The sequence below is a fragment of the Myotis daubentonii genome, chromosome 7, assembly GCF_963259705.1.
Source record: "Myotis daubentonii chromosome 7, mMyoDau2.1, whole genome shotgun sequence".
Classification (NCBI taxonomy): domain Eukaryota; kingdom Metazoa; phylum Chordata; class Mammalia; order Chiroptera; family Vespertilionidae; genus Myotis; species Myotis daubentonii.
The window spans coordinates 39,281,030-39,425,208 of record NC_081846.1 but is presented as its reverse complement, the minus strand read 5'-3'; the positions used below and the strand labels follow the sequence as shown (position 1 = coordinate 39,425,208).

The 144,179-nt window shown below is 39.4% G+C and overlaps 1 protein-coding gene across 2 annotated transcripts; it reads left to right on the top strand.

The window, feature by feature from the left end:
• The first annotated feature begins 57,012 nt into the window (after window positions 1-57,012).
• UBE2E3 (ubiquitin conjugating enzyme E2 E3) lies at window positions 57,013-139,367 on the top strand. 2 transcript variants are annotated; one of them, XM_059703934.1, is made up of 6 exons: window positions 57,013-57,381; window positions 58,456-58,674; window positions 60,473-60,523; window positions 132,304-132,436; window positions 136,796-136,943; window positions 138,729-139,367. In XM_059703934.1, the coding sequence occupies exons 2-6, from the start codon at window positions 58,481-58,483 to the stop codon at window positions 138,824-138,826; spliced, it is 624 nt and encodes a 207-aa protein (XP_059559917.1). In that variant the 5' UTR covers window positions 57,013-57,381; window positions 58,456-58,480; the 3' UTR covers window positions 138,827-139,367. The 2 variants fall into 2 exon arrangements, with proteins under 2 accessions (XP_059559917.1, XP_059559918.1); XM_059703935.1 differs by lacking the exon at window positions 57,013-57,381 and adding an exon at window positions 57,535-57,996.
• The last annotated feature ends 4,812 nt before the right edge of the window (window positions 139,368-144,179 follow it).

Below are 144,179 nucleotides of genomic sequence, written 5' to 3'. Positions count from 1 at the left end.
CACGCCCCTCCTACATTGAAAGCCAAGGATAGTGGTTTCACATATTGTCATTTCAGCCTTGACTCTCTCCAAAGGCTCATGGGATCCTACTTCCTGACTGACATAACCTGTGTTTTCAGAAACAGGTGTCTGTAAGTCTATATCAGATGATAAGTATTAAAGACAGAGGATGAGAATTCTGGAGCAGCCTACGTAATTCATTCTCACTTGTCATTGCCACTATTCGCTACACTATTGTAGATGGAGCTCCACACACTAAGAAGTCCCCTCTTGTCTTGAAATTTTAAATTGTATTTCTCTCTGTATTTTTAAATATCAATAAAATTTTAGAAATCATGATTAATCCCTCATTTTAAGTTAAGAAAACTAAGAAGTATAAAGTTGAAAGCACTTGCCTAGATTCAGGTAATGAATTTTCTGTAAATTTGTAAAAAAAATACAGTGTCTCTTGGCTCTTGATACAACTTTTTTTCACCACATTATTCTAAGAAACTTTGGAAGTATTTTTAAAACAATATTGCATTATGGTTAAAGAATACAAGTTCTGAAGTTAGGGAGACCAAGGTAACAAAAGGAATATTTAACTCCTCTGAGCTTAGTTTATTCATTAGTGAAAGTATTATTACTCTTTATGACAGTATTGTTGAAAGCTTTAAATGACATAGAACATGGTTAAGTACCAAAAACTATTCATTATAATTACTATTACATATGTAAGTAACATTTGTTCACTATATATTACCATAGTCTCCAAAAGCTGCACATAGATTTTTATCAAGTTTAGAGACTAGTCTCATTGAAATTGTAAGTCAGGTGTCATATTCAAATTCATGCTGACTTCCGATTCTGGGGAAATGCGTGAGGAGTAGTATCGCATCCTCCCTATTCTGCCTACTAGAATCCTGGATGTAATATATAAAATAAACAGAAGGAGATGTTGAAAGGTGGAAAAAAAAAGTCAGGCAAGCCAGGGAACTCAGAACCCAAGCAACTACAAGGTAGTGAATGTCTTGCATTTTCTTCTTGCCTCATACAGTCCAGAATGGGTACTGAAGAAGCCAGCAACCCGAAAACACTAATGACACAGACCAACAAAAACCCCAAGAGAAATCTACTCTCTCTTGACAATGGGCCAGGAAAGGGGCAGCTCAACAAGACAGAACACATTTAGACAATAACCACAGAAAATCTTGCAGTCCCATCGGTACAAACAAGGGCCCAGGGGAGAGTTTAGACTCGATCCTTGCCAGGTGGGAAGGAGGTGCCACAACCTCCTCCCCCACCTCCCGGGTGGTATCGAAGAGGGCCTGTGGGAAGCCAGGACTTTCATCTCTACCTGTTGGTAAAGAGGACCTCCTCTGTAGTATCATGAGAGAAAATGGGGGAGTGAGGGAAGACTCGGATTTCTATCCCACACAACTCCCTGCAACCTAAACCTCAAACCTTTTACAAACATTAACTCAAAATAAATCATAGACTTAAATATACAATGTAAACCTGTAAGACTTCTAAAAAATAACATGAGATAATTTTCCAGCCCTAGGGCTCGATGAAGAGTTCTTAGACATGACACCAAAACCATAATCCATAAAAGTGAAATACCAATAAATTGGACCTCACCAAAATTAAAAACTTTTGCTCTGTGAAAGATCTCGTTAAGAGGTTGAAAAGACAAGCTACAAAGTAGGAAAAATTGTTTGCAAACATTTGACAAAGTACTTATCTAGAACTTTTTAAAAAACTGAACAGTAAAAACAAATAATCTAATTAGAACATGGGCAAAAGACATGAAGAGACATTTTTACCAAAGATGGCAAGTAAACATGTGGGAAAAAATGTTCAGCATCACTAGCTGTTAGGGAAATGCAAATTCAAGCCATGATGAGATATCACTATATACCTCTCAGCATGATGAAATAAAACTATTTTATATCTAATTTTATATCTTGCTAGCAAGTGCTAGCAAGAATACAGAGACACGATCTGTTATACATTGCTGGTAGGAATATAAAATGGTGCAGCCACTCTGGAAAACAGGTTGGCAATTTCTTAAAACAATTAAACATACACTTACCATACAACCCAGCAACTGTACTCCTAGGCATTTATCTCAGAGAAATGAAACAGCTTCTGTAGCAGCTTTATTGTAATAGCTCAAAACTGGAAACAACCAAGATATAATACTTCTCAGCAACAGAAAGAAAGGAACTATTGATACACACAACTTGGATGGATCTCAAGGACACTGGGCTACATGAAAAAAAATTGTTCAAAAGGCTACAAAGGCTGTGAGTCTATTTATATTAACATTCTTGAGAAATGATAAAATTGTAGAAAAGGGAACCAGATTAAAGGTTTGCCAGGTGTGGGGGAGAGAGTTGGCCTTGGCTATAACAGGTAGCACTTAATGTAACATCAGTTTAGTGTCTGAAATCGGAGGGAGGTCTTTGTGGTGGTGAAATAGTTCTCTTTCTTGATTGCACTGATGGTTGTAGGAGCCTACACATGAGATACAATAACAGAATCATACACTTAAATCAAGTCAGTGTCAGATTCCTGTCTTTGATCTTGTATTATAATTATACTATATAATAAATCCTATATAATAAAAGGCTAATATGCAAATTGGCTGAACAGTGGAACGACTGGTCGCTATGATGCGCACTTACCACCAGGGGCAGACACTCAATGCAGGAGCTACCCCCTGGTGGTCAGTGCGCTCCCACAGGGGGAGCACCACTCAGCCAGAAGCCAGGCTGATGGCTGGCAAGTGCAGCAGCAGTGGCGGGAGCGTCTCCCACCTCCGCGGCAGTGCTAAGGATGTCTGATGAAAGCCATCAGTCCGATATCCCCTGGGGGCTCCTGGACTGTGAGAGGGCACAGGAGGCCGGGCTGAGGGACCCCCCTCTCTGAGTGCACGAATTTCATGCACCAGGCCTCTAGTGTTAGATAAACTCATTAAAGGAAACTGACTGAAGGGTACATGGGTCTTCTGTGTACTATCTTTGCAAGTTTCTGTGAATCTTTGTTTCAAAATAAAAAGTTTGTTTTGGGAGAATTCTGAGAAGCAACAGAGGCTTACTGGTATATGACTTCTGGTCAGAAGAACCACATTCTGCTAAGAGCATTTGAAAGCAAAGTGTGATACAAAGGAAAGTTGGCTCCCAATTAGGGAAAAATGCCATATGCAGAGCTTTATGTGGCTGAGAAAACCATCATTCCTTTCCATTATGAGTCCCAAGTAGATCTGATGTGTTGTTGTTTTGTTGTTGTTGTTGTTGTTAATCCTCATCTGAGGACATTTTTCCTTTGACTTTTAGAGAGAGTGGAAGGAAGAGAGAAAGACAGAGAGAAACTTTGATGTGAGAGAGACACATTGATTGGTTGCCTCCTGCACCAATCACCTCAACCAGGATCCAGCCTGCAACCAAGGTAGGTATCTTTGACCAGAATTGAACTTGGGATCCTTCAGTGCATGGGCCAAAGCTCCATCCACTTAGCTAACCGGCCAGGGCAGGATTTGATGGCTTTTAAGCCCGACTGCAGATTAGAATGAAGTGGGAGCTTTAAGAATGTTCTGTGACCAGCGATTCTGACTCCTTTGGGTTAGGGTGATCATAATTATCTAGAGTGCAATCTAGACTGACAATCACCAACCATAGTACACTGAGGAATGTAGCATCAGTCCAGGGTCTGAAATCAGACACTATTTCGAGCCCTGTAAGGGAAAAGTAAACCTAAAGTTTTATTTTATTCTAATATTGAAGTTATGTTAAGCCCAGTTACTGAACCCTCTTAACTTTCTAAATTTTAATTAATGGAGTAATATCCAGAACCCAGGGGGTTAAAAAATAACACAGGTGATTATTTACATGCTATGTTTGAAAAAGAAATCAATATTTTACTCTTTGGGTATCACTGATTCTCTTAAATAATCCTTTTACTTCCTCACCGCTATTAATAAGATGCAAGAAAAAAGGTGCTCTAAATTGCGGGCATTCTCTGTGATGAACCACTTCTGGAAGGGGCAGTTCTAGATGGTGTAAGCCAAGCTGAATGGAAGCAGGGGTCCTTTCCCATCGCCCAGCAGAGCAGGATGACAAAAATGCTCTATAAAAAGGAATCAATAAAGATTTAAACATTAAAAATTAGGAAGCTTTATAGTAATTGCTACAATGATGAAAGGTTACCCACATTCCACATTAATATATACAGTTTCCTATTAGACTTTACAGTTAATGATGCTCTGAGCAGTGCTGGTTATCGCAGTTAATACACAGCTGAGGTACAAGCAGAACCCGGGAACCGGTGTGGGCGCTGAGGCCGAGGGCTCTGTCCCTGTCCCTGCCATTTGACCCTGGAGGAGTTCTTTATCAGACTCCTCCTGTGTAAATTTTAAACAACAATATTTTGAGGAATGAAAGAAATAATATAAAAAAGCATTTTAAACTGCAACGTGTTGAACATCTTGTCATTGTCACAATTGTTAGCGTTTTAAAAATGCAACTCTTAATTGGCAGCTGCCTACTTATTAGTCTATGAAACTATATTTTTTAGATGTTACAGTTTATATAAATAGAGCAAGTTTTTCATGATCAAAACTACTATATGCTGAAACAATTGTTAATTGAAGGGTGGTGGTTTTCAAATTACAAATTACAGTCATTATTTGTTGACATTGATGAATCCTATGAACTAACTATAACTCATGGAAGTGACCAGCTCCCTTAGCATATTGAGTGTGTGGCATGCAAATTTTACTAGTATATGCCATTTAAGCTTTCCTTTTAGAAATCTAACATATATTTTATTTCTCTATCTAGTTTTTCCATTAAAGGACACTTTAGCTGTGGTGTCACTACATTTTAAGCTTTCAATTTGGGAGCAGAAAATTTCTCATAGTGTCCATCTAGCTATTAGTATTCCATGCCCTGAACAGTGCAGAGAGCCACAAGGGTATCAGGAAGAATCAGCTGTCTGTAGCATTCAATACTAATTGGAAAGTATAAACATGATATTGAATAGTATAAGAATGAATGACTCATGTTGATACTTTTTTACACTTCACAAATATAAAATTATACAACAGTCCTAAGTAATAAATTATTTAAATAACCTGAGATGAATAAGCAATAAGAACAATTGAATAATAATTTTAAAAGTAGATATGACTTAATGAAAGTCACAAATCATTTTTGGGGACAATTTTACCCATAAGTTATAATATCCATGTAATGTTACCTATAAATTTTAACTTTGTAATTAACAAAAATATTTTAATATAAAAGTATGGGGGCTTTCCTTCTTTTAAATGTTTATATATGTAACTAATTTCCTATTTCTATTTTAAACATACTAATTCTACATCTTTAAGAAAATTACTGTTAAACTTGATATTTAAAGTAATATAAACTTGGTGAATCCTCAATATTTATCATTTTCTATACTGCAGGGGTTCTTTTCTCAAAAATGGTTTTAAATATGTTTAAATATATTTAATATAAATTGAGAAATCTATTTCAAAGTATACCTGTGGGTTGTCCTTATTTATACAAGTAAAAGGCAATGTGATTTTATTAGCTTATTTGTATACCCCTCTTTATCTCAAACAGGATTACAGTGTCCTATTATAAATAGCTACACCATCACATAAAAATATTAGACAAAATGAGATAAGTATTAAAGTGAGTAAAGAAAAAATAAGTTGAAGCTCAAAGTAAGGTTAGAATGCATATGGCTTGGTGTATTTGCCAGAGAAAGGCTACAAATTTAGCTCTAAAGAGAAAAATCTGACTGACCAATGACACAAAGTGTCCAATGTTCAGAGGATGTGGTCAATTCTGGTGCTGAAAGAGATAAAGTCCCAAATAAAATGGAAAAGGCACACATTTCTTTTAACTGGACATTCAAGACAAAAAGCCAAATGATCTAAAAAGCAGAAATGGATATCCATAAGAAATACTAAGATATCTATACCTAGACCACCTTAACGATAAACATCACACTTGCTCCCTTGTCTTGGTCTAGTTCTGTTTTCAGAACCTTGAGAGCAGATTGGGTAGTGGAGGGAAGAAAACCTTACGTCAGTTGACATAATCTTCTTGTCCAGCGGTTCTCAACCTGTGGGTCGCGACCCCTTTGGTGGTCGAACGACCCTTTCACAGGGGTCGCCTAAGACCATCCTGCATATCAGATATTTACATTATGATTCATAACAGTAGCAACATTATAGTTATGAAGTAGCAACGAAAATAATTTTATGGTTGGGTCACAACATGAGGAACTGTATTTAAAGGGCCAGAAGGTTGAGAACCACTGTATCTTGTCTAATATTGTGAACAGACTCCAGGAGGCCTTGATGTACTGCACTGGTAACTAGGTATTTCCTTACAGAAACTTACTGCCAAGAAAATCAAGATTTGAGCTCTAGCCAAACAAACTTACAAAGGAGGCCACAGGTAAATCCCAAGATTAATTAATGTCAAAATAATTAAATCAGATGCCCATAGTATCCAAGAAAAATCACTGGATTTGACTCAAATGTACGAAGTGGATGTAGAAAAATTCTCCTTGCTCTTGGCTGAGAAAGGAAGTTTAAGGTTGAGAAAAAATGAGGCCAAGAGGAGTAAGGGTAGTGGGACCGAGTGGAGGAGAAAGATGGCTTCGTACCAGCTTTCCATGCACAGGCCAGCTCCCAGTTAGCCTTTACCTTGTGTAGGTATCTGTAAGCCTCAACCAGCCACTGTGCCCAGCCTTTGCAGCGCAAGATGGGAAAGAAAGGCACATTTGCTGACTTAGAGAAGGAATTAGCAAACTACACAAAGAGAATATTTTCAGTATCATTTAGGAATAGAGACAAAAATACACCTTAAGATGTAAAAACACGTAGTTTCCAAATTTAAAAATTCCTGAAATAATGACTAAAAACACTATAGAGGGTGTTCCCTAATAGGAAGAGGAACTCAGAGACCACAGAGAGAAAAGAACTCAAGAAAGAGAAAATGAAAATGAGGTGGAAAAGGCTGCGGGGTAGGAAGGAGCCAAGGACCAGAAAGAGGAAACCGGCCAAGAACTTACCTCACTGCAGTTTGGCACTGTGGGGCCTAACCTAACAGGCTATTTGAGATACCGAGTCTCTGGCAAGGTCCCCCTCTTTGACAGCCTTTACCTGAGCAGAAACAGGGTAGAACTCCACATGGAAAATTTAATACAGTGGGGGTGAGACAAGCGGCTTCTATAGTCTTGCTATAATAGTATTTTTCAAAATCCTCACCCAAGGATATGTTTTGATTTGAGAGAGAGAGAGAGAGAGAGAGAGAGAGAGAGAGAGAGAGAGAGAGAGAGAGACATTGATCAGTTGCCTGCTATATGCTTCCCGACCTGGAATCAAACCCAGGACCTAGGTATGTGCCCTAACCAGGAATCAAACCCAAAACTTTTCAGGGCATGGGAAGACACACCAACCAACTAAGCCACCCGGCCAGGGCAACTATTGATTTTAGTTATTATAGGGAGGACTCATCTTGGACCCTTCTCTGGAACATTTACTTAATGAGATACAGAAAAACCTTCTCTGTAGCATTCTCATTTATAAGGCAATCTCATGAATGGGTCCTGAAGATATTATCGTAATTAAGTTCTAGGGTTTATAGGAATGCAAAATCCTGGTAAACTGGACTCTTCTCATAGGAGAAGCATGTTTGTAGATAAACTCCAAAATCACTGAATGCTTTCTGTATATGGGAATATGCAAGGATGGGGAGCTACTAAGAAGGATTTGTCTTTTCTTTAGAGATCATAAAACTTGATTGAAATGACAACTAGAGAAAACCACACATAACAGGTACAATATGATGAGATGCTAGGAATGAAAAATGGAAAAAGGTAAGTAATGGCTTACAACTGCTTCTGTTTAAAGACTGGAAATATATTCAAGAAATAGACTAATACGGTAAGGGTGAGGTGAATCATTGGCTAGCATTAAATTTGAACTGGGTCTTGAACTGTTGGTCTGTTGGAAAAGTGATGACAGGCAATTAGAGAGGAGCTCAATGAGCAAAGGTTCAAAGTGAAGAATATAAAAGAAGATATAAGGGACAAGAATCAAGAGGTAATAGAAAAGATGCCAGGAGGAATAAAAAGACGACCTTGGACAGCAATGAAATAAACAGTTGAAGGAAAGAGCTTTAAAAATCATCTTCTAGGCCCGGCCAGCGTGGCTCAGTGGTTGAGCGTTGACCTAGGAACCAGGAGGTCATGGTTCGATTCCCGGTCAGGGCACATGCTCAGGTTGCTGGCTTGATCCCCCATGTGGGGCATGCAGGAGGCAACTGATAGATGATTCTCTCTTATCATTGATGTTTCTCTCTCTCTCTCTCCCCCACCCCTTCCTCTCTGACATCAATAAAAATATATATTTTTTAAAAAAACAACTTCCAGGAGCAAAGGAAGTGCTATGATGAAAGCAGTATTTAATTTTTTTTATTTTTTTACTTTTGGCAGGTGAAACAACAGGATTATTAGAGACAGGTGGTTGCTAACTAACGGAGAGGCACCATTTAGGAGATGTTTGGCGACTCCTAAACTGCAGACCTCATGCTATGGAACAGCAGCTGCCAAAACAGGTATCTGAAATGTGTGCATGTATGTGTGCTGTTGTTTTTGTTGTCCTCGTGGTTGTCATTTGGAGGAAATGTTTTACGCTGATTAAGTTACCTCTGGAAAAATAAATCACCTCTTCTGTCATAGGAGATGTGGAATGGAATCTGTTTTCTCATGGCTTTTTATTGAGACTTTTATTTCATATGTATTAAGACAGAATTTTGAGACAAGGGATGTTATTAAAATACTAAGAGGCCCAGTGCACAGATTCATGCACCGTGGGGTCCCTAGACCTGGCCTGTACCCTCTCGCAATCCAGGACCCCTCGGGGGATGTTGGAGAGCCGGTTTCGGCCGATCCCCACAGGCCAGATACAAGTCCATGCACTGGGCCTCAAGTATGCATATAAGATCTATGGTTAATCTCTTCCCACTCTCTCCCCTCCCCGCTTCCCTCTGATATTCATCAGTCTTCCATGTTTCCATGCCAGTGGTTTCTGCTCCTTCATTGAGCATCTGCCCCCCTGATGATCAGTGCGTGTCACAGCTACCAGCCGGTCAGCTGGTCGCTTAGGCTTTTATATATATGGATTGTTTTAGATGACTGGAGGAACACTCTAGAGCAGCGGTTCTCAACCTGTGGGTCACGAACCCTTTGGCGGTGGAACGACCCTTTCACAGGGGTCGCCTAAGACCATCCTGCATATCAGGTATTTACATTACAATTCATAACAGTAGCAACATTACAGTTATGAAGTAGCAACGAAAATAATTTTATGGTTGGGTCACAACATGAGGAACTGTATTTAAAGGGCCAGAAGGTTGAGAACCTCTACTCTAGAGCTATTGTGATAACTCCAACTGCTGATTGGTTTTATTTAATCATATTTCTAAGATCTAAAATCTGGAAAGAATTTGTCAAGATAATTTACCTTGAAGTTGGATCAGAGAAAGATACTATTGTCCTTAAATTAAATTACAGAAATCTTATAAAAGAATGAGCTTAACACTCCATTCAACATTTTTTTTTACTGTCATGCTATCAAAGTAATAATAATTGCATGTTTAGCATTCACAGTGTGAAAGGTGCTGAATAACATTCTTTACAAAATAGCAAATGATAGTGTCCTCAGATGCAGAAGTCTGTGGAAATGCTATGTAAATATTTGAGGTAAGAATTTGGTTTGAAGTGTTTAGAAAAAGGAATGAGATATTTAAATGAGACAAATGGCTTAGAGGCTTAATGGAAACAGATGGGTAGCAATTAGAGGGAAAGCGAAGCCGGGAGGGAGCACCAAGCAAAGAGTTCCCGGCTGGAGAAAAGCAGATGCTCCGAGCCCGGGAATGGGAGGACTGAGAAAGCACGAGTAGAAATTGCTTACTCCAGCCCTTGTTTAATCTTTACTTATAAGTAAAAAATAAAATAAAATAGAAATTTAAGATAGGAAAATAGCTGAAGCAATGCTACCAGATGAAAGTCATCTGTAAGCCATAGCAGCTGTATCATTTTTTCTCTCTCTTGCTTCCCACTTTCCTCCCCTACTTTTTAGTCACTTCCCACCAAAAGTCAGGATTTGTTTTATAGCTTTGTCCTTTTCTTCATTTTGTCAGAAAGGACCACAGACTTCCACACAACTCCAATCTTGAGTTCATAGAGTAAAGGAGAGAGGAAAAATAAAAATAAATAAAAATACCTATTCTTTTTTTTAAAATATATTTTATTGATTTTTTACAGAGAGGAAGGGAGAGAGATAGAGAGTTAGAAACATCGATGAGCGAGAAACATCGATCAGCTGCCTCCTGCACATCTCCCACTGGGGATGTGCCCGCAACCCAGGTACATGCCCTTGACCGGAATCGAACCTGGGACCTCTCAGTCCGCAGGTCGACACTCTATCCACTGAGCCAAACCGGTTTTGGCAAAAAATACTTATTCTTAAAAGAATGGGGCAGAAGGGTTTTGGCTACTATTTTTTTTTTCCATGTTCAGGAAGCCTAGAAAACCTGAATGAAACAGGAAGGAGGAGAGACTAATATAACTTACAGATTTCCCAGGTACACTTGTAAGAGCAACTGGTTGTATTCCCAGTTTGAGAGGATTCATTTTTAACTAGGATAAGGGGGCAAGTGGAGAAAGGTGTGGAACTGTGTCATTATTATATTCTTGGTTTATTCTGATTATATTTAATAATTCCACAGTATATTTAAAATATACCATGCTTAAAATTTTTATTGATGTTTCCTTTTTAAAAACATGTTTTTTATCGATTTGAGAGACAGAGGGAGAGGGAGAGAGAGATTGAAACATCAATGATGAGAGAGAATCATTGATTGGGGGCCTCCTGCACACACACACACACACACACACACACACACACACCCCACACTGGGGATCAAGCCCTAAACCTGGGCCTGTGCCCTGACCAGAAATCAAACAGGCGACCTCCTGGTGTCTGGGAGGATGCTCAACCAACTGATGTTTCCTTTTTTGAGGCTATCATCCAAATATCCTGAGGCATTAGTATTTTGACAGGAAGTGCTGGGCATACTTGTAACTACTAACCTTTAAAATCTTCAAACATGTATTTTGACCACTAAAACCCTAATTGAAATCATGTTATGTCAAAGAAGATGGATAGTACAAGAAACAGTATACAAGGAGAATGAAAATATTTGGGAGGAAAATAAATCTTTATAATTACTGGCTGGTGTTTGGGGAAAAGCAGATGCTTGCTCTTAAGGAGAGCAACTCACTTTAATTATGGAGATTCCTTGCTTTTATTGGTAATGGAAAGACACTGAAGTTTGCAAATCAAGTTATAATAAATATGTATGTCTACTGAAGTGGAATAAGAAGTAAATCTTAACTATAATTCATAACAGAAAAATTAATATTAGAAATTACCTAAACTTGGTAATTAGCACCAAGTATCTTCACAGAAAATTTAGCCACTTTTAAATTTATATCAGAGAGAGTGAGAAGTATTCAAAGAAATACCCATGTCTGGCCGCTGTGGCTCAGTGGATGAATGTTGAACTATGAAGCAGGAGGTCATGGTTCAATTCCCTGTCACGGCACATGCCCGGGTTGCAGGCTCGATTTCTAGTGGGGGGGGGGGCGGCGGCATATAGGAGGCAGCCAATCAATGATTCTCTCATCATTGGTGTTTCTATCTCTCTCTCTCCCTCTCCATTCCTCTCTGAAATTAATAAAAAATATATTTCTAAAAAAGAAATAGAACAAAATAAGTGACCAAAATTTTTGGAAGAAGCTTGAATTCTCCATTTCAAAAAGCTTGGGTTAACGTACTATGTAGGAGCCATTATATGTCAGAAAAAAAAAAAATCTAGCTGACAGAGAGCCAAACTAAATATTATCTCTGCCCTCGGGGAAATTTCAATCTAGCTGAGGACATTAAACAAATAATAACCCAAAGTGTGGTACTAACTGAACTTAATCCAAATTATGTAGGGTTGTACAGTGTATACTACAAAGTTTAGCATAAACTTCACATTCATTTAAATATATGAATATAAAGATGCTCTGGCTTCAACAGTCCAGACCCCGTTAATCACCTGTATTGTTTCAGGTGATTTGGCTGACTTGGGGAGCAGACTTGTTTCCCCTCTCATCTCAGCCCAGCACAGAGTGCCTGTTGTTAAATGTCCTAACTGCTCTCTCCTCTGAACAGTGATGATCAATATTATTATGTATATTTTACAAATGAAGAAATTAGGACTCAGAGAAGTTAAGTTCTTTTTTAAAAATATGTATTTATTGATTTCAGAGAAGAAGGGAATGGGAAGAGGGATAGAGAGATGAAACATCAATGATGAGAGAGAATCATTGATCAGCTGCCTCCTGTACACCCTATACTGGGGATTGAGCCTGCAATCCAGGCATGTGCCCTGACCAGGAATCGAACCGTGACCTCCTGGTTCATAGGTTGATGCTCAACCACTGAACCACACCAGCCAGACAAAGTTCAGTTTTTACCCAAATGCCACAGAGAGGACTCCTTTTGAGTCTAAGTTCTAATCTTTTCAATAAAACATAGTCATCTTCACATGGTATCCCTAATGTTAGAATCGTTGGTCTTTTTTTGTTGTTGTTAATCCTCAACCAAGGATATTTTTCCATTGACTTTTAGAGAGAGTGGAAAAAGGGGGGAAAGACAGAGAGAGAGAAACATCAATATGAGAGAGACATATTGATTGATTGCCTCCTGCACATGCCCTGCCGGGGACGAGGGTTTGAGTCTGCAACTGAAGGTACATGCACTTGACTAGAATCAAACCCAGGACCTTTCAATCCTCAGGCCAAAGCTCTATCCACTGAGCCAAACCAGCGAGGGTAAATCATTGGTCTTTTAGTAAATCCTCCAGCCAGCCTCCCAGATCCATAATAGGAACAGTAGAAACTGATCTGTGCCAAATTTATGGAGACTATTGCCTTTTCTACATTCATAATTAAGGTATTTCTAGACAAAATGATAATTGATATCAACTAATAGTCACTGTCTATAGTATAGTGTGAAGGATTCTGAACACTTGCTTTTGATCAATAGAAAAAGGGCCATGATTAGTCGTTGATGTACCATGAGCATAGAAAGGGGAAGTAGTTGCATACAGCTCATGGGGTTTTTTTTATGCCTACCTGCTATAGCGTAGCACAGTTTATACATTTTATCTACAATATAATTTTGCTGATTTATTGTTACTTTATTTTTCTCTACAATCCATGCTATAATCTACCATGACTCTCTGTTTTGCCCTCCCTTATCACACAACACACTAATTTTCTATTCTTGCTTCTAACTATCTACTTCAAACAGTTCTTTTTATAATCACCAGGGGAAAGACCCTTAACCTGTTTATTATCTTTATGTAGAGACTATAGTTTGTCACTTTGAATAGGTAGGTATAATATGGACATAAAGAATCAAAGTTAACATGTAAGTATAAAAAGTAAATTATAGTCACAAAGAATCGAATTACGGTTACCATAGTAACCTTAACTATGAATGTTAAGGCTTTCTAAGGTAGAAAACTTAACTATAATAATGCAGAAACAGGGATTTTTTATGCTTAATAAGCCAGAGATATTATATATCATGATTGCGTGCAATAAATTACTTCTGCAGAGTAAAGAAACTTCTAAGATGGTAAATCAGCAGTTTTTAAGGGTTGACTAGCTTCTTTAAAATGCTCTATGGGCAGAAAATAATATACCATCTACTGCAAAGTGTCTATTGAAATATGTGTAATAAGAGAAGTAAAGATAAACATTTGGACATATAATAGTCTTGACAATAAAGACAAATTTCAAATAAAATCATAGAATGCGAGAATTGGTAAAGACCTTAGAGATCAGCCCAAAGCATAAATGTATTGTATAGATTCCCTAATAGATTGCAGTAGCCTTGGCTTAAACCTCCAATAGAGATTGTATTTTCTCACCAAGAGGAAAAAAAATCTGTTGCTGTACAGATTGAGGTGTTATTATAAAGCTGTTTCTGTGAGCCAACAATCTGCCATCATTTTGCTTTCACCCACAGATTCCTGCTCTGCTCTCTAGAATGACACAGTGAAAATAATCCTTATAACAACACCTGACAGACCTTTAGATACTGGAAGACAGCTATTAAGGTTTTTCACTAGTCTGCTTCCTAAGGTTAACCTGTTTCACTCAGTTCTTTCAACTCTTCCTGTAGATCATAATTTCCTGACATTTCCAGTATCTACTGGTCACATTACAGACTGTAGATGTCTTTCTTGACTTAAGGGGGCATGGGTGCTGAATTGAGCAAAATAACGTTTTCATGTATCAGTTACATTCCAGGCATTGGATTGATGTGGTCTGACTGTCTCACTCTGAAGAGATCTACACCTGTCATACTATCCTTAGTAACCATGTGGTCAACTAAGCACTGTAGATTGTTTCCCATGAGCTGCTGCCCAATTGTTTTTTTCCTACTGTTTTGTACTTAGGTATTTGCATTTCCAAGTCTAGGTAGCAGCCCATTATTCCTGCTAAATTTCATCTGGCTGTTTTGGTCTGATTTTTTGCCTGGAAATGTACTTTGAGCAGGATTGGGAAACAAAGCTTTGGGTGTCAAAGCTGTTGTTGCCAAGCTTTTTAAATCTAATAATTAGGCCTCCTAGTTCCATTGATGAAAGTGCTGATCAGGATAGAGTCAGGAAAGGGTCCCTCTGGTCTTCCATAGTTGCCCTTATTCCAGATTGAAACAGAGATACTGGTACCTTCTACGTCTAGGGACACTTTGTAAAGCCTTTTAAAACTATGATCCTTTTTAAACCTAACAGCCACCCATAGATTGACTTACAGCAGTTATATCTTTGTTTTACAGATAAGGGTATTTGCAAGGCCACACAGCTTCCAAATGGTACAGTTAGGAATAGAAACAATCTAATTCTTTCCCTTCAGTACTACTATTGTAGCTTCCAATGGGATCCATGCTTACCATGAGGAAAATGGGCTCTGTCAATACCCACACAGCTGTCACTGAGACCCAGACAGCCTCAGGAAGACAGGCAGATCCTCAATATCTCTTAACCCAACATGTACTTGATCCATGGTAAATACAGCTAACCAATACTTAAAAGTAATATAGCATCACTGTTTAGTTATGCTTGTTAAATGAACTGTGAATACACCTGGACTATCTTATTCCCTATGTTACCAGCTTATCTATTAGGAGATTAGAGGTAGTTCTTTCTTCTAAAATCATTATATGCCAGTCTTAACATTTTGTACCTACCATTCTAGTATTTAATTCTGTAAAAATATGATCAGATATTTAGAAATATTTTATCCTAAAAAAGCCATAGAAAATCTTATATTTTTTCTAAATATTAATAACTTATAGGATCATTGTTCTAACAGTAGATAGGTTTTTATTTTTATGAAATGGGGATATTATCTTTCAAGTTCCAAGAACCTTGGCAGGACTTGATTTTGGGGGAACATTGCTAGTAGGAGATCTTAGATAACTGATGTAAGTTTCTGTCATCCTGAAATGACACTTCATCTGCTTCTGGAGGCTCAAAACTCAGTTGTAGTTATCAGAAATTTCATTTTACCTCCTTACATATCTTGGTCTATGATCGATTCTATAATGTATTCAGTTGCCACTTTTATTCGGAAACCTTACCATTTTGCAGCAAATATGGAAGCAAACAGGTTTTTGCATGTTGTCTGTGATATCTAGAAGCCTGAAATCATTTGCCCTCATTCTAATAATGTATTCAACCCTTTCTTCTTATTATTCTTTCTGCTCTAAACACAACTTAAAAGTCATATCTGCTAATTTTTTTAAGTGTTCAGTTTATTCTGGCTTTTAATCTTTCTGATGTTATTTCTAGATGTTTGTGCTACTCTTTAATGAATCCTATTTTGGAGTCTCCCCAATTTTTACACATCTCTTTAAACAAAAGATGTTTGTTAGAAACCTCTGCAGATGACACGATACTGTATATAGAAAACCCTAAAGATTCCACCAAAAATAAATGAATCAGTATGATTGTATAAGGAGCTAAGTGAATTCAATATAGTATCAGGATAAAAAATAAATACCCAGAAATCAATTGCATTTTTATACACCAATAATGAACTCTCAGAAAGGAAAACTAAGGAAACAACCAATTTATAATTGCATCAAAAATAAAATACCTAGCAATAAATTTAGTTAAGGATGTAAAAGACCTGTACTTGAAAAATTATAAGATATTGAAGAAAAAAATGAAGAATATACAAATAAGTGAAAGCATATACCATGTTCGTGGACAGAAAGAATTAACATAATAAAAATGTGCATACTACCCAAAGCAAACTGTAGATTCAATGCAATTCCTATCAAAATACCAATGGCATATTTCACAGAATTAAAACAAATATTCCAAAAATGTATATGGAACCACAAAAGATCCCAATAGCCGCAGCAATCTTGAGAATGAAAGAACAAAGTTAGAAGAATCAAGCTACCTCATATCAAACTACACTATAAGGCTATAGTAATAAAAGCAGCATAGTACTGGCATAAGTATAAGCATGTAGATCAATGGAACAGAATTGAGAGCTCAGAAATAAACCCACCCCTTTATGGTCAATTAATATTGGGTGGGGGGGAAGGCAAGAACATACAATGGGGTAAAGATAGTCTATCAATCAATGATGTTGGGAAAATTGGACTGATACACGCAAAAAAATGAAACTAGACCATCTTCTTATGCCATACACAGGAAGAAACTCATAATGGAATAAAGACTTAAATGTAAGTCGTGAAACAATAAAAATCCTTGAAGATAACATAGGCAATAAAATAAAAACATTTCTCTTAGCAATATTTTTTCTGATCTATTGCCTTGGGCAATGTAAATAAGAAAAAAATAAACAAATGGGACTACATCGAACTGAAAAGTTTTTACCCAGAAAAGGAAACCATCAACTAAATAAAAAGACAGGAGAATATATTCACTAATAATACATCTGATGAGTTTTATAAGTTCTTATAAAAGCCCTTAACATCAACAACCCCGACTTATAAAGAACTTATAAAACTCAACACCAAAAAACAAAAACAAAAAACAATGCAATTAGAAAATGGGCGAAGGACCTGAATAGATATTTCTTCAAAGAGGACATACAGATGGCCAATAGACATATGGAAAAATGCTCAACATCACTAATCATTAGAGAAATGCAAATTAAAACCACAATGAGATATTACCTCACACCTGTCAGAATGGTTACCAAACCAACAAACAAGTGTTGGTGAGGCTGTGGAGAAAAGGGAGTGCTTGTGCACTGCTGGTGGGAATGCAGATTGGTGCAGCCACTGTGCAGAACAGTATGGAGTTTCCTCAAAAAAAATTGAAAATGTAACAGCCTCATGACCCAGCAATTCCACTTCTGGGTATATATCTGAAGAAACCCAAAACACTAATTCAAAAGAATATGTGCACCCCTTACCTTTTGAGACAGCCTTGATGGACCTGAAGAGTATTATGCTCAGTGAAATAAGTCTGTTAGAAAGATAAGTACCATCTGATTTCACTTATATGTGGAATCTAGTGAACAAAATAAATTAAACAAAATAGAAACAGACTCATAGATACAAAGAACAGACTGACAACTGTTAGAGGGAAGGGGTTTTGGGGCCTGGTTGAAAATGATAAAGGATTAAGAAAAAAACACACACACACAAACCTGATAGACACAAACAGTATGATGATTACCAGAGGGAAAGGGGGTGAGTGGTACAAGAGGGTAAAAGGAGGATAAATAATGATGGAAGGAGACTTGACTTGGGGTGGTGAACACACAATACAATAAACAGAAGATATATTATAGAATTGTATACCTGAAACCTATATAATTTTATTAACCAATGTCACCCCAATAAATTAAATAAAAATTTTTTTAAAGAAATCTCCTTATGCAATCATACTGATTTTTTAACCAATATCTCCTTTTCTTTTTCTTTGAGGTATTTCATTTTCAATGCCATTTACAAATCTCCAACCCTCAAAACATATTTTTTTGAAAAAGAAAGAAATCTCTTACATACTACATGCTATATATTATTGTAAAGTCCTTATGTAAGAAGTGTACCTGTCCTTTCACTGAAATTTTGAAATCTGTTTTCCTGCTTTATTACTTTTATGGTCTTTGAGATACTGACAAGAACAAATTAGCCAGGTCTATTGCCAGGGAAGCCTTCATACTACAGACAAATTCAGATAAATGAATGTTTTCCTCTTTGGTTGAAGCAGACACAAATATGGGGAAATACTCTTCCCCATCCACACTGATTTCCTATGGATAAAGCTTTGGCGGCACCAAACAAGAAGGGAAAGGTCTTTGTAAAAAGAAAACAGTCCATCACTAAAGTTTGATTACTACTTTTTCTGGCACGCCAGTACCTTAGAATTGTCATTCCATGTGGTAGAAAATTTAAGATGTATATGAAAATTATTCAATTACCAAAACTTGCAGATTTGATATCGTCAGGAACTGGTATTTTATATTTATTAAGGCCTAGCAGATTTGCTTTATCAAAAACCCCAGCCTGCAGAAATAAGCCCTATCCTTGTGGATTAGCTACCTTGGAAGCTGATCACTTACAAGAATGCTAACCGGAGACTGGGCTGCTAACATAAAGGGCTGCTTTCACCAAAGTTGCTTGGGAACCTTGACAGTTGGAAGACAAAAAGAAACCGCAACCCTGACAAGCAAAAAAATTCATGTTGTTATAGTCACATCTTTTGTGGTCACAGTATAGTGATGCCAGACCTGTAGGTTAGAATATTTTCTTTCCATTTATTTCATCATGCAGGCTCTTTCTAAAATAAGGTGTTTTAAAAATATGGAGAAAAAACACCTAGAAAATGTGAAGAGAAGCAACACATTAGTGTCTCATAAAATATCTTTGTTGTTTCCCTCATTCCAGAATTAATAACATGTCAGAATTACATATTCCTAACTCACTGGAGTGAGAGCAACAACTATCACATTAACCAAGACTTTTCCTCCAATGGAGCTCATGAAGAACCTTTGCATCTGCTCTCTGATTGCTCCTTACAACAGCCCTTGCACTGTACAAGGTAGGTGTGACTATTCCAATTGTACAGATAAGACAATGGAGGTTCTTATAATGTCAATTACTTGCCTAGGGAAAAAGCTGCATAGTGACAGTACCAGATTATCACAAATCTTCTCCATTTCAAATAGAGTATTCTTTTCACTATAACTGTGAGGAAATCTATAGGTTCTTTAAAAATTCTGCAGAAGGCAGCCCATCAACAATGATTCTCTCTCATCATTGATGTCTCTCTCTCTCTCTCTCTCTCCCTCCCTCCTTCCCTCCCTCCCTCTCTGAAATCAATAAAAATATTTTTTAAGTGTCTCTTTTAAAAAAATCTTTTAGAAGATTTCAAAAAAGAGCTAGAGGCACAGGTTACTTGCACTGTATGTCTGCAATAGTGATGCTAGATGAGGGCAGAGCTAAATAGCAAGACCTCAATTGGAAAGGAAATTTAGAAAATGTTTGTATGCAGGATTAGATGATAACGATCTAATGATAAGAACGTCGGTGGCCCTGGTTGAATGTGGAAGCTTGCTGCCTGTGATCCAGGCCTGTCACTGTCAGTGCCAGGTGAGTCTGAACCTGAATCAAGATTGGCCTAAAGGAAGTCAAGCCTGCCCAGAGGCAGCTATTAGTCTTATTCAGAAATATGTTAGCAAGTATGTGCCCTGATAGAGGAAAGTCTATTTATAGAGGAAAAAAACTTAACTAATGAGGATATTAAATGAGACTTGAAGAAAATTGACTTACTGATTGAGGCAATTATTACAAACTAATTGACTAGTGTGTACTAATATAGCAATTTTACTAATATAAAATGAGGCCGAGTTTCCCTAACCTCCCCATAAATTACTATTATTCTCTTGTAAACCATTAGCAGTTTTTGTTTTTTATTTTGTATTTATTGGTTTCAGATTTATATGTTTAAATAAAAATTGATAAATGCCTAATGCATAAAAAGCTATAAGAACCTATGAAGAAATTAAAATTTTACCTTATGTCTTATTCCACTACCAGAAATTTAAAAACAATTTGTGGTTTGGTATGTAATCTTCCAGGGTTTTAAAATTTTCTATTTGAATATACATCTACTTATGTATAATGTTTAAAATAAACCATACCAACTTTTCACTAACTTACCTTTCTTAAATATAATGTATATTAGACCCTCTTCCATATTAGTACAATAAAGATGCCTCATTATTTTTAATAGCTGTATACATAGTATTCCACTCTACAGATATACTTTAACTGATTCCTCTAATAAATGTTAGATTGTTTCTAATTGTTTTATTATTTTAAATGTTACTCAAAAAGCAAAGAAAGAGCAGTGCTCCACACAGCTAATGCGCAGATGTATGTCTCTGAATACCATTCTCCACTAAATGGAGCCAGGGCTCCTTGGGAAAATGGCTCATTCCAGGCCTAGGCCAATGACAGTGAGCCTCAACCGTCTTGTACCAGAAAGTAGGAAAGTGTTCTAAAATGATTGGGATATGTGAAAAGGACACAAAAGTGCTTGAAGTGATCCCATTTGCCAAATCTGGTCCAATTTGAGCACCAAAATAATAAAAGTTATATTCTAATAATTAAGATAATTTAATATTATTTTAATAAATGTTAATAAAATTATTTTATTGACTAAAATTATAATCCATTAGTCCACACCAATATTTAAAAAACAACAACAATGCATAGAGAAAAAGAGATAGATCTTCCTTACAGTAGAAAGTAAACAATATAAAAGAAATTATGGAATTAGGAAATCACCATTTGGTAAGTATGGTAGTAATAATTGATTCAAGTATGAATCAATGTTGGATACTAAGATTAGTGGGTGGAAGTTTGAAGAGTAACTGAATATTTCTTTAATCTCAAAGTAAATACGCACAGATCCTATTAATTACAAAGAGATATATGGTATCTTTACACTAGAAAAACCTGGCAAACACCTGAAGCAAGTGATCAAAGTTAACTCCACCAGTGAGAAGACAAAATTGCAGCATGTGCCTCCTGGTAATGATGTGCTAAGGAAAACACATCACTTCTATGGTATTCCTGCGGAAAGTACATGACATGAACCTAGTCATGAGGAAGCAGACTAACTCAAGGTGAGAAAAATTCTACAAACTACCTGGCCTGTACTCTTTCAAAAGTGTCCAAAGGTGTCACTGTTATGACATACAAAGAAAGACACAGAGCCTGCTCCAGATGAAACTAAACTAAAGTGACAAAACAACAAATACAGCCCATGGATTTTCTTGCTTAAAGACCATTCCTGGGGCATTGGAAGAAATCTGAATAAGTTCTCTAGGTAAGAAAATAGTATTATATCATATTAATATCTTAACTTTGATACATGTACTGATAGTATATAAAAATGTCATGGACTTTTAGGAAATATACAATGAAGTATTTAGGGGTTAAGGAGTACTTTGTGCCAAAACCGGTTTGGCTCAGTGGATGGAGCGTCGGTCTGCGGACTGGGGGGTCCCGGGTTCGATTCCGGTCAAGGGCATGTGCCTTGGTTGCGGGCATATCCCCATGGGAGATGTGCAGGAGGCAGCTGATCGATGTTTCTCTCTCATCGATGTTTCTAACTCTCTGTCTCTCTCCCTTCCTCTCTGTAAAAAATCAATAAAATATATTTAAAAAAAAAAAAAGGAGTACTTTGTAACTTACTCTCAGTGCAGAAAAATGTGTGTGTGTGTGTGTGTGTGTGTGTGTTAACATTTGGGAATTCTGAGTAAAAGTTATATTCTTTTATTATTCTCACAATTTTTTATATGTTAAGAATAGTAACCAATGAAATATTAATAGTGAATGTTGACTCCACTAGTTTGTCTTCAACTTTTTAATAGTTTCATAATTTTATATAGTCAAATCAATCTTTTCCATAAGGATTCAGAATTTCATATCATGTTTGTAAAATCTTATAAAATGTTTTTATATTTTTTTCTGGAACCTTTATTGTTTTATTATTTAACATTTTAATCCCTCCAAGTCATTTTTCTTTCTAGATAATTATTAAAATCCACTTTGGTGGATGATAATCTGAGTCCATATGAAACATTTTTTAGTTTTTTATTGATCGAAGGGAAATTAATAATAATCTGTAAGCCAAGTACTCCACTTGCTTTTTGTTTAAAACAATTGTGTCACAGAATAGTCCAACTCCCCTCGCTTGCTAAAGATTCATGACTGCTTTGGAGTCCCCAGACAGATCTGGTAGATTCTTCCCCCCGTTCGTGTCCTACTCCAACACGTGACAAAATGTGAAGGAAAAATGCTGTCATCCCTCCCAAACATGCTATCTTGCCCCAGAAATGCTATCTTAGAGTAAACATCCGCCTGAAGAGAACTTTGTTGTTTTCTGCTTAGATGGGGCTGGCAGGCAGTGTCAGTCCCTTTGATCCCTTGGAAGAACATGGGCCTGTGGGCTGCCATCCTCTTGAAGGATCCCGTCTCTGCCTGTCAATCCATATTAGACAAGGATGGTGTTTTGTAACAATTCATCTCTTTCAAGGTGATTTAGTTATTTTCTGCCGAGATTATGCTAGAGGATGTCATTACTTTTGTCCTGTCTGTCTCATTATTTTTATTGCCAGAGAATGTTGTCGTTTACTTTCCCTGATAATCCATCTCTCTGGGAAAAGATTCTATTAATACTTTTATGCTGGGTAATAGCTTCATTTTTACACCGAAGAACATAGAAATAAGATTGCTGTCCCTATTCTTTGAAGATGCTGTCAGAAATAAACAATAAATAACCCTAAGAAAAAAATGGCTTTAAAAGTAGCAAAATGTTATGAGTAGAATATTTTAAAAGGAAAATAGCAGCTATATAAGCATTCAATTACACGCAAATTGACATCTTTGACTCATAACATGTTGGTGGAGAGAAAAGCTTTGGACTTAGCCATTGCTAGCTAAATAAAACTGAATGTAGCTCACTTGCTGTATCTGCAAAATAGAAATAATAACAGTACTGTGCCCTAGTATTGTTGTGAAGATTTATCGAGATAAATCCCTGGGAAATATTTTAATGCTACTTGGTACATACTAGGAACTCAAGGAGCATTAGCTATCTTATCATCATCATCATTATAAACAATCCTTGTATATTGCAGTAATAACTTTCTAAAATGATTAGGTTTTAACTTAACATTTAATCCTTAATAGTATTATCTATAATGCACAAATGCCCTTGGACTAGATATTGACAGATATTGATGGAATCAAAAAGCTTCTCATTAACTCATGAACTCTAGCAGTAACAGAGCGGAATAATTTTAATATCTATAGTTGAGTAAGACCTCCACAAAAATATTTTTAACTTTTAGATAGCAATATTTTGCCATAATTGCCTCTGTGTCTGAAAAGGTTTCTAATGCATGCTGCATTTAAATGAAGGTTTCTTCCCATTCTTTCTGCCATTTTTTGGACCATTCTGAAAAATGTGGCCACATGACATCTCTTTGGTTCAGACCTCGGACAGCTCCAACCACAACTAAATTTCTCATCCAATCACTCCCTAACTCCTTTCAGATTCTCTCTCGCTCAACGTCCTGCTTCAATACTCCCCACCCCAGCACCCCTCCCAACCATTCAATTTAGAAGGATTTTATGTTTATCCTATCCTGTTAGTCTTCTTTTTTTAAATAGTGTACATTTTGGAACAAAATCCAAGTTGTCAGGAAATAGATGCTATATGATTTATTAAAGGAGTTAAATACTATAGTAAGTTAAGTAGAACACAAGATATTGAGAAACAAGAGAAAACAAGTATAAAAATGAACACTTAATGAATTATGAAACTTAACATTGACTTTTGTGTCTAACCTCATCAATAGAATTATTGGGCCTATGAATATATCAAAGAGTGTTACAAACATAGCATAGCTTTATTTAACACGAAACTCTGATATCCTTGGAAACAATGGGCAAACTTTGCCTGCATAAAGATTCAGGTAGATTGATTCATTGGCAATTGAATCGCACTACCCAATGTGTGCTAATTCATGGATTGACAAAAGGAGGCACTAATGGAGAGCAGCAATTAAAATGTTATATGCTATTGTAAAATTATTGATATATGATTAAGATGTCAGGAATGCACAGGTTTTAAGGGTACCTTTCCATCTTAACAAATGCAGGCACCAGTGTAACCCACACCCATCTCAGTATATACGACATTTCTCTCATCAGGAAGTTCTCTGTCCCTTTTCCTGGTTTGTCCCTTCCACCTAGAAAGCAGCACTGTTCTGATTTCTATCACAAAAGGTTAACTTTGTCTGGTCTGGAACTTCATATAGGTGCATGCAATATGCATTTCTTGGATGCTGGCTTGTTTCAAATAGCATAATAGTTTCTGAGATGCAGAGTGCACCACTAATTTAATCCTTTTTTGCTCAATAGTGTTCTGTTGTATGAATATACTAGTTTGTTTGCCCGTTCTCCTACTGATGAACACACATCTGAGCAGTTTCCAGCTTTTACTATTATGAACAGAATTGCTTTAAGCATTCTTCTACTAGGCTTTCTGTTGCTGCATACCTTCATTTCTCTTAGATAAACATCAGGAAATACAATGATGTGTAAATGCATAAGTTTATAAGAAACTGACACCCTATTTCCCAAAGCAGCTTTCCATTTTTATTCCTACTAGCATTATGAGAATATTCTGAAAGTTCTGTATCCTTGACAGCATTTGGTGTTGCAAATTTTTTTAACCCTACTAAGAGGGGGTATCTCATTGTGATTTCAATGTGCTTCCCTGTGCTGGATGATGCTGAGCTATGAGTCCTTTGTCAGATACATATAATGAAAGTATTTTCTCCCAGTCTGTGATTTGACTGTTCTTTTTCTCTTGTATGATTAGTGCTTTCTGTGTCATTTCTAAGAAATTTTCATTTTACCAATGGTTGCAAAGCTATATTATTATGAATTTTTCTAGAAGCTTTATAAATTTAGCCTTTATTTTTAAGTCTATGAGTCCTCTTGAATTAATTTTGGTATATAATATGGAGTAGGTGTGTTCCTTTCCCCCCCATATGGATATCCAAATGTTCCTACACCATTGGTCGGCAAAAAACTTTCTTTTGCCATAGAACTATACAGTACTGTACCTTGATACTTTTGATACTTTTGTATCAAATATGCTGGCTATATTTGTATATGTCTATTGGAGACTCAATATTCTGTGCCATTGATCTATTTTTACCACTGTGTTGTATGAAGTCTTGAAATTAAGTAATATTAGTAAGCTCCAACTTTTTAGAAATAATTTTTAAATTTTTTCAGTTATAGTTGGTATACAATATTATATTAGTTTCAGGTGCATAACCCAGTGATTAGACATTTATGTAACTTAAGAAGTGATCACCCCAATAAATCTAATACTTATCTGACACCATACATTGTTATTACAACATTATTAACGATATTCCCTCTGCTGTACTTTACATTCCCATGATATACTGTAACTACCAATTTGTACTTCTTAATCCCTTCATCTTTTTCATCCAGCCCCCCAACCTTCAGCCCATCTGGCAACTGTCAAAATGAGTCTGTTTATGTTCTGCTTGGCTTATTTTGTTGGTTTATTTTGTTTTGTGGGTTCCACATATAAGTGAGATGATATGGCATTTCTCTTTCTCCACATGACTTATTTCACTCGACACAATACCCTCTAGGACCATCATGTTGTTGCAGATTATGCCCCCCAACTTTTAAGATTATTTTGACAATTCTAGGTTATTTAAATTTTACATATAAGTTTTAGAATCAGCTTGTCAATTTCTCAAAAAGTCTTGCAGTTATCTTTATTAAAATTTCATTGACTATACAGATCAAATTAGGAAGAATTTATATCTTTCAAATATTGTCTTCCTATCCAAGAGCATAGAAATCTTTTTATTTATGTAAGTCTGCATTAGTTGCTCTCAGCAGCATTTTGCAGTTTTCAATCTAGAGATTCTACACATTTTTTGTTATACTTCTAAGTATTTTCTGTTTTTAGATGTTACTGCAAATGTGAATTTTTTAAAAAAACGCTTCAATTATAGAGAGAAATAATTGTTCTGTATACTGTATACTTATTTTGGATTCTCAACATGTTAAATATACCTATGTTTAATAAGTATTTAGAGACTTTTAAGGATTTCCTGTACACAATCATATTATCTGAAGAAAGTTTTATGTTTCCTCCATATCTTAAGCCTTTTTTTCCCCTCAATCCATTGCCTAAAGTGTCTACCTAGTTATATGTTGAACAGTAGTGGGGGTAAGTTTTAATGTTTCAACACTGAACAGTAGGCTTTTCATAAGTGCATTCTGCCAGATGGGTGAAGTTTCCATCTATCTCTAGTTTGTGAATTTTGTGAATCTTTATTATGAATAAGTGCTAAATTTTGCCAAATACTGCGTTTCTTGCCATGATTGTGGGATTTTTTTCCCCTACTTTAAACTATTACAATGTAAACTGAATGATGGTCATTTTTAACATTAAAAAAATCTTACCTTTATGTCTCAACCCTACATGGTCATGATGTATTAGAGTTTTAATATATATTAGTTAATTTTATGTGCTAACATTTTGTTAATGGTTCCTGCATCTGTGATTATGAAAAATATTAGTCCATATTTTTTTGTAATATTTTTATCTGATTTTAGTAAATAGCATGCTGTCCTTATAAAATGAACTGAGAATTGTCTTCTAGTCTATTTTTTGAAAGAGTTTGTGTACATTTAATATTGTTCAAACTCTAACAGTATAGAGTCTATTGGCTTTTTATTTCTATGTAACAAATTGTCCCTAACACTTGTCAGCTTAAAAGATCTGTCTACATAGGACATCCAAATCTGTAAAGAATGTTTATAAGATTTTATATGAGCCAAACTGATGACAATGCCTGGGGGGAATATCTCAAATGCTCCAGAGAATGCAGTTTTGCAGTTTCTTTTAAACCTTTGGAATTAAGGAGGTAACATAAGGAAGATTACATGAAAGTGGGAGAAAGCGAGGTGGGGATTGGATTACAAGGTAGTTAATAAGATTGTGTTCTCTTTATGGTGGTTTCTATTCTGAAGGGTCTAAAAAGAAGCATTTCAAAGGCATGTTAACCTAGATCCACAAAAACAATGGACAAAGCTAACCTTTTGTTAGGGAGGTTACAGGCCTGAGGTCAGACTACCTACATGCATGACCTGCAAAGGTAGGAATTTCAACCAGATCACCCTGTAATGTCACCTTTGATTGGGTTTACTACAGCGCCCCTTTCTTGTCCATAGAACAAACATTTATTATCTCACAGTCCCTGTGGGTTGGGAATCAGGGAACAGCTTATACTCCTTCTATCTCAGGCTCTCCATCGAGATATCAGTGAAGCTGTCAGCCTAAGCTGATTATCCCAAGACTCAGCTGGAGCCCAGCCGGTGTGTCTTAGTGATTTGGCATTGACCTATGAACCAGGAGGTCATGGTTTGATTCCTAGTCAGGGCACAGGCCCTGGTTATGGGCTCAATCCCTAGTAGGGGGTGTTCAGAAGGCAGCCAATCAATGATTCTCTGTCATCATTGATGTTTCTATCTCTCTCGCTCTTCCTCTCTCTGAAATCAATTAAAAAACATATATATCTATATATATATTGAACTTACCCATTGCTTTTTATCTCCACCATGTTTTTCTTTAGCCACCAACCCCATCTTCCCTACACTACATAATAGCCTCCACTTGGTCTCCCAATTTTAACGCTTACCACCAGATGATCCAGTATCCACACATCAGCTAGAGTGACCTTTTTAGACCTGAAATCAAGTGATATCACCTTTCTAATTAAAACTCTTTAATGGTTTCCCATCACTTAAATAAAATCCAGACTCCTTACTATGGTCCACAGAGCATTTTTGGTTTGGGTTCTTGTATCTCTTCTACCTCCCATTATATAAATCTCTGCCTCAGTCCTTATTCTCTAACCAAACATGTCTCCATTTTGTCCCTCAGACAAGTCAAGCCCTTTCCCATAACTGGCCTTTGCAGTTATTGTTCTTTTGTCTGTAATGCCACCTTGCCAAGAATGTTTTTCTGACTATACTATTGAAAACTACATTCTCCATTTACTTGTTAACTCACCACCCTAATTTTCCTTCACAGAACTTACAATTATTATTCTTATATTTTCATGTATTCTATATCATTATATAATATAGTATGTCCTATATATTTTTTATTATTGTAAATTTTATTATTTTTTTACCCCCATGAGAATAGAGACTTTGCCTATAACATTTATGCTGGTTTGTACAGCATGGCACATAGTAAAGGTTTAGTAAATATTTGTCAAATCCTATATAATAAAAGCCTAATATGCAAATACACCAAATGTTGGATTGACCGGTAGAACAACCTGTCGCTATGATGCGCACTGACCATCATGGGGTAGACGCTCAACGCAGGAGCTGCCCCCAGCCTGCAGGCCCCAGGCCAGACCAGGCGGGTGCCAGTGGGGGCCCCCTGATCATCCCACCAGTCGCCCTGCAGAGGGAGGTGACCAGTGGAGGCGGGGGACGGGGCTGGCCGGCAAGTGGGCCGGCGCTCCCGCCCCTCCCCCCCAATTGCCCCGCCGGTCCCCTCCCACAGAGGGAGGCCACAAGTGTTGGTGGGGGGGGGGGCAGGGCAGGGGAGTAGGCGGCTGCAGGCCCCACTGGTCACCCCACAGATCGGTCCTAATCGCTGGCCAGGCCTAGGGACCCTATCCATGCCTGAATTTCATGCACCAGGCCTCTAGTAAATGAATATCTAAGTCACTGGGAACAGGGTGGAGTGGAGTCAATGGGAGAAAAAAGGGCCAACTATAATACTTTCAACAATAAGATAAATTTAAAAAAATTAAAAACATTAAGTCTCTAAATATCTACATTTTAAAAATGGCTGTGTAAGAAATGAGGGAAATTTATTTTAGACAAATGAAAATAGAAAGAAGGGGGGAACTATGACCATTGTCTTCAAATAGGTTAAGGACCCACATATAGAATAACAAACACAGAAAGAACAATTTTGAATTAAGTGGTATATGTTATAGGGAGGCATATTTGCTTCAATATAAGCAATATAGTGTTTTAACAACGTGAGCTGTCTAAAGGCAAAATGGGATACCTTGTAACATTACAAACCCCTTGTAACGGAAGCATCCAAGCAGAGACTAGATGACAATCGTCAGAGCACAGGGACCCACTCCTCCTTGGAAAGAAGGGCAGTACCAAATGACAACTATGCAGTTAACCCGAGTAGGTAACTAACTTGGAAACTCTGGACTTTTAGTTCATCTTTTTATTTCCTAATATGAAAAATTAGTCCTTGCACAGCACACTTTTACCATAATTTAAAAAATGTCTAAAAAGGGATATTTGGAGAAAGTTCTACTTACAATTTTCTAGTAGCAAAATAATTAGGTTCTGATATTTTTGTGACTCAGAAAAATCAGTAGTCAGTGCATCAAATACAAAGCTACCAGTACCCACAGTACCCTGTTGAAAAAATAGAACTATTCTAAATTGAACAGAAGAGAAATTTTCCTTAGATAAAATTTAAAACATTACCTACCAAGGAAAGAAAAACATTATCTTTTTACCAGCATAGAACTCCAGAGTGATTTTTATGAAAACGTGACCATGACAAAGTGAAAAAAAGAAAGTTGATGAATTTCTGAACTGTCAGCTTTTAGCTAATGGAGTAAAACCTCAGGTCCTTGTGAAATAAATTTTACACATGAGTGTTTATTCCTTTAAACAATAAAAGTTTGTTTTGATAGAAATCTTTCCACAAATGTATAGGCACATTTGCCACTTTCCTGCCTTATTAAACTGAGACTACAAAAAATATTTTTAAATGACTAATGACCCATACAATTATCACTGTATATTCCACTTAAACTGGTACCTTCAGAGCCTACCAAAACATTATATATATACTAGATGCCCGATGCACAAAAATTCATGTAAGATTAGGCCTTCCTTCCCCCAACTGCTGGCACCGGCTTCCCTCTAGCACCTGGGATCTGGGCTTCCCTCCTCTGGCCGGGACCCCGGCTGCTTCTCTCTTCCAGCCACCTGCAGGCACCTGGGACACCAGCTGGCTTCCTTCCGGCCCCAGCTTTGTCAGGATGGACGTCTGGAATGATGTCTGGATATCTGGTCTAATTAGCATATTACCCTTTTATTATTATAGACTAGGGGCCTGGTGCACGAAATTCGTGCACTGGTGTGGGCGGGGGGGGGGGGGGGAGTGTCCCTCAGCCCAGCCTGCCCCCTCTCACATACTGGGAGCCCTCAGGTGTTGACCCCCATCACCCTCCAATCGCAGGATCGGCCCCTTGCCCAGGCCTGACGGCCTCTGGCCTAGGCGTCCGGCCCGGGCAGCGGGGACCTGCAGTGGCAGCGGGGGGCGCCGCGATTGCGCGGGCTCTACCCCTGCCCCTGCAGGATGCCTCTGGCTGAGGCGTCCGGCCCGGGCAGCGAGGACCCACAGCTGCAGCGGCCCCGCAATCGTGGGCTTCTTTTTAGGCCCAGGCAAGGGACCCCTAGCTCCTGGGACTGCCAGCTTCGACCATGCCCAGCTCCCATCGCTGGCTCCACCCCTACTTCCTGCTATCACTGGCCAAGGCGGAAAAGGCACCTGATTCTCTGATCATGGCTGGGGGGCAGGGCAAAGGCGGCCCCAGGGCCGCCTTTGCCCTGCCCCCCAGCTCTTAGCTCCCCCCTGGGTTTCCGATCACTGTCAGTGGCAGGGGGCTTCTTCCTGCTTTCCCTTTCGCCTCCCTGCATTGTGCCTACATATGCAAATTAACCGCCATCTTGTTGGCAGTTAATTGCCAATCTTAGCTGGCAGTTAATTTGCATATAGCCCTGATTAGCCAATGAAAAGGGTATCGTCGTACGCCAATTACCATTTTTCTCTTTTATTAGTGTAGATATATCACCCTATTGATGTGTGTTTTGACTAGTAGTGTCTCTTTTTTTAAAGGTTTTCCATTTTCTTCCTTATGATGACACTCCAGTCTGTTATTCTTCAATGCTGTTAAAAGTCTATCTCCAGGAGCCTTTTTCCTGATGTTGAATTTGCTGCTTTTTATCTGCAACTGTTTTACAAAATATATAACTTAAGCAGAATAAGAGCGCATAAGAAAGATTAGATCAAAATGGTAGACTCATCTTTCTTTCTTAAATCCTTAGAAACAAAAGAAATAATATGCTGCATGTGTGTACCACAAGCATGTTGGGCATTTTCATAATGAATTTATCTGAAGTGTAAAATTTCTTAAAGAGAAAAAACTAAAGTATCTTGGTTCATATGTCCCCCTTCCTGTACTAGAGCTGGGATTGAGAATTTGTTATGTAGAGACACTCAAAATCATGGGGTTAAGGGAGGCTTCACAGACAAAAGCAAAGCATGTTCAATATGTGATACTTGCTACAGGAGGCCTTCTGCACCGTCATCCTGGCCACCTGTCAAATGTTAAGAAACTTGGATTTCAAAATGAAAAACTGATCCAGTTTAACTTGAACAGAATTCATACTTTCTTCAACTCTTATAAGGTTGGCAAACATATCCTAATATATAAAAAGCCAGGGGTCATCACGACCGAAACAACCAGATGGACGACCAAACAGCAGGCTGGCTGGGGCAACCAGGACAGCAGGGGGGGCAGTGAGGGACAACAAAATGACCAAACAGCAGGCTGCGTGGGGTGACCAGGCCAGCAGGGGGCCATGAGAGGCGACCAGGCTGGTGGTAGGCAGTTGGGGGCGACCAGGCCAGCAGGGGGGGCAGTTGGGGGTGACCAGGCTGGCAGGGGGGCAGTTAGGGGCAATCAGGCCAGCAGCGGGGGCAGTTAAGGGCAAATAGGCCAGCAGGGGGGTCAGTTAGGGGCAACCAAGCTGGCAGGGGGGGGCAGTTAGGGGTGATCAGGCCGACAGGCAGAGGCGGTTAGGGGTGATCAGGAAGGCAGGCAGGTGAGCAGTTAGGAGCCAGCAGTCCAGGATTGTGAGAGGGATGTCTGATTGCCAGTTTAGGCCCGATCCCTGGAATTTGGCCTAAAGCAGCAGTCGGACATCCCCCGAGAAGTCTCAGACTGGAGAGGGTGCAGGCTGGGCTGAGGGGAATCCCCCCCTCGTGCACGAATTCTGTGCACCAGGCCTCTAGTGTGTGTGTATGTGTGTGTAATTTCATTATTAAACCCACAAAGTATACTTTAATAGTTTTGGAGATAGAGACTCATGGCTTTCTTCAGTTCTAGAAAATTCCAAGTTATCATTGCTTCAGATGTTATCTCTCCTCCAGTCCCTCTAATCTCTCCCTCTAGATCCTCTTAGAAGGATGTTAGAATCTGCCCATCTATCTTCTATCCACATTGCCTTTTCATATTTTAATCTCTTTTATCTCTCTATGCTATTTTAGGTGAATTCCTCAGACTGTCTTCTCATTCCCTAATTCTCTTTTTTACTGAACCATTGTATGAATTATCTATTGCTGCAGAACAAATCACTTCAAAATTTAGTTGTTTGAAATAAGAACAATTTATTATTTCCCATAATTTTGTGGGTTGGCTATGTGGTTTTTCTGCTAGTCTTGCTTGGACTCTCTTATGTAATTACATTAACCATGCAGATCAGCTAGGTAAGGTCTGGGATTCTCTGGGCTGCAATGGCTGAACCCCTCTCTCCATATGGATCTCTCACTATCCAGCAGGTAACCCAGGCTTCTTTCATGGTGGCCTCAGTGTTCCCAGCAGCAAGATTGTATAAGACCCAATACTCAAGTGTTTTCAAAGCCTCTACTTATATATCATTTTTTTCTAGTGATCTATTGGCTAAAACAAAGTCACATTGCCTAACCCAGATTCAAGGGGTGGAGAAATAAACTATGTTTTGATGAGAGTAGCTACAAACAATGTATACTTGTTTGAGAATCATGAATTTATCCTTTAAAAACATATCTTTTAATGCATACATTATAGTATAATGTTTAAAAATTTAAAAAATATGTCATCTAACAGAGCATCTCCCTGAATTTAGCAATCTCTTCCTAACTCTATCCAACCATGAAATTCCCTTCTGTATGTATTTTTTTCTTTTTTTTTCAATGACTATAATAATGTTAGTTCTAATATAAGACAACTAGAGGCCCGGTGCATGAAAATTCATGCACTGGAGAGGGGGTCCCTCAGCCCATCCTGCCCCCTCTCACAGTCCGGGAGCCCTCAGGGGTGGGAGGTGACCTGATGATCAGGGGAAGGCGATGCCCCCATCACACCTCTGCTGCTGCCTCTGCTGACAGCACAAGCCTTGGCCGGCCCTGATTACCTGAGCCCTGGGCGGCTGGGGGCCTGAGGGGACTGGGGGACTCTGGAGGCGGACACACAGAGCCTGCCAGCCCGGTGGGGCTGAGGGGACTGGGTGCTGCCATCTTGTGGCTGTGGGTGCTGCCATCTTTGGGGGTGGGGGGCAGTCAATTAGTATATTCCCTCCTTATTGTTGGCTATGGGCGCTGCTATCTTTGCGACAGCATGAGGGTTAATTAGCATAATCCCTCTTTATTAGATAGGATGATGAGCCCCTCATATTGCATCTGACTAGAAAAAGTAAGATTGAGAGAGGAAAATAAAAACTGGAGATAAAATAAAGGTGAAGAAGTAAAAAGTGGCTTTTTTCGCCCTAGCTGGTTTGGCTCGGTGGATAGAGCGTCAGCTTGTGGACTGAAGAGTCCTGGGTTCGATAACAGTCAAAGGCACATGCCCGGGTTGCGGGCTCGATCCCCAATTGGGGGCGTGCAGGAGGCAGCCCATCGATGATTCTCTCTCATCATTGATGTTTCTAGCTCTCTCTCCCTCTTCCTTCCTCTCTGAAATCAATAAAAATATACATTTTAAAAATGTGGCTTTTTCCCCCCTATAAAGAGATGTAAAGTTTAAAAAGAAGAGGAGGAAAGTAAATGCAGACCTTAGGACTGCCTTCTTGTGACATCTGTAAAAAGGAAGGAAGGAAGCCAAGTAAATGCTCTTTGGCTTGAAGTGATTACAGAAAGAGCTGAGATCTTATAAAACTGAGCATTTGGAAAGAGAGTAAGAAATACCTGCTTTATGATGAGAAGTGTGTTAAATACAGATGACTCATGGTTTATTCTGGTTCAAATATTCAGGCTCTTCTCTGTGCCTTACTTCAGGCAGGAAGGAGGTAAGAGGAGCTGAGGATGCCTGACCAAGATGTAGGCTCCTGCAGCAAGCATAAGATTAAATAACCTTGACCACAGAAATTCAGAAGAGCATTGATCCCTTCAAACTGAACAAAAGACTGTTATTATCCAGATTATTTGTCATAAAGGAAAATAAATTAATAGAAGGAAATTATGAAAGTTTTCTATAAGAAAAATAAGTAGCCTGGCTGATGTGGCTCAGTGGTTGAGTGTCAACCTATGAACCAGAAAATCATGGTTCAATTCCCGGTCAGGGCACATGCCTGGGTTGCAGGCTAGATTCCTAGTGTGAGGCATGCAGGAGGCAGCTGATCAATGATTCTCTCTCTCCCTTTCCCCACTCCCTTACTCACTGAAATCAATAAAAAAAATTTTTGAAAAAAAGAGAAAAGTAAATGGGCAATAAACATATAGTATATTATCACCTTTTATAGTATACTAGAGGCCTGGTGCACAAATTCATGCACCAGTAGGGTCCCTTGGCCTGGCCTAGCCCTCTCTCAATCTGGGACTCCTCAGGGGATGTCGGAGAGCTGGTTTCAGCCCAATCCACACAGGCCAGGCCGAGGGACCCCACCAGTGCACAAATCTGTGCACTGGGCTTCTAGTATGCATATAAGATCTTTGGTTAATCTCTTCCTGCTCTCCCGCCTCCCCGCTTCCCTCTGAGATTCATCAGTCTGTTCCATGTTTCCATGCCTGTGCATTGAGCATCTGCCCCTGGTGGTCATTGCACATCATAGCTACCAGCCGGTCAGCCTGTTGGCCAGTCGCTTAGGCTTTTATATATATAGATAAACTATCATTGAAGCTGTTCTTATGAATAAACGATGCTTTATCTGAGGTGACATTCCATGTATTTAACAACCTTAAGACATGAAAAAGACCTACCTGGGAGAATGCAGGACCCAGCTACAACAAGGTTCTGGAGGCTCCTTGCTGCACCTGACATGGATCTGGGATCCATGCTGGATTGTGGAAAGGCTAATGGGCCTCAAGCAGCAACCAAGACCGCTGGGTCAAGAGTCTGGCACTTGGAAAGCTTGGGGCAGTGGCTATTTATAAATTGCATGGAAGTATTTCACTATTTTAAATAAAGCGCTTTCTCTCTCCTCTCTCCTTCCTTCTCTCCTCTCTCCTTCCTTCTCTCTCTTCCCCAACCTCTCTCTCAGCTACTCAGCTAAGCTTAACAGAAAAGAGCAAAGAACGTGTAAGAGAATCAGTTATGGTATGAGTTAGCATTGTGCATAGCCACAAATAATAGGAAACTCTGCCATAGTGGCTTCATCAGAAGAGATTTTTCCTGTTATGAAAAACCAGACTAGATACAAGCAGTGTAGGGCTTGGACACAGTGAGGCATAGTGACATCATTAGGGATCCAGGCTCCTTCCATCTTTGTCTTCCATCATCCTCACCATCTTCCCTATGTTTGTTGTCTCTTGGCTGCAAGTTGTTCCTTGCACCCCCACACACCACCTCTAAGTTTCAGGAAAGAATGAGCTGGAAGAGTGAAGGAGTAGCACCTGTCGAACCTCCTAATTCATGCCCAACAGACGGCTGCCTGTCTGTGGCCAGAAGTGAATCACATGGCCTACCCTGGAAACCAGGCAGCATCAGGAGGGGAGAATTTTTTGTGGTGCTCTTTGTTGCTTTGAAAAAAATGAGAATTTGTTAGTAAGGATCAGTTGGGTAAAAGGAAGTGCCCATCTAAAAACTACATCAGAAATTGGACAGAATTGACTCTTCCAGTGAATTCTTATCATTTACGAAAAAGTCTTAAAATAGCAAAGTACAGTTCACTTTGCTACGGATGGTTAAATAATATATTGGGTCACTCAGTAAATGTTGTTATATTTAAATTTCACATCTGCAAAGATGCACATAATCATAACCTCATGTTTAAGTGGAAACGGGTGTATTACGTATAAACTATTTCCAAACATGTATAACTAATCCAATTTCTAAGCCAAATTTCTTCATCCATGCAGAAAAAATGACTCCTCACTGATGTTCACATGAAAGCTTTTAGTGAATGCATGATTAATTGTTGCAGTATTTGAACAGAGAGAAGGGGCATAATTTAAAAATTATAAAAGTATCTTAGTTGAGGGTCAAATATAAGGAAATTTTCAACTTAAAAAACATTTTAATTTCAGAGTTCCTTACTACTTTGAGGTAGTTACATTTTGCTCTCCCTGGTTCTGCTTCTTTTCTAAGATGATCTTCAGTTTCCTTTCTGTCTTTTCCTATTTTTGTTTGACTTTTAATTTTTATTCTCCATTTCAGAACAGAATTTTTACAAGCGCAGTAAAGAGATTGTCTCCAAATTGCCCAACATTACATATCTCTGTTCTAGGAGAAGGGACCCTCCTCTGTCTCTGCAAAGAGGCTTTGCATAGTTTCTACTGCAGCAAATGCAATGGAATAAATTATGCTCCCAGTTTAAAAACCTCTATGATGAAATAATATGTAAGCTCATTGGAGAGTAACTCTGCACGTAACATTTGAACACTGGCTTCTTTAATCTGAATCCCAGTTTTGGAAGAAAAATGTTCTCAGACTAGGTTCCTTTGGTAACTGCCAAATCTTCCCCCACTACTGCAGCAGAGAGTCATGGGGAATCAGGTAGAGACCAACGTGTAAGATGCTGATATCTCATATACAGCAAGTATAGTGCTATAATGCTTCAATTTAAAACTGAATGGGGCCCTGGCTGGGTAACTTAGTTGGTTAAAACATCATTCCAGTAAACCAAGGTTGTGTGTTTAATCTCCCCTGCCTCCCTGTCAGAGCACAGACAAGAATTACTCAATGAATGCACAAATAAGTAGAACAACAAATAGATGTTTCTCTCTCCCTTCCTCTCGCTCTCTCAAATCAGTAATTTTTAAAAACCTGAATTGTTCTCTGAAAAATAAAAATGAAGGGTAAGTAGTCATATCTAGGATAGCTGTAAGTACTGACATGCAATTCAAACAAACCAAAATGCTTAATACATTGGTTTAAGTCAATTTATTCTAAATCTATGTCACTGGTAGTGACCTCCTTTTTTCCTTCATTTCTCAAAGCCCAGACAAGTGCCCATTGTATATAATAAATATGTAATATGCAAATTAACCCTCACACCCTCACAAGATGGCTGCCTACGACCAGGCCGGCAGGGGGGTTAGTGAGGGAGGACCAAATGACTGAACAGCAGGCTGCGTGGGGCGACCAGGCCGGTGGGGCGGGGGGGGGGGGCAGTTGGCGGTGACCAGGCTGGCGGGGGGGGGGGCAGTTAGGGGCAGCCAGGCTGGCATCGAGGGCAGTTTGGGGCAACCAAGCCAGCAGGGGGGGCAGTTGGGGGCAACCAAGCAGCAGGGGGGCAGTAAGAGGTGAGCAGGCTGGCGAGGAGGGGTGCAGTTGGGAGCGATCAGGCCAGTGGGGGGTAGGGGGGCAGTTGGGGGCGATTAGGCTAGCAGGGTGCAGTGAGGGACGACTAGGCTGGCAAGGGGGCGGGGGGCAGTTGGGGGCAACCAGGCCAGCGGGGGGGGGGGGTGCAGTAAGGGGTGACCAGGCTAGTGGGGGGGGGGCAGTTAAGAGCCTAGCCTGGCAGGGAGCGGGCAGTTGGGGACAACCATGCTGGTGGGGAAGGGGGGGCCGTTAGGGGCGACCAGGCACGCAGGCAAGTGAGTGATTAGGAGCCAGGGGTCCCAGATTGGAGAGGGTGCAGGCTGGGCTGAGGGGACACCACCACCCCCCGCCCCCCACCCCCCGTGCACGAATTTCGTGCACTGGGCCTCTAGTTTGACATAATAGACCCAGTGAGTCGCCTAGAACTAATCAGAGATCAATTTAAACTTTGCCAGAATGTATTGTCAGTTTGAAATGTCATATCCTGCTAGTGAGGATATATTTTGGTTCAACTTTTTGGAAGATCATTGGGTAATAAATCAAGAGTATTAAAAATGCATAGCAATTTTACTTTTTGCTTACATCTGCTTGCCCCCTTTGGATAAAGTAGATTTACGTACATAGATGTTTATAAATTTTTATATAAGGAAAAATAGAAATAACCTAATTTTAGATTATTAGGACATAACCTAATATGTGATTATGACCTAAGATAGAGCGAAGAAAGTAAACCTTGAAATAGTACATATAGTATAACCTGAATTTTAAAAAATTATTATTCATACAATCAGGCCCAACATAGAAAAATTACTGAAAGTAAATCCAGACATTTAATGGTCATATCCAGGTAAAGAGATTTTATACTTCTATACAGACCTAATATACAGACCTGATTATTTCCTTTGAGTAAATTCCTAAGCTTTGAAATGATACAGCATGAGGTATATTTTTATTTTTAATCATTTATGTCACATTTTACAATGATCTTCCTGAGAGTGTTATACTAATTTATGTATTTTTGTTGGAAAGAAGCCAATTTCTACTTGTGTACCAAACTTAACTTTATATTTTTTCTTTATTGTCATAATTATCTATACTAAACATGAATATTTTAATAATTTAAAAAATACATATGAAAAATGGCTGTGAAGCTATAGCATGAGAAATGCAATCAAATAAGATAGAGCTTCCTGTCCCTCAACAATTATTGCCCATACAGCAACCTCAAATATCTGTCTACCTTCCTTTCTTTAACTAACTGGTAGATGTTTCTACTTCTGTGTCCCATCATCCATCTTACATAAAAAGTGCCCAAAACAGAGCACCAAACCTGGCGAGTCTCGTTTCTAGCCGTGGTACCGTCCTTCTCTCACACTTGAAATCTTTGAACTACCTTTGACTTCTCCTTTCCCTAGCACATCCAGCTACCAAATCATAAACTTTTCGGAACCTGTTCTCTGTTCTTTATTATTCACTCCCAAAGCTCAGTTTTTTTACTCCTCATTTATGCAAAAAGTACAAACTGAGCATCTACTCTGCACAAAGCATTCGTACTTTAGCCATGATATTTGGGCAGATGCTCTTCCTGCCCTCAAGGAATTCATAGTCTGGCAGTGCAGACAGACAGCAAACGACAAATGCTACAATTAATCCTGTAACTACAATTGTAGCTCACAGAAGGACTAAGACTGTAAGTGTAAGTAACTGGAGAGAGATCTAGTTGGAGAGCTCAAGTGAAGATTTCTTGAGAAAGTGCCACTTGCCTTGATCTGGGAAGTGGTGGCATTAACAGAGTGAAGCAGGGAGAGAGCAATCTAGGCATAAAGAACAATGTGTCAAAGACACTGAGGAGGAAAGGACCTGGGGCACTCAGAATACAGGAGCCCTCCCAGCCCCCCCCCCCCCCCAAAGCCTGTTTGGGTGGAGGACAAAGAAGGGAGGAGAGTGATCTGCCCTGAGGCCCGCAAGGGAAGGTGCACAGATCATGCAGACCCTGTAGGCGATGTACTAGATTGTAGCCCTTAAACAGTCTAAAATTAGCTCTCTGCCTCCAGGGTATAGCCCTTTAATTATTATTGCCCTGGACAACTAGGTACATCTTTTCTACCAGTAAAGATCTGCTGGAATACCTCAGGTTCTTGACACAAAGAAAGCATAGGGGGAAATATCATTACTTAGTAGCTCACCACTCCTGCGGACTCAGGTAGACTCATTGGGCTTTGCTATGGGTTGATCACCCCTAACCACTCCGCCTGCCTGCCTGATCGCCCCTAACTGCCTCTGCCTCAGCCCCCCACCACCACGGCTTTGTCCGGAAGGACATCCAGAATGACCTCCAGAAGGTCAGTCGGTTGTCTGGTCTAATTAGCATATTATGCTTTTATTATTATAGTTTGTTAATGTTTCCCTTAAATAATTTTGGAACATGGTGAAGCAAAATAGATTTTAAAAAGATAGTGTGGTGCCTAGTTGAATTATTCTTAAACAAAAACACCCAGAACCCCCAATAAGTAAAACAGACCAAAGTGAGATTGCTCTGAGTAAACCTAGTGTGAATGAGCCCAAGCTGGATTTCTGTCTGTTCCTCTACCATGGTTGCCCCCTTTGAAGTACTTGTGAAATCCTGTAGGACGTAGAACTGAATCTGAAACCACTGATTTGGAGTCTCTCTCCTTTCCCAGGCATATAAGAAGGTATTTGTTTTATTTATTAGAACCGGCACAGAGTCAAATCCTCCCTATACCCATGTTCTTCCTTGGTGATTAGTTGGGCATTAGGTGGGTCAGCATCACTCAGATACTGTCTCCTGAACCTCAGCAGCAATGGCTGGAACAGGACTGAGATTACCAGCTTGTTCCTGTGTCATTTTCCCCGACAGCACAACTGATCCTCCAGTTATCTGCTAGAGATTCAGTAAAAGGGAAGAAGGGGCCCTCCGAGCTCCCTTAAATTCCATTTTATACGCCTGAGCACCAGCAGATCCCAGGAATGCACTGCTGAAACGTGGGGTGCCTGAGCATCTGTTGAGAAATGCTGGGTGCACTGCTCTGCACCAGCAGTCTGTCATTTTTGCACCAGGAGTTTCAGAGAATGTTGCAAAATTAATGTGGAATATTCTCAAGTAGTTTATACTTTTCTACCTAGGACAGGGCTTTCTGCAGAGGGTATGACACACAAGGAATAGGCTATCAATCAAAACTGCTAACTTGTGTACTGCTAACTTGTGTTATGACCCTCTTTTCTTTGGTAGTCATGGATTTTGCTGGGGTCCAACCCCAGCACGTCCAGGGGTTCCCAAAGGTGTAGACGGAGTTGGCGAAGAAGGAAGGACACGGAGACAGTGTTCAGTTGATCAGCAGCCTAGCCAGGATCTCCAGCCAAGTTCTGGTCTCGATCTCCAGAGAGGTTCTGCTTTGGATCTCCAGCCAGGTTCTGTGGCCATGTTCCCTCGCTAGGTTCTCCAGCCAGGTTCTGTCCAGGTTCTCCAGCCAGGTTCAGTCACCAGGTTCTAGTCGGGTTCTCTTGCCAATTTCTGTAGTCAGGTTCAGTCCAGGATCTTTTGCCATGTTCTCTCCAGCGAAGTTCTTCTGTCTCTAGAGAACGTTCTGTGTAGGTTCTGTGCCTAGGTTCTGTCTCTCTAAGTTCTGCCTTCTAAGTCCTGTGTCTTTCTATCTTCTGAATTCTGTCTCCTGAGTTCTGTCTCTTTCTGTCTCGTTACAACTGTATTTATACCAGTTGATTCAATCCTATCAATCTCTATTACAAAGGTTAGGGCGTTTCTTATCTCCATTCCAGGGAGTAAAGATTATGTAGCTTAAGCATGATTGTTCATAGTTAAAGTGATTAATTACCCGCCTGGCACTTAGTTGAGGGGTTTTATTCCCTCCCTAACTTCAGGGGAAAATCCCTACCTGTGGAAACAACCTTTCTCAGAGAGGAGACCTTGGTTAAAACAAATAGTGCCAAGAAGGTGAGCAAACATTTTAAGAACAGTATGCCATATATGCCAGGTCCTTTGAAACAGCAAGCATGGACCGGCTCCCGGCAGGATTTCTAGGGTTTAGACATCCTAGACTATGTATCAGCTTTAATAGGTGGCAAAATGGATTCTCTCAAAAAAATTTTCCTACTTAAAACAAATATAATGGCTATGCACTATGTGCATAAACTAAGCATATGCAGTAGGTGGAATAATGGCACCCAAATGAATCCTGTTTCTAATCCTTGGAACCTGTGAATGGTGCTAATATGGCAAAAGAGACTTTGGAGGTTTGATCAGATTAAGGCTCTTGCAGTGGGAGGTTTATCCTGGAAATCTGGGTGGGAGCTAAAATGTAATCCTAAATATCCTTATCAGAGGTAGGTAGAGGGAAATTTGACACAAATGAAAAAAGGCCAGGTGACCACCTCAGCAGAGAGAGGAGGTTTGGAGATGCAATACCGTTGGCGTTGAAGAAGGAGAAAGGGGCCATGAGCCAAGGAGTGTAGCTCTAGAAGCTGGAAAAGGCAAGGAGACAGATTCTCCCCATGTCCAGAGCCTCTGAAGGGAGCATGGTCCTGCCAACACCTTGTGATCGGCCAGTGAAACTGATTTCAGACTTCTGACCTCCAGAAATGTCAAAGAACAAGTGTCTGTGGTTTTAAAATACCCAGTTTGTGGTAATTTATTACTGCAGCTATGGGAAACTAATACAACCTGTTCTGGCTATATGGCAAGAGAAGATGAGGAAGGAATAAAAAAGAAATCACAGCAAAAGTAATCACAAGATGTCTAACTCCAAACCTCTGACAATTCTGAATTAATAACTTAGGATCTAAGGATTTTTGTTGTTGTCTTTTCCCAATGCTCCTCTTTTTAGAGAATTCTAAAGTCCACACACTAAAAATCAAGACAATGCTGCTAATACAGAGGTTCCAAATGTTTGGTCATATTATAGTGCTGTTGGGGATATTCTTATTGGTCCTTAGATGAGTGAGGAAAATAAAGACAATTTAATGAGTTTTTTTCTAATTTAAATTCATTTAAACATTTGCTTTTATATGTATATATATATATATATATATATATATATATATATATATGTATATGTATATACATATATATATATATAATCTTCCCTTTGTAAAACGATGTTATAATATGCTGATGTTATCATTTTAAGCAGTAACTTTAAAATAAAGCGGCAAAATCAAAAGCTGGCAATTGGCCCTAACATTTTTAAAACTTGTACTGGTCTATTAAATTCAACAGTCTAGTGATGATTTACCTAATGTACACAATCAATCATAAAAGTTTTTCTACCTTATCAACTATATTAGTTACCTATTGCTGATATAGCAAATTCCTACAAACTTAGTGGCTTACCACAACAAAAATGTATTATCTTGCTCCTCTATAGGTTAGAAATCTGACCTCGATCTCTCTCTCATCAAGGTGTTTCGAGGGCTGCGTTCCCTGCTGGAGGGCCTAAGGGAAGACATGTCTCCTTGCCATTTCCATGGCCTTGCTTCTAGGCCTCCTGCCTGCCTGGGTTTGTAGCTCTTTCCTCCATCTGCAGGGTCACCAATAGCAGATTGAGTGCTTCTCTCACTACATCATATTACTGCAACCTCTTGCTTCCTTTCAGCTCCTTTTCTGACCCTTTTCTTTTTTAAAATATTTTTTAATTGATTTCAGAGAGGCAGGGAGAGGGAGTGAGAGATAGAAACATCAATGATGAGAGAGAATCATCGATCAGCTGCCTCCTGCACACCCCACACTGGGGATTGAGCCTGCAACCCGGGCACGTGCCCTCACCGGGAATCAAACTGTGACCTCCTGGTTCATAGGTCAACACTTAACCACTGAGCCACACTAACCCTTTTCTTCAGTCTTTCACTTTTAATGATTCTTATCATCCACCTGGATAATCCAAGATAATCATTCTAAGATCCTCTTATAAACTGCCTTAATTCATCTGCAACTTTGTTTCCCTTTGCTATGTAACCTTACATATTCATAGCTTCCAGGGGTTGGGGGACTAGGCATCTATTTCTTGGTGGGGACATTATTCTGCCTACCTACCACATTATTTAACTTAGACTAAACAGCAACGGAGATAGAAGAATTAAGGTGGATTAATTTTGATTCTTTCCTTAGGATGAATTAGGAGCATTGAAATGGCTGGATAGATCCACATTGTAGAAGTTTTTGAAGCATCCTGTCAAGTTGCTTTGCAAAAACATTGCAAAATATTACATTAAATTAAAGATTAGATTCTAAGATGCATTATAATTTTATGTGCCATTAAGGAAGAAAAATCACTGCCAATTAAACTATGACACTATTTTTCATCACTTAGAATTTTTATTTTACAGTTATTATTTGAATAATTTTCTTAAATTTACTTGGCCTTGTGTTTTTATCATGCATCATAGCAATATGAAAAGCTATTGTAGTTCATGTAGTCACAGGCAATGCCAACTACCTCTCAAGCACTGCTTGGCTGAGAGTGATTTAAGATATTATTGATCAGATGGTAACATTTTGATTTCAGAGATATTAAAATGTGCATATTAGAATCAATGAAATGCAATATATGTAGAATGGGAGACCCTCAGAATACAATGATTTAATATTATTTTTAAAAAATATATATTTTTATTGATTTCAGAGAGGAAGGGAGAAGAAACGAGAGATAGAAACATCAGTGATGAGAGAGAATCATTGATTGGCTGCATCCTGCACGCTCCCCAATGGAGACCGAGCCTGCAACCCAGGCATGTGCCCTTGACTGGAATTGAACCCAGGACCCTTCAGTCCACAGGCCGATTCTCTATCCACTGAGCCAAACCAGCTAGGGCTGATTTAATATTCTTGATTCCCTCTCTTCAGTCATGGCTGAGGTGGTCTGTGATAGGAGGTGATTTCAGCTTTGCTGAGGCACACATTGCATGTTACCCATCTGTTCACAAAACAAGTTCCCTCAGTTCGTGAATGAGCATGGCGGGTTACACACTGAACTTACATGGCCACGCATGCACCTGTGCAGCCACTAACACTGTCCTGTGGCTCTTTGCCTGCATTTAAAAATATACAGCCCTAATCGGTTTGGCTCAGTGGATAGAGCATTGGCCTGCGGACTGAAGGGTCCCAGGTTCGATTCCGGTCAAGGTCATGTACCTTGGTTGTGGGCACATCCCCAATAGGGGGTGAGCAGGAGGGAGCTGATCAATGTTTCTCTCTCATCGGTATTTCTAACTCTCTATTCCTCTCCCTTCCTCTCTGTAAAAAAAAATCAATAAAAAGAAAAAAAATATATACAAAGATTTCCTGTAACCCCCTTGAATGTTAAATCTGCAGTAAGCAGTTATAAAAAAAAGCAGTATATATTACTTAGTGAGAAAATAGGCTTTCAAAAATAGCTTGAATGACTACCATTAATTCAGGGGTTACTATGTGCCAGGCACTATGCTAAAAGCTCTGTCAACATTTCCACAACTAACAACTTCGCACAGAAAATATAAATATGCTCCTTTTAAATATGAAAAAAGTGAGTCCTGGGCTAATAAATACATTCTAGGAAACATGGCTAGCAAGGGCATAACTAGGTTTTGAAGCCTGGTTTGTTTGAATTTAAGCACTATATATACCATAATGCCTTCTATATTAATTATATCTAAGCAAATAAATCACTGCTTCCAACTTACTAAACTTACAGTAAAGTTAGGGGAATGTTTCCTCTTCTATAATTCATCTTTCTTACTAGATAATGCTTATGAGATACCTCAGGAAAACATACTTTATGAAAACAAACAAACTTCAGGGAGTAAAAGCACAAAATATAGATTTATCATTTTACCCTAAACTGAGAATAGATAAAATCCACTTCTCAAGGACATCCCTCCTACCTCCAAATGCCATTTAAAAATTAATCATTCTACATTATGACTATGCAATAATATATATATATTATAGTTTTAGAATAAATATTTTGCTAAGTATCTATTAAAAACCACTTCTCTGAAAAAATAACTTCACAATTAAAAAAATAATGATTATATATCGAAGTGTAGGGGTAACATATCACTGGTGTCTTTCAATATTGATAAGTAGGTAAATACTTCTATGATCTGAAAATTTACCCTCTCATATAATAGATGGAACTGAAATTATGATTTTTGAAGAAATCAGGGAAAAAATAGCCAAAATATATTTTTCTACATACCATTGGTCCATGGCAATTTGAACAATCATTGACATTTACTCTTTAATTTAGTAAAGAGACATTCTTTTCTTATTGTCCCTCCTCATCACTGATACTCAGCATCCTTAACACTAAAAAGCTCTTAACCTTAACTATATTGGACTCATAGGGGGAGATTTAAAAACTACTAATGTCTGGGTCTCATCCCCACAGCTTATGATTTAGTTAATTGGGAGTGTGACCTGTATATTTTAAAATATATTTTTCTTGATTTCAGAGAGGAAGAGAGAGAGAGGAACATCAATGATGAAATAAAATCATTGACCAGCTGCCTCCTGCACACCCCACACTGGGGTCTGAGCTCACAACATGGGCACGTCTCCTGACTGGAACTCAAACCTCCTTCCTGGTTCATAGGTCAATGCTCAACCACTGAGCCACGCTGGAATATGTTTATATTTATTCCATCTAATTAATACTTATTAATTAGGTGGAATAATAAATTACTATTATTTTTAAGTTGTCCATCATCAATGTGCAGCTCAATTTGAGAACCACTAATATAAAGGGTTAGACAATGGAAAACACATCTGTGAGTTTCAGAAAGAAGCCTAATTATAATGGCTTAACAGTGATACTTTTGGAATAGCTACAGATTTCAATGTATATGTTATATCTGTTGTAACACCATAGGTAATGGAGACTTAGTTATGTTACTAAATACTTCAGGCATTTCATGAACCAAGAAATATAGCCAGATTATTGTCTCATTGTAACTCTGCTTCTAAAATTATCTTATTTGTTTCTGGAATTCTGTAACAAATTTGCATTTGGATCAGAGCACCAGAAAATTCAATAGTACTACTGTCTTAGGGGAAGGCAGTTGGAGTGTGTAGTAATAAGGTTTAAAATTTCTAAGTTACCATCTTGGGCAGTAATCCTGGCCAAGTTTCTTAAAGACAATTTGACACACTCATAAAACTTCTGCCAAAATAATCTTTTGCAGAGCCAAAGTAACCTTAGGTACGATAAACTGGTCCCAATGCATGAATTCATGAAACAAACAATTGTAACAGGTTATCTGTACTTCTGATATTGCTGTTTTCTCTAAAAACACACGTAGAAGAAAGCAAGATTCTATATAGCAAGTGATAGAGATGCAGCTAGGCTCCAAATAATAATAATTTCTATTCATACAAAATGTTATAATTTTTTTAAAGCTTCACAATCAAGTTTTTTATTTGGTTTCTATGGCGCTTTAAAGTCCCTTCACTTCTTGGTAATGTTCTATCTTAAATACATGTTTTTACAACTGAAGCAGTGTACTGATAAGGCAATTTAAAGGAAAATTCATGATTGGTTTGTTTCAGGAGAAGCTATCATGATTCTGTCAAGAAGGATAAGGTAAGCCACTATGATGTTTATATCTGGCATTATTGCTGTTTCTAATTAGCATATTACCTCTGGTTCAGACTCTACATCATTATACATCAATACTCCACTTTACATAGCTCCTTCGTAAAGGAGCTTGTAAATAGACCATTGGCAACCGCAATAGCAAACACTCTTTAAGAGGAAAATATGACCTCTTAAGAGGAAAGTGTCATCTACTGGGACTTGATGTCAGCCAATGAATATTCATTCAAATAAACATCTGTTACTTCCACAAGCCACTGTGGTAAATCAGTCTTAAGGAGCTATACAGAGATGAATATCACATCACCTTCCCTCTCCCCAAATCAATCTCTTTAAAACGGGTCCCTGTTGTTTGGGTTGCCCATCACACATATTATACTAAAACACACTGTAGCGACTGAGCTTAGGCAATACAGAGCCCATGCGGATGCTCCTGTTGTCAGTCCCTGATACTGGTTTTATTTATTCCATATTTACACACCTGAGTTATGTGGTTTATCAACTTCTGTGGTTGTAAATGCTGCAATGTTGATCCTTGTTTTCAGTCTTTAACAAACAAGTGCCTGTTCTTGTAGCAAACATATTGTGCATGTGCGAGCGCGCACACACGTATATCTATTTGCATTGTTTTACTAATTAGACTAAGTATACCCAGATTAACTCATTAATCCATGCATTGTACCAGACTAAGCACAAATTGCCTGATGGTGCTGAGAATTTACTCCAGACAACTTCTCTTATTTTTATATACTCACATAGTTAAATGCATAAATATAACTTATCAGTGTTTTAATGTTCTTTTTAGCAACCCAGAAATTTCAGCATTCTATCAACTGTTCCTTAGCTTGACATTAGGCAAAATGGATTCTTGCTGTTATTATAAAGTGAAGAGTGTAATCAATGTTAAAATGTTCTTAAATATAAACTTGGAGATATTTTTAAAATGTAAAAGAAAATATTGAATTTTAACATGAAACGCTTTGTGTTTAAGATTTGGTCATCTTTTCTAATAATGAAGTGATGGAGTACCGAGATTTATTTTCGCAATCTCTTACTTTTTAAGGCTTAGTCCACTTTTGGAGATTTTTCTTCTGTTAAGACTCACGCCCTGCTTGTACCACACTAATAAGGAACAAGTTTGAAATAACTCTAGTGATTTCCTTTTCATGGAAGTGCAGAGAGAGATTATGTATACATTTGATTTAATAAATACAATAATTTAAAATGTAGGTCAACAGGTTAACAGGCTAAAAGGAATAGTAGAGAAAAGGGACAAAGGAAGAGAATGGCATAAAGAAGGAGAGAGATGAGCAGAACTACAAATGCCCCAAAGGGCCAGAAACCATTTCTGATTTTTACAAGGGCTTTCTTACATATTTCTTTCTCATTGGACAGTCTCTGTCAATTTCACCGTCTGAAAATTGTCCAAAAGCAACTCCCGTGGGATGGCTAAAACCTCAGCACCCCCTCATTCTTCCCTGGCTATCCACATCTCCAGGCTGTCCCAGAGGTCGCAATTCTTTCCTTTCTGACTGTGGGGCCAAAAACGCTATCAGTTCCTTCTCCTTCCCATCCCCTTGCTTGGAATGCTGTTTATGTACTTAGAAGTGGCATAGCGTAGCAGTCAAGAGCATGGGTTTCCTGGCCAGAGTCCATCATTTACTAGTCATGTGACCTTGGGCAAGTTGCTTTATCTTTCTGTGCCTCCGTTTCTCATCTGTAACATCCTATATAATAAAAGGCTATTATTCAAATGGACCGAACAGCGGAATGACCGGTTGCTATGATGCGCACTGACCACCAGGGGGCAGACGCTCAATGTAGGAGCTGCCCCCTGGTGGTAAGTGCACTCCCACAGGGGGAGCGCCGTTCAGCCAGAAGCCGGACTCATGGCTGGCAAGTGCAGTGGCAGTGGCAGGAGCCTTTCCAACCTCTGCAGCTGCACTAAGGATGTCCGATATCCCTTGAGGGCTCCCAGACTGTGAGAGAGCGCAGGCCAGGCTGAGGGACCCCCTCCGCCCGAATGCATGAATTTTGTGCACTGGGCCTCTAGTTAATATATAATAACAGTACCTGCCTCATTGGGGCTATTGGGAGTATTAAATGAGTCAGTGTATATAAAAGACAATATGTGTTACGGAAGTGTTTGCTGTTATTCAACAAATAGTTATTGAGTTCCAACACAGTGCTAGGCACTGGAAATATAGCTTTGATGGCAGGGAATGAGTGAAAGAAACCAACTGAAAGATTGGAAGATTGAACTTTGAACTCTATTTTACACATAAACTCTACTTTGCTACAATGCAAAAAATAACTGTTGCTTTTTTATACCATAGAATTATCCTAAGATAGAACTTTTTCTCCATCTACTCAACCCGTGTCTACTTCTTGAGAGCCTGTTCCCTGTGTATTTTGAAGGACAGGCCATCTACATTGAAAAATAAGTTTTCTTATTTGTTGAATTAGGTACTCAGTGTTTGTTCGTTGAGTAAGCATATAAATACCTCTTTTCATCCTCTGGCTTCTCCTGTAATGTATTTGTAGGCAGTAAAACCATAAGTCTAAGGGGCTGCTTATTCCATGAAGAGTAGGTGAAGGAAAACCTGCCATTGTTTTTCAGGCAGGAAAGTCCTGTTCTTGGGCCTGAAGCCCTGCTAGATTATAAACGCTTTAGAGCAGGTTTCATGTCTCGTTTGGCACATATCTTCTAGCACTGTGCTTTGTCATTTAAAAGGTATTTGTTACGTGATTAAATAAAGTCTCTGATATGCAAATAGTTGTATTTCCTAAATTCAATTTCTGGTGTGTGTGTGGGTGTGTGTGTGTGTGTGAGGGGATGGGGGGGGGGGTGGAGGTGTGTGTGGCAAAAATGGCCATAGGTAAATTGTAGACTTAAAAACATTTTTCCCCCTAAGGATAAGGAAAAGAGATAAATTTAGAATTAATCTGCCCAGAAAGTAGAACTCTCACCTGATGCAAACAACCTTATTAAAAAGTATACTGATTTAATACATCTGCCAGCCTGAGCTAGTGTGGCTCAGTGGTTGAGCATCAACCCATGAACCAGGAGGTCACTGGTTTGATTCTCGGTCAGGGCACATGCCCAGGTAGGGCTTGATCCTCAGTGGGGGGCATGCAGGAGGCAGCCAATTAATGTTTTTATCTCTCTATCCCTCTCCTTTCCCTCCCTCTCTAAAAATAATCGGTACAAATATTTTTTAAAATAGTCTGCCAATAAATCTGAGATTAATCAAGGTTGCTAGTATTTACCTTTATCTTTTTAAAAAATATATATTTTTATTGATTTCAGAGAGGAAGGGAGACTCATTGATTGGCTGCCTCCTGTACACCCCCTACTGGGGATCGAGCCAAAATCCAGGACTCTTCAGTCCACAGGCCGACTCTCTATCCAATCAGCCAAACCAGCTAGGATGCTAGCATTTAGCTTTATAGAACACATAACTTGATTTCTTCTATGTAGACATTTCATAAAGCAGGTTAGAAAAATTTTGCTGCCCTCCTGCATTTTACAAAGTAACATAAGCCAATATTCATTCTTTGACAAGGGTTCTGTAAGTAGTTTGGTGAGAAAATGAGGTCATTGTTCTTCTGATATGTATTTCAGAGGTTAGGGTCACATACCAAACACCATTAATTTATTTGTCCTTTAATCCATTATCCTTTAATTAACCTATTGTTCTTTAATTTCTCTAAATACTTTTAGCCTCCTGTATATTTGGCCTGTGCTACTTTTCATGAAAATCAGATCCATAAATAATTAGGCAGTGTAAAAAATCATGTTTCATGTTTTTGGTTATTCTTTTTTAAAATATATTTTATTCATTTCAGAAAGGAAGGGAGAGGGAGATAAAAGCATTAATGATGAGAGAGAATCACTGGTCAGCTGCCTCCTGCACATGCCCTACTGGGGATAGGGCCCTTAACCCGGGCATGTGCCTTTGACCGGAATCGAACCCGGAACCCTTCAGTCCACAGGATGCTCTATCCACTGAACCAAACCAGCTAGGGCTGTTTTTATTCTTTAATAATCCCTTCAATTGACTTTGAATGTGAAAATAACTTGACCATCCACTTATTCATTCAGAAATCATTTACTAAATATTATATGTCAAGCATTGTATTAGGCACAAAAAACCAGATATGGTCCCTGCTCTTATTCTAGTAGTGGGAGAAAATATTAAAGACATATCACGTGAATATTTATGTACTTACAAACTATGATAAGTACTGTGCAATATATAGTGTATTATGCGTGATTATAACAGGATTGCCAAATTTTTGCCACTGTGTCAGAGATCTTTCTCATGCTGATGAACAAGGGTGAAAAAAGAAGATTGTTACACTTATGAGAAAAGAACTTTCTGATGACATCTCTACAGGAGCTGATGACTTGGGAAACTGGACTATATGCCCTGGTGAATATGATAATATAGTGGAATGGGAACAGAATTTCAAAATTCCGTCTCTAGTTCTGTCAAGAGCTATCTTTAAGACTTTAGGGAAGTCAGTTCGTGTCTCAGACTCAATTTCCTTGGTCAAAAGAAGTCTAGTATTTCAATACCCTTTTCTTGGAACAGAAGTACTGGTATTAAGCAATCACTACTTTATGAATCCAAGTTGGGTATGCTACTTATATCCACCACACACTGCGTGTATATTCTTATTGAAAATTATCGTTTCTTAAACCCACTAGAATCACTCTGTGATGTTTACTTAATTTGAGTTACTTGGGGATATTATAATCCAGAAAAGTTAAAACCAGGCATACATTTGAGATGTTTTATAGATTATGATAAACCTCTAGAATTTGGACCTGAAAAAACTAAAGCATAACTCTCAAAAAACTTAGTTAATATCCCCATTTAAAAAATACTGTTTTACTTCTTTAGTTATAAAGACATTCAACTAAACTGTAACTTCTTCATTATGTCAAATTGAACTACTTTCTTTGTAGCCCCAAATTAAAGCATATTATTTCTTATTGAATTCCTCCCAATTAAATAACCACGTGTGCAATACAGAAAAGGTGGCCAGATTCACAAGTAAGCAGACCCTTAAACCAAGGTGATTGTTTGCCTATTACTTCCAAATCTCCTTTATACATTTTCTCATCATATGCTGCATATGATTTTTGCTTTCTGAAGCAGAAAGAATACACTTAATCTGATTTCACACATGATATACTCTAAAGTATCTCAGAAAAATTTAAGTGACATAATATTAAGTAAAAATGCCAGTAGTCAAGATGATGCACAACATCTCTTGTTAGTCTTTTTAATTAAGGAAAATATCAGCTGATCGCATAGGAAAGGATTTCAACCATGAGGCGAAACTGATAGTAAAAATGATAGTTATAATACACATCATTTTATATCCACGTATATTCCATTGAGTGACTGGACCATAATTTATTAAAGCCTTGATGTTACATAATTTGAGCGGTTTCCATTTTTATATGGTATAAATTACACTGGGATAAACATTGTCAGGCATATGGCATTTTTTAATATTTTGGATTATTTCCTTAGGAAAGATTCCCAAAAGTAGAATTACTAGGTTAAAGGGTATGAACATTTTTATGACTCTTGGAACACATTGCCAAATTGCTTTCCAGAAATAAGTTACAGCAATTTACATTGCCACCGTCAATATACACAAGTGCCCTTTTCATAATATTCTCACAGGTATTTGGCATACAGTTTTATTTTTTTTCATGTAATTTTAGATTTGCAAATTTCATATAGTTTTAGATTTGCAAATTTTATGTATAAGAATGTAGTACCTCCTTTAAGCAGTATATAGTTTAATCATCTTAAATTTCTAACATGCCCTTTAACTGTCTCTGATGATTTGATATTTTTATAAGTCTGTACAGAATTATATCTCTCTATATAAAAAGTCAGCGGCCGGAATGCCAGCTCGGAGTCTGGCAGGTGGCCGGTTTTCCATACGTGACACAAGGAAGGAAAGCACTGATGTCAAGCAGCACACTGGACTCAGGGGGTGCAGAGACACTGACACTGACAATGGCAAACATGGCTTCTTAGATTAAGCCTGGACCAAGAAATAACTTCCTCATAAACCAGAGAACTAATGGACACAAGCAACTGGGTAGCATCTGAAACAGCCTGAAAAAAGAAAAGTGTAAAATGAAGAGATATTGAGAAAAGTTATTGAGCGAAGGAAACAAACAAAAGCTCTCTGAAATCAACAAATCAAATTAGTAAGTGTTTATTCTACATGCAGTATGTGTGAGTTATGTTGCTGGCCATGTGGTGGGTGATGGAAGAGTTCTGTAGCCTCACTGTAGCTTATATAATCACTGAATTCAGAAGCTTTTAGGTAACTCAAATGACAGGATCCTGCAGAATTCTAGGTTACACACACATACGTATGTACATAACTATCACAGAGGCCCAGTGAAGGCTCAGTGAAAGCACCTCCAAAATTAGGGAGGTCTAAAGGATTCTGGAACCTTCCTTGTCTGTCCTTAAGACAGGTGCCTTTAGGTCACATTTTGGGCGGGGGAGAAAGGAGGTAATTGTGGCAGTACCTATTGCAGTTGGATATAGTATCTTGCCCCTTACCTTTGACTCTCTCCGAGTTGTGAGTTAGAAGCTGGCAGGACCCATACCAGTAGGAAAGATGGGAGGCTGAGAGGGAACAATCTTCTCTTGGTAGCTGGTGCGGTACTGCTTTGTGCTACTGTTTTGAGGAGTCAGATGGGAATTTTTTTTTTTTGCACACTTTACGGAATACTTTGCATCAAGTTAAATTTGTACACCCTCAGAAGTGCTTATAAAACATGATCCTGCTTGGCCAGAGTGGCTCAGTTGGTTGAGTGTCGTCCTCTGCACCGCAAGGTGGGTTTGATTCCTGGCCAGGGCACATGCCTGGGTTGTGGGTTCGATCCCTGGTCAGGGCACATATGGAAGTCAGCTGATGGATGTTCCTCTCTTTCTCCCTCTCTCTAAGCATGTCCTCAGGAGATGATTAAAAAAAAACCAAACATGATCCCTAATTTCAAGGGTTGACATGGCAAAAACAAGAAAGAGAGAAAATTATTACAAAACAGGGTGTCCTGTGAGGAAGAACTTCATGTTAGAAACAATGTATAACTTATAAGTTGCTTCTGGTCAAGAAGGTGATGTCATGTTACCTTAGAGAGAGCTGTGAGCTGGATGACCCTTTGAGTCGGGTGAATAAAGGTAAGTTGGGCAGCTAATATTGTGGGGGTAGGCCACTACTTTCCCTAACCTTATGGAGCCATTTAGTCTCTTTATGGTGACTGTAACTATATGGTAAGTACCGCTGAACAACTATTATGTCCCAAGTACTTTGCCAAGAACATTATCTATATTATCACCTATTGATCCCTCTGGCCCAGTTCATTGTTAGTTTTCTTGACCCACACCCCATGACCTTAAGCTGAATTAATAATTCCATTACTAATTATTAATTAATAATTCTGTTCACTCCTTTCATAGAGAACTTCTCATTCTATAGCCTACATTTCTGGCTGTCCCACTGCCACTGAGCTGGCAGGGAGCCGCACCCATATCTCACTTCAATTTCCCAGCATTTGGTAGTTCCTAAGCATTCTGTTGAGTGAACGTTGCCTAGAAGCCTGCGACTTCAAACTCACTGAAGAATCATGGAACTTTTGAGCAAGAGAGGATTTAGAACCTTCGCTACAATCGCTTTACACATGTGAAAAATCAAGTTGGAACAAGTAACTTCCTCGAGGCCACATACACTTGGTAGGATGAGATTAGAATCCAGTTTCATAGCTTTTCAGCTCAGTACAGTTTCTTCTATAGGAGATGCTATCAAAACTCAGCTAAACTCCTGGCCTCCCCCCCAAATCCTATCAGCAATTGGCCTTTGGGCCTTCAGGCTCTTTCTGTGATATAAAATTTCCTAAAAGGATCCACTTTTACATATAGCTTTCCTTTCACAGTTTCCCCATTCCCAAGTTCAAACTTAAAATTGGCTGGCTGTTGCTGCAGCATCACAGTGTAAAAGTTGGGGTGGGGGGGGCATTCTGTCTATATTTTCCCTAACAAGTTCTTTCCACAAGCTCCTTTTGATTCAGCCAAATCAAATGCTTAACAAGCACACCATACTCTTTCTTCCCCCTTTCTTGAGATAGGCTGTTCATTCTGACTGGAGGAGCCTTTCTCCTTATCAACCCGGTGAACTTGAAGAAATTGCTCCCTTTCTGGACTGGGAACTCCTAGCACAGAATGGAGACCTGGCTTTACCCACACAGTGATTGAGTGAGTGCGTTTGGTGTCTCTAGCACCTAGCAGCAAAGCCCTCAACGAAGTTCCCTGAATGACTGGATCTTTGGAAAATTACAGAAATGTAACTTACTCTTCGGAATTGTAAGCAACCCTCTACCAAAAATTTTGTTTGGAGGAAAAAGAATATGTTGGCTCACTGTTTTGTTGTTGTTGTTGTTTTTTTCTTTAACTCTAGCTCGTCTGTTATGACTGCCCTTCTCACTCCCTCTGTGAACGCCACATTCTCCCAGCACCTCTGCCCCTGGACACTTGTGGGAGAGGAATCCACACATTCCTGCGGGGCTCCATCACTGGAGCAAGTTCTCAGGAGTTGGGGAAGTCTGGGCTGCAAACAGGAAGTGTCTGTACTTCTGACTCGTCTGTGCCTGGGGCAAAGCCGGCAGAGTCCACCTGTGTGGACATCCTGACCAAGTATCAGTCGGGCTTCTCTTTCCAGAACTGGCATCTCGCGTGCCTGCCAGAATAGTCCCGCAGCAACTGTCAGGTTGGGAGCCCCCAACGCCTCTTCTTCACGTTAAACAATCTTGAACGGGACATTTAAAAAAATTGTTTTGGAATTTTGAGTTTGCAAAGCATCCGAACGACTGTCCCCTTTTGACAGACTGAGGGCCAAAGAGCAGCAGAGGCAGGTCCCATAATCTAGAATCCTTTTTTCCTCCCTCAGTGCCCGAGACCTCATCTGGCCCCTCTAGCTCCCAGGAGGGGCCAGAGGCAGCCTTCCTGCACCTGCCTGCCTCCTCAAGGACACCTTAGCCTCCAGCCTTCCAGGGGGGCTGCAGTCTCCCCACCCAGGAGTGGGGGGGTCCTAGGGTCCACGCTGGGGCTGTGGCCAATCCTGGGGATGACTTCGGTCCCCTCCGCCCCAAGGCACCCGGGCTGCAGGCTGCGGGGCGGGTAGTCCAATGGGCAGCCTCGCTTGGGAGGCGGGCTCAGGCCGGAAGCCACCCCGCGGCACAGCAGCCCCGCGAGACGGCGCCCGCGCCCCCGCCCTCCCAGGCACCGGCTCCGCGGCCCAGGGCGGCAGGGGCCAACGCGCCGGGTCCCCGCCGCGCTCTTTGTCCCGGCCGCGCGCGCGGGCGGACGCGTGCACCCCCCCGCACCCCCCCGAGGGAAGGGAGGCGCGGAGAGCGCGCGCCGGAGCAGCTCGCGCCCGCCGAGCGCCGGCGGCGCGCGCCCCCTCCGCCCGGCCCGCAGCGAGCACGCGCGCCGCGCCCGCCCCTCCCCCGCGCGCGCTCGGAACTTGCTGACTGCGCGGCCGGGAGGAGCCGAGCCGGGCGGCGGCGGCGGCGGGCGGCCACAGCGCGCGGGGGTCTCCCGCGTCCTCTCCGCCTCGCCGGGAGCTCGCGCCCTCGCCCCGCCGAGCTCCCCCTCCTCCGGCGGAGGCGCGGGGCGGCGCCACCCTCCGGCCGGAGCCCGGCACTGCACAGCCCCCTCCGACTTTCAATGTTCCACACTCCCCGGCCAGAGCCTCCTCGGCTTCTTTTTTTCCCTCCCCCCCCCTTTCCCCCCCCAGCTGCCTCCATTTCCTCAAGGAAGGGTTTTTTTCTCTCGCCCTCCCCCACACCGTAGCGGCGCGCGAGCGGGCCGGGCGGGCGGCCGAGGTAAGGCGGCGGGGCCGGGGGGCCGCGTGGGGGCGGCCGGGGCGGCGGCGGTGGGGGAGGGGGCGGGGGCGGGCAGCTTTGTTCGCGCCGGGCGCCCGCGCCGCCGGTGTCCGCGAGCCGAGCCGCGGCGGGGCCGGCCGGCTGCTCGCATCACTTGGCGCCCGGCGCGGCGAGGCGAGCGCTGCCCCGGCCCCCGCGCGGCCCTCCCCACAAAGGGCCGCGGGGCTGCGTGGCCGCCGCCGGCCGCGGCTCGCCTCCGGGGGCGCGGAGATTTGTTGCACTTCTTGGGGCTTTGTTTGTTTGTTTGCCCCCCCTGATATTTTTTTCCCCCCCACCGTGATTTTTGGACAAAATGTCGGTCCGTGATGTAAAAATTGAGCGAGGAGCCCGGGTGGCACGGGGAGCTTTGCAGAAGGGGCAGTTGGGCTCCGGCGCTGCCCGGGGCGGCAGCTCGGGCTTGGCCGGGTGAACCCCCGCCGCCGGCCGCGGGGACGGCTCGAGCAGCTCGTGGGTGGGTTTTCGTGGATTTTAAATTCGCTCAGTGTGGTGTTGGAAGGCTTAACGTGCACCGAGGAGGAATCGCCGCCTTAAATAAGCATATGGGCGAGGAGCGGGGTATGTTTTCCTCTCGGAAAGGGAATTTGGGAGCGTGGACCCATGTCAGTGGGTAAATATTTGGACGTTATTAGTGACTTTTTAACATTTTTTTTTCCCCCAGCGAGATCTGTTATTGACAGTGTGTCATATGTTATGAATGCTCGTTGCCGAAGTTCCCTGGCAGATCTGTCTCCTGCCTTCGGAGAAAGTAGACAATTGATAGATTGTCCAAGGGCTGGGGGGAAAAAATGCGGGTTTTCTAACTTGAGTTGGGTGAACCCCTGAACGCTGCTGGCGTGGGGCACATCGCCGCCCCAGTAACCTTGCAGGACGATGGGATCGTGTGAACACTTTGGAAGCGTTTTCATTAAAATACGATTTTAGGGGACGGTTAAGGGAAGAAAAGGCTATGGGCTTATTTCTTAGACTTAACATTTCCTCTCCCCCCACCCCCTCCTTTTTTTTTCTTTTTAAAAGTTTTCCAAGTACTAACTTCATCAAGATGTCCAGTGAGAGGCAGAGGTCCGATGATGAGAGCCCCAGCACCAGCAGTGGAAGTTCAGATGCAGACCAGCGAGACCCAGCCGCTCCAGAGCCTGAAGAGCAAGAAGAAAGGAAGCCTTCTGCCACCCAGCAGAAGAAGAACACCAAACTCTCCAGCAAAACCACGGCGAAGTTATCCACTAGTGCTAAAAGGTAATGTGTCACCCGGGGATTTAGCACATTGTCAGGCTGTCTTCCGAGTGGCCCGACACCTGTGCTGGTTTTACACATCAGTAGCAGCAGTTCAGCAATACTTACTGGGATTTTTTTATTTGTGCCGGAATGAGTTGTCATTCTTGAGGTGGCGTATAAGCCACCTCCCTCGAGTTACACTTTTAAGCAAACTTACTCTGTGCTCTGGTAACTTCTGTAGCAGTGCCCTCGGGTAGAGATTGGACCGACATTCTGACAGATGGTTGAAGGAGTTGGCAAGGAAAATTGGGTGAACCCGGATTAGCTGGTCCATTGAGGATGCTTCTTCCTATGAGTCATATACTCTTCTTCACTGAAATGGACACTTCTCTGGGTCAGCAGAGCCTCTCCATGAAACTTAACCATCAGAAACCATCATGTTTGCTAGAAATTTGTCAATTCAAGTCCTCAGCTGTATTTGAAAGCAGATTTAAAAAAACTGCTTCAAATGTGCTTTCAGTTTTCCAAACCTGACCTTAAGTCATGCATCCCAGGTACTACTTTTTGTAGTTGAATTATGGTTATGCTTTCGAATTCCTTTGAGGGCAAATAAAACTGGTAAGTGCTACTTGCAGTTTTAGATGGCACTTGGTGATTGAAAACTTCCACTGTCATTGTGCCTTTTCCCTGGAAAACTTGTGGCTATGCTTGACACTTTAATACTCAACAGCAGGACAAACATATTTTGTTGGGCATAAGTGAAAGAGCATTTGTCTCCTGTTGATTTTTATTATCTGTGATGGTGAAAAGAATGTTCTGTCAAGTGGGACTCCCATCAGTGGTGGTAGTGGAATATCCATGAATTGTGGTAATTATACATCAAATGTACCTACAGTATTAGTCAGTGTTGACATTTTGTTGATTTTTATTGATCACAACCAAAGGAAAAAGAAAATATAAAAATGATCACATATTGGCATTTTGTAATGATTCAGAAGTACTCTTATTTTTCTATGGATTTTCATCTCTTGTATCAACAATTGATAATAACGAGAATATTTTATTAAATAACAGCAGTCTTTGGAATAATTTACAGTTTTTGTCAATTTATTGTAATCTTGAGGAACATTTTAAACATCTTAAGCTTTGAGAGCATTTTAAATTTGAATAAAATCAATAATTGCCCCCCCCCCCCTTTCTCAAAGCAATATAGTATATCTTTTTATCTCCTTTCCCCCAAATTTATTAAATTTAAGTGCTGTACTTAAGATCAGGGAAAACAGATAAGGTTAAATAATGCCAAAGTCCTTTCGAAGTTTTTCACTGGTAAAGACATTTGTAAATTTTAAACTTCTTTTTCACAGATAAAATACTGTCAGCACTATTAATGTGTAAGAGCAGTAGCTTGTTAATTTTTACCTTGGTAAAAGTGACTGGAAGTCATTGTCAAATATTCTAATGCTTTCCCTCCTCCCTTCTTGTCTCATTTGCATATAAGCTTGAAAAGAGAATTTCTTTGGTAAAAAGTGTTTTAAAACAGATTTTAGATCCTTTACTGAGTGCTATTGGAGGACTATTTCTCAAAACAGGTGTAAATGTCTTATTTATTTACAGTAGCAAGTGAGAAAAAAAGCTGCAAAGTTTCTGTTAAGGGATTTGGGTTATGCCTCTGAGAACAAAGAGGAAGCAGCCATGTTAGCATTACTGAAGGCAAAGCCAGCCTTGCATTTAACTGCATGGTGGTAGAGGGCAGTGTAATTCCCCGGTTATTCTGTAGACTATCGCAAATCCTTTTTGTCTGTTCTCATTTCACTAACAGAATTCAGAAGGAGCTAGCTGAAATAACCCTTGATCCTCCTCCTAACTGCAGGTAAGAAACAAATTTTGTTGATTTAATTTCAAATTGTGGAAAAATACCAAGAGATTGATGTATCGTCCTTGGATGTGTGTGCTGCTGAAGAGGCTACATTTGCTTCTTTCCAGCTTTGCAAGTGGATTAAACAAACATTTTCTAGGGTGAATTAAGTACATTTGGGAGAAAAAAATGCGTTTTAGCATGTTATATATACATGTTGGACTTGTGAATGTACTGATTTTGTGCTTTTTACTGAGATTGATTTGAACGGTGCTGATTTTTTCTGTTGTTGTATTTCTGTAGAGTGTGTTTATTCAGAAGTATATTGCAGAAACTTCTACAGTTTTTGCTGAGCTTTAAAGTTACTGCTTGTGTGCAATCTGAACTGACCTTCCAAATTTAGAAATCACCGAATGTGTTATAAAATGTAAATGCAGTAAATAAGAGTATAAGTTGTTTCTGTTTGGTTTATTCATTAACTTGCGGTAAGGACAAATTTCATGTGCTAAGCTAACGGTTTTAGTTGTTTTCTAGACAGTATATTGTTGGAATTATTTACATTTTAATCAAATGTCCTAATACTTGGAAGAATTCTTAGTAATTTAGGTACTTGAGATAATGTGTATGAGAAGCAGTTAGATGAATTGGAATTTGTGGGAAGAATTTATATTAGTGAAACTCATGTAGAATAATTTAAGATTCTTGGTTGGTATAAGGTGCATTAAGATAACTGGTTGATAATTTTTTCCTTGAAACATTTTTTCAATTCCTCTTACTTAGTGCTTTGATTTTCAGTAGTGACTTTATGGTTTTTAAAATTCATCAAACTTAGAGAAACAGTCTTGTAGATAACTTGCATAGAGAGATGTGCTCAAGAGTGAGAGTGGCTGCTAGAAATAAGGCAGTGTTATGGTTTGATATGAGAATGTTTTCTTGTCTTACCTTTATTTTTGCTACAAGTTGTGTTCACTTGTGATGACGAGACCTATCTCTGAAGTATGTTTGAGATATAATAGGGTACAATCCAATTGCTTCCTTCTATGTGTATTAACCGGATCCTCGGATAAGGTGATCGGATCCTGATTTATCCAGTGAATTAACAGTTTTGCTTATATTTGTCATCAGCTATTTCAGTTCCAAAAGGAAACAAGAATGCAAAATAATTTTAAATAGATAGTGGTATGTCAGATCTGAAAGTATTACTTACGACCTACGCTGTGCAGTAATGTAGCCACTAGCCATTTGTGGTTGTTGACCACTTCAGTTTAGTCCAAAATGAGATATGCCATAAGTGTGAAATACACATTGGATTTTGAAAACTTAGTACAAAGAAAAGTATGTAGAATAATCTTACCAATTTAAAAACATTTTTTATTACATGTTGAAATGATAATATTTTGTATATATTGGGCTATATAAAATCTGATTTAAAATTAATTTCACTTTTATTTTTTACCATTTTAATGTGATTATTAGAAATTTTAATATTACATATGTGGTTTGCATTGTATTTCTGTTGAACAGCACTGCTTTAATGGATAAATAAATCAAAATATTTTTAGGTGTCTAAATGGTATGTCAAATCTGTAGCCATTTAGGGAGGGGGTCAAGTTAAATTTGCTCTCTGAAGAATCCCTTAAATTGCAGTGTATTTTGGTATTTCCTATTATAAAAGATGCAAAGCGCTGTCCATTCAAAACTCTTCAGTGTTTTAAAATGGCACATAAGGTCAAACATTTTTAAAGGTTTCTGTTTCTTTTCTGCAAATGGCCCAAACTAGTGTACTCGCATAAACTAGAGAGCCCAGTAGACGTGTTGAATGTCTTTAGAGCAGTTAGTGCAGCATTGCAGTTGCTGAAGGAATAGCGCTGTACAGTTTAATGCAGGAATGGTTCCACGTGCTCACTGAGGATTAGTTTAGAGGAAGTAGAATCTTTCTAGGAGATAGAAAGTTAACTTGTTTTTAGTTTTCTCTTTTATTTTTCTGTTTTCATTGCAATTCGTGAACGCTTCACATTTAATGATCAGACTAGTGAAGTAGCAAACCTTTGGGCTTGCTTGTGAGCGATAACATGGAATATATCATCTTTGATTTCCCTTGTCATAACTTACGTTTACCATTAACTATTGCGATGACATCTTTCATTCAGTTCTTTTAGTATATGGGTGTTGGCAAAAGTAGGTTTACAGTTGTGAGTATGTGAAATACAATTTATTGTATTATTATTTACGTATTATTTGTATTGCAGCTGTAAACCTACTTTTGCCCACCCCTGTATGCATTTCTTTGTGACTGACTGATTAAAGCAAAAACAGACAGGAAATACGAGTCTTGGTAGGGGACTGGTAGTTTGGGGACAGTCTTCCATCTGACAAAAATATCCAGATACTTTTGTGTGTTTCATTATATGTCTTAAGATTCTTTTGGGTGGAATATCCTGTCATTGTCCAGGAATTTGGAATATTCAGTGTTTAGTGGAGACATTTTAGGATTTTTGACAGCTAAGTCCAAATTTGTATTATATTTTTTACTCATGTCAGGTATGTGACACATTGCTAGTGTTCTTGTAATTCACAAGGTCATCAGTGAGAATTTTAGCTTCATAATGATTATATAGTTTAAATTTCTTCATTTATGTTATTAAAAATGGGATTCTATATTTATAAATTCTAGCACATGTGAATTCATATTGATTGAAATCAATGAAACCTAATTCTTTCGACTTTCATGTGTAGTTAATCAGAGTTCCATTATGGTTTTGAATATGATTTTTACAAGTTTGTCAAAGTATGTGACAGATTTAATTGTTCCTCAGGGAAGAAAAGAAAGTATATCTGTGTACATTTAGGAAAATGTTGAATGAAATACAAGAAAACTCAACAAAATCAAAATTATTCAGACTAAGATTTCTCTTAAACCATTTTCAATGTTGAATTAATAAAAGATTCTTTAGTTATTATCTAGCCATGTCTATATTGTATACACTCATGGTGATCTTAAGGTAGACTTAATTGTTGAATTATGTGTGTGGCTTTAAACTTGTTTGAATATATTTTGAGAGTATTAGTATTTCTTTTCCTGAGAGTATAAAAGTTTACTAAACTGTTTATTTCCAGTGATTAGATGGCATTTCAGTTTTTAGGTATTGAAGTGCCTAAGGCCAAACAAAGCATCCTCAACAAAGGCATAATATTTTGTGGCTTCAATTTATACTCTTTACATACTATAATCTAGATTAGGGTATAAATAGTTGATGAGAATGAAGGGAAATTGTATTTTGGGCATTTCCGTATGTTTTTAGAGAAAGTTAATGACTAGAATTGTTGAGTGAGGTGCTATTCAGACATTTAGGTTCCGCCTGTTTCCCAAAGTGTGTTCTTGTCCCCTCAGTTATCACTTGTACAAGTGACAAAAATACAGAAAGGTGCTGAATTTTTAAACTCAAACTGTACTTTTCCCCGTATATATGAGACAAATATACATTCTTAAAATATTCTTTAATGTGTTCAGATTGAATTTATGTTAAAGTAGATATTCAGGGACATTTGTAAATAGTTTTTGGATGTGGAAAAGGTTTATTGGAAGGAGGTGTTACAGTATCAAGTTAGAGTATTAATATGTTCATAGTGCAAAACCTGAAAGCACATTTTGCTAACTTCCTTCTTTTTAAAAATAATTAATAAAAGGAGCAATTAAGTTCTAAACCAGAAGTTAGAAACCCTTGATTTAGTCATAACCCTCTGTCTGTGGATGAACTCTACCTCTGTTTGAGGGTTATTACCACTTTTCATCATTTTTTAGCATAGACAGGTACTTTGCTGCTCAAAGAGTGATCTTCAGATGAGCAGCATCTGCATCATAGGTGAGATTGTTGGAATCTCGCCTTCCCCCACTGCAGAAGCACTGAATCCTAACCTGAATTTCAACAGGATTCCGAGATGAATTGTGTATACATTAAGGTTTGAAAAGCACTGGGCTGTCTGAGTTTATATCCCTGCTCCGGCACTTACTCACTATGTTACCTTAGATAAGTTATCGAATAGCTCTGTCTTTCAGTTTCCTTGGCTGTAAAATGGAGAGTAAAATGACACCCCCTTTTAGGTTTGTTGGGAGGAGCAGATGAGTTAATACGTTTTAGTTTTGTAACAGTTATAAATCGGGTCCATAAAGCGGGAGACATGGCTTTGCAGCTTTCCCTCACTCTTGCTTGCATTTTCTCCAGTATATTGGTGTCCTACCTTAGGAATAACTTCATTTCAGTCAGTTCAGCACCAGTTTATTAAGCACATATCAAGCAGATGTTTGATGTTAGTAAAAGCAGTGGCTTAGAACTTGAATAAAAAAGAAAACATAAGAAAATTGAGCAAAAATAAACAAATCGTATATCCCTTTTAAAGGAATATGCATAAAGTTAATGATACTTTTAGTTCAGTAGAGAATGCTTGACTGTCCAGGAAATTATAATGAAAAATCTTAAAATAAGGGTGATGGCTGTTTTCCCTTTTAAATATTTCATTATAAGAATTTGCAGTTTTACTGAGAATGAGATTATATCAGTATTTGTAAAATTTAGATTCTGAATTGATATAGTTTAGTTATCTAAACATAGTATTCTTTCCTTATCAGTGATCTAAGGAGAGATTTGGAAGGTTTTTCTAATTGGGAGATGAAGGCAGGTCATGATCAAAATAGCATGTGATATTGACATAGCTTTGTTGCTTGTTTATTCAGTACTACTGGATTGTAAACCCACAGATATGGTTTTTCTGTTTTACTTATACATTTAATTGTTGGTATTGTTTATATTAGACAGTGTGAGCTATGTGAATGCACTCTATTTTATAAAACAAAATTCCATCTCATGAATTCATCTAGTCATTTTATTTTCAACTCTTCAGAAAAATAACCTGAACCTGCCTTTTTATAAAAATTAAATTGTAATTGGAAGCTTGATTTGTAAAACATAAAAATACAGAACTACTCTTAGGGAAGGTATTTTCCATCCTACCCTACTATGGTCATCTACCAATGGTGAATTTTTATTATTAATTAATTAACTTTCGGCATCAGTGTAGACCTCAAAAATCATGAGGATTTTTCTTGGCACTTGGACATTACTGATAAACTTAAATGTTTAAGTATTATTTGTATTGCAGCTGTAAACCTACTTTTGCCCGCCCCTGTATGCATTTCTTTGTGACTGACTGATTAAAGCAAAAACACAGTTGCAAATTCTTAATATGCTATATGAATGCTATATGCTATAATTATTTACTTGTTTGTCTACCTTCTGTAGGAGTTAGTCTTCTTTTGAAAGAAGGACTTTCATATATTTTTATGTCTTGCTTCACACAGTGCTTTTGCATGTGAAGATTTGTTAATAAATAAATTGAAGTCTGTCAAATTAACAGAAATAGAAATTTAAAGCAAAATAATGACTTTGGAGTGAAGAAATCTTAAATATCCCATATATTTTTTATTTTTTTCTTAATTGTAATTTTAATATTCAAAAGTATTCAGCTACCTTTTTTAATAAAAGATAATTGAAAATCACATTAAGTATAATTATGTCCATCATATATGTCAGTGTAGCAGAAGGACTCAATACTGCTGTGACAAATACTTCTTTTTCCAAAAGAATGATATGATGGGAAACTATTCTTTTCTCTCAGAAGGCCATATTTCTATTAAGTTTAATGAAGATAATGTTATTAGAAAGTGGGTGGGAACATTGTGTGCATTTTCAGAAGTTATATGGTTACTTTGCAGCTAGCTACATGCAAGACTACCAGATTGTTTTGTTCCTTTCTATAGGAAGCTGATTGGTACCTCATTCCCTCCTTGAATGAGTTCTTTAACAACAGATGGATATGTTTACTCATAAGAAAATCAACAAATCATTTTTGCTTGTATAGTGCAAGAATGAGAATGGAGAACTTGATCTGCTATTCTCATCTTCGCTACAAAACTGAGTTTATAAACATGTAATAAAACCACTTGTAGATCTAGAGAAATAGAAAATGTTTTTTTTCCTCTTCCCATACTGCTTTTGACAGGGAAGTATACTTGACATTTTGTTAAAATCTGTAAGAAGAAACATCTTTAAACTTTTGATCTTTCTTTTACCTATGGATGAGTGGTTCTACACTGGGGGCCATTTTTGCCTCCCTACTTGCCCCACTCCCAACCCATCCACAGTTGGCAATGCCTAGGTGACTTTTTTGCTTTTCACAACGGGATAGAAAGGGGCTGCTACTGACCTTTAGTGAGTAGAGGTCAGGGATGCTGCTAAATACCCTATAGTGCCTAGGACAACCCCTCACAACAAAGAATTATCTGGACTAAAATGTTGGTAGTGCTGAGGTTGAGAAATCCTGCTGTAGGTATTTATTTGATTCTCTTGAATTTGCATAGTTTGCGTTTTACCATTTCCTAGCTTATTAGTGATGCCTGCTTAATATATTCTCCTACACCTTCCTCAGAGCCTGTGTGCCCACCTCCCACTACTTTTGTGCTGTCGTTTATATTATACTAGAGGCCTGGTGCACGAAAATTTGTGCACTGGGGGGTGGGGGGGATGGTCCCTCAGCCTGGCCTGTGCCCTCTCACAGTCCGGGACCCCTTGGGGGATGTCCTCATGCTGGCTTAGGCCCGCTCTCCACTTATTTATTCATTCATTAATTCAGACATCCTTAGTGCTGCCGCAGAGGTGGGAGAGGCTCCCGCCACCTCCACTGCACTCTCCAGCTATCAGCCCGGCTTCTGGCCGAGCGGCACTCCCCCTGCGTTGAGCGTGTAGCTCCTGGTGGTCAATGTGTGACACAGCTACCAGTCGTTCTGCCATTCGTTAGATTTGCATATTACCCTTTTATTATATAGGATTACCTAATGTATGCATATGGTATTTTTTATGTGAACTCACAGAAATGGCTATCTTGAATACCTGCTAAATTATGGTCTATTGAGGCCAGAAATGCTTACAACAGTATTTTTATATCTTTTATGTTTTCTACTAGTTAATTATACCCCGACATGATCTAACTTTAGGTGGGTTGTGTTTGTGTTGTACTAGGAATATTGAAGTACCATCAAGGAGAAACGCCATTAGACAATCATCAAATTTCTGTTTTACATTTCATTTGGTTTTTATTTTTATCGTCAAGACAATACAGAGATGATTTGTTTCTGTTATTGTTATAAATTGACTTTATTTCAAACCTTAGGGGCCAGATGTGTTTCAGGATGCAGAAATTTTCAGATTTTAGAAAGGGAATATGCTGTGACTTTTGTATTTTATGCAACACCCTTCACGGGATCTGGGGCAGCACTCCATAATCAAACATATTCATATTTCTACACCAAAAATGTATGAGCATTCATACTAAGTGAGATAAATAGAGAATTCAGATAGTTTCAGGTTAGTTCATGTTTGGTGTTATTGCCAAATTATTTTGCTTCAAGCTTATTTTTAAAAAACCTTTGATTTTTTTACAGAGCTTTTGGGATTCCAGAATTGTGTATAAGCAGTACTACTTCTATTACAATGATAAATTACTACAGCTATTTTACTCATGGAGAAAGGATGTTTTTGTTTGTTTGTTTGTGTGTTTTTTTTAATATATTTTATTGATTTTCCACAGAGAGGAAGGGAGAGAGATAGAGAGTTAGAAACATCGATGAGAGAGAAACATCGATCAGCTGCCTCCTGCACATCTCCCACTGGGGATGTGCCCACAACCCAGGTACATGCCCTTGACCGGAATCGAACCTGGGACCTTTCAGTCCACAGGCCGACTCTCTATCCACTGAGCCAAACCGGTTTCGGCAAGAGAAAGGGTGTTTTAAAGTCTTGCTCTATACTTGTCTTTCTTTTACCTGTTCCTAATAGCTGTTTTCAATTTCTCAGTTATTTTTGGATCATTGCTATTTGTATTTATACAATTTGTACGCTTAACTAGAAAAAAATTTAGATACTCCATTTTAGAATTTTTTTCCCCTTAAGGTGAAACTATAAGTATCGATTTCTTTTTAAGTTATATTCTGTGTATATTGGATTACTTTTCCACTTTACCATCAAATATTGTCTTTTAATCATTCCATTTTTTTCTAGATATACAGAGAGGAAGATGTCCTTTAATACTTAAACACAGGACTTGCCATTTTTATGTATGCATTTTGTCTTGCAACATTTGAGGCAATTTGGCTGTAAAAGGGTACACTAAATTTTGCTAGCTGTATTGCATTTAACAAACAACCTTAGAAGGGTTATAACATATAAACATAAAGCTTTATTTTTCTTGCTCATATGAAGTCCACTGTAGGTCCAGGAACTCTTCAGGGTAGCTCTTGGATGTGTTGACTTGAATCTATACTGCTTGCATCTTACAGCTCTGCTGTTTTGAACATGTGTCTAGGCAAGAGAGCTGGAGGGTCATGTGCCAACTTTTAAGTGCTTTGGTTTGGAAGTAGGACATGAATTAATCACATGGCCTCGACTAACTGCAGGGTGGCTGGAAAATGTGGGGGAGCTTATGGGAACTCAGTGAGAAATCAATTTCTCTGCCACACAGGATATATACTTCCATGAATAGATGACTTTCACTGTCACTGCAAAAGTGGAAAGAGGAAATAATTGAGCACCAGCCTGACACTTTTCTGAATTCCATAGTATAGTACCTATTAATAAACTACCTTGTTTAATTTTCAAAACAACCCTACCAGTATGAAATAGGTGTCTTGTTTAAAATTCAAAACTGGATCTGAGAGTTGAGAAAATTGCCAGATGTCACAAATGTAGTTCATAGAACAGATCAGGGCAAAAATCGAGGCTTGCTTTTGACATGCAAGTAAGCACTGGTGCTTTAGTATAGTGCTGCTTGAGAAATCTGGTAAAAGGACTCAGAGTTGGTTACGGGTCTGGAGGTGCATGCTTAGTGTAAATAAATATATCTCATTTGTTTGCTTATAGTCTCTTGAAGATTCTAAAATACTGTTTCTTTAGAGGTTTTAGAACTTGGCAGGTATGGTAAGTTGGAGAAAAGTAAGCTTCCTTCTTGGTCTTGGGGGTGCTAGGTTCTTTTTCTTCTTTTTAAAAAATTATTTAGAAGCATTATCTTTTCAGGGAGCATTCTCCAACTCTCCAGCTTTCTTGCCCTGTTCGCTTTCCTTCTAAGGAGGAAGGTAAGGGATTGAATATGATCTTAATGGAAAAGGCAAATCTTTGTTCTCTGCCTTGTAGTTCTTTCTGTATGGCTTTCCTGTTGGCTAAGGAATAACTTCTAATCTGCCTCTACCTTTTTCTTTGGGGTATTGTGAAGCAGTCGATGATCATGAAATTGCTTTGAAGTTGGAAAAAAATCTTTCTGCAGATGAGAATTTTTAGCTTTATGGAGAAAAGCCTCAATCACATAGGATTTTATGAGAATTTTTTTACTGATTTCTTAGCAACATGTACACTTACTATTTTTTTTTTTACACTTACTATTTTTTAATACTAGTAATAGATCTACTTTTTTACAGAAATTTGGTATTATATGACATTTCTTAATTTTGTCTTGTCTTACATAGGTTCGTAGTTTATGTAAGTACTGTTTTTCCTAAGCTTGTAAATTTGTACAGAAATTATTCCTAGATATTAATATGGGAATTTGCTTTTTTTCTTAATTAAGTCTCTTTGGAAGTGGAGCCGAGGAAAATGTTTTTCTGGGTGACCTGCAAGGTTTATATGGTTCATTTTAGATTGATGAAAGTAATGAGTTTTACAGTTCACTTGTGCCTTGCATTTTGTCTAAATGCAATATAAAGCTAAGTTGGCAAGTTTTGAGATTTTTCTCTCTGTTAACATTTCATGGGTTTTATAAGGGTGTTTAGGTAAATAGCATAAGCTTGTTTTCAGTGCCTGTTTTGGATGGTCAGTAGAAAGTGATTAACCTTATGAATAATAACTATAGAGTCAAATTTCTAGGATCATTTACATTTTTTAAAATGCCATTTCCCTCTGTTTGGTCTCTGGTGTATATAATAATTGTTTTAATTTTATGGTTACTTGCAACAAATAAAACTCTGAAAGGAACTGCAATAGTGCTATGTTCCTTCATTGTCCGAGGTTTAGTTTGCCTGTTTGGGAGGGATTTGGGTCATTTATGCCATTCCAAAGTTTCTTTGCTGCTTCACTGTCCCAGAGCAAATATACTTTGTCATTCTGTTTAACTTCTTGCTTGTCGGGGGAAAAATAAAGACATCTCTAGTCTGAAATTGCTTTTGGGAGCATAACTCCACATGTTTTGGTCTGAATGAAAGGCCTAGGGAAACATGAATTTTGTTACCTTTTTATTTTATTTTCCTTTACTTATAAATCACCGTGATGATCCTCCTGTTACATCCATGTGTCTCACTTTTTGTAAACACCATTCATCCCCTTTCTGAGGGTGGTTATTTGTAGTTTGTTTTGCCATTTACAATCTTATAGGTCCTTTACAAATGGATCATTTTTTCACATTAAATTTTAGTAGGTCAAGAATCCATTTATTCAGGGTCCCTTTAGAGAATCGATCATAGAGATTGTCACTACATATTGTTTATAGCTTCCTGTTGCTTTCTGTAGTCTTCTCAATTTAAACAAGCAACAACAAAATATAGAGGGCACCATAAGGCCTTAACTTTATGGTTTTATTTTTGTTTCACACTTGTTTCTAAGGGTATTGGTAATATTTGTTGGATTTGAGATGTATATGCTTGTAGTAAATTCACTTGCTCTAAGAATGAGGGAAAATCTGGCATTTTGAAGGGTTCAGACACAAACTTAGATGCTTGTGATCAATGTGGAATTCAATGGCAGTTTTAACTAGAGTACCTTTAGATTTTCTTTGTTTTATTTACACCAGTGTCTGTTTAAACATTTAAAATACGTTTCTGTTATATCGTCCCAGATGCCTAATATCTTCAGATCCATTAGAGGACTGTGCCAAGTATTCATTTTGTTTTTAAACCCTAAAATAAATATGCTGCAAATGATCTCTTTTCCCTCCTGCTGAGGTTTCTTAATTTTTGAAAATTAACTTTTTATTATGGAGAACTTGAAACATACAAAAGTAAACAGACTTGTATGATGAATCCCCATGGAGCCTTCACCCAGTTTGAATAGTTACTAACCCTGACCAACCTTGTTTCATTTATAAACCCCTCCATTTCACCCTCCGTATTATAATGAGGCAAATCTCAGACATCATTTAATCTGCATTTTTAAGAACAGATATTTCAGTATGCATTTTCAAAAACTAAGGACTCCGTTTTAACCACAATGTCATTAACACATCTAAAATTTTTTATTGTTGTTAATCCTCAACAGAGGATATTTTTCCCTTTGATTTTTAGAGAGTTGAAAAGGAGGGATGGAGGGGAGAGGGAGAGAGAGAGAGATATATCAGTGTGAGAAAGAGACATTGATTGGTTGCCTTCTGCACTCAGCTCAACCGAGGCAGCGATCAAACTTGCAACCGAGGTACGTGCTTTTGACTTGGGATTAGAACCCTCAACCCTTTGGTGCGTGGGCCCACGCTCTAACCATTGAGAAACACCAGCCAGGGCAACACATATACAATTTTATCTAAGTTCCTCGGTTGGTCACTGTTCAGATTTACAAGTGTTTCATGAATGTCCTAGAAAATTCCCACCTTCCTCCTCCTCGACTTATTTGAATCAGTTTTCAAATAAAGTAGACACATTGTGATTGGTTGATGTCTTTTATATTCTTCTAATCTATACATTCCCCCTTTTATTTCATTTTTGAAATTTATTTAATGAAGAAATGGGGCTGTTTCTCAGAACCTGGATTTGGCTTACTGCATTCCTATAGTGTAGTTTAATATCTTTGTTTGTGTTCAGTGTTTCCAGTAAATTTGGGAGTTAGGTCAAGAGGCTTTATCAAGCCCGGCCAGGCCAGTGTGGCTTAATTTGGTTGAACATCATCCCGTGCACCAATAAAGAGGTCACTGATTGGACTCCCAGTCAGGGCACATGCCCAGGTTGCAGGCTCGATCCCCAGTAGGGGGGTGTGCAGGAGGCAACTGATTGATGTTTCTCATCAATGTTTTTATCTCTCTCTCCCTTTCCCTTCCTCTCTCTCTAAAACCAATAAAAAAATATTAAAAGTAATAATATATAAAAAAGGCTTACTCAAATTCAGGTGTGACATGGTTATTATTTTTTGGACAAAGCTACTTCAAAGGTGGCAGTATGCTTTTCTGTCAGGAGACACATAAGTTCTGGTGGTCTTTTGGATACTGGCAGTCTTTGGAATATATCTCTAAAGAGAAACTTAACTACAAGTATTTGGTTACTCAGTTGGGTAAGTTACATAAATGAAGGCAGAATAAATGCTTAATTTTTTGCTTGTTTACCAATTTTGTTTTTATTTCTCTTTCACAATAATAAGTTGGTTCCCTAGTATCCTTTTCAGAATCATTGTGAACTTATAGTTACTGTTTCAATCCGTTGCATTACTTTAGTATAGTGCCATTATAATTTGTGCTCCGATGGGGTCCCTCGGTGTGGCCTGCAGGGTGCAGCTCCTGTGTTGAGCGTCTGTCCCCTGGTGGTCAGTGAGCGTCATAGCTACCGGTCGACCGGCCAATGACCGGTTGCTTAGGCTTTTATATATATAGACTAGAGGCCTGATGCATGAAATTTGTGCAAGAGTAGGCCTTTGCAGTCACAGCTGCCTAAATCCCCCCCTCACAGCTGCGGGCAGCTGCCTGGATCCTGCGGCTGCAGCCCCGGCTTCATCCTGGAAAGACATCTGGTCTAATTAGCATATTATGCTTTTATTATTATAGATACAGACTAGAGGCCTGATGCATGAAATTCGTGCTCAGGTAGGGTCCTAGGCTTGGCCGGCGATAGGGGCTGATCAGGGCCTTCCTTCTGGCTGCTGGCGGGGGCCTTCCTTCATTCCGTGCTGCCCCCTGGTGGTCAGCGCATATCATATAGTGAGCGATCGAACTCCCAGTTGAACTCCTGAGGGGACACTTTGCATATTAGCCTTTTATATACATAGATAGACCTTCTTAATTTTAAGTAAATTTCAACTTAAATTGCTTTGCCTTAGAAAACTTTGGGTATATAAAAATTGCATGGATATATTTGGTGGTAAAATAATGCAAATAATACATTCAACTTAACATTTGCCCTAGTTATTATTTTGAAAACGGACTACTTACTGAAGTTACTGTTTTAAAAAACTGACATTCTCCTAGCCACCTCTTCATCATTTGTCAGGGGCCAATTAATATCTTAGCATTAAAATAACTGAAATATCTGTATTAGAACTAAAGTTCTGTTTTTAAGTTCCAAAATAAAATAGATCAAGGTGGAATGCAAAGACCTTTATTAGAGTCAACTTAATTTACACAAGAATTGAGTTTTAAAAATTAACATTATTATCTAAATATACAAGGCAAGTAACCTTCTTTGTCTACTTACACTGTTTCTCATCAGGGCTTCCCTTGGCATTTGGACTGGGTTGTGCTTTGCCTTGGAAATAATTGAGTGTCCCTGGACTCTGCTGACTAAATTTGAGTAGAGCCCCTCCCAGTATTGTGGCGGCCAGAAATTACCTCTTCCTCTCATTTCCAAATGTCTTGGGGGAGAAAGAGTTATTACTGGTCTAGATTCCAATGTAATGAGAGCAAATCATAATGCTGTAATAAAAATATTTTTATAGAGTGTTGCTTCAAGTAATGTATAATAATTTGTCATAGATTTCTTATGTAAAGTCTATCATGACCAAATATGTATGATTTTACTGCATATGTAATTATCTTCTATGCAAAAAATGGTATTTTCTTCCTCTAGCAATTAACTCTTTACACCTTCCCCGAACTTTGAAGTCTTATACTAAATATGAACTTTATGCATGAGCTTAACATGTACATATACCCATGTTCTTGCAAATATGTATCTTTGTATATTCCTTTGATCTTTTCATTATTAGTGAATTTAATTTTATTAATTGGAAAACCTGTGTTATTAGAGGAGGTTTCTGCTAAGGCCATTGGCTCAAACTGAACTTTTTCTTTTCTTTTGCCTCTAGCCCAGGGGTGGGCAAACTTTTTTGACTTGAGGGCCACAATGGGTTCTTAAACTGGACCGGAGGGCCGGAACAAAAGCATGGATGGAGTGTTTGTGTGAAACTAATATAAATTCAAAGTAAACATCATTACATAAAAGGGTATGGTCTTTTTTTTTTTAGTTTTATTCATTTCAAACTGGCCAGATCTAGCCCGCGGGCCGTAGTTTGCCCACGGCTGCTCTAGCCCCTCTCTCCTCCCTCAATCCCTGCCTCTCTCCTATCCCCCCTTTCTCAATCCTCACCTGAGGATATGTTTGTTGATTTTAGAGGGAGAGAAAGAGACACACACACACACACACACACACACACACCGCGCATAGAGGTATCGATGTAAAGAAACATCGATTGGTTGCCTCCTGTATGACCAGGAATCGAACCTACAACCTTTTTGGTATACAGGACACTTGAGCTAGCAGGCTGGGCCAGCCTCTTTCTAATTACCTCTTCCTGTTTATAAAAGATTTATTATTAACGCCCATTTAATTGTCATCTTTTTTCTCCTTATCCCCTATCTGGCTTCCCATATTTCTTTAATTTATTGATATCTATCTATAGATATAGCCTCCTCTACTTTTCTGTCTTGTATGTCTTTCATCTTTTTAATTTGTTTTTTCCTTTTCTATTTTAATAATGCCATTTGGTAATCTAGTTGGTAATATTTTCTTCATGACTTATTTTAATTTCTTTTTGTTTTAGGTGCCCACATTCTTATGTCCCTTTACTTTCAACTTATTTTTTTACCTAAGCTGAAATTTCCTCTATCTCTTATTTTCTCTTCTTCAGTATTTATTATTTCCTCCCCCGTGTGATATATATCCTTTTTTCACCCTTGTATGTTCTATCCCTTTTTATCTCCCCTGGGCACTCATGCTGTATTTGTCAACTCTGCTACTTGATTCTGGAATTCCCTCAGAAATGTCAGTGGTTGTCCATCAAAATTTTCTGCATCAGGCTCCTAACTTATCTTTATTTTTATCTTCCACTTACCTATAAAAGGCCTATGCTCTAGCAAAAGTGGTTTGTTTCCCACCTCCCAGGCATAGCATGGGTTTTCTAGGCTCAGCATTCTTGTTTATCATCTCTCATTGTCTAGAATGGCTGTCATCCTCCAAAGAGTCATGATCCTTTAAGGCAGCGGTTCTCAACCTTCCTAATGCTGCGACCCTTTAATACAGTTCCTCATATTGTGGCGACCTCAATTTCATTGTTACAAATTGAACATAATTAAAGAATAGTGATTAATCACAAAAACAATATGTAATTATATTTGTGTTTTCCGATGGTCTTAGGCGACCCCTATGAAAGGGTTGTTCGACCCCCAAAGGGGTCGCAACCCACAGGTTGAGAACCGCTGCTTTAAGGCGTATTTCAAAACTTGCTTCTCTCTTTTGAGAGACTTACACATCATTTCTGCTGCTACTCATTGCCTCTTGTCATGTGATCTCTCTTTCCATCTGGACTGAGCACCAGAACTGGATATGGATCTTATGTTTGTTTCTTTATGTTTTTAGACTTAGTATAATGCTCTTGCACTACATTTTAGAATAATTTTAATAAACTTATTAGTTGAAAGTAACCCTAAAACTAGCCAAATTCTCAGAGTGTAAAGCACTATAGGAACCCTGTTTAGACCATATATCCTGGTTTATATCTATTGTCTTGGTGTAATTATTAATAGCATTTCCTTTCACTTTCAGAAATGCCCTAGATTATATGATAAATTACAGGGTTACCTTACCCTGATGCTATGTATTGGGGCAGTATTGGTTGGGCTTGGTGAATCAAGAGATTCTTGTAATCAGCAATTATCAAAAGCAGAGATTCTGGTTCAGTTAGTCCAGTGGAGGTCTGAGTGTGCATTTTAGGAAGCATGTCTCTTAGGATTCAGGTACTAGCAGCGTTCCAGTCATAATTTGAGAAGTAGTATTCTGAGGGTTAAGGTCTTAGTTGGGATGTGGAGAGTGGGGAAGGGGAAGGGGAGATAATGAAATATCACTTACTCTGTGAAGCTAGAGATCAGTTAAGACAGTGGTTCTCAACCTTCTGGCCCTTTAAATACAGTTCCTCATGTTGTGACCCAACCATAAAATTATTTTCGTTGCTACTTCATAACTGTAATGTTGCTACTGTTACAGGATGGTCTTAGGCGACCCCTGTGAAAGGGTCGTTCGACCGCCAAAGCAGTTGCAACCCACAGGTTGAGAACCGCTGAGTTAAGACCATGTTTCTTACTTGATTGTAACGGCTCACTATTTCTTCTTCTTTTTTTTTTTTAATATATTTTATTGATTTTTTACAGAGATGAAAGGAGAGGGATAGAGAGTTAGAAACATCGATGAGAGAGAGAAACATCGATCAGCTGCCTCCTGCACACTCCCTACTGGTTATGTGCCCGCAACCAAGGTACATGCCCATGGCTGGAATTGAACCTGGGACCTTTCAGTCCACAGGCTGATGCTCTATCCACTGAGCCAAACCGGTTAGGGCATGCCTCACTATTTCTTAAACGCCCCATACTTTGATTGCCTGTCATAATAGAAAAGTATGGGTAAAAGTCTGTGGAAGGAGTCTACTAAACATTAAGGCTTTTGTACACACATCTGCATAGCCAATGAGTTAATGAGGGCATGAAATTTTGGTGCAAACAGCTGAAAATAGAAGTAAATAAGAACTTATTAATTTACAACTTTAGAAGTTGATGATGTGAGCTGAAAGCACCAGAGACCCCTAAATCTCCCTAATACAGGTATTTAATTATAAAAATAAGAAAAAAATAACAGCTGTCTCTTCAGATAATCAACAGAGGATGATTGATTCATTTGAAAATATAAATCTACACTAATAAAAGACAAACATGCAAATTGACTGTACCTTCACTACGCCTCAAGCCACGCCCACCAGCCAATCAGAGCGGCTATGTGCAAATTTAACCCAACCAAGATGGCGGCCAGCAGCCACGGAGATGTAGCAAGCAGGAGGCTTGGTTGCCCCAATGATGGAGGAAGCCAAGCTTCCCGCTTGCCACGGCGGCTCTGAGCTCCACTCAAAGTAACAAAGTTTCAATTATAGAAGGTAAATAAAACCCAGATACCTGCTTTCAGCTGGCCGTGGCCACGGAGCTGGAGCAAGCCGGAGGCTTCCCTCCTGCCGGTCCTGGCCGGCTCTGAGCTCCTCTCAAGGCTACAAAGTTTCAATTATAGAAGGTAAATAAATCCCAAAATAAAAAAAATAAAAAAAGAAAAGAAAAGAAAAAAAGGAGAGGCTGGTAGCTTCCGTTGCCGGGGGGCTTGGCCAGCCTGAAAACGGCCCTCAGCCCCTCACCCAGACTGGCCAGGCACCCCAGTGGGGACCCCCCACCCTAAAGGGGGTATGGCCAGCCTGAAAACAGCCAAACCTCCATGGGGTGAGGGTCCCCACTGGGGGAGACGGGAGCTTAACCAGCCTGCAAACAGCCATCAGCCCTTTACCCAGGCTGGCCAGGCACCACAGCGGGACCCTCACCCTGATCCGGCCTCCACCCATGCACCAGGCCTCTATTTTTATATAATAAAAGGGTAATATGTAAATTGACCCTAACAGCAGAATTACTGGGAATGACTGGTCACTATGACACACACTGACCACCAGGGGGCAGACGCTCAATGCAGGAGCTGCCTCCTGGTGGTCAGTGTGCTCCCACAGGGGGAGCTCTGCTCAGCCACAAGCTAGGCTGATGGCTGCCAGTACAGCGGTGGTGGTGGGAGCCTCTCCTGCCTCCTCAGCCGCACTAAGGATGTCCGACTGTAGCTTAGGCCTGCTCTCCACTGGCAAGTGGACATCCCCTTAGGCCCCAGGGAGCGGGCCTAAGCTAGCAGGTGGACATCCTCCAAGGGGTCCCAGACTGCAAGAGGGCACAGGCCAGGCTGTGGGACCCCCCTGAGTGCACAAATTTTTGTGCACTGGGCCTCTAGTTAGATTTATAAAATAACTTTTTTTTTTATAATATATTTTATTGATTTTTTACAGAGAGAGAGAGAGAGAGAGAGAGAGAGTTAGAAACATCGATGAGAGAGAAACATCATTCAGCTGCCTCCTGCACATCCCCCACTGGGGATGTGCCCGCAACCCAGGTACATGCCCTTGATCAGAATCGAACCCAGGACCCTTCAGTCCACAGACCGACGCTCTATCCACTGAGCCAAACCGGTTTCGGCAGATTTATAAAATAACTTTAAAAATTTATAATTTTGTTAAATATGTTTATTTATGGATTTACTAGTAAGATATTTTAAACTTCTAAGTGGTAGGTATTTCCCATGTTATTTTTTATTCTCGAGCCGTGGTCGGCAAACCGGCGGCTCTTTGGCCCCTTGAGTGTGGTTCTTCCACAAAATACCACATTGGGGTGCGCACATACAGTGCAATTGAAACTTCATGGCCCATGCACAGAAGTCGGTATTTTGTGGAAGATCTGGTATATTGTGGAAGAGCCACACTCAAGGGGCCAAAGAGCCGCATGTGGCTCGTGAGCCGCAGTTTACTGACCACTGTACTAGAGCATAGGAAAAGATGGAAAACTACCTTAAACATATTTTGAGGCAAATATCTAAATCTCCAAGCATGATAACCATTACTACCAAAATGACAATTATCTAATCTCATAGATGAAGTGGAGTATTAAAATTGTAAAAGCAGCCGAAACCGGTTTGGCTCAGTGGATAGAGCGTCGGCCTGCGGACTGAAAGGTCCCAGGTTTGATTCCGGTTAAGGGCATGTACCTGGGTTGCGGGCACATCCCCAGTAGGAGATGTGCAAGAGGCAGCTAATCGATGTTTCTCTCTCATTGATGTTTCTAACTCTCTATCTCTCTCCCTTCCTCTCTGTAAAAAATCAATAAAATATATTAAAAAAAAATTGTAAAAGCAAAATAGAATTTATTTAGTAAAAGAGAATACTACCCTTTAACAAAGGAAGTTTGTTACAGGACTGCGAAGAATAGCATGGCAGCTCCCAATCCTCTGACTGCAATAATAGGCTAAAGAAGAAAAGGTATTTCAAGAAATACACAATCTACACTAATAAAAGAGAAAGATGTAAATTGACCGTACCATCACTATACCCACCAGCCAATCAGGAGTGAGTATGCAAATTAACCCAACAAAGCTGGCAGGTTAATTTGCATATGCAGGTGCTGAGGGGGCGACGACGCAGGTGTTCCGCACTGCCCCAGCCGCTCTGGGCAACATGGGAAGGCAGAAAGGCGGCTCTGGGCCCGAGTGAAGGCAGAAACGAAGCTCCGGCCAGAGTGAAGGTGGTGCTGGCAGCCAGGGGAAGGAAGGCCCATTCTTGAACAAATCTTGTTTATCAGGCCTCTAGTATGAAATAAAAGTATTTGCGCTTTCTCCATATATATGTATGTATATCTATAATAATAAAAGCGTAATATGCTAATTAGACCAGATGAACTTCTGGATGAAGCTGTGGCTGCAAGGGAAGCCCGGGTGCCGGAGGGAATTCGGCAGCGGGGAGAAGGAAAGCCTACTCTTTACACGAATTTCGTGCATCGGGCCTCTAGTATATATTTTGTTGTTGTTAATCCTCACCCGAGGATATTTTTTTTCCATTGATTTTTTTTAGAGAGAGTGGAAGGGCGGCAATTGGTTGTCTCCTGCATGTGCCCTCACCAGGGCCTGTGATGGAATCTGCTATCCAGGTATGTCCCCTTGACCGGAAATCAAACCTAAGATCTTTGATGTGCAGGCTGATGCTCTAACTGCTGAACACACCAGCCAGGGCTAGTATTTGGTATATTTTATTCATTCATTAGTTATGGGCTTTTGGGTTGTTTTTACCCATTGGCTACCATGAATAGTGCCACTAAGAACTATTCATTCATAGTTCAGGCATGTGTTTGCATACCTGCTTTTATTTCTAGGAATTGCTATGTCATATGGTAATTCTCTGTGTAAGTTTTTGAGAACCCCCAAACTGTTTTTCACAAAGGCTATACTATTTTACTTTCCCACCAACAATGTATGAGGGTTCCAATTTCTCCACATGCTTGCCATACTTATTTTTTGCTCTTTTTTGAAAAAATTATCATAGCCATCCTAGTGGGTGTAAAGTGGCATCTCATTGTGGTTTGGATTTGCATTTCCCTAATCACTTGTGATGTTGAGCATCATTTGATATATTTAGATTGACTCCCAATTTAAACATTGAAGTAGAAGAGAATTCTTTCTTAGAATAATAAAATAGACTTTCCTTTAACAAAAAGCCAATATTGTGTTTATTGAAAATACTTGTGAACGGGCGGGGGAGTGGGGGGGGGGGTCAGTTGTTACATTGTAGTTATGTATATTATATTATGTGATTATAATATACAGTTTGAAGGAAAAAAAGGTATAAATATTTTAAAGGCAAAGACAGAGTAATCCTTCCCCCCACCAAAAAAAGTTGTTCTTTCTGTGTATTCAGGAAGGCCAGCTGACTCAGATAAAGGGCTTTCAAGTTAGACAAGTACAAGTTCAAGTCCTAGCTCCACAAAGAACTGAGATTTTGAGCAAGTTATTTAATGCCTCTCAGAGTAATTCTTTCATCTGCTTTTAGTGGATTTGATATTAAATACATGGTATGAGTTGCACATAATGGTAAATAGCAGTTGTTATGTGGAAGATAAATAGGCATGCTTATGAAAGAGCATTTTGAAAAGCAACATATTAAAACCAATTCTAATGCAAAGATTTAAAAAATAGTTCTAGTTCACAAATATCAATGATGAATGGGACAGAATAAAAAATAGTATGCAGTATAGTAATTGATTCAGCAACCATCTTTTGCCTTTTTCATTATCAGTATTTAGTCCAGTTTCTAGCACATAAAAGATACATACATATTTTTAAAGTTTTGTTGAGTAGAAGTTCAGATTGAGACTAAGTATATTGAACAAACACCTTTAAAAAATAATTTGTTAAAGTCACTTTCCAAAATTAGAGTTAAGATGATTTACTAAGTGAAATTGGAATAAATGAATCATGATTTAAAAACTTGTTAATCACAATTTTTACAACATAAGCTCCAGATGAATGATAATCTTAAATATATTGTAAAAAGTCAAACTATTGGAGAACTTTGCAAAATGGACATACGTGCTGTTGGTTGGTCGAGAACATCCACATTGTGCCACTCCAGCAGTGTCATTCTGTACTCTGTGCTGAGTTGAACACAGAATACTGTGTGAATGGCACCCCATGGAGGTGTGCAGTCTAATGGCCATGATTAAACCCTGAAGATTAGCTTTAATTTTGAATCTATAAACAAAATTATAAAGGAGATTATTGAAATTCCAATATACTGGAATTTGAACAATAGGTGCTGTGAAAGGAACAAAACTTTTAAACACAGAAAAAATGTTTGTAGTGGCATTACAGAGAGTATGTACTATTCATAAAGTATTACCTCATATTAATGATATATCAAGATTCATGATTGTGGGTGAATGATATGAATTCACACAGGCTCTTAGAGGCAGAAATTAGAAATGACATTAGAGGGGTTGCACTCCTTGGACTGTTTTAAAAAACCTATTGAAAGCTTGCATGAACTCTTCAGAAAAAATACTTAGGCATAACATTTCAGGAGGTTAGAGGACCGGAAAGTTCATTCCAAGCTCTAGAGCAGTGATGGTGAACCTATGAAGTGTGTCAGAGGTGACATGGGAACTCATTTTTTGGTTGATTTTTCTTTGTTAAATGGCATTTAAATATATAAAATAAATATCAAAAATATAAGTCTTTGTTTTACTATGGTTGCAAATATCAAAAAATTTCTATATGTGACACGGCACCAGAGTTAAGTTAGGGTTTTTCAAAATGCTGACACGCCGAGCTCAAAAGGTTCGCCATCACTGCTCTAGAGTTTTATAAGTGATTTATTACCTTTAATGTACATCACTGTGAAGAAACAAGGTGCAAGATGTCAGTTATTCAGGAAAGATAGGTGGGAGAGAAATAACTATAGCCTCCAGAAAGTTGAGAGCTTGTATGTCAAAAGTAGAATTTAAAGAGCTTCTTATTGCTGGGAAAAATAAAATAAAATTGTTTTGCCTAGAGTCCTGGAAGTCCCCCTCCTTGCTATGAATGTGTAGGGGAGCAAGAAGTGGAAATATAACAAAAGAGATGACTTGGAGACATGATGGGTTAATGGAGCACCAAATAAGTAAGTTTGCTCAAGCACAATGGATGGAATAGGCAGAAAAGAAAAAATTTAGATTAGGCCTGAAGTGGCATCAGACCTCTTAAAACTGATGGTCAGGACCCTGACAGGTAAGGGCAATAGGAAATCTCTGTAGGATATTGAAGGAGGAGTTTGGATTTAGAAGTAACAGGTTAGCCTGTAACTAGAGTGGTGGTGGTTAGAGACTTGGGTAGCCAATTAACAAATGGATGTTTCTGGAGAAAATGGTCTGGATGCAATTCACCTTTCTAATCTGATATTATATTATTTTCAAATATGGGTAAGGAGATTTTACAATTTATTTTTTTAATCCTCTGTTAAGGTGATACTGTCTTCACTATTAAATATTTGGTCATAAAAATGTGATGTCCATGTCTTAGTGTTTTCATAATGTAAGTTTAGAAGGAAGTTGTACTTTTCTAGCTGTTGCACATGGGGATTCAGGGGCTTAAATATTACAAACAACAGGCAGTACAGTATCCTAGAAGCCCAAATGGCATTAGCTGGAAGTACGTGGGGCCTTCTACACCTAGCTGGCTAATGAAGTTCTAGGAATTAGGTTGACTTTAAGGTTGGCCTACTAGTCACCTCTTGGAATGGATTTTTTAATGGTTGCTGTTTTAATAAAAATATGTGTCAGTTGTTGGCTGCGTGACAAAAACACTAGTAATGTCTTCTTATCTATTTTTAGTTATAATCTATATTATATATTAATGTTTACTTAGTAGCCACATTGAGAGTTAAAAATAAATATGTGAAATTAATTTTAATGTATTTTTAGTAACTCATCTAAATTTATTATTTTAACATGTAAACAATATAAAATTATTAATGAGCTATTTTACCTTTCTTTTGTATAATACCTTTGAAACCTGGTGTATGTTTTACAATTAACATATTTCAACATATTAAGCACTAATGACTTTGTAAGTGCTTCATAGCCACAGCTACTGCTTTGGACAAGCCTGGATTTAGAATATTTGCCTTGTGTCCTCTTACCTGTCATGGATTAACTTGTATTTTATTCCTTCTTGCCTTTTTTTATTGTGCATAGATTTCAAGAACAGGGGCATACTCCTGTTTGTAAAACGAAGATTAATGGTAACCCTTTTTAGCGGTGATTCTCTGTGAAAGGTCTGAAAGAGAGCTTTAATCCCCAGTCCAGAAATGCAGGCTGTTTTCCAAAGGAGTTTGTTTTGAAACACTTCTCTCTCTGCCCATGATTTTTCATTATTGGTATCTTATGGTAGCACATGCATACTTTTTGTTTGGGAGGATGTCTCTCTTTGTTTTTGGAAAGTTGAACATCACTTTTGTGACGAGAAGTGTATTCGGCTTAAGTGGGATTCCTAGATGGAGTTTATTTAGTAAGGAGCTTATATTGGACTTAAACATATTTTCATTGGTTTTCTAAGCTGAAATATTTTTGTTAGGAGTTTAGTTTTTTATATTAATACCTTTTAAGCAAATGTGAACTAATATATTTGTAATTGCTTTACCTTTTTATAGATAATCTTGCTATTAGCAATAGTTATGTTTCTAATGAGCAAAAATGGTGTTTTCTCTCTGGACTTTTATAGAAATACTTTGTAAATAACTTTAATTAAAATTATGTCTTTTTAAGAACTTAATTCCAGGAGGAATAATGTTGTCGCAAGATGTAAAATAACTTACTCTAACTATGATAGCACTTCTTTTGATGTAAACTTTCAATAAGATATGGCTAGTTCCCTGATTTTTTTATTGTGATTTTTATTTACTACTGTAATTCCATAAGTCAGTTTTCTGTTTTTGAACACTAAATTTGATTATTAAAATGCTTCATTCAACAAAATTTATTTGTTCTCACATAGTATATGTTAGAATTAGACTATGTTTTCCAAGACTTCTAGTCTTGTATGTCTTGATTGCCGTTTACCTTTTTTGTGCATTAAGACAAGTGTCACTTAATTGCAGGTATGCGTGCCCATTTGAAATTGCAGCTATTACTTATCAGCTATGCTAGGTTCTTCGTAGGTAATTTACATGTTACTTATTTCTCAGTTCTGTCAAGCAGATATTATTTTTTTAGAAATTAGAAGAATAAATCTTTGAGAGGTTATGTAAATAGTCTAAAGACATACTAACCAATGATGGAAACAAGATTCAAACTCAAGTCTGTCTGATCCCAAAAGTCTTGCTGCTCATCATACTGCCTTATAGATGTTCTGGTGGCCGGAGGTGTCTGCTTGTGTGAGAGTGTGTATATGGAGTGGGGGTGAAGATATAAGGATTATCAGTTTAGCACAGTAATCTGTGACAAGGAATATATTTTAATTTATTTGTGTTGTATGCATATCGTTAGGGCTTATTTCTTTTTAAAGAGGCCAAGGCATTATAGTATGCTATACTGTGAAAAATGTAACATATTATATTGTAAGTGACAACCAAGGTCACCATTGCTTCTTGGACTTTTGCCAAATGTAGTTTTGAAGACTAGTATTTTTCAAATCTTGGTAGCCTATATTTTAGAAGGAAAATGTTTTGAAAGAATTTTAAATAAAACCCAGGAGTTTATATTTGCATATACTTGCATACTGGCTGAACCTGTCAGCCAAACTCAGCACTGTATTTGTGTGTGAGTTATTTTTTAAAATTGACTTTGAATGCCTGAATCAGGACTCATTTTGTTGAGTAGTAGAAAACTCAAACCAAACTGGCTTAAGAAAAACATGAATTTGTTGGCATCCTATATAGTAAAAGCCTAATATGCTAAGTGTCCTGCCGTCCAGTCAGCTGTTCAATCAATCAAAGCGTAATATGCAAAAGTTATGTTAAGGCCACTCAACCACTCGCTATGACATGCACTGACCACCAGGGGGCAGACAGTCGACCAGTCGCTATGATGTGCACTGACCACCAGGGGGCAGATGCTCCGACTGGTAGGTTAACTTGCTGCTGGGGTCTGGCCGATCAGGACTGAGCGAGATGGGCTGGACATGCCCTGGAGCCCTCCCGCAGTCCTTCCCCAGCTGGCCAACTTCCCTCAGCCTGGCCTGTGCCCACTCCCAATCCGGGACCCCTCGGGGGATGTCAGAGAGCTCGTTTAGGCTCAATCCTGCAGACCAGGCCGAGCAACCCCACCAGTGCATGAATTTGTGCACCAGGCCGCTAGTAACTAAATAATGGTACAACTGAATAAGTTGTTTCACATAACCAAAACTGTCAGGGTAGAGTTGGCCTCAGCCATACCATCAACACCTGTCTTCTCCATTTGCTAACTCTGCTTTCTCATTGTGGTCCTAAGATAATTGCTAGTACCTCCCAGCTACATCCTTCAGGTTCAAATATAGTATGAAATAGTGTGAAAGTCCTGGCCCAGTATTTTCTTCAGAATTGTAATTGCATCCCATTAGCTCTAATTGGGTTCATCCTTGAATCAGTGACAATGGGAGAGGGGAGGTGAGTGAAGTGGTATGTACTTATGGTTCATGCTTAGGTGATTGCTTGATCCCTGAGACTTGGGTAGCATTAACTCACTGGAAGCATGTAGGTATGAGAAGGGCTGCAAATGTGAAATGGGTTGCCACAAGTCAAGTGAGAATGGAACTCACTCAGTAACAAAATCAGTAAGCATCTTTCGGTTGGCAGGCACTCTCCATAGTCCTGATTGTTCCCAGTGTGCTGGCTTACTTAACTAATTTACATTACCTGCTTGGCACTTGAGAGCATTTGGGTTTGATTCCCCTGGTTTATAGCATCCTGTTACAAAACTATTGAATTTGTTGTGGTTATATAAATGTATATTTTTATCTGCTCCATTTAACAGATCTATTTTTTTTAAATATATATTTCATTGAATTTTTACAGAGAGAAAGGGAGAGGGATAGAGAGCTAGAAACATCGATAAGAGAGAAACATCGATTAGCTGCCTCCTGTACACTCCCCACTGGGGATGTGCCCGCAACCAAGGCACATGCCCCGACCGGAATCGAACCTGTGACCCTTGAGTCCACAGGCCGACACTCTATCCACTGAGCCAAACCGGTTAGGGCCAGATCTATTTTTACAGCCTTAATCTTTTGGAAATTTGTGTCTTAAATATTTTTATGAATATGAAATTACATTTATTTGAGTTGTGGAATGGCAAAGATGTTTACAGAGAGTTAGGTTAATTAGTTTTTTTGCATGACTTTACCAAAGCAAGTTTTGTTGTTGTATTGCCCTTTGCAGATGTGTTTTCATCAACATCAAGAACTTGCTGAGGCTCAGATGATAGTTAGAATTTTTTAGCAATAAAGTATTTTTTAATTAAGGTATATACATTTTTTAGACATAATGCTATTGCATACTTAAAAGACTACAGTATAGTATACACTTAACTTTTTACTAGTATATGCATCGGGAAGCCAAAATATTCATGGGACTTGCTTTATTGAGATATTCACTTTATTTGTGGTGGTCTAGAATGGAACCCACAATATCTCTAAACCAGTGGTTCTCAACCTTCCTAATGCCGCGACCCTTTCATACAGTTCCTCATGTTGTGGTGACCCCCAATTTCATTGTTACAAATTGAACATAATTAAAGCATAGTGATTAATCACAAAAACAATATGTAATTATATATGTGTTTTCCGATGGTCTTAGGCGACCCCTGTGAAAGGGTTGTTCGGCCCCCAAAGGGGTCGCGACCCACATGTTGAGAACTGCTGCTTTAAGGTATTTCTGTACTTTTTGGTTAAACCTCAGATAAATGTCTTGAATTGCTTCTGTTAGTTTTTTTAAAGAATCTGTAGCCAGGGTTTTGGCTTGTATGTATGGTTCAACTAAACCAAGATACTGATCTAACTACCAATGGTTGGGCTGAGGGTTGTTAGGTGGTTGCCATAACTGGAAGGGAGAGGGTCCAATCCAAGTCCTTCTGTAGGGACAGAATCAGGAGGCATTTCTAAAGAACCCTACTGTGGGATCAAGCCAGAACGGGATGGGTGGAGTGGTACAGTTTTGTGGTACTATTTGGGATTTGTATCAACAGTGTGGCTGGAATGCAGCACAATGTATACAGAAAAAACTTCCTCCAACAAGATTCTCTTGCATTGGATTTGGATTCAGAGCCTTAAGGTTTGCTGTCTAAGGCTCACTTCGCTTGTTTTAAAAGCTCACCTCCCTGTCTAGTCCCTCTTGTACACTGTCCATGTTGATTGTGATTTCAGATTTTGTCAGCTTCTATTTGTTGCCTTTTCAGATTCCATGAAGGCTAAAATTTTGGGGTATAGAGTTAGTTGCCAGGTAAAATACAGGAAACCTAATTAAATTGAACTTGTTTATATGTTCTAAATATATATAGGATATATGCTAAATTTCCCTGTTTATCTGAAATTCAAATTTAACTGGATGTCATAAGTTCTTTAATTAAATTTTTATTTTAGATAATTACAATTTATATGCAGTTGTAAGAAATAATTCAGAGAGATCATCATGTATTTTTATTTGCTAAATCTGACAACCCTTCTGAGATATTTTCATAAGTAAATCCAACCTTAAAACATTTGTGTTTTGCAAATAATATTGGTTAGAAACCTTTTGGGAGCTCTCTGATACTTCAGATAAGACTGATTTTTGAAAGAATAATCTTTGAGCTGAGGTACTGCTAGTACGTCAACACTTTGAAAAGTTTAAAATAAAATTACTTTAAAAACAATGCAGAATTTAGAATATTTAGTAATTAATCTCCTTTCTGCAAGAAACTCCCCTGGAAATGTTATGAAACAATGAACTAATTTAGCTTGAGGCATCTCTGAGCAGGTAATATTTTGAGCCATGTAGTCTCAGATCTTTTTTATTCCCCAGTCCTCCAAAGTCATCCCAACTCCCTTGACCCAGATTTGGCAAGAGGGTTATATAATCCTATTATTTTCTAGCAGTTTGTGGTGATTTCATAACTGTGGAATAATAATTTGCATAAATCAGAGCCTATATGTCCACCACCCCTTGGAACAGCTTGCTTGCTAATTCTGTTCCCTCATCTGGACTGTAGTTGGTATGGCATGGGGAGAAACATGGCCAGCATGTTTCCCACACAGCTGCTTAGTCAATCCCAGTTGTTGCTCTCCATTGGTAAAACAAACCTTGCCCACTTTTATAAACAGAATAGACTAAACTGGGGTAAGGAGAGGAAATTGAATAAAACTGAACTAAGTAAAAATTGATTATCTCTTTTTTCCTTTATGCTGGGGACATAGCTCTAGAACATTGTTGTTCTCTAATGAAGAGATGGAAATTGTAGCTGAAATTAATTAGGCCATGGACTTTCCATGAGATCTGCTCTGGTCTCCAGCTTGACCTCCTCTGGAGGAGCACAGTATCCACACGTTCTGTCTGCCACTGCTCACTGAGAGGCAAGACCCTGGTGCGTGGAGGCCAGTGGAGCAGATGGTGCTACTGCAGGACTCAGTCTACTCCAGTGTTGTCCTACAGGACTTCCTACAGTGGTAGGAAGGTCTGATATCTGCTATTCGTGGACACTCAGCTCTTCAAATGCGCCTAGTATGAATGAGGAACTGAATTTTTAATTTAATTTTACTATTTAATATTTTAATATCCACATGTGGCTAGTGACTGCCATATTGAATGGAGCCTTGAACCTTTACCCAAGCTTCTATAGGAATGGAAAAGTCAGTTTGCTTGTTCACCAAGCATACACTGAAAATAAAACCAAATAAATGCAGTATTTTAGATTCAGAATAGTCTTTAGTCTGCTTTTTTATAGTAGGACTTGACAAGTGTCATCAAGATTTAATCAGTTTAAACTTCGGCCTTAGTGATAAATTATTCCATATGATATCATGGGTTCTCTACAGTATAAACAAATATGATTGCTATCAGTTAGGCAGCTATGTTGTGTAAGGGTTTTGTTTTTCTTTTTTAATCCTTACCTGAGGATATGTTTTTTAAATGGTTTTTAGAAAGAGAGGGTAGGGGAGAGAGAGAAAGAGAAAGAAAAATTGGTGAAAGAGAAAAACATCAGTATGAGAGAGAACATCGATCAGTTGCCTCCCATCTGTGCCCTGACCACGATTGAACCCGCAATCTGGGTATGTGCCCTGACCAGGAATCGAACTTGCATCCTTTTGGTGTACTGGATGATGCTCCAACCAACTGTGCCACCCTGCCAGGGCAGGGTTTTGTTTTACTACACAAGGTTTGGCTGAACACTGCAAATAATTCTGCTTATATTTATTGAACAATAACTTCTGCTAGGCATTATTTCAAGTCTCATAACAGCTTTATGAATGTTATTCTCACTTTGAGATGAGAAAACTGAGGCACAGAGAGATAAAGTAATTAATTGCCTACGATTATACAGTTGGTAAAAGGTGGAACCACAATTAGAACTTGGGCAGACTGGCCCCAGACTTTATGCTCCGAACTACGATATTGCACTGGTCTTGTACTTTGTTAAAGTGGCCATCGCATTTTGTTTGCATGCATAGAAGCTGACTATTGGTGGAAAATGCACTTAGTTCCAGGGACATTTACTGCAGCCCTGATGGTATAAGGAGAAGTTTCTCAGTTCCAAGACATACAGGGCTGTGCTGAGGGCAGGCAGTTCAAGGTTCTAGCAGAGCAAGAGATTGGGCCTGGCTGTCACAGTGTCTGGTTGTGAGGATAGTGGAGGGTCTTTGGTTTGGGAAAAGGGTATAATTAAAGTGGGCCAGTGTTCTGGGCATGCTTAAGGCAGGCCACCTTCTTACAAGCAGATATTAAATAGTTACTGAGAAATCGTGGTTTTATTTCTTGAGAGCTAAGTTTGAAAAATGAGTTGATAAATTATGCCCATGCTTCTGCCTTATAGTCTTTGAAAAAGTCATTGAGTCTCACCTCACACTTGAACAAGGGGGAGTTAGAAGCACTGCTAGCCCCATGCCCCCCGCACACAGTTAGTTGAAAATCCATGTATAACTTCTGACTCCCCCTAAATTTAATATACTAATGTTAATCAGAAGTCTTACTGATAACAGTCGATTAACACATTTCGCATGTTATATGTATTATATACTATATTTTTACAATAAAGTAACCAGGAGAAAATAAAATGTTAAGAAAGTTATAAGGAAAATACATTTATAGTACTGTATACTGTATTTATTGATACCTTAAGTTTATATTGTCTGTCAGTATATATATCAGTATTCTCTTACATGATACAAAACACTGTAAATGTTATATTACCAACACTAGACATAAAAAATGAAAAAAATAATGTGAAAAATAAAAACATATTTATTTACAGGTGTAACAATTCATGCATCAGTAACAAACAAACAGCAATCTGATTGTTTATGGTAGCCTAGCATAATCTATACAATTGCTTCATGGTAGCCTAGCCTACATACTAGTTAATGAGTCATCATAAAATGTTTATGGCATGTAGTATCACAGTCATATTAATAATACATTATTGGAAACATTGTTCCATTTAAAATGATGCACAGTTTCTCCATTTGAGAGAGTGGGGGGACGTAGGGGCAGAGAGGCACATATGGTAAGATAATGTGATTCTTTTAAAGCAGAGTTATAAAACAGTAAGAAAACTATCATTGTTGATTTTATATTAAACTAGAGGCCCGGTGCACAAAAATTTGTGCACTTGGGGGGAGGGGGGGTCCCTCAGACCGGCCTGTGCCCTCTCGCAGTCTGGGACCCCTCAGGAGATAACGACCTGCTGGCTTAGGCCTGCTTCCGGGTGGCAGAGGGCAGGCCCAATCCCTAGGTGCAGCCCCTGGTCGGGCTCAGAGCAGGGCCGATTGGGGAGTTGGGGCGCCGCCCCCTGTCATGCACAGAGCAGGGCGGATTGGGAGGTTGCAATGCCACCCTCAGGCACGCTCAGGGTAGGGCCGATTGGGGGGTTGGGGCACCGCCCCCTGTCACACTCAAGGCAGGGTCGATGGGGAGGTTGCGGCGCCACCCCCTGTCACGCAAAGAGCAGGGCCCATCAGGGGTTGAGGAGCTCCCCCCTGTCACGCACAGAGCAGGGCCCATCAGGGGGTTGGGGAGCTCCCCCCTGTCACTCACAGAGTAGGGCCGATAGGGAAGTTGGGGCACCGCAACCTGTCACACTCAGGGCAGGGTGGATCAGGGGGTTGGGGCGCTGCCCCCTATCACCCACAGAGCAGGGCCGATCAGGTGGTTGGGGTGCCGCCACTGTCACACTCAGGGCAGGGCCAATGGGGAGGTTATGGCTCTACCCCGTCACACACAGAGCAGGGCCCATGGGGGGGGGGGGGGTTGGGGCGCCGCCCTCTAACATCCACAGAGCAGGACCGATCAGGTGGTTGGGGCGCTGCCACTCTCACACTCAGGGCAGGGCCAATGGGGAGGTTATGGCTCTACCCCGTCACGCACAGAGCAGGGCCTGTGGGGGGAGGGAGGGTTGGGGCGCCGCACCCAGTCACACACAGAGCTGCAGGGCGATCAGGGGGTTTGGGCACTGCCCCCTGTCACACTGATCCTGGTGCCGGGAAGCCTCCCGGCTCCGCTGATCCTGGTGCTGGGAGGCATATTACCCTTTTACTATATAGAATAGAGGCCTGGTGCATGGGTGGGGCTGGCTGGTTTGCCCTGAAGGGTGTCCTGGATCAGGGTGGGGGTCCCCACTGGGGTGCCTGGTCAGTCTGGGTGACAGGATGATGGCTGTTTGCAGCTGGTCACACACCCTTCAGGGTGGGGGTCCCCACTGGGGTGCCTGGCCAGTCTGGCTGAGGGGCTGAGGGCTGTTTTCAGGCTGGGACTGAAGCTCCCAACTGCTCCTTTTTTCCTTTTTCTTTTTTTAATTCTGGGCCAGCTTTAGCTCTGAGGCCTTGGCTGCTGAAAACAGGTTTCTGGCCTTTGTTTACCATCTGTATTTGATACAATGTTGCGGTCGGGCTGGCTGAAGCTCCGCTGAGTAAAGCAGGTTTCTGGGGTTTTTTTAGCTTCTTTATTCGCAACATAGTTGCTTAGAGTTGCAGCTGAGAGGCCGACAAGTCAGGCGGGGAACGTTGGAGTCCTCTGTCACTGAAGCAAGCAAGCCTTCCTGGTCGCATCAGCTGCCTGGCTGCCGGCCGCCATCTTGGCTGCCAGTTAATTTGCATATCTCGGCCCTACTCTGTGAGTGACGGGGATTAGCCAATGGGAAGGGTAGTGATCGTACGCCCATTACCATGTTTCTCTTTTATTAGTGTAGATATCACTCACCATATACCTGTGTAATAATGGGCCATCCACTTCCATACAAGTCTTGCACTTGAATACTTAGTAATGATGGTGCTGGTGACACAAAAACATCTCGTACATTTCTTGCCAGATAGTTATTAGATTTGCATGTGAAGACACACATACACAACAGATAAGTTCATTAACTGTACGGCATGATGTTTACTTACTGCTCATTAAGTGGACGTGGATCATCATAAAGGCCTTCATCATAAACGTCTTCATGTTGCGTAGCTGAGGAGGCGGAGGAGGGCTTGCTCTTCCTGTCCCAGAGGTGCAGAGGTGCAGCAGATGGAAGGAGAGGCAGGCACACGCAGTGTAACTTCATGGAAATACATCATTTCTGTCTGACATCGTTGCTTTTTCATTTCTCTAAAAATGTTTCTGTACTGTACAGATCCTTCCTACACCATTAGCTTTAGTTTCAGTGCCTCTACCATGGAAAATTCTATGTCGTAAAATAAGTCACAAGCAGTCTTTAATAATTGAAACCTTTCTGCCAGATTAGTTAATGTCAGTTTGCTTCCTGGCATTGCTTCTTCTACATCTTCTTCCTCATCACTTGGCACTGATTTGGAAGCACTCATCTCCATCAAGTCATCTTCTTTTCATTCCTCTGGCGTGGTGTCTATCAGCTCTTGAATTTCTCCAAGATTCATACCTTGAAACTCTTTACCCCAACCTTTTTTCAATATCCACAGTTTCATGATTTTCCTCGATTGGCTCTGTCATAAATCCTGTGAAATAATTCACCACATCTGGACACAGTTTTCTCCAGCAGGAAATAATTGTTTGGGGTTTGATAGCTTTCACAGCTTTTTCTATAACACAATGGCACCTTCAATAGTGTAATCCTTCCAGATTTTCATGATGTTCTCTATATCCAGGTTCTCTTCCATAGTGTTGACAATCCTTTCCAGAGGGTACTATGTGTAATGAGCTTTAAAGGCCCTAATGACTCCCTGGTGTAGAGGCTGAATTAGAGATGTTGTGTCTGGGGGCAGGTAGACCACTTCCACACCCTCGGTGTTGAACTCATGAAGTTCTGGGTGGTCAGGGGCATTGTCCAATATCAAAAGAACTTTAAAAAGCAGTCCCTTACCAGCAAGGTACTTCCTGACTTCAGGGACAGAGCATCAATGGAACCAATCCAGAAAAAGGGTTCTCATTGTCCAGGCCTTCTTGTTGTCATACAACCAAAACACTGGCAGCTGGTGTGCCTCTTCCTTTCAAGGTTCTGGAATTAGCAGCTTTATGGATAGGGGCAGTCCTGATCATACTGCATTTGCAAAAAACAGTAGAGTTAGTCTCTTCCTCTTGCCTTGACTCTTGGTGCTCACTTCTCTTTCTTACTAATAAATACCTACCCCCCCCCCCCCCCCACCACCACCACCACAGCCTCCCAGAATAGGGCACCTTTGTCTGCATTAAGAACCTGTTCAGGCAGATACCCTTTCTCCTCATTTTCTTAATAGTGTCTGAGAACTCATCTGCTGCCTCTTGGTTGGCCGAAGCTGCTTCTGCTGTTACCTTGATTTTTTTTTAAGCTAAACCTCTTTCTAAAATTATCAAATCACCATTGCTGGCATAAATCCTCCAGCTTTAGGTCCTTCACCTTCCTTTTGCTTTAATTCGTAATACAATGACTTTGATTTTTCTCGAATCATATTAGAGTCTACAGTTATGCCTTTCTTACAGCTATCCTGTACTCATATAAAAGCTGCATTTCAGTACAAGATAAAAAGCTATTGTGTAAAAAGCGATGTAGCTGCAGCAATGGCTTCAGGAATTTCCTTTCCTTCCCTCCCCCTCCACCCCCCCACCCCAGTGGTTCTTAGGCTGGATTCATTTATTTCGAAATGGCGGGCAACCACAGCAGCAGACCTCAATCTACCTACATATCAAGCAGTCCAACTTTTTCTTGTAATCTCGTGACTTTCCTCTGCTTCTTGGGAGTACTTCCAGCATCACTAGTGGCAATTTGTATGGATCCCAGGGTGTTATTCAAGGTTTATGGTATTGCATTTAAACATGATGAAAACTGTGCAAGAGCCACAAGAGATCTCTTTTTACTGAGATGTGTAATTCACTGGGGATATGAATTGCTCACTGGGAGATGATTAGCATCACACGGCATTTTAAGCAGATACTCAAACACTTGAGCTCACCACAATAGCAACAGGAGGTGGAAGCAAAATTATTACAGTAGTATAGTATATAGTACAGTTAATTTTATGCAGTTATGATTTAATACTGCACCTTTACGTTTGTTTACATTTCTCTCCTCTACAAATGGCACCATGCATGATCTGTAAGTATGTGTGTAAATTTTGATAAAATTTAACCTTTTGTAATAGATTTGTATATATTTTATGGTAGTAAATGATAAAATGGACTAGTATCTAGTATATTTTATACATTCATAATATACCTTTCTCTTAACTTTTTCAATATTCCTAGGCTACAAAGTTAATATATGAGTTTTTTTTCATATTGTTTTGAATCTTTAAGAAAGAATGACCTATCTAGTCCTTTATGTTCCTCAGTAATGGTTAATTTAATGCTAGTGTGATGTTTTTCCTCGGCATATAATATTTTTGGAGTTGAGAGACTGGGCACATTATGAAACAAGTAGCTAAAAAGTAAATGACCTTTTTCACCACCTATAAAGCCCCTTATGAATCATTAAATTGTCATGTTGCTTTTGCTTATTGTAGTGTGTTCACTTTCTTTAGTCAGTGAAAAATTATAAATTTTTTTTCTTGTGTTTATTTTTGTTAATCCTCAACTGAGGATATATTTTTTTATTGGTTTTTGTTTTTGAGAGAGTGGCAGGGAGAGGTGGAGGAGAAGAGAGATAGAGACATATATCCATTTCCTCCCACACTCTCCTGACTGGGGCAGGGAATGGAACCTGCAACACCAGTATGTGCCTTTGATTGGGAATAAAACCCTTGGGTGTATGGACTGATGCTCCAACCATTGTGCCACACTGGCCAGGGCTATTTTTCTTTTATTAAAGAAATTTTCTTCTGACTCCTGTATATGCTGAGACTAATTCCACTAGAAAATGTCAGAAGCATTTTAAAGCTATATTGATATTAGGAATTTTAGTACCTGGCTGGTGGTGCTCAGTGGTTGAGCACTGACCCTTGAACCAGGAGATCAAGGTCAATTCCTGGTCAGGGCACATGCCCAGGTTGCTGGCTCTATCCCCAGTAGCAGGCATGCAAGAGGCAGCTGATCAATGATTCTCTCTTATCACTGATGTGTGTCTCTCTCTCTCTCTCTTCCTTTGTCTCTCTGAAAACCAATAAAGACATTAAAAAAAAGAATTGTAAGGTCTATTAATAAAGCATATTGGTGCTTAGCTATTATATAAATGCTTTTTATCATAAAAGTATAATCTATTATTTTTCTTGATAAATGAACTTTTCCAGATTTTTCCCCTTCATTAATTGTTCTCTAATGTATTTGTAGCTTGATTTTGTAAACACTATTTCTACTTTTATTTCTTTTTCAGCCAGAAACATGGTTCATGGTTATAATAAAAATTCAGTACTATCTTTTTTTTTTTTTTTTTACCCTTTCTGGATCATCGTAGTATTTAACACACTAGAAACAGTAAGATTAAAGTCTGCCAAAGTATTCTGGTATATATCGTACTGCTATAATAATTAGAAAATATATATTTGTGGTGAGCTGTGTTCCTTTATATTTTAACTAAAGGCCTGGTGCACGAGTTTGTGTACCAGTGGGACCCCTCGGCCTGGCTTGCAGGATTGGGCCAAAACTGGCTCTTCGACAGCCCTCGAGGGATCCCGGATTGAGAGGGCTCAGGCCAGTCTGAGGGACCCCACTGGTGCATGATGAGGGCCAGGGAGGGACACGGGAGGTTGGCCAGCCAGGGAGGGACCACGGGAGGTTGGCCAGCCAGGGAGGGACCACGGGGGGGCTCCAGGGCATGTCTGGCCTGTCTCGCTCAGTCTTGATCAGCTGGACCCCAGCAGCAAGCCTACCAGTTGGAGCGACTGCCCCCTGGTGGTCAGTGCACGTCATAATGAGAGGTTGAGTGGCCTTAGCATATCATTAGCATATTACACTTTGATTAGTTGAACGGACAACTGAATGCAGCATATTAGACTTTTATTACATAGAACTAGAGGCCCGGTGCACAAAAATTTGTGCATTCGGTGGGGCGGGGGAGGAAGTCCCTCAGCCCGGCCTATGCCCTCTCACAGTCTGGGACCCCTCGGAGGATGTCCACCTGCTGGCTTAGGCCCACTCCCTGGGGGATCGGGCCCAAGCTGGCAGTCAGACATCCCTCTGGCAGCCCTCGGGGGATGTCCACTTGCCAGCGGGGAGCAGGCCTAAGCTCCAGTCAGACATCCTTAGCGCTGCTGAGGAGGCAGGAGAGGCTCTCATCACCACCGCTGTACTGGCAGCCGTCAGCCTGACTTGTGGCTGAGCAGAGCTTCCCCTGTGGGAGTGCACTGACCACCAGGGGGCAGCTCCTGCATTGAGCATCTGCCCCCTGGTGGTCAGTGTGTGTCATAGTGACCAGTCATTCCCAGTCATTCTGCTGTTAGGGCCAATTTGCATATTACCCTTTTATTATATAGAATAGAGGCCTGGTGCATGGGTGGAGGCCGACTGGTTTGCCCTGAAGGGTGTCCTGGATCAGGATGGGGGTCCCACTGGGGTGCCTGGCCAGCCTGGGTGAGGGGCTGAGGGCTGTTTTCAGGCTGTCCACACCCCCTCAGAGTGGGGGTCCCCACTGGGGTGCCTGGCCATCCTGGGTGAGGGGCTGATGGCTGTTTTCAGACTGACCAAGCCCCCTGGCGACTGAAGCTCCCAGCCTTTCCTTTTTTTGTTTTTGTTTTTTTATTCACTCCAGCTCCGTGGCCATGGCGACTGGAAGCAGGTATCTGGGGTTTATTTACCTTCTATAATTGAAACTTTGTTGCCTTGAGAGACAGCAGCAGCCGCTGGGAAGCTTGGCTTCTTCCATCGTAGGGGCAAACAAGCCTCCTGCTCACTCTAGCTCCGTGGCCATGGCCTGCTGAAAGCAGGTCTCTGGGGTTTATTTACCTTCTGTAATTGAAACTTTGTTGCTTTTGAGTGGAGCTCAGAGCCAGCGGCAGGCTGGCTTCCTCCATCACTGGCGCAAGCAAGCCTGCTTGCTCCAGCTCTGTGGCTGCCAGCCGCCATCTTGGTTGGGTTAATTTGCATATGGTTGCTCTGATTGGTTGGTGGGCGTGGCTTAAGGCATAGCGAAAGTACAGTCAATTTGCATGTTTGTCTATTATTAGGTAAGATTGTGCTTCTCTATGTAGATCTCAGTGATTTCATTCAGTGAAATCAGTAGAAGGGTCTATTCCAGGTGTGTTAGAGCTGGCTATTAACATGTCATTGTCCTACTATTTCTTGGTTGTACTACCCCTTCCTATATAATAAAAGGCTAATATGCAAATCAACTGAAAGGCACAACGACCAGTCAGTATGATGCGCACTGACCACCAGGGGGCAGATGCTCAACGCAGGAGCTGTCCCCTGGTGGTCACTCCACAGGGCGAGCGCCACTCAGCCAGAAACCCTAAGCCAGGCTCATAGCTAGCAAGTGTAGCAGCAGGAGCCTCTCCAACCTCCGTGGCAGTGCTAAGGATGTCCTGCTGGAATGGGCCTAAGCCGTCAATCGGACATCCCCTGAGGGCTCCCAGACTGCCAGAGGGTGCAGGCTGGGCTGAGTGACCCCCTGAGCGCATGAATTTTGTGCACCGGGTCTCTAGTCCTTTATAATATTGAAGCATTATTTTGGAGATGGTTGCTTTTGATTTCTTTTCAAAAGAAGAGTAGTGTTTGATATTTTTTAACCTTAGAAGAAATCAAAGGGATATTTGTGTTTCTAGGTTTGCCTATCTGCCCTAATGTTGGTGTGCTATAAGGGAGATTATCTACAGAAACGATGTAGGTTTTTAATACTATAAGATTGAAAATTCTCCTATGTAGGAGTAATAATTCTGGCAGGATTGGCACTGTTTTAGCTAGTAATTGTTTTATGGCTGCCAAAAAAGATTGAGTAGTTACATGTGAACTTTGTTTCATAGTTAGAATTTTTCTCAGTATCATATTATACTTTCTCTTTTTTCTCTGTTTGGATAAACGGTGTTTTTAGTGGGATTTTAGAGTAACTAAAACAGCCTTTGACTGATAAAACCAATTTAGGGGAAAATCCTTTTTGATAAAAAGAAGTATGATGTTTTAGTATATTGAAGATGTATACTTACTTTCTGCTAGTAGTTTTTGTTATATGCTCTTTTTTTTTTTTTTTTTTTGCATTTTACTCTTACATGGATGTACTTATAAGCCAGTGGTTCTTAACCTTCCTAATGCCACGACCCTTTTATACAGTTCCTCATGTTGTGGTGACCCACAACCATAAAATTATTTTTGTTGCTACTTCATAATTGTAATTTTGCTACTGTTATGAATCATAATGTAAATATCTGATATGCAGGATGTATTTTCATTGTTACAAATTGAACATAAAACATAGTGATTAATCATAAAAACAATATGTAATTATATATGTGTTTTCTGATGGTCTTAGGCAACCCCTGTGAAAGGGTCGTTCCACCCCCAAAGGGGTCGTGACCCACAGGTTGAGAACCCTATAAGCAGTATTCAAATTTGTCTCAGACTTTTATTTGTGCTTTGATTACTTTTGCAAAAATGAACATACTGATATCTTTCTTAGTGAATGCCCTGAGTTAAAAACTTCCCACTGAAGACTTAATCAGCTCCAACCGCACATTATACAACAGGCAGGTCCCTTGTGGACTTATCTATTATCAGCCCCTCACTTTGTTAGTAAAATCAAGGATGGGTCGACCATAGGGTCTTGACTCATTTTTTACTAAACCAAAACAAAAGTCTGTCTTTGGGCTCCAGTCAGTGTTCTTTTTAATACTCCGCAAACAAAATTTTCTTCTTGAAAGATAACCCAGTTGCTGCAAAGGAACCATGGTATAGAAGTGAAAATTTCTAACTATATTATTGCCAGGTAATGTTCTCCCATTCTTCAACTTTCACACAGCATTCTGTGAGCTATAACAGTTTAATCACTGAGCCCCTCTGGCAACTAGTGTTATAAAAATTTGATCATACCGTTATTTATTTATTTATTTTTATTTTTTTTTTAAATATATTTTATTGATTTTTTACAGAGAGGAAGGGAGAGAGATAGAAAATTAGAAACATCGATGAGAGAGAAACATCGATCAGCTGCCTCCTGCACATCTCCCACTGGGGATGTGCCCGAAACCCAGGTACATGCCCTTGACCGGAATCGAACCTGGGACCTTTCAGTCCACAGGCCGACGCTCTATCCACTGAGCCAAACCGGTTTCGGCCATACCGTTATTTATTGTTTTCATTTTAGGGTTTTTGTTTGTTTGTTTGTTTGTTTGTTTTAATAACACAAAGTTTATTTAGAAAGTCATAGAGGTTGAAAAAGTGAGCCAGCAGGTCTGTGTGGGCTCAGGAAATAAGTTACAGGTATAAAAAAGGGCCTGTGTGATTCACTTGGTTGAGGGTTGTTCTGTGCACCAAAAGGTTGCTGGTTTGATTCCTGGTCAGGGCACATGCCCAGGTTGCTGGCTGAATCACCAGTAGGGGGGCATGCAGGAGGCAGCTGATTGATATTTCTCTTTCACACCCATATTTCTCTCCCTTCCCTTTCTCTCCAAAATAAAATAAAAACATTTATGTATTTACTTATTTTAAAAAGGCCCTTGGAGCTTAGGAGAGAGAATGACAAAGGTAATGCCTAGGGTAGGGGTGGGCAAACTTTTTGACTCGAGGGCCACAATGGGTTCTTAAACTGGACCGGAGGGCCGGAACAAAAGCATGGATAGAGTGTTTGTGTGAACTAATATAAATTCAAAGTAGAACATCATTACATAAAAGGGTACGGTCTTTTTTTTTTTTTAGTTTTATTCATTTCAAACGGGCCGGATCCGGCCCACGGGCTGTAGTTTGCCCACAGCTGGCCTAGGGGATAGACGGGCTACAGGGGGAGAGACAAACTCGGACATGCTCCAGAGGGGGAGCACTCCCATTTTAACTTTTGAAATGAGTGAGCCATATGTTCTCTTTTTAACTGCTTTTAGTAAGAACAAATGATAAAGATGGACTATAACGGTCTTTTCCAGTTATTTAATTTTACATTACAGACAATTATTTTATTTACTAGAGGCTTGGTGCATGAAAATCGTGCATGGGTAGGGTTCCTATGCCTGGCCAGCGATCAGAGCTGATCAGGGCCTTCCTGCTGCCAGCCAGGGTCTTCCTTCATTCTGCGCCGCCCCCCTGGTGGTCAGGGCACGTCATAGCAAGCAATCAAACACCCAGTCGAACTCCTGAGGGGATAATTTGCATATTAGGCTTTTATATATATTTACTAGAGGCCCAGTGCATGAATTCGTGCACGGGTGGGGTCAAGCTGGCTCGGCCCCAATCAGGCTGGATTGGGGCTGGGCCTCTTGGGAGGAGGAGATGGCGGGAGGTTGACTGGCCAGCCCGCCCAGATCTGGCCAGTTAGGGCTGGGCTGGCTGGGGGAAGGGGCCTTGGGCGATTGGCTGGTGGGCCCCGCCCCCGATTGGGGTGGGTGGTGCCGATTGGGGGCCAGCAGCCTGGGGGGGGGCCATGGGTGGTTGGTTGGCTGACCCTGACCCTGATCAGAGTGGGAGGAGGGCTGTGGGCCAATCGGTGGTTGGGGCCCAGGAGGGGCGGGGCCTGCCAGGGGGAGGGGCTGCTGGAGGTTGGCCGGCTGGCCACGCCTCCTTTTGAGGTGGGGGGCTACCAGGGGTGGGGTCAGCTGGGGGAGGGGCTGCAGGAGGTTGTCCAGCCAGCCCTGCCCCCTATTGGGGTGGGGGGTGCAATCAGGGGCTGGCCAGCCGGGGGAGGGGTGGCGGGCTGATAGGGGGGCGGGGCTGGCCAGGGGGGCATAGGAGAGGGCATTTGACCAGCCAGCCCTGCTCTTGATCAGGGTGGGAGAGCCTGATCAGGGGCAGGCTGGCAGGGGGGAGGGGCGGCGAGGTTGGCCCGCCAGCCCCACCCCCTGATCAGGCAGGTTCACTGGCCACAGTGGGCATCATAGCGACCGGTTGTTATAGTTGTTATGGCCCTTACGGTTGCTGGCTTTTTATATATATATAGATGGATTTGCTTTAAATTTCTCTGACTGAGATTTATTAGGCAAAGTGAACTCCATAGAATGCATCATTTTTTCCTGTCACTCTTCTTTGTTTCTGGTACCTAAGATCAACCCCTCTCACATACTGGGAGCTCTAAGGGGATGTCGTACTGATGGCTTAGGCCCACTCCCTTCTTCCCTTGGGGAGCGGGCCTAAGCCGCAGTCTGGCCTCCCTTTGAGGGAGGCAACCAGGCTGATCAGGGGAAGGCACCAGCCCCATCACCCCTGCGCTGCAGCCACTGCCAGTCACCGCAGCCACCAAGGTGTTTTCATCGACATGGACTCCAGTCCTTTCACCATGAAAAAAAGACAACTTCTTTGTTTCTGGTACCTAAGATCAAATGTAGATTCAGAGGAAATGTTCAAACTAGTTTTCATATAAAGCTAGGAGAAAGAAGGTAAACAATTAAAAGTGGGTTTCATGTGTAATGCATAAGAAAAAGAATTTGGTGGTCATAAGAAGTAGAATACTTTAAATTAATCCTAATATGTCTAGGAATTCCTTGAAATGAGTGTAAAAACAAATCTAGATTTTATTTATTTTATTGTTTTACAAAATATGGTTGGAACTGACTGGGTAGATCAAAGTTTTCACTAAATTTTTAGATTTAGCCTTGGTTGGTGTGCTTAATGGTTAGATTCTCGGTCAAGGGCACAAACCTGGGTTACGGGTTCTATTCCCAGACCCTGTCAGGGCGCATAACCAATCTAACCAATCGATGTATGTGTCTTGCTCACATCAGTGTTTCTCTATCTCTTTCTCTCCCTCTTCCTCCATCCCTTCAACTCTTTCTAAAAAGAAAAAAAAAATCAGTGGGAAAAAATATCCTTCGATGAGAATTAGCAAAAAATTTTTTTTCTTTTTTATATTTAGACAATGAAGATGGAAAAGAAAGGGAATTTTATCCGTTTCATAATATTTTATTTGGAAATGTTTTTGTATTTTAATGTATACGCATTTGAAACTAATGAAAGGGTTATTGCATACTTTTTCAATAATTATTTTAGGAAAAGTGGTTTAACTGATACAGAAATATGGAGTAGATAATTACTACAGCAATATACCTGTTTTTATGGACTTGCCTATATATAACATAGTTGCAACTAAAAAATGAGTTAAAATGTTGGTGTTTTTATCCATGCAAACAAATTAATCCCAATGGAGTGTTGTTTTCCCTCTTGAAATTATGTATTCATTTGAATTGTATTTTTCTGTACAACTGAAATTAATTCAAAATAATATTGAATGTAAACTATTATTTAAACCTTTTTTAAAAATATTTTTTCTGTCCTTATCCAAATTTTAAAAATCAGTTATTTTAATAATTGTAAATTCCTTCCCCCTTGCAGTTACAATTTTCCTTTTAGATGAGCTGAATTAATACCTGTGGTTAGGAAAGCACGTTAATCTAATAGTATTTGAACCAATGGTTTGCTTAATATTCTTGTAGACTAATGATCTATTTCTATTAGTTTATATTTCATCTTTTTCAAAGACCATAGGTTGGGAAATGCTTTTGGGTTTTGTTGTCATAACTTAAATGATTTCTTAGTGCACTTGCAGGTTTGGAGTAACAGTCTTGAGAATCCATGACCTTATTCTTATATATGAAACCACTAAAATTCTTTTTTTGATCAGTTGTTTTGTTAAGAGTAAAAGCTGCCCTGCCTCACTCACAGCTTGTGTGAATATATAAAATAGTAATTTGTGTATTATTTTGGAAATTGTAAAATGCAGTTCAGCTGTAATAAGAGGTTATTAACAATAATATTTGAACTTAAGTGAGAATGCATTTTGATGTCCTCTGGTTAATGTTTGTTATGGTCAGTATACTATAATAAGTCAAGGATTCTTAGATCACCTTGTTGTTGTTTTTTAAAATCCTTACCCAAGGATATGTTTATTGATTTTTTTTTTTTTTAGGAGAGGAGGGAGAAAGAAACAAACAAACATCGATTGGTGGCCTCCCATATGCTCCCCGACCATGGAGAGAACCCATAACCTAGGTATGTGCCCTGACTTGAAATCGAACCCGCAACCTTTTGGTGTATGGGTCGATGCTCCAACCAACTGAGCCACCAGGCCAGGGCTGGACCACCTTTTTTTAAAAAAAATATATTTTTATTGATTTCAGAGAGAAAAGGCGGGGTGGGTGAGAGAGAGACAGAGAGAACAAGACACAAAGAGACATCAATGATGAGAGAAAATCATTGATTGGTTGCCTCTTGCATGCTCCCCACTGGGATTAAGCCTGCCACCTCGGATGCTCTTGACCGAAATCAAACCAATGACCCTTCAGTCCACAGGCCGATGCTCTATCTACTGAGCCAAACGGACTAGGGCTGGACCACCTTTTTTTGTGTGAATGTTTAAGTTATCAGATAGGATATTTAACCTTTTCAATGAGATTGTCTTGAAAATAAGATTAATTTTGCTAACTACCCCTTTCAGGAAGATTTATCAAGATGATTGGAAAAAGAAATTCAGTCAGTTCTCATTATTTGCAGTGCTTATCTACACTAATAAAAGAGAAAAATGGTAATTGGCGTACGACGATACCCTTTTCATTGGCTAATCAGGGCTATATGCAAATTAACTGCCAACTAAGATTGGCAGTTAACTGCCAACAAGATGGCGGTTAATTTGCATATGTAGGCACAATGCAGGGAGGCGAAAGGGAAAGCAGGAAGAAGCCCCCTGCCACTGACAGTGATCGGAAACCCAGGGGGGAGCTAAGAGCTGGGGGGCAGGGCAAAGGCGGCCGTGGGGCCGCCTTTGCCCTGCCCCCCAGCCATGATTGGAGAATCAGGTGCCTTTGACGCCCTGGCCAGTGATAGCAGGAAGTAGGGGTGGAGCCAGCGATGGGAGCTGGGCACGGTCGAAGCTGGCAGTCCCAGGAGCTAGGGGTCCCTTGCCTGGGCCTAAAGCAAAGCCCACGATCGTGGGGCCACTGCAGCTGTGGGTCCCCGCTGCCCGGGCCGGATGCCTCAGCCAGAGGCGTCCTGCAGGGGCAGGGGCGGAGCCTGCGCGATCGCGGCGCCCCCCGCTGCCACTGCAGGTCCCCGCTGCCTGGGCCGGATGCCTAGGCCAGAGGCATCAGGCCTGGGCAAGGGGCCGATCCTGCGATTGGAGGGTGATGGGGGTCAACGCCTGAGGGCTCCCAGTATGTGAGAGGGGGCAGGCTGGGCTGAGGGACATTCCCCCACACACACACACACACCCAGTGCACGAATTTCGTGCACGGGGCCCCTAGTGTTCTATAATGCTGCCATAGACACTGAATTAGTGATTGCTGACACATTGCTCCTAAGGGAAATACAAAATACAGACTTATGCTTCTGTGAGCCTTTGGTTATATTTCCTCAACAGATCAGTACATAAACCTTGTTTATATTTCTGTTTAAAAGACTCCTTTAATATACATTGTTAATTCATTAACATTGGACCTGTGGCCAACGAACCGCACTATAGCTCATGCGTCAACAAAGCTTATCTAACACATTTTCTCATAAGGCAGGCACATCAGAGCCTTTTTGCACTTAGGGACACTAGAAGCATTTCAGCACTATGCCTGGGGGCCATTTCAAACAGTAAACCAACAAAAAATACACAGATGCAAAAAACGTGGTACTAAATAGACCTTGAAATGCTTACTTGTTTACAGTGTGAGAGCTGAAGCTAGAAGGCATAGTTGTCTTGTTCTACCTCAGCTGGGACTCAATTTTTTGCCACTTTGCATATTCCTCGAATGACTACAAAAGGGTTGTTGTTAGTATTGATTTGAAGTTTACAAATATATTTTGGGGAATAGGTGAATTCACAAATACAAAATCCATGAATAAATAAGAATCACCTATATACGAACAGGGAAAGAATGAGTTATGTTAATTATTAAGTTGTTAAAGTTTGATTAGATACAGATACTTTTATCTTAATGCTATAACAGTAAGTTGTATGTCCTTTGTCTTTGTCTTCTAATTTCTCAAACAATATAGCCACAAAATCTCCATTTTCAATGATATTTGTAACAAATAAATTAATTTAAGGCCTTGCTCTTTTATTTGGTGATAAGGAATCTGCTACTTAAAGGAATCATGAATTCCTGTGTAGCATCAGAAAGAAGACAGAGGACTTTGGCCAGTGTACGTAGTCAGTGTGTTGTACCTCTTTCATCATGTGACTCAGCCATAGTTATGTTCTTTAAGTAACTCTACTCTGACATATTCTGGCTATTCCTGGGCATAAAAATCAGGGACAGCTGATCTATCTTGGTATCATTTACTAGATGAGATTTTAGTTCTATTAAGTTCTTTGTGTCTCAATGTCTGTTACACAGTGAGGGTAGTAGTAGTATCTACTTTATGATTTTAGTGTGAGAATTAAGTGAACGGATATATAGAACAAACTTAAAATACTGCCAGCCACTTAAGTTAATGCTCAGTAAATGTGAGCTGTTGTTATTACTATTGTTGTTATCATCCTTGATTTCAGTAGACCCTTTTTATTCTTCCCTTCCCTTTACTGTCAGCATTGATAGAGCAATTGAAAAACTTGTGTTTTATATTTCTTGTGTTTGTAACCTTTGTGTGCTCATGGTTATCATAGATCTGATTAGTCATGCCCTGTCCCATCCCTCCTTCTAACATTGTATGCAGTCATGTCTGGGGAGGAAATAAACATATATGTCAGTCCTCCATTATGAGCCAAAAGTAGATGTGGGGACTTTAGCAATGAGTTGTCAAAGGATTATTTTAAAAAATACTCATTAATTTATTTGTCTTCCAAAATTAGTCTTTCCTTTTTATTTTTTTTTTTATTGATTTTTAGAGAAAGAGGAAGGGGGAAGATAGAGAGATAGAAACATCGATAAAAGAGGAAACATCATCGATTGGCTGCCTCCTGCATGCCCCCCCACTGGGCTTGAGCCCGCAACCTGGGCATGTCCCCTGATCATGAATTGAACCAGTGACTGACCTCTTGGTTCCTGGGTCAACGCTCAACCACTGAGCCATACCAGCCGGGCAAGATTATTAGTCTTTTGACTGATTTGTTTTCAGAAAATAGTTGTCAGTGTATATAAGATTTACTCTTATAGTGAATTATGGATTATGTTAAGACTTAAGAAAAAATGAGTCCTTCATGATGAGCCAAAAGTTGATGTAGGGACTTGAATAATGAGTTGTCAAAGACTTATTTTTTAAAATATTCACTAATATCTTCATTTGTCTTCCAAGATTATTAGTCTTTCGACTGATTTGTTTTCAGAAAATGGTTGTCAGTGTACTGGTATATAGGATTGACTCTTAAAGTGAATTATGGATTATGTTAAGACTTGATTAAGAAAAAGTGAGACTCCATCCGTCCATTCTACCATCCTGTCATTTACTTACCATATACAAAATATAATTCAGAGAAGTTTTCAAAAAGGAAGGAACTTTTAATAAAGTATTTTGGAAACTGAATTTTAATCATCATGCAATGAGTAAACAATAACCAGGTGATGTGAAATTTTACAATAAAGTAGAATTGTAGAACTATAAATTATACTTTGAACTTTTTCCCAATTTCTTTTCAAACTACATTTTATAACTAGAGGCCCGATCATGAAATTCGTGCCAGGGCTCCGGCCTTCACAGCCCCGGCTTCATTCAGAAGGTCATCCTGAAGGTCGTCAGGACGGTTGTTCTGCTGTTTGGTCTAATTAGCATATTAGCTCTTTATTATATAGGACTATTAGCCTGATGCACGAAATTCGTGCACATTAAAAGGGAATTAATTGCCCTAACTGGTTTGGCTCAATGGATAAAGCATCAGCCTGCGGACTCAAGAGTCCGGGTTTGATTCCGGTCAAGGGTATGTACCTTGGTTGCAGGCACATCCCCAGTGGGGAGTGTGCAGGAGGCAGCTGATCGATGTTTCTCTCTCATCAATGTTTCTAACTCTCTATCCCTCTCCCTTCCTCTCTGTAAAAAATCAATAAAATATATTTTGAAAAAATGGGAATTAGCAGAGATATTTTAATATTGCTATTTGTCCTTTCTCTATAATAGAAGTGTGAGAGATGAAAGGAAATTAGTAAAATGTATATGAAAATAATATATAAATTTATTAATAAACAGTAACAAAAGGATATAACAACAGAGGCATGATATAAAAACGACAAAAACATAATATGAAAACAACAAAAACATGATTTGAAAACAACAAAAACATGATAATAAAAACAACAGTGATTCAAACAATGACTGATAAAGTGATTAAACTTATTCTAATATCTCCCTGTACACCACATTAAGAGTGAAAACACTTTCAGAGTGCTTGACTAATTTCCCTTGTGATGAAGTATTTAGAACTTTAACTATAACATCACATGCTCTTCAAATTCGAGAGAGAAAGCAACATATAACTGACCATGTGCGAAAACGGGTTCAGGTAGAAATATGCCTACTCTGTCTAGAGTTTGTCCTTGTGATTTATCAATAGTCATCACAAATGCTGGCATCACAGGAAACCGTCGTTGAATCAATTTAAATGGGAGGCCAGTGTCAGATGGGGACAAGTTAATTCTTGGAGTCAGAACAACCTCTCCCTCTGAAGATTCTTTTAATACTTCAGCTTTGGTAATGTTAGGTCGTAATCTTTTGATAATAAATCTGGTACCATTACAAAGACCCCATTTACTATTGAGATTTCTCAATAGCATGATGATTGCACCCACTTTCAATTTTAATTTATGACACGGCATTCCCAAAGGAGTAATACTATTAAGAAATTCGATGGGAAAATTTTCCTTTTCAGCATCATTTGTGGAATCAATGGAATCATCACTCAAATATGTGTGAAAATCTCCATTGAGTATATCCAAAATTTCTTCATTTAATTTTTGAACATGCTCATTTTTTGGACAAAGAATTGCACGTTTAGATATATTTTTAATATTATCTATAGATATAGTATTTCCAAAGGTAGCTTCAATAACAGATCCATTACAAATCATTTCACAGGGGATTTCAATAATATCCATCCCTAAATGAAAACTGCTATCAAGTTTGCCATCTCCAAATTTTACTAACCATCCACTATAAGCAGAATCATCTGATCTCATATTTGTTGTAAGAGACAACTTTCTGAAACATCCCCAAACATCGCAGTACTTTAAACTTGTTTGTACTATGGCCGATCACATAGCATGCGGTACAATTCTGAGGCATTGTCGAAAATCCCCTCCAAGAAGAACTTTCCCACCAAATACAACATTCAAATTTCTCTTAGTGATCTGTCTGTGGCGTTTATAGCATGACTGGATGCCATGGTGTGCATTCATCAATAATAAGAAGTTGGGCCTTTTTAATAGTTTTAGCAACTTCACTCTTTATATTGAGTCTAGAAATTGAAGTTTCATTGAATGGAATCGGTAATTTATATTGGGAATGAAAGGTGCTTCCACCAAGAAGTAAATTTGCAGCAATTCCTGTAGACGCTGTGAGTAAAACAGTACCACCACGACCTCTAATATAATGTATTAAAACTTTATACAGATATGCAGGTGAATAGGATTCCTAGCTGGCAGGCCCCTGACAGCAAGCTGGCCACCTGTGGATTCTGTGAGGAATGGGGCTCCCTCCTCCCTCCTGTCAGGGTCAGGGGTGCAGGTGAATGGGGTTCCTGGCTGGCAGGCCACTGACAGCAAGCTATCCAACAGCAGATTCTGTGAGGAATGGGGCTGCCTCTTCCCTACTGGTTTGAAGGCCGGACTCAGTACTTCCATGCTCTGCTCCCAGGGCAGGTTACTGCCTGAAACCTCACCCTGAGGGCGGGTTCCTGCCTGAAACCTCGCCCTCCGGGAAACAGCTGGGAGCTGGTGCAGCTGTTTCCAAAGCGACCCCTATAGGACTGACTTCCTTCCGCTTGGTCATGCTTCTGGACGTGATGTTACACCCAGGGTTTTTATATAAGTAGATGGTATTTTAAAGACATAATTGTGATGTGCTGCTATATAAATGAGTCTGTTATAGTAATCTTTTTTCTCTCAACATTTTGTTATGAAAATGTTTAAACCTATAACAAAGCTAAAAATTTTATAGTGACTCCCTGTATGCCCACCAACTAGGTTCTATTATTGAGTAATTTCTTTTTATAAAGGCAATTTAATATAATTGTTTTATAAAGGAAAAGCTGTATATGATAAAAAAGAAACGGGATCCCCATAGTCTTTAATGAAAATGAAATAAGGGAGTCTACTTTCTTTGTTTACTTAGGTGATTTGCTTGAATAATAAGTAATTAAAATGTAATTTCAAAAGTAGGTTTTTCTTATGTGTCGTCATACTGTTTTTTCATTATGGTCTTCATTAATAAACATAAAATAGCAAAATCTCTCGATCCATTGATAGGACAGCCAATTGAGAAGTTGTTAAAGATTTTTTTAGAATCCAGCATAACCATTTCTTGTGGCTTTAGTCAGTCACATGTTGCTGGGTTCTGGAACTAAAGTTGGAGTTGTTACCTGTTTTTTTCCGATAGTTGATGTGAAAATTTATTCAGCCTTATTTATAATTTTGATATTTTCCTTTTTAGTGTTTATTGTGAAAACAGGTATAGCTGTCTGGAATGGGTATTTAAGGCTATTCTTTTAGAATAGTAACCAACGTTAATCATAGTTGTTAACACATTGCGAGAAACGTATTTATACGTTTTACATTGACTGGTAGTAGAGCGTGGGACACGTATTAATACGTTTTTTATAGACTAGCGGTAGAATGCGGGTAACTTATAAATACGTTTATTTTTATACTTTTTTATTGCTCTAAAGGGATGCTAACATGCAGATATACTAATTCCAAAGGACAAAATTTGGGTCTCTAACACATACAATGGTGAATTATGTATGTACTTCCAGGTATAAAGATAATCTATTCAACTGCAAAAATGGCCCGAGCCACCTGTTAGCACGCGATAAAAACTACCTGCAAACAATGTGTTAAGTACCATATGTCATTTTTCTGGGTTTAAGTAACTACAGTACTGTATTATTGAACTTGTCTCAGAAATTATGGAAATACAGGTCATTATATTAAGTTAATTCTGGATTTGGATCATATTATTGGCTATTAATAATCTATAGTCACATCTACATATATTAGCAGTAAAGAATCATTTTAGTGACAATCTGTTACACTTAATAAAAGAGAAAAGTTTGAGTTCACACCTTGTCTGCTGTAAGAACAAGTGTAATGTCAATGTGTAGTTCTTTCTTGTTTTTAAAACTAAGATAGTTCATCTTTATATAGAAACAGTTTTTAAAAGCGCAGGAAATTATAGATAAATTTCTATAAATTTTATCTAAAATGTGTAAAGTTATTTTTTTAATGTTCAAAAATATGTTAAAATTTGAATAATACCCAGAAGCAATTTTATTTCATTTAGAGGGTCAACAGAGTAGTTAATAAAATGACACCAAAACTAAAGAGACTTTTGCTATGGTATCAAGTGTGTTGGAATAATTAATATTTGAAAAGTTTTAATTAAAATAGTATGGAAAACTAAAAAACCAAACTCAAACCCTTAGAAAAATTTAGTCAAAAAGTTTGAAAAAAGATGATTTGTTGTCAATACTTTAGACACAGAAAAACAGGCTTTTGAGTAGAGCAGGTGTAGATTGTATATTCTATATACTGTTTTGGCATTTTCTTATAATCTGATTTTTTTTTTTTAATTTAAGAAGACACTGAATAAACCCTAGGTAATAACTTTAGTTAAATTCCTTGAAAAGATAACTGCAGTTTCTCATTTTGATATCTTATGGTGTTTTATATCTTGTTGGTGTGAAGTTAGGGAAGAGGTCACCTCTTTGTATATTTTCTGCCAGTGAGACAGTTATTAGATCTTTGACATATTTTTTGATAATTCTGAAGAGATGCTCTCCAAAGTTTTAGAGAAAAGAAAGGGGGTGGCTGCATATAATGGGGATTAAGTGGGATTAATTAGTGTTCTTCAAGTTGCAATATTACCATTAATGTAAAAGTTTTACTCAAATTACCTTGGCTTGACTGCCTATATTCATCTTTTGTGTCAATCAATGTAGTTATGTCAATGGCAATATTAAATATATTTGTACATATGTTGTCACTAAACATATATTAGTTTGATATTGATTGAAATTCTTGTCCAACTTTAGTCTATTGACCATATTTCATTTTGTGTAATTTCTGTGATTATTGTAAATACTAGAGGCCCGGTGCACAAAAATATGTGCACTCGCTGGGGGGGGGGGGGGGGTCCCTCAGCCCGGCCTGTGCCCTCTCGCAGTCTGGGACCCCTTGGGAGATAACGACCTGCTGGCTTAGGCCTGCTCCCGGGTGGCAGAGGGCAGGCCTAATCCCTAGGTGCAGCCCCTGGTCGGGCTCAGAGCAGGGCCAATTGGGGAGTTGGGGCGCCGGCCCCTGTCATGCACAGAGCAGGGCAGTTTAGGAGGTTGCGATGCCACCCTCAGTCACGCTCAGGGTAGGGCCAATTGGGGTGTTGGGGCACCGTCCCCTGTCACACTCAAGGCAGGGTCGATGGGGAGGTTGCAGCGCCACCCCCTGTCACGCACAGAGCAGGGCCGATCGGGGGTTGAGGAGCTCCCCCCTGTCATGCACAGAGCAGGGCCCTTCAGGGGGTTGGGGAGCTCCCCCCTGTCATGCACAGAGCAGGGCGGATCAGGGGGTTGGGGCGCCGCCCTCTATCACCTACAGAGCAGGGCCGATCAGGGGGTTGGGGCACTGCCACTCTCACACTCAGGGCAGGGCCGATGGGGAGGTTATGGCTCTACCCTGTCACACACAGAGCAGGGCCTGTGGGGGGGGAGGGCGGGGGTTGGGGCGCCGCACCCTGTCACACACAGAGCCGCAGGGCGATCAGGAGGTTGGGGAGCTCCCCCCTATCAGGCACAGAGCAGGGCCGATCAGGGGGTTGGGGCGCCTTCCCCTGTCAGGAACAGAGCAGGGCCGATAGGGAGGTTGTGGCCCCGCCCCCTGTCACACACAGAGCCACAGGGCGATCAGGGGGTTTGAGCGCTGCCCCCTGTCATGCTGATCCCGGTGGCTGGGAGGCCTCGCGGCTCTGCTGATCCCGGTGCTGGGAGGCATATTACCCTTTTACTATATAGGGTAGAGGCCTGGTGCATGGGTGGGGCTGGCTGGTTTGCCCTGAAGGGTGTCCTGGATCAGGGTGGGGGTCCCCACTGGTGTGCCTGGCCAGCCTGGATGAGGGGATGATGGCTGTTTGCAGCTGGTCACACACCCTTCAGGATGGGGGTCCCCACTGGGGTGCCTGGCCAGTCTGGGTGAGGGGCTGAGGGCTGTTTTCAGGCTGGGACTGAAGCTCCCAACTGCTCCTTTTTTTTCTTTTTTCTTCTTTTTATTCTGAGCCAGCTTTAACTCTGAGGCTCCAGCTCTTAGGCCTCTGCTCCTGAAAGCAGGTATCTGGTTTGTTTCGGTTCTACAATTGAAACTCTGTATCAACTCCAGGTCTGAGATCCCGGCCAGGTGAAAGCTGGTTTCTGGGGTTTTGTTTAGCTTCTGGTTTTGTAACTATGTTTCAAACTGCCAGCTCAGAGGCCTGCAGCGGCAGGCGGGGAACGTTGGAGTCCTCCGTCACTGAAGCAAACAAGCCTCATGTTAGTTTCAAGCTGCCTGGCTGCCGGCCGCCATCTTGGCTGGCAGTTAATTTGCATATCGCCCTGATTAGCCAATGGGAAGGGTAGAGGTCGTACGCCAATTACCATGTTTCTCTTTTATTAGATAGGATAAGGCTGATGACCAGTTAGTTACCCAGGCAACTGATATTTTAAGATTTTGATTTGGATTTTACTAATAAGCCAGAAATATCTCTCCCCATGAAGCTACTTGTTTGTTAATAAAAAGATTTGTGAACAAGAATTGTGTACAATATTCAAACTTTTAATTTTATCTATTCTTCCTAAATTATACTACATTTAGGAATGATCTAATATATTTATTCAGAATTTTAATGTTATCTGCAACTTTAAAAATGAAAGGTCATATATTTCATAGCAATGTGAATTTCGAATTCATAACAATACATCCTATCTAATAAAAGAGTAATATGCAAATTAGTCTTCACTCCATCACAAAGATGGCAGTGCCCAGTCCCCTCGTATCACTGACGCCTGCCATGTTCCCCACCGCCCCATGGTGGTCACTGCACATCATAGCGAGCAGTAGAACTTGCGACCGCCCGAGGGGACAATCTGTGTGTGTGTGTGTGTGTGTGTGTGTGTATACATAGATAGATAGATAGATAGATAGATAGATAGATAGATAGATAGATAGATAGCCTGGTGCACGAAATTAGTGCACTGGGGTGGGGGGGGGGCGTCCCTCAGCCCGGCCTGCCCCCTCTCACATACTGGGAGCTCTCAGGGGATGTCGTACTGATGGCTTAGGCCCACTCCCTTCTTCCCTTGGGGAGCGGGCCTAAGCCGCAGTCTGGCCTCCCTTTGAGGGAGGCAACCGGGCTGATCAGGGGAAGGCACCAGCCCCATCACCCCGGTGCTGCAGCCACTGCCAGTCACTGCAGCCACCAAGGTGTTTTCATCAACATGGACTCCAGTCCCTTCACCATGAAAAAAAGACAACTTTTTAAAGGCATTTTCAAGATGTGTCTTTCATAGGATATGACATTTCTTTATTTTATTTTTTATCCTTACCTGAGGATATGTTTCCATTGATTTTTAAAGAATGTGGAAGAGAAAGGGAAAGACAGAGAGAAACACCAAAGTGAGAGGAACACTTTGATTGGTTGCCTCCTGCATGAGCCCTGCCCTGGGCCCCGGCCAGGGAGGAGCCTGCAACCTAGGTCAGAATTGAACCCAGACCCTGCGGTCGGCAGGCCGAGGCATTATCCACTGAACCAAACCAGCTAGGGCAGGATATGACATTTCTTAGCCCTCCAGCAGTGGAACTTCGTTTTTTTCTCCAGGAGTGTGATAAAAAACCCTAGATCACCTTTTTGGATTCTTATTACCCAAGTTACTAAGAATATTACCAGTGGCATGGAGGGAGCTTAGGCAATGAGCAGTCAGAAAAGGTGTTTCCACCCTAGCCAGTTTGGCTCAGTGGATAGAGCATCGGCCTGCGAACCAAAGGGTCCCAGGTTCGATTCCGGTCAAGGACATGTACCTTGGTTGCGGGCACATCCCCAGTAGGGAGTGTGCAGGAGGCAGCTGATTGATGTTTCTCTCTCATCAATGTTTCTAACTCTCTATCCCTCTCCCTTCCTCTCTGTAAAAAAATCAATAAAATATGTTTAAAAAAAAAAAGAAATTGCTCTTCCCCTCTCTCGTCAATCCATGTCTGTGGTCTTTAAGATAAAGACTGCCGGAAAGGAGTTGAATAAAATTTCAATGAAATGTAAGAGTGGATAAAGGCATTATTTGCAGGTTAGTTTATTATTTTATTGGGTGATTTTAAATATTTGTTGCTAAACTAGCAAATGATTGTGTGTGTGTTACGTGCTGTTGAGTGGGCTCCAACTCCTGGTGACCCTTTGAATGAGTGATGTCCACAGGGTCTTGGTTTAACCAACCTTCCTCAGCTCCTATAGACTCATGCCTATGGCTTCTTTTAGAGTCATTCCATCTCATATTTGGTCTTTCTCTTTTCCTGCTGCTCTCTATCTTTTCGAGCATTATTGTCTTTTCCAAAGAACCCTGCCTTTTCATGAGGTGCCTGAAGTAGGACAGCTTCAGTTTTGTCATTCTTGCCTCCAGTGATGTTTCAGGCCTAATTTGCTCTAGAGCCTGTGAAGTGACCCCATGTCCTGCGTGGTTCAGGGTTTGGGGTCTGGAAGAGGGGCCGCATGCAAATGAAAGTGATAAGACAAGAAATAATAATTTGGAAATTGGGGGGCCAGGCGGGAGCCTATCCCAAGAGGAAGGACTCCACCTCTGCTCAGGCCTTGCCATCCTTTTATTCAGTTTGGGATACACCTATAGCCCTTACGCAGGCAATTTCCAGTAACAGACTATCTTTTCAGTAAGGATTTACATGACTATTTCGTGGGGAAGTTGTTTCAGCTACCATTGTCTGGACTAAACAGTGGGTGCATAGCTCTGACCTTTGCCAGGGTTCAGGGGTCACCAGCATTCTGGGCTCCCTGTCCACACCTCTCTGCTAGTGAAGAGAATGGGTGGCTTCCCGCAAGGGCCCACTGGCCTGTCTTTGTGGTGGTCCAGGGTATCTGTAGAGCTCTCCTCCAAAACCATATTTCATTTTTTTCCTATCAACCTTCACTGTCCTAACTTTCACATGAGTACATAGCAATTGAGTATATGAGGGTGTGAATGATCTTGGTCTCTAATGACACATCTATTGCCTTTCAGAGTCTCAGTCTTCTCTTGATATTTTTTCTTTGCTCAAGTCTCCATTTGAATTGATACTGAACCAAAATAAGTAAAAACTTTAACAATTTTGAGATCGTCATTGTCTATTTTGAAGTTGTATATTCCTTTTGCAGTCATGCTTTTTATCTTCTTGATGTTCAAATGTAGTCCTGCTTTGACACTTTTTTCTTTTAAGTTCATTAGGATTCAGACCATTGTTACTTGCTGCCAGAAAGATGGTGTCATCTGTATATCTTAAGTTATTGATATTTCTTTCACCAATTTTCACTCCTCTTTCCTCTGAGTCTAGCCCAGTTTTTTTGTATTTGTTCTGTGTACAGATTAACCAAATAGGGAGATAAAGTGCACCGTGTCTGACACCTTTGCCCGTAGGAAATCATGCTGTCCTGACTGGCTTCTTGGCCATAATATGGGTTATGCCTTAGGACAAGTCATGTGCTGAGGCACACCCATTTCTTTCAGAACAACCCAGAACTTATTTATCATGACCCATACACTAAAAGGCTTTACTATAGTCATAAAATATAGACTAACCCTCATTTGCTTCTTTGGCATTCCTAAAAATAGATTGGCTTGGGCCCTAGCTGGTGTGGCTCAGTGGATATTGCGTCTACCCGAAGACTAAAGGGCCTGGGTTTGATTATGGTCAAGGGCACATACCTCGAACCTGGAACCTCCGTTGCAAACTCCATCCCCAGCCCCGGTCAGATGCATGTGGGAGGCAACCAGTCTCTCTCTCTCTCTCTCATCGATGTTTCTCTCTTTGTCTCTCCCCCTCCCTTCCACTCTTTCTAAAAAATATCAGTGGAAAAATATCCTTGGGTGAGGATTAACAACAACAACAGTATTGCCTTGGGAAAAAGGTTTTTTCTCTTTACTGGGGAAATGGAGGATTGGCTTATATTCAGGCATGCAGAGAGCTTTCTGTTATACCCAGTTAAGCAGAACTATCTAGTTCTGCACACATTGCACTGCACACAGTTTCATATTTGTAAATTCAGTTAGGTGTCATCTTATTTATCCTGACTTTTATCCTTACCACAGTCTATAGTGCCTGGCTTCTGATGTAAATAAAATGAAATGGTGGATAGATAAGAAAAAATTTTTTTATACAGAATCAATCTTTTGTCATGATGTCTTTTATCATGTTTAACATTTATTCAGCAAACATGTATTAAGTGTTATGTGGAAAGCATTATACTACCTGTTTTGGGACATGTAAAAATGCTGTAACATCTAAATAAGATTAGAATAAAATGTAATCTATGCAGTGCAGGGTGTAATATAAAGGAGGCGGATGGGTAATCACTAGAGCTTTCAGTTGGATCATAGGTTAAAAATACCAGAAAAACAGTTTAGTCTTGATGACAAAGGAAATATCTTTTTAGCAGCTATAATATTCAAAATGATCATAGTTCAAAAGTCATTTAACAAAACAGGTTCTGGGATTTTTATAAAATTATTCTCCTTACTGTCATACTGTTAGATTGATCAAAGAAGTTAGACTGTGCACTAAATGAAAAACATTTTATCGTGGAATAGCGGAAGACTTGAATTTTCATTAGTAGTCTCTTAGAGGTTCCTTCTGAGGCTTCAGCACATTTCCTTTTCTCAAAAGAAGTACAGTGAAGAATTATGCCTCAAAGAGTCACTGGCCTTTTTTTTCTTCTTAAAGTAGATTTTAGTCCTCATATAGAGTATCAAATAACACTTGGGATGGAGCCCTTTACCTCTCCTTAGAGGGGCATTGAACAGTAAATAGAAGCTTACTGTGAAATATTATTTTATATAGAAGATCATTATAACTCAATACTAATTGTTAAAATGGGTCTCAGGGTTTTCTGTGAGTGCTATGAAACAGTGATTCTTAATACTGTAAATTGTGACAAGGTTTTGTCAAATGGAATTATATTTGTGGCTTATGCTTTCACTTGGTGACTGGAATGACACCCACCCCTTGGACATGAGACAGTTGTGGTCTGGAAGAGCATGAGAGTGGAGGGCATGAGACCTCATCTGCACCATCACACAATGGCAGGTGATCTGGGCAGATCTGAGTACCATTGACTTAGTACCATAGTGGTGCCTATCCTTTAGGCCAGTGGTTCTCAACCTTCCGGCCCTTTAAATACAGTTCCTCATGTTGTGACCCAACCATAAAATTATTTTTGTTGCTACTTTATAACTGTAATGTTGCTACTGTTATGAATCGTAATGTAGATAACTGATATGCAGGATGGTCTTAGGCGACCCCTGTGAAAGGGTCATTCGACCGCCAAAGGGGTCGCAACCCACAGGTTGAGAACCGCTGCTTTAGGCCATGGAGGGTAGTCATAAATGAGAGAATATTTGTGGAGCCTTCTGCTACATTTGCCAAAACTAAGAAATTAATATTGGTAAGTTACTATTAACTAAGCCCTAGGTTTTATTCAGATTTATCATTTTTTCACTAATATCCTTCCCCCCCCCCAAGCATATTTTAAGTTTTCCAGATATTTGAAAAGTAATGTTTGCCTGTCTTAAGAAACACAGTGTATTCTGAACATCACTCATTCTTTTCTTCTTAACTCAAGACCATTATTGTGAAAGACATTAACATTCTGTGCCTTCAGGGGTTGTTTACCTATTTTATGTTTTCTGTCTAGACCTCAGGCTGCTGTACTCTGTTTCTAGTTGGCCCTCATCAGTGTCACCTCACCAGAAAGCCAAACAGCAAGGGAGTACTAGATATGTTACTTTTAGCTTCCGGGACAGCCTTCTGTTTATTAATGAATTCAGATAAAGAACATTCAGAGAGGCAGGAGTGATCATGGAGGTAGGAAAAATGGCAGGAGCAAAGATCTGAGGAATTTCCCAAGGATTCTGAAGAATTTCCTTGGCTTTCCAACAGTTTGCTGCTTCACTCTTGTGTTATAAGAAAGATTGCTTTAAAAAACTTGCTGAATGACTGGATAGGGGGCCTGGTGAGGAAAGAGACTTAAAACTTATGCCTGCGACACTGGAACAGTAAATGACAGTACCATTTTAAAAAATAACATTTATTTTCTGATTATAAAAGTATAATTACTGTAGAGTATTTGGTAAGACACAAAAGCAAAAAACACATAATAAAAATCAACTATGATTTTGTTGTAGATATACCCAATCATCTTTAAATATGATACATAAACATATTTTTACACACTTTGAATAATATATACAGTTTTATGATCTGTTTGCCTTACTCTGTCATCAGCATTTTCCCCATGTCATTAAATAATCTTCAAAACCTTGATTTTCAGTGGCTACCTCATAGTTCATTGAAAATCAGAGGTGATTTAACTTTCCATTTTGTTGGATTTTGAGTCTCATTATTGTTACTTTGCTTTGAGCCTCCTTGTAAGAAAAATCTTTATCTACATTTCTATATATTCTCTTGGGACAGCTTTTTGAAGTGAGTTTACTTAATCAAAATGGCTTTTAATACATGTGGTTAAGGAACCTTTAAAAAGTCATACTCTTTTCCCACTGGTAGAGTGTGAGCGTGACTTTTCCCTCTTATACTTTTGCAGTCAGGTACTAGAATTTGGGGTCTTTAGAAAGGCTAGGCTTATTTTGAAGATTATTTTGACTTTTTGAGCTTGAGGTGACAATTGGGCAGACAAATATAATGTTCAGTAAGTAGTACTTGATGAAGCAGAGTGAAATGGAGAGAAGCACTTTTACAACTAAAGATTTAGAAACTGTAGTTTATGTGAAACAGGGTATCTCTAAGCCATACATGTCTATATCTATACCTAATTGTATGTGTGTGTAATGCTATCTGTGGCGTTATATAGGGAGACTAAACTTCAGGGCAAACACAGACAATAAGGGATGAAAGTGGAGAGAAAAATCTTTTGAGGTGATAGAGATTAAAGGGATGTTGTGTTTTCTGTAAGACCTTATCCTAAGGAGTAGTTAGTTTTAGCTTATTGTGTAGCACCCTCTTTTGTAATTTTAAGTTTTTGACCTGATTTCAGTATTCCAATAATGACGATAAAATTCTTTAATGTCACGTAGTTTAATGCATTCTTGATTTTTTTTTTTTTTAATTTTAGGGAGAGGGAGATAGAAACGTCAATGATGAGAGAGATCATCGATTGGCTGCCTCCTGCATGTCCCCCACTGGGGATTGAGCCTGAAGCCAGCATGTGCCCACATGCCCTGACTGGGAATCGAACTGTAACCTCCTCGTTCATGAGTGAACACTCAACCACTGAGCCACACCCACCAGGCACATTCTTGCTGCTTTATATTCTTAAATTTTTTAAAAATCCTCACCTGAGGACATGATGGGGGGGCGGGGGGGGGGGGGGGAGAAACATAGATAGGTTGCCTTCTGTACATGCCCCAATTGGGGATCTAATTTATAACTCAGATATGTGCCCCGACCAGGAATCGAACCGGCAGCCTTTTTTTGGTTTATGGGCCAATGATCCAACCAACTGAGCCACCTGGCCAGGGCCTTACTTAAGTTTAACTAGTATTTTAAAATAAGATTTTACTTGTCTTTAGTAGCTCTCCCTTGGGTCTGTGCTTTTAAGTCTACTTCTTCTTTGTAAGCAGGAAGAGAGAGGGAAATGGCAAGAAAACATAGAGCAGGAAGATCAAGGTTCTTAAACTGTCATACAGCATTTTACTTTTTAAAGACAAATGTATAGGCAAAATTCCTTGTGCATTTATATGAGTCAGAATATTATTGAGACATTTTCTTGTTTGACCAATTTAAAAAGTGTTATGTTCTGCTGGTTATCATTTCAGCTTTTTGAGGTGGTGATAGGGAAGTTGTCCAGAGAGGCTGGTGGCCCCTGGCTAAGCTCATAGAGCAAGCTTTACTGCTGTAAATCGCTGTAATCCAAAGGTGCTAATGAGTGTAAGCAAAAAGGTATCATAGCCTATATAACATCTGTCTCCAGCAGTTCTCAATCTGCGGGTCGCGAACAGTGAAAATACATCCTGCATATCAGATATTTACATTACGATTAATAACAGTAGCAAAATTACAGTTATGAAGTAGCAACAAAAAAAATTTTATGGTTGGGGGTCGCCACAACATGAGGAACTGTATTAAAGGGTCGCAGCATTAGGAAGGTTGAGAACCACTGGTACCATCAGTAACAATACAGGTCCCAGGTGATTATATCATATCTGAGGATTGGAAACTTTTTTTTTTTGTTTTCATTCTGTCATTTTCCATTCTTGCTGAATATCAGATCTCTCCCTACCTGTAGTCATTTTGAATTATGACTGCATATTATATCACCTGGTGAGCTTTTAAACCTCTCTAAGCTCAGACCACAACCCAAACTGATTAAATCAGAGTCTGTTGGTTGGAGGGTGAGCTGGCTAGGACCTAGAATTCAGTAATTTTTAAAGCTCCACAAGTTAAGTGAAACAAGGTGTATTTGACTCTTAAACAACATAGGTTTAAACTTCATGGGTCCTAATACTGCACTTTTTCCAATAAATATGTATAGCACTGTAAATGTATTTTCTCTTCCTTATAATTTCCTTAACATTTTCTTTCCTCTAGCTTACTTTATAAGTACAATATATAATACATTTAACATACAAAATAATATGTTAATTGTCTGTTTATGTAATCAGTAAGGCTTCTGGTCAACAGTAGCCTATTTGTACTTACATTTTGGGGGAGTCAAAAGTTACACTTGAATTTTCGACCCCAGAGCTGTTCAAGGCTCAGCAGTATAACAACCAATCTTACCATAGGCCAGTGGTTGGCAAACTCATTAGTCAACAGAGCCAAATATCAACAGTACAGCGATTGAAATTTCTTTTGAGAGCCATATTTTTTAAACTTAAACTATATAGGTAGGTACATTGTTATTAACTTAATTAGAGTACTCCTAAGCTGGCCTTTGCTAAAAAAGTCCTAAATCTGATTGAGGTACGTTTGATGAGGTCGACCCCTTCCAACGCTCCTATCCATACTCGTCTTGTATACTTGTTTCGTCTATCTCCTTTCCTTCATCCTCTCTGTATGTCCAAACCATCTCAACACACCTTTCTCAATCCTCGACACTACATCTTCTTTCACTCCATAACGTTCCCTAAAATTAACTTAATAAATTTACTTAACATTTTAAGTCAACTTCGCACTGTACGTGCGCACCCGCACGTGGTATTTTGTGGAAGAGCCACATTCAAGGGGCCAAAGAGCCGCATGTGGCTCACGAGCTGCAGTTTGCCGACCACTGCCATAGGCTAATTGAAATAAATAAGAGTTAAGGTTCTATGGCATTTATTTCATTAACTTATAAGGAAACAACATTGAACAAACATACAGTAGTATTTGAGGACCCACTGTAATTCTTAATGGGTTTGTTTATTAAAATCACCTGGGAGATTTTGTTCAGTGTTCTTCTCTCCTTATTACATGAGTGAACCAATGTTAAATGATGGGAATACAGCTCATGTCTTAGATGTATTAGGAGAAAAAAAACGTTAAGTATCAATTTGTTAATCAATATTTTTCCTGTCTCTTTTTGGGAGATATCCTGCTTACATAAGTGACTTTTCATTTATCCAGTATTATTTCATGTTAATAATTTTGTGTTTTTTGTTCGATATTCATATAATCTCTCTGAGAGCAGAGATGTTGTCTATTCTGCTTACATACCCAGCACTTAGTGGGTATTCACTAGATGTTACAAGAATGAAACATTAACACTGAGTTTTGGGAGTACCTAACTGTTTTATTCTTTTTTAAAATATATATATATTTTTTTATTGATTTCAGAGAAGAAGGGAGAGGGAGAGAGAGTTAGAAACATCAGTGATGAGAGAGAATCATTGATTGGCTGCCTCCTGCACACCCTTTACTGGGGATTGAGCCCACACCTTGGGGATATGCCCTTGACCGAAATAGAACCTGGGACTTTTCAGTCTACAGGCCGACGCTCTATCCATTGAGCCAAACCAGTTAGAGCAGTACCTGTTTTATATCTATATGTATTTTTTTATATTGTGAAGCTTTATAATTACATTCTCCACCAAGGAAAAATATCTTCCATAAAACAGGAAGTAGGTTTCTTGAATTTTGAAAGTCTTTTGTAGGTAAGGGATTCTGTGTGATCATTAAGTTTTGAGCAAAGATGCAGCACACAACTTCTTGTGGAAGCTACATTTTCATGCTTGGCCCTCATGCCAGACTTCAAAACAAAACAAAATATATAGAAAAAAAACATGAACAAACTGGAACTTTTAGAGTCTGTGTTTAGTTTAAGCTTTATGATAAATTAGACTAGAGCTTGACACATTTATCAGCTCATTAGTTGTTTTTTTACTCAATCTTACATCTTAAAAGTAGAAGTGGGAAATAAAAATGAGGGTATCCTGTCAAACATGGTTGACTTGTGGTTCAGATGATGAGAAAAATAAGACATTTTTTTGGAGGGGAAGAGGGGGAGACCAGCAGCCTGACTCTGTACCTAGTTAATTAGTATCCCTAATCCACATTCCTATTAGCCTATAGTCTAGTCCAGCCGTGGGCAAACTACGGCCCGCGGGCCGGCCGGCCTGTTTGAAATGAATAAAACTAAAAAAAAAAAGACGGTACCCTTTTATGTAATAATGTTTACTTTGAATTTATATTAGTTCACACAAACACTCCATCCATGCTTTTGTTCCGGCCCTCCGGTCCAGTTTAAGAACCCATTGTGGCCCTCGAGTCAAAAAGTTTGCCCACCCCTGGTCTAGTCACTACCCCTTCCTTAATTATCTGGTCTTGCAAGATCTGTTTACCTAAATACTCACATTTTACAGAGGCCATAAACCATGAACAATACACAGCGCTGGTGCCAGGCGTTTAGGTGTGGTCTCATGGCCCCCATCCCAACACATGGGGCTTTTTGCAAAGGTCCGGAAGTCTGATCCATATATGGAGGATAAAGAAACCAAAGGGTATAAAGATAAAGCTTCCTCCATATTGGTTTGCTCAGGATTTGGAAACAGGCTCCCCTGAGTCACGATACTAGTACACCTGGAAATAAATGGGTTTTTCCTGTATGTATGTATGTATGTATGAGTACTCCTGTGTGTATATTTTCCTGTCGCTTGGTAAATTCTGTAACACAGATATACAATATATTTGGAAAAATGGCTTAAGTTTGCAATGGGGAAGGGAAGTTACCTAAGAAAGTGTAAGTAGTTCTAGCCAAGATAATCTAAAAGCTCTTATTAAATCTTTGTTATTTCAGAACTCTGTAGAATTCTCCAGTTTTAGAATTGAGGATAACAAAGCATATCATACAAATTCACACTGCCTATTTAAAATCCTTTATGGTTTAGATTTTCTCCTGTGGTCTTAGTGCTTCAGCCGTATAAAGCTCACTGGTTTTTTTCTCTCTCCCCTTAGGATTTTTAAATTAAAAAAAACCACACCCACACACACCTTTTTTTTGCGCATAGTAAACAATTGCAAAGAGAAAAGAGTACACAGTAAAAGCAGTTTTCTTTTACTCTAGAGCACCAGATCCTTCTTAGAGGAAATCACTATTAGCATTTTCTTGTGTATCTTTCCAGTCAGTTCACATTGCCAGCACACACATGCAGATAGATTTTGTCGTTTATAATAGGAACACTCCTGTCCACTGCTCTGTATTTTCCTCGCCACCCCCCCCCCACACACACACACACACTTAATATATATCTTGGAGATCTTTCCAAATTACTTTTTATTTTTCTCAAATCCTTACCAGATGAAGTATTCCTTATTTTTTTAACATCCTTTTCAAGCCCAGCTTCTTCTCATATCTCTTCATGTAATTAATCTCTCCCCTCTATTGCTGTCACTTTTTTTGCCCCTCTGTTATACACCTGTCACAGGTCTGTCAGGTGTCATCATGACTTGCATGTGGTTCTCTCTTCCCAGGTGTCATTTCCTTGTCTCTGCACTCCTTTTGTAATCTGGCCCTTCCCACCTTCGGGACTTTAATTACAGTTGTGTACCAAGGTCTCACAAATTTATACCCACAGCCCAGGCCCCAACGCTGAGTTGACATATCTATTTCTTGGATATCTCAAAGACATCTTACTTCAGTATATCCAAAACCAGCTTCTTTTTCATTGTCCCTGTCTTAGTAAATGGCATTTGTATCTATCTATCTCAGTTAAGAAAACTATGAGTTGTTCTTGAAATCCCCATCTCCATTCCCTCCTCCCATATTCCAAAAGCAAAAATTTGGTTGATTTTTACCTCATAAATATGTCTCAAATCCATCATCTTGGTCTCTGATACCAGTGTGTGCAGCCTGCCATCACCTGCATCTGGATTACTACCGTAGTTCCCCCACAGCCCCTCTGGTCCTCTTCCCTCTGAGGAAGCTTTCCAAAACGTAAATATTACCGTGACCTCTCCCCTGCTTCAAATATTTTGATGGCTTCCTAATACATTTAGAATAAAGACGTGAATTTTTGAGATAGCCTGACAGGGTCCTGCATGGACATGTGTTAATACTTTCCAGCTCTTACTGCACTTCCCCTTCTCCTGGCTTCTACCACCATGGCCTTATTTCTAGGTCCTGCCACTCCCATTGCTCCTTTTTGCCTCAGGGCCTTTACTTGAGCTCTTCAGCCTTCCCTAGCTCTTCGCTTTACCTTCTCCTAGTTAACAACCCCTGATGTTTCAGATATTACCTCAAGCATTGCTTCCTCTGTGAACCTTCCCTGATACACCTAACTAGGTCACATTCCCCTGGCACTCAGCAAGGTATACCTCTCCTTCGTAGCACATTTCCATGTTTATTGTACATTTATTTGATATATATAAATACACACACACGTATATCCCACGTTCAAAGGCTATTAAATCACGATGTTTACCCATATCTTCAGAAAAAAAAATCACTTCTGTCGTAAACAACCTGCTTCCCTATTTATAATGGTCTGGCCCTCTAGCAGCTTCAGTGTGAAATTATAGCTAATTTGCCTACAAACATCAGGTGGTCATAATAATCTGTCCACTGTGTGTGTGTGTGTGTGTGTAGATATTCTACTAGGTGGAATCTCCTAGGAATCTCCCTAAGGGCAGAGGCCACTTCAGTTTCCAGCCTAGGTGCCCAGCACAAAAGTAGACACTCAGACCTTTAATGAATGAATGAATTCATTTCTATTTTCTCAGTTCAATCTACTGTGGAAGTATACAAAGTACTATACTTGGCATATTGAAAAAGCTCAAATACGTATTTTCAGATTCAAAGTGAATTTATATGCTCAAAATGACACAATATGGATTAGTAAGCATTACCATTTCCCACCAGACTTCACAGGTCTTAAATTTTACCAGAAAGAGATCAGTCTGGGGAAGGGGAATAGGAAGATACGATAATTGTGAACTGCTATATCTGTCTTTTAGTAGAATTATTTTTCTGGATTGTTTCCTAGGCCATCTATACTCCCCCATTGTCTTATATCTCTCCCTAATAAATTGTGAACTCCTAATTACTTTCAACCTAGAGAAGTAATGACTTTTTCCTAAGCACTCAGAAATACTACCTGTTCACTTATAAAACAGTTGTTTAAAGTTTGCAAAGAAATACAGAGATATACTCAGATTGTATTCTGTCTAGGTAGACATCCACTGTCTGCCTGTGTGTTAGCCATGAGACTTTAAAGGAAGCTACTTAACTGCTGTGAGGCTTGGCTGTCTCATCTGTGAAACTGAGATAGTTATGTTATCTATCTCATAGCATTACTGTGAGGATTAAATGAGATAGATATATGGCATTTAACATAATGACTTCTGGCAACGTACAAGTGCTTAATGCAAATGGTTGTTGTTCCCGCAGCTGTTATTGTTGGGACACATTTTCTCAATACAAAGGTTGCTTAGGTTTTCAGTCATTGTTCACACATGTCCATTTACCTGTGGTGCTTAGTGTAATTAAATTTGTTCTGTATGCCAGGAATATTCCAAAGCCCAACCAGCATTGACATCCTGTTGAAGCAAACAACTAATTGATAACTAAGATTGCCTTTCCTCCGTCCTGAGTTCCAAGAGCTTCAGCTAAGAGAGCGCAGTGGGGACCAGGAGGAGAAAGGGTGATGGGTGTTTGAATTAGCAATTTGGCTTGAAGGACGGTTATTCTTGATGTCTCCATTAGTAAGAAACAAGTCATGAATCTGCAAATACACTCTAGCTAATTTAAAGTTATAGGGGAAATGTTTAAATGGACTTTCTCTGAGCCAGCATTGAAACCATTACTGTGTTTAAAGTGTGTTCCAAGTTCCAAAGTACCTTATTTTAAAACAAATTTTTGCACACATTCCTTTATAAGTTGGAATCTGTTTTTATTAACCAATGTTTAAGAAACATTTATTACTTTTTGCTTTAATAGAGAAACATTTACTTCTTCTAACTTTATTTGTATTTTTTCTAATTAGTACACTTTATCTTTTAGAGTAGTAGTTTTTTGTTCACAGCAAAATTGAGCAGAAAGTATAAAGAGTTCCCATGAACCTGCTGACCCTGCATGCACCACCTCCCCACTCCCAGTGTCCCACAGCAGTGATACATTTGTTACAATCGATGCACCTACATTTGACACAATATTGGCACTCAGAGTCTCTGGTCTACATTGGGGTGACTCTTGCTGTTGTACATTCTATGGGTTTTGACAAATGTATAATGACCTTCATTAATTACTGTAGTGTCATACAGACTACACTGTCCTAAAGATCCTCTGTGTTCCCTCTTCCCCACTAAACCCTAGCAACTACTGATTTTTTTATTTTTCTGACTCCATAGTTTTGCCTTTTTCACCATGTTCTGTAGTTGGAATCAAACAAAATGAATAGCCTTTTTAGATTGGCTTCTTCCACTTAGTAATATGCATTAAGTTTCCTTTTTTTCCCCCATGGTTTGATAGCTCATTTGTTTGGAGTAGTGTTCTATCATCTATATGTACCACAAAATTGATACCCTATTTTGTATGTCTTTAGTTACAATGAAAATTTACTCAGGGAACATACTGATTCTCAAATGATGACAGAACAACCAGCTATTACTATAATTAGTTCCACTTGCTGTGATACTTAAAACTTACAAAGTATGTAGTAGTATTTTTAAAAGTATATTTTTCCTAAATAGGCCAAAATAATAAGATTTTATTTGTCATATATATCTTCTTTAAAGATAGGTTTTTGAAGCATCCTGTAAATATATTTTGATTATACCCATCAAGTTTTCTATACTCTTTCTGTATGAACTATTTTTCAGAGCACATATTTGATTATTGATAGTATTACTTTCCTGGTATTCAAAGTTCATAAGTTTATGTTTTACAGAATTAATAAGATATAATAGTTAAATCATTTTTAATTATACTGAATTGTAATTAATGTGGTTGGGTAATCAGTGCTGGTTTGCACTTATTTTAAATAAAACATGCAGATCATTTCTAAACTATGGCCACTTTAAAAGAAAAAAGCTTTATATAATACATTAGCTTAGAAAATCAAGGTAATTTATGATGTGAAGGTTAGAGAAAAATGGAAGCTGTAAAATTGAAAAGAGTTTTGAAAACTATTGGATGGGCCTTACTGACAAATAATTGTGAATTTAGATTTTGTTTGAATTACTTCTCACATTTATATTTTATAAATGAAACTGAGCACAGTACAGTGTATCTGGACTTTAGTAGTGCCTAGCTCTCAAACCTTGGTTTCTAAAACCTTCCCACTAAAAGGAACCAGGATGGCTCCTTGAAGAAATGGCTGATTCCAAGGCTGGGAGCCTAGAACATGTTGGTATGCCAGAAAGTAAGGAAGTGCTCAGTGAAACCAGTGGTGGCCTATCACCAGGAGATGGGGGCCATTTGAAGAGGCTCCCACTGGCTAAATCTGGGATAATTTGAGTATCAAAATAATTAAAAGCTATAATGAACTACTAGAGATCATTAGGAAAAAATTAGGAATTCACATAGCCTTACCAGTAATATACCAGGTGTACCGGTTAATAATGCGGATTTTTTTCAATAGTTGGAGTTACACATATGTTGATATATGTGCGATTTGATATGTATGTTATTTTGTTGTATTGACAGCAAGCTTCAAAACTACTTCTGTCAAATTTGCTGAAGGTGTTAACATCATAGATATTTTTACGCTTAAAAATGTCAAATTTCATGCTGAAAACAGAGTATATGTGGGAAGTTTTAATTCATTACTTTATTTTGAAGAAAAGTGCTGCTGAAAGTTATTGTATACTTCAGGAAGCTAATGGTGAACATGCTCCATCTCAAGATACTTGTGAACACTGGTTTAAACGCTTTAAAAGTGATGATTTCAATGTGAAAGACAAAGATCGTCCAGGTCAACCGAAAAAGTTTGAAGACCAACAATTACAAGCATTATTGAATGAAGATGTGTGTCAGACTCAAAAACAACTTGCAGAAAGATTAAACGTTGCTTAGCAAACAATTTCCAATCGTTTACAAGCAATGGGAAAGATTTTAAAGGAAGGGAAGTGGGGCCACATCAACTGAATGAAGACAAATGGAAAATCGAAAAGTCATCAATAAAATGTTGCTTCAACGGCATGAAAGAAAGTCTTTTTTGCATCAAATTATGACTGGTGATGAAAACTGGATTTATCTTGAGAATCCCAAATGCACAAAATCATTCGTTGATCCAGGTCAACCACCAACATCGACTGCAAGGCCAAATTGCTTCGGAAAGAAGACAATGCTCTGTGTTTGGTGGGATCAGAAAGGTGTGGTGTATTATGAGCTTCTAAAACAAGGTGAAATCGTTAATACTGATCGCTACCAACCACAAATAATCAATTTGAACCACAAACAGAATCTGCCAGAAGATACGGCAAAGTAATTTTGCTTCATGATGACGCACCATCATACACTTCAAAACCAGTTAAAGACACATTAAAAGATCTTGCCTGGGAAGTATTAACCCACCCGCTGTATTCACCAGAGCTTGCTCCTTCACATTATCACTTGTTCAGATCGATGGCACATGCACTTCTGAGCAGCACTTCAAAACGTGCAAAGAAGTGGAAAATTGGGTCTCTGAATGGTTTGCCTCAAAACAAGAAAAGTTCTATTGGGAGGGTATCCACAAATTACCCAAAAGAAGGGGAAAATGTGTAGCTAGCGATGGACATTACTTTGAATAAAGTATTTTTGATGTTTCTCTTGAAATTATCGTGTTTTCTTTGATTACAAAATCCGCCATTATTAACCAGTACACCTGGTATATATTCATACAAATGGGAGAATAAAGGGCTCAAGAGCCAGCTGATAAATATGGAGGAAATGCTGGATTTGGAAAGTCACGATTTTATCACCATCATAGTAATTCAGTTTAGCCAAGACTCACAAGTGGATCTTTAAAAAAAATAAATAAATTATTGATTTTTAGAGACAGTGGAAGGAAGAGGGAGAGAAACATCGATGCAAGAGAGAAACATCAATAGATTGTCTCCTGCTACTCCCCTCCTTCCCCCCACCCCATCCCCAACTGGGGATGGAGCCCTCAATCCCAGGCGTGTGCCCTGACCAGGAATCTAACTGGCTTCCCTCCACTGGACAACACCCAACCACTGAGCCACACATGGGCCAGGGCTCACAAGTGGATCTTAAATCGAGGGGACAAATGTTGATGAACAGCAGGATATTTGCATGGTTTTAAAGTGTCTGTCCAAAGGTTGCCTCTTGGTTATAGGGAAAAGGTATTAAGTAAACAGTAGGAAAATTGGGCAGCACTTGCTCTGGTAATGAAAATTAGCATCACCAATTGGGGACAGGAGAATACCGTATGCCCGAGAAGAACACATCACTTGTGTACTATCCTGTCCAGGAGTGCACCACCTGCATCTAATCCTAAGGAAACAGCAGACAAGTTCAAAACGATGCACATTTTATTAAAAAAAGAACTATAGTTTTCAAAAATGTTAATGTTATGAAAGTCAAAGAAAAGCTCTATATTAAAGAAGACTAAAGGTGCAGGATATACTTAGATGATCCCAAGACTCGATCCCATATCTAGAGAAAAATTAGAAGTTTGTTTTGTTTAAAAGGCATTGTTGGGTCAGTTGACAGCATTACTTTGCAGATTGTAGGTTGAAGTATTGTACTGATAATATATTTACTGAATTATAGCTGTATTGTGATTGTATTGGAGGTTATTTTAGAAAATGCATGCTGAAGTATTTATGGGGAAATGGCTCATAAGAAAGCACTTTGTGTATATGTGGGTGTATGTGTACATATGCGTGTACACACATAGAGAAGAAGGGTGTGATGAAGCACATGGGGCGGTGCTGACAGGAAGAGGTCTGGGTAAAGTAATATGATGTTCTTTGTTGCAGTTTTTCCGTAGATTTGAAGTATTTCCAAATAAGTTTATACACATGCTTGCACTCATTGGATTACTCTAAGTTGCTAATTTACCTTTAATATTTAATTGGTATAAGCTTTTTTTTTAATTGGTAAAAGTTTTTAATATTCATTGCTTACAGATATACACATTGATTTTTAATTTCTTTTAAATAGTGCTGGGCCTAAAGGAGATAATATTTATGAATGGAGATCGACTATACTTGGTCCACCAGGTTCTGTATATGAAGGTGGTGTGTTTTTTCTGGATATCACATTTTCATCCGATTATCCATTTAAGCCACCAAAGGTAAGAACCTAGAGGTACATTCTTTAATATTTATCCTTCTTCTCTAAAGTCAGTTTATTCCAAAGGTTAAATGTGTATTGATGTAATCATTTTAACTTCGTTTTTTTAATGAAGTAATAATGGAAACTTTCATGTACTAAGATATAACTGAAAGTAATTGATTTCTGCCTTTTACAAATAACTGTAATCAGCAGGGAGAGGGTTTGTTAACTATAGTCTTGTAGTAGTTAAGCCTTGATTGTTGTAGGTATCACTGGGAGGAATTGACCTCCAGGCCAATTGGCTGTGAGAATCAGCTGTGTCTACGGTGGGAGAACTTCTGTGCTGGAGACACCCTTCTGGGGAAAGACTTGCTTCAGTGGGGCTTTGGTGCTCACTGAGTCTGTCCCCTGAGTGTGTCCCTTATGGATCTGAGGAGTCGTAATCTGAATGGTCCCACTCTGACCACTGGGTACACTGGCTCTGGATCTCTAAGGAGGTGCTAATTTAGCCTCTGCCTGAGGCTACCCAGCAGGAGCTTTGGAGAGATCTGCAGATTCCTCTTCTTAGTTTATGGTTTGGAGGTGCCCAGATGAGGCCCAGCTGTGAAGCAGTGCAAGCTGCTGTGTGACCTGGGGCCTTCTTTTGGAAGTTCTGGGTCTCTCTGACCCAACTGCAGTTTGTTAGGTAATTTTAGATTACAAAGGGCCAGGCCATTCATATGCAAAAGCCTCTGCTAGCAGCTTGGGTGGGGCAGGGTCTCAGGGAATCAACAGGGCAGAGACAAATAGCTATGGCTGATCCTCAGCCCTGCCCTAAGAGGTCCTTGGTCTCAGTGTCCCGGTAATCGCTGCAAGCACCTCTGAGAGAAAGCCGCCCTCGAGTTCCGACCGATGCCAGACAGTCCAGTTTTTCCTCATATGTCCCCAGAGACTCTCCCGGAACTGGAGTTCAGAGCAGTCGGGAGCTTGATACTCCCTCCTGATTGAAAAAGACAACCGCGTCCTCAGTTGCCAGCCCTTTCCATGCGCCTCCGTACCTCTGCACTTTACTTCCGCACCTCCTCTGAGTCTCAGTGTGCTTTTCTCTTTCCTTCTAGTTGTAGAATTTCCACTCAGCCAGCCTTCCTGTGGTTCTGGATGATGTCCGTTTTGTCTTTTAGTTGTATTTTTGAAGTGGTTGTGCGAGGCAGCAATTTCCGGTGTTTACCTATGCTGCCATCTTGGTTTTCTCGGGTTTGTTAACTATAAATAAAAGTATACCATGTGCACATCAGAAAAGCAGATGGATTTTTGATATGAGGGAAAATATCCTATGAACCTTCCTTAGAAACATACTGGGATTCAAAAGTAAACCTGTTTAACAGCTTCTAGAAATTAGGGTTAACTAACTTGAATTTTGTGCTAAATAGCTTATCTTTATAGATGAGCAAAATCTAGAAAACCTTGGCAAAGAAGAGGGAAACTAATACTATTTAGTAAACGTATGTTGTGCCCTCTGTTGGTAGCATGTAGTAATGGGAATGAGTGTGGCTGGGTGACTTAATGCCTCCTTGTTGTCTCTGAATATGAATTAGATGATAACAGAGAAGGGTTGAATTGTGCCTTGTAACGATTGGCAATTATTTGTCAAGTCTTAAACATAACCATTACTTAAATAGATTTTTCCTCTGACTTCTCATTATAAAATAAAATAAAGTAAAATAAAATGGTCAGGCCAGCTGGTAAAAACCACCAATATTAAGTCGGAGCATAATTATTTTATTTCAGAGATTTCTGACATGCTAGGGAAACCTGTGCTATCAAGCCCTTAACTGTAATAAAACATTTTCCTTTTCAACATAGTTCACTTTGTTCTCAAAGCTGTGTAAAATATATGTAGCAGTTTAATGCCTGGAAAAGAAAAGAAAGAGATAAAACCCAGAAAGTATATTGTCTAATAAGGTAAGAATATTTCCTCCTAGTGCTATTTACCTTAAATTGCAGATACCAAGGTTTCCTAGCCCCTAGAGGTATTGGCTCTCAAATGTGGCTATCATTTTTTGAGTACTTTTTTCTTTGGTCCCATCAGAATTTAAGATCTTGAAATGATTGCTTTAATGCTCTCAGTTATATAGAGTATGTCTTGCTAGATCAACCAAGTAAAGGCATAAGACCCTCATGTTAATAATAACACAAATTTTATTCATATTCAAATGACATGTTAAAGGGCAGCATGTCACCAACTGTTCAATTGCATTCAGTGATTTTCTGTATTATAGAAAACAAATAAAACTTTAGCAAAACAGCTCATGACTGTATAGTGATACTTATTTTTACATGCATCATTTTGTATATTGGAAAAGTAGTTTTAACATGATAGAAAACTAGCAGAAAAAATATGCAAGATTTATATTTTTCAAAATAATCTTTGTACGTGAGTGGAAATCTGTTGAAGAAAAAGACTTATTAGTATCTTTAATGGAAAATAGAAATTGACTGAAATAAAGGTTTCAAACTGCAGTTTCCTATATGTGATTTATCATAATTGTTTTGGTTAATACGTTTTTTAAAATTAAGTTAGCATGTGAATATTTTTGCTGGTCTCATTTTAATTTTCTAACCCTTTAATGTTGATTAATTCCTTTTGCCTAAGGTATCATATACAGTATTATGAAGCATTCAGAACTCTAGGTGGACAAGTGAAAAAGAAATAAGACTTCCGCTGTTATCTTAGTGTTAGGTACAATTATTTCTCTACAATACTGATTCTTTTTGAAGTTCAGAGAAGGTGTTGAGCTTCTTGAAGAAGAATAATTTAATTTTTTTGTTCACTCTGTTAATAGCTAAACAAATTCAAAATATTAATTGTATTGTGTTTGTAAACCATACATAGAGTCAGCTGTCAATAATCTGAACATGTGTTATTCCTGTAATATATAGTAGAACTGTCTAATATAAATATAATGCAAACTACACATGTAATTTTAAATTTTCTAGTAGCTACATTAAAAGAATAGAAACTGAGTTTGCTGAAACCGGTTTGGCTCAGTGGATAGAGTGTTGGCCTGTGGACTGAGGGATCCCAGGTTTGATTCCGGTCAGGGGCATGTGCCTTGGTTGCAGGCACAACCCCAGTGGGAGATGTGCAGGAGGCAGCTGATCGATGTTTCTCTCTCATCGATGTTTCTGGCTCTCTGTCTCTCTCCCTTCCTCTCTGTAGAAAATCAATAAAATATATTTTTTAAAAAAAGAAACTGAGTTAATTTTAATAATATATTTTATGTAACCCAGTACATCCAAAATATTGTCATTTCAAGCATGTAACCAATATAAGAGGGAATTTTACAATCTCTTTTTGGTATTGAGTCTTTGAAATGTGTAATTTACATTCTTATCCCTTTTCAATTCAACTAGCCACATTTTAAGAGCTCTGTGTAACTAAATTAGAGCAATTCTAGAGGTGCATGGTCCCCTTCCTTCACCCCTGCAAGACCAGTAGTTCTTTCCCTGTTACCTTTAATTTTTTTGTCTTTAATTTTGTATCCTTATCAGAAATACACGTTTGAGGACTGTAATATTTTCTTCCCACACTCCACTTGGGATATCACAGTACACTGCTAGTTCTAAGGGATCAAAAACTGTCCTTTTTTTTTTCTTCTCTACCTCCAAATTAAGACTACTCAGTGTTTGGGATTGTTTTGAAACTTGACAGTATTTGTTCCTGTGATTTATCCTCTTTTTTCACACATCTGGAGATACACTTTCTTTATTCAGTAGCTTAAGACCTTGCTTGTTTTATTTAACGTAATTATCTAACAAGACAGTGAACCAGTTGTGGAAATAAAAGGGTAGGAAATAGGTTGGTGATGTAACCAATCTTCCTCTAAATTCTTCATTATTTTCTGACACATGGCAAGAAATTAGCTGAGTTGATACTGATATTTTCTACTAACAAACTAATATAACTTTTCACTTTATGCTTAAAAAATTCTTTACCAGTTCCTCTTACCTTTGTCAACCACACATTTTTGTTTTCCCTTCTGTCTTTAAACAGGTATTATGTGCACTCATGCTTGTGTGTATGGTGTGCACACACATACATACATAGAATTGCTGTATCATTCATTTTGATTAAACTAATCAAATCAGCTACTCACTTTGGTTGAAAATCAATATAGTTCTTGCTATACTGGGTAAAAACCAGAACATTTTTTTAACCAAATTAAATAAAACCATTTAATTTTGTTAGCACTTAAACCCAGTATTCTATTAGCTCTTCAGTTAAATTATTTGTTATTTAGTATCATATGATATGTTACTCTTCATTTTTGCTGGTGAGAGTCTTAGTTGGTAAGAAAGCATTTCATTTTCTTCCTGTTTTTAATGTGACTGCCTTTAGGTTACTTTCCGCACCAGGATCTATCACTGCAACATCAACAGTCAGGGAGTCATCTGCCTGGACATCCTTAAAGACAACTGGAGTCCCGCTTTGACTATTTCAAAGGTTTTGCTGTCGATTTGTTCTCTTTTGACAGACTGCAACCCTGGTAAGCACATCTTTATTACCACATACAATGAGGTTGTGGACACCAGTGCATTTTCCTGGTAGCTTAAATGTAGATTTGGAAAGGTAGTACTATTGGTGGAAAGATTAGTGTAAAACATTTTGCAAGGAAGTTATCAATGCCATTTCAATTAGAATAGACCAAAAGTTTCACAATAGCTTCCTGTGGTTTGTTAATGGACTACTAGCCTATACTTATTTTCTCCTTCTCATTGATGGACTCTGTTTTCTGAGGTGTGTACCTGTCCAGACCACTTTGACAGCAGTAAAGTGGTGTCTCTAACTCCAGTGCCTCCTTTTCTTCTTCTATGCCTCCATGTGCATTAAAGCAACCACTTAGTAATGAAGAACTTCTTGTTTTCTATTCCTTTTTGGATTTTAGTTCGTTGTATTAGATGTAGTAAGAGTGAAGAATATTAAAAAACTATAGCTGATGAGATTGTTGGACTAGATTGTGATTATATAAACTTAGAGGTTAAAGTCATTAGTACATAATTTATAACATTTAAAAGAAATGCATAACTGCCACATGTGATCATTAACTGAGGTACTGAATTGAAAAAAATGTTTAAGCCAAGGATTTTGTATGTTATCTTACTGAGGGGTCAGTTTTTAAAAGAAGTTGACTTTTTCTAAACATTTGACTAATCACCAAAGTCTATTACTATTATCTTTTGCCCAACAGTTATACATATACGATAGATAGATAGATGATAGATAGATAGATAGATAGATAGATAGATAGATAGATAGATAGATAGACAGACAGACAAACAGATAATTATAACATCATTTATTACGGCAAAAGATTGGAAACCACCTGAATGTCGATTAATAGAGGATCTACCTATTAAAAAGAATGAGACAGCTCTTTATGAACTGATAGGAAAAGCTTTCTTAGATATATTAAAAATGTAAGACATTGGGGAAAAAACATATGCATAACAATATATTCTACATGCTTGTACACATGTATATCTCTGGGTAGAAATGCTGTAAACAGGTAACAAATCACTTGCCAGGGGAAAAAACTGAGTAATGGAGGTTTATATCTCAGATTCAATTTCCAGTTCAGAATTCTATGTAAATCAGAATGGTAAGTTTTCAATTGGAGATAAGGATATTTGAGTCATACTATTATGTAGAATGAAGGAAACATTTTATTCTGAATAGTATTGCATTATTAATCCTCACCCGGGGATATTTTTTCCATTGATTTTTAGAGAGAGCAGAGAGGGAGGGAGGGAGGGAGGGAGGGAGGGAGGGAGGGAGAGAGAGAGAGAGAGAGAGAGAGAGAGAGAGAGAGAGAGAGAGAGAGAGAAGGGAGAGAAAGAAAGAGAAAGAGAAACAAGAGAAAGAAACACACACATCAATGTGAGAGAGACACATTGATTGATTGATTGATTGCCTCCCACATGCGCCCTGACCAGGGCTGAGGATGAACCTGCAACCCAGGTATGTGCCTTTGACTGGGAATCCAACCTGGGACCCTTCCATGTGCTGACACCACCGAACACACTGGCCAGAGCAGCACACTTTGATTATTTAATAAAATGCCAAGAGTAAGAAACAGTTTTTGTATATTAAAAGTATACCCCTTTTATAAAAATCATACTTATTAACACTCATTTTTTAGTTACAGGGCCTTTAGCTAAATTGAATATTAATATTCAGATGCTGCTAAAAATCAACATTTCAGTTTAATAGAATGTTAAAACTGTACCTTTTAGATATCTAATATTTTTTATTCTTCTACTCATTTTTCCAGCGGATCCTCTGGTTGGAAGCATAGCCACTCAGTATTTGACCAACAGAGCAGAACATGACAGGATAGCCAGACAGTGGACCAAGAGATACGCAACATAATTCACATAATTTGTATGCAGTGTGAAGGCGCAGAAGGCATCTTCTCACTGTGCTGCAAATCTTTATAGCCTTTACAATACGGACTTCTGTGTATATGTTATACTGATTCTACTCTCTGCTTTTATCCTTTGGAGACTGGGAGACTCCCCAAAAAGGTAAATGCTATCAAGGGTAGAACTTTGTAGCTGTAGATTAGTTATGTTTAAAATGCCTACTTGCAAGTCTTGCTTCTTTGGGATATCAAAATGTATTTTGTGATGTACTAAGGATACTGGTCCTGAAGTCTACCAAATATTATAGTGCATTTTAGCCTAATTCATTATCTGTATGAAGTTATAAAAGTAGCTGTAGATGACTAGGAATTATGTCATTTGTATTAAACCCAGATCTATTTCTGAGTATGTGGTTAATGCTGTTGTGAAAAATGTTTTACCTTTTACCTTTGTCAGTTTGTAATGAGAGGATTTCCTTTTACCCTTTGTAGCTCAGAGAGCACCTGATGTATCATCTCAAACACAATAAACATGCTCCTGAAGGCGTAGCTTCCTGTCGTACTATTTTAAGTCAGTCTTGTTAGAAGGTGTGTCTGAGATGATTGTTGATGAAATAAAATTGCAGATATGAAGATGACTACTAAAGACCAGTACAAATAAAGAAATTATTAAATAGAAAACATGTGGAATCTTATTAAATGTGTATAGTTTTTTTTTTCCTTTAAGTCCTACTGAGAGAATATAATGAACTTAAATATGGAAAACTGGATTTTATTTTTTGTTTTTTATTTTTCACCCCAGAGATATTTTTCCCATTGATTTTTAGAGAGACTTAGTGGGGGGCCGAAGGGGGGAAGGGGAGAGAGAGAGAGAGAGAGAGAGAGAGAGAGAGAGAGAGAGAGATGCAAGAGGTAGGAGAGACACATGGATTGATTGCCTCCTGTAGGTGCCCCCAACGGGCTGGGGATAGAACCTGCAACTGAGGTATGTGCCCTTGACTGGGAATTGAACCTGAGATGCTTTAACCATTGAGCCGAACTGGCCAGGGTGGAAAATTGGATTTTAAAGCCTTTGGTCTCAAAAATATATAAAACTTTATTTTGATACAATATTTGAGATAAAAATAAACTGAAATTCTGGCTCACTCAGGAATCTGATATTGCCTTATGGAACATTCCTTTTCCAGATTGGTGATATCTGTTCACCATTGGAAAATATTGTCAAATGACACAATCTGGTCGCTGTTGTATGTCTTGGTGCTCTTTTTAAATTTTGCTTCTGACCTTGCTCTTGAATGTTTATGGTGTATTATGTGCATTACCACTCTTACTGTGGCACTTGGCCAGCAGTTGTAGCCAGAGGCAGAGTTGAACACAAACCTTTTTCTGCCTGAAAGTAGATGAGAACTCTGGATTGGTGTGCAGATTTGGCTTTATTTCTCAATTGCAAACATACCAAATTTTAATGGTTTCCCAGGTTATATAAATTCCTTCTTTCTAGTTACAACTGTTAAATATTAGATTTCTTAAAGAAGTTAGTATTACTTTGCAATATTTAGATATGGTAAACAGTATAAATGTGCTACTTCTTCCTATGATGGATAATTTCTGAGGTAATTCTCTGGTCATAGAACCAAACTTGTGGAATATGAGGCAAATGTCTTCTCAGGTCCTAAATATGGAAATAGAATACCATCTCAAAATTTATAGAGTGGAGTTATTAGCATAAAATATATAGCAAGACGTTTATACTTTCATATCCCCTCACTAAGAATAGTGATCTCCTATTAACTTGAGTGTCAATAGAAGTATTAAATTAGGGTAAAAATAAAATTATTTGTATGTCTACTTTTCACTTAAACTGTTCCCTTAAAAAATCTCCCCATATTACAAAGGAATGCCAAACAAAAAGGTATTATTTTGAAGAATTCAGGCGTAGGCCTATGAAAACCTCTAAGCATTGACTGTAATAAGTGGTGACCAATAATCTATAATGGAGTCCAAGTCAATGTGATGAAAGTGGGGTCCTTTCCTATAAACTGCAAGGCTTTCTGTGTAGGTCAGCTCTTGGAAGTAGTTTTCCCCACTCCCAGTATTGTCCATTCTACACCCTGAAGTATTACATTTCTCTCTTAGTGTTAGAAAAGCCTTCGCGGTACTGAATGTTAGGATGTGTGGGGATGCTGTCATTGGACTCCCTTCATTTGCTGTCACCTTACTGACTGTCACCACCCTATTTTGCTTACTTGTGGGCTGTGTGCTCTACTCACCTGGGCAGAGTGGGGGAATTGGTTCCTTAGAAGTATTTGTGGCTCTTGCACAAACTATGTTGGGAGCCTTAAAATAAGATACTTAAACTTCTTTGAGTTTCAGTTTATTCATATGAAACAAAAGAGTTGAATTTGAATATTTCCATAGTCTCTGTTAACCCTCAAAGGTAATTCTAACCTTATTAAATTTGTTATGCTTGTTCTGCTCTCTCTTTCAGGGAACAGGCTACAGCTTTAGATGGACTGAAATAAAAACCAATCATTTGGTTTACTATAAGGTTCCCTTAAAATTATGAAATATTTAAAAATCTCTACTTTTGAAAAACTATAAATCCACTTCCCTGTTACATAGGTATTCATCTGTGTACACTATAAATAAGGGCTTTTTTCCCCTTGAAACTTTGCTCTAGATATAAATTGTAATATTTCAAAATCTAGACTTTTTCTTTTCCATTAAGAGCAAATTTTTCGATGTTTCTAACTCTCTGTCCCTCTCCCTTCCTCTCTCTAAAAAATCAATAAAATCTATTAAAAAAAAAAAAAAGAGCAAATTTTACAAGTGAAACTCCAAATGTAACTTTGTAAGTATTCAAGGATGGTCATGGCACCATGCATCTCATTGAGCCTAGAGTGTTCTAATTATGATCATACTAGAGGCCCGGTGCATCTATTTATGCACATTAAAAGGAAATTAATTAGAAGAAATATTTTAGAGGCTGGGGAAGGGACCACAGGAGATGGGCCAGCAGGGGAGGGACCACAGGAGGGCTCCAGGGTGTGTTCGGCCCAGTCCCGATTGGGGCCGATCAGAGCTGGGGAGGGAATACGGGAGGGCTCCCAGGTGTGCCTGGCCTATCTCGTCCAATCCCTATTGGGGCTGTCTTGCCCAGTCCTGATCAGCCAGACCCCAGCAGCAAGCTAACCTACCGGTCAGAGCATCTGCCCCCTGGTGGTCAGTGTGCATCATAGCGACTGGCCAAATGAATGGTCTGATACTTCGCATATTAGGCTTTTATTATATAGGAATGCCCTCAGGTACAGCCATGCCAAGTACCACTTAGTTAGGGAAGGACCCTAGCTCATTTAATGTCCCCTAAAGAGCTTTAGGAGACACTGGTGATCCTCAGTTGACAGCGAAACTACAAATGGGCTAAATAACTTATTGTCTCAGATTATACAGCCAATATGATGTGCAGGTATAGCCCCTATTCTTTACAACTAGGCTAAGAGTTTTTGTTATAATATATCATAGTTAATATTGAATATGTATATCTGCAAAGGCAGATATACATAGATTATTGATAACCTATGAAAATTTTTCAGTAAGATAAGGTAACAGTTTTCTATTTTAGTAAATCCTTGTTTTAATAGTCTATTTTTAAAGTCTCAAATGGGACCTTGCAAAATAAGACTTGATAGTTTCCAATGAATATGAGGGATATTTATTTAGCTTCTGCCTTAGACATACATTGGTCATAGAAATACTTTTAACATCACTGATTTCCTTATTTTTAATTTGAAAAAAGAAAAATTATGTTATTTTAAATCTATTTAACCATACATCACATGACATCAGAAATCTACCTTTTTCACAATAACAAGATGTAATAGTTATCTAAACATTGCTTTCTTATTTTGTTTGGCTAGGAAATCTTAAGTAATCACAGGGTTAAAATTGTGAGTTGACCAATGTATATGCTACTCTTTCTAATAATAAGTGTTGTGTACTTGAACTGAATCCACTAACTTGCCCAAGTGTATTCTTATGTATATAAATAAAAGCCTAAGTGACCATCCGACCAGTAGCTATGATGCTCAATGTCCACCAGGGGGCAGACACTCTGACCAGTAGCTATGACATGCAATGACCACCAGGGGGCAGATGCTCGGTGCAGGAGCTGCCAAGCTGCAGTGACTTGGCAGCTGCGGTTCTCGGGTATCACACTCGGAACCAAAGAGGAGGGAACCTAATTCCGGGGTGCATCACCTGAGAACATCCCTCTTGCAATCTGGGACCCCTCGGGGGATGTCAGAGAGCCGGTTGCAGCCCGATTCCCTCAGGCCAGGCCGAGGGACCCCACCGGTGCACGAATCCGTGCACCAGGCCTCTAGTAACAACATAAGAATGACTGTATTGTAAAATTTAAGTCAATTTCAGTCACGTAGACTTCAGATGTTAACCTGCATTATAATCATGTTAATATAGTACATGAACACAGTTTCAGTTGACCTTTAATTGTGGTCTTTGGAAAGAATTATGGCATATTATGAAACTATTTTTATAAAACCATTGAAAATTATCTTAAAAGACTGGGCTAATTCTACAATAATAACATTATCCACATATATTTTCATTAGTGTTCCTTATTTTAGATAAATAGAATATATAAATAAATCCATTTGTTTCATGTCTAAAGTTTTTTCAAGTAATACCCAAATAAAAAATAATTCATAATTAAATTTTAGTAGATAGGCACTACTTGAAACATCATTTTTTATAACCAGTTTGTCAACTCTTAGGGGGTAGAGTTCTTCAGTGATTTAAATGTGTACTAGAATGTTTGATAGAATGTTTCTACAGCAGACTGATAGTTCTTTCAAAATGGTTATAAAGTGAATTTCTGGAACTGGTTTATAAACTGCATTGTCAACAGTGTTAGGTGGTGTTAAAACCTTGTCAGATAGAATCGGTCTTGTTAATTAGCAACAAAGAGTGATCCTCTACAGCGAGTGGGTAGGGTCACACCTGGGCTCACTTTCCTCCTTTTCTCCCTGACTGTGGAACTCATAAGCATTTCTCTGGAGGGAGTATCCTGCATTTCTAGCAGTATCTCTCTTGTTTTACTTTGCCCACCTCCTGTGTTCTCAGTATCTTGGGGTTTCAGTAACTCATGTGACTAGAAGCCAAAGGTGATATTTAAATGATAATATTTTTTTAGTAAGACCAAACATAAGAAGCTAAGTTTGAAAATAAACAAAATAAAAAGGTAACATTAGCCAGAATCAGGCACAGGGGCATGTGAACAGTGTTGTTAATTTAATTACATGAGAACCAGTGATTTGACTGCGTAGGCAGCAGAACCCTGGGTGT

Coding starts and splice junctions, on each gene's coding strand:
- UBE2E3 (XM_059703934.1), top strand. CDS start 58,481: ATGTCCAGTGAGAGGCAGAGGTCCGATGATGAGAGCCCCAGCACCAGC. Junction 58,675..60,472: donor TTATCCACTAGTGCTAAAAG/GTAATGTGTCAC, acceptor TTTCACTAACAG/AATTCAGAAGGAGCTAGCTG. Junction 136,944..138,728: donor TTTGACAGACTGCAACCCTG/GTAAGCACATCT, acceptor TCATTTTTCCAG/CGGATCCTCTGGTTGGAAGC.